A 144179-nucleotide genomic window follows, 5' to 3' on the forward strand; every position below is an offset into this window, starting at 1 on the left:
TCAGGTCTCTGTCCTTGTGAATAAGAATATTCAGGTATGTTCCTGTGGGTGTATATGGTGTGGGAGGCAAGGGCTTCCAGGCCCTTCACTCTGAAGCAGGTCTGGGGGCAAGCGGTTTACTCTGGGAGCAACTGGTCTGACTGGGCTTGTCTCTGCAGATGCAGACTCTGGGCAGGTTGAAGTGTGCCTGGTTGCCAGTTGGCACGGATGGATTCTAGATCATCCTCACATGGTTTGAAGTGGGTGAAAGATGGTATTCTCCTCTCTTCCGCATGTCAGGACTGAGTGTGATCGCTGCACTCGATTCTGGTAAGTAGGTATCTGAAGCTTTCAGTGTGGGTGTTGGTGTATCGAAAATCTTTAATGGAGTGCCCCCTGTGTTTGTAAATATCTTTAGAAAGACACCTAAGAAGAAAAAGGAAAGCGCGTCCTAGAAAAAAGAAACGTTCTGTTCATGGCCACTGTCTCAGCCCTGTTTCTTAGAGCTGCAAGCAGAGAGTTTGGTAAGATGAAAGGACAGCCGCAGATAGTGATTATGGATGATGGATAGGACTGAAAACCGGTGCTGAACCTGCTACAAAGACAGGGAAAATGGATTTGAGCCTATGTTCCAGTTTTGAAGGGCCAGTGTATATTCCCACATAATACACCAAATATTGAGGAACATTACCCAACATCATCAAAACCTGTTTGCGATGTTAGCTAACCTCTGATTGTTAAAAGGGGGAAAAAGCAGCCATTACTATAACAAAGACACCGTGCTACCCAAGATCAATAACCCAATTTTGTCTGCTATTATAATAACACAGCAGCAGCAGGTTGATCCATTTTATCCAACACTGGTGTAGCCAGCATCAATTTTGACAAAGAAATAGAGCATTTTCACAGGAGGCTCACTGGTATAGATCTACACACACAAACACGTGAACTTATCATTTCCCAATAACTCCAGCCAGCCACCTCTGATCATTTCCTGCCTGGCCTTGTAAAGCGCTTATGGTCTAGAACACATACGTTACTATAATCTCATATGTATCATAAACTATAGTAAGTACTGTATTTCATTGTTATTTAAATATTTTGTGAATCTGTCTTGGAACTTACTTTCTTGCTTATCTTTTAAGCCCCACGGGAGTTCAGAAGGAGCACATATTCTGCTATGGTTCTCATTGCTGGTTAGTTTAACCAAACTTTATGAAGAGTATTCTATATATAAGATACTAGAAATGCAAGTATAATCTGCCTTCTAGGAGCTTACCTTCTAGTGATAGCAGTAACAACTGCCATCTTTTGAGCACTTACTATGTGGCAGACACATTGCCTACATCATTAATAAGCCCCCCAAAACCCACACAAAATATATATTGGTATTTCTATTTGGCAGATAAGGAGCCAAAGTCTCAACTGGTAACTTTGCCAAGCTCGCACAGGCATTTAGAGGGTAAGAGGTCTTTCTATTTTAAGCATATGGTCTTCTGGTTATTTACATGACTTTCTTTCCCTCTATATGGCTTGGTCCAGAGGAGAAACCCATTAAGTACTTATTTAATTAAATAAAGTGGGGGATGAAGAGCCTAGTATGAGGCATTAACATTAAGGGATCCTCCAAGCATTATTGAATTCATGGAGGGGTATATTTAAATAAGAACTTCTCCAGTATAGCAACACATTGTTTTGTGGTTCACTAATTACTATTTTTTTTGTTGTTGGGAGAATATTGAACAAGTGGAACAGAGGACTGAAAGTTATAATGAGGGTTGCTTATCCATCCTTCCACCCATGTTTTCATTTAACAGATATTTATTGAGCATTGGGCGTTCCTTTGTTCCAGGTGTTATGCTGGAATATAGGAAGATTTGGATAGACTATTAAGAACATAGATGTTGGATAGACTATTAAGGACAAGATAGAGGGGCGCCTGGCTGGCTGGGTTGGTTAAGAATCTGCCTTCAGCTCAGGTGATGATCCCAGAGTCCTGGGATGGAACTATGCATCCGACTCCCTGCTTAGCTTCTCCCTCTATACCTCGCCCTGCTCTTGTGCTTTCTCTCTCTCTCTCTCAAATAAATAAATAAAATCTTTCTTTTAAAGAAAAAGATAGAGCTATTTTATAGTTTGGGGGAGAAGATAGGAGTTAAGCAAACTACCTCACAAGAAGTAGACTTTATAAGATAAAATTCTAATAAGTTCTATGAAGAACTTAGAAATACTGAGAACTATAAGAACAAATAATAAAAGAAAGCTGATCATGTCTTGGGGGTCCACAAGAGCCAAACTGTGGAAGGAGTTAAGATGTCCTTTAACAGATGAATGAATAAAAAAGATGTAGTTCACATCTACAATGGAATATTACGCAGCCATCAGAAAGGATGAATACCTACCATTTGCATCAACATGGATGGAACTGGAGGAGATCTGTCTAAGAGAAATAAGTCTAGCAGAGAAAGACGATTATCATACGGTTTCACTCATATGGAGTGGAACATAAGGAATAGCATGGAGGACCACAGGGGATGGGAAGGAAAACTGAATGGGAAGAAATCAGAGAGAGAGACAAACCACGAGAGACTCTGGATTCTGGGAAATAAATTGAGGATTACAGAAGCGGGGGCGGGCAGGAGGATGACAACCAGGTGATGGGTATAAAGAAGGCACGATTGTGCTGAGCAATGGGTGTTATACACAACTAATGAATCATTGAACACTACATCAAAAGTGATGATGTACTATATTTTGGCTAACTAAACATAATAAAATATATATATTTTTTAAAAGGTGGCCTGAAAAAGTGACATTTAAGCTGGAACTTGGATGACGAATAGAAGTTACCTAGATGTAGAGAAGGGAAATTGGTATTCCAGGGTGAGGAATCATTCATTCATTCATCATCTTTTCTCGTGCATACTGTATACCCAACACAATTCTAGATGCTAGAGATGCAGCAGTGAAGAAAAAAGACTAAAATCCATGTATTTTTTGGAGGCTACTTTCTTTTTAAGGGAAGACAGGCAATTCATTAATTAAGAAAGTAATAAGGCAGGCAGTGCTAAAGAACTAAATTTTTTGACAATATGTGCAAAAATATTGAGTGTGAAATATTAAGATTTTAAAGAAGGCCAGGGTAGATGGTGTTTGGAGAAAGAAGAGGACGGTGCTGTCAGACTGCCTTTAAGGGTAGGCAGAGTTCTGATCACATAGAGTCCACATGGGAGGCAAAGCATCATGTATTTTATCCAAAGAGCAAATAAAATCAATCAGAAATTAAAACAAAGGATTTAGTCATTAATTTACAATTCAATAAAAAATCAATTTTAACCAATTTAATGTGTAGAAATGAATGTGTTGTGTAAAGCATGATACATTTGAATTAAAAATAATTCCCTTCCATTAATACATAACCTCAATAGGGAAAAGATAACACTTATAAGCAAGTAAACCATCCAAATATATATTAGTGTTTAATCCAGCAATGGGATATAGAGAATAAATTTTTAAATCAATGATGTAGAAGCTGAAAATAACACATTTATCTTCATACAATACTCATCCTACCAATGTGGTTTCATAAAGAGTTCTCAGCATCTAGTGTATTTTTCATTTTCTAATCTCAATTGATCTCAGTTAATAAGGAGGCTGTTGTTCAAAAGACTGATCTTGTTCAGGATGATTTACCATGGTTAAGATGGCAAAGGAAATTGGAAATTTATAGATCTGTTAAAAAGACCTAGATGTCAGGCTAATTGATACATTTTGGCCACTGCTTGAAATTACATCCATTTTTAGAATGCCAAATGAATTCTCTAAAGCAACAGAAGAAGAATTACCCTTTAAACATACTGCAGAATCATCAAATAGTTATTTATTAAGCAGCTCAACAAGCATGTACACATTCTTTTCATCAGCAGTTCCTTTTGTTTCTTAGAACCAAATATTCATTGTACATAATAATCCCAATAATGAGTACAAAAGTAGCCCTGATTAAAAAATAATAATTTTGCAAAAATAACTTTTATTGCCCTCATTCATAATGAAGATATATGGTGCCTGTGACTCAGTTTTGCCTGCATAGGTCTTTATGCATGTTTTCGCATATCTCTGCCTATCCCTGATCAGAAAGAAGTTACAGAATCTAAGAGTTATCAGATTTGGCTGTAGAATGTTTTCTATACCAACCACTTAATGACTATAACATGAGATGTAGCTCTCTACCTCACTGTCACCTTTATTGCATAATCTACCCAAAGTTGATTCTTACCTTCCTTTACCTCCAGAATTTCCTTCTACCTGAGTGTAATTACATAAGATATTGTACCTCATTGAGGAACACACAAGTTTCTAATTCAGCTCCTTTCCTTCTCCAACAATGATGTCTTCCTTTCGCTCAGACCAAAAGCCCTGGAGTCATTCTACACACTTCTCTTTCTCTCACTCCCATCTAATCCATCAGCAAGCCCCATGTGCTAAACTCCTACAGAAACCTGACCACTTGCCACCACCAACACTGCTACCGTCCTGCTCTCAGCCAATCTCATCTCTCAGCTAGATATCACAGACTTCCAACTGACCTCCCTGTGGTCATCTTCACCTTGCAACTATTTCCCTATAAAGCAGCTAGAGTGAGCCTGGGTCAGACCTCCCCACCCCCAGCTGACTTCCCACCTCACTTCAGTAAAAAGTCAAGACTTTCATAAGGTCTTCAAGTCCATGTAGGCAGTGCTACTGACCCCTACTGTCACATCTCCTCGACCTCCCTGCCCACTTATTCAGCCGTTCTACCAGCCACCCCACACCTCACACAGTTTCTAGCCTTTGCACGGCTCTTCTGCCTCGAAACCTGTCCTGGATACCCATGTTGTTCAGTTCTTCACATTCTGTAGGCCTTGACTTGTGTCTCGCCCTCTTGCTCCACCCTATTTAAGGTTGCATGCCTCTCCTCCCACCCTCCTACTCCTACAGGACTCCTACTCACTTTCCCAGCTTTATTTTTCTCATAGCACTTACCGCCCTCTATCATATGCTGTTTCAGTTTTATTATTCTGCTTAGTTTCTGTGCCTCTCCCCACAAGAATGCTCCACATGAGAGCAGGGATTTTTTTTTTAATATTTTATTTATTTATTTGGCAGACAGAGATCATAGGTAGGCGGGGGGGTGGGGAGAAGACTCCCCGCTGAGCAGAGAGCCCGATGCGGGGCTCAATCCCAGGACCCTGAGATCATGACCCAAGCAGAAGGCAGAGGCTTAACCCACTGAGCCACCCAGGAGCCCCGAGAGCAGGGATCTTTATTGGCTTTTTTTTACCAGGTTCTAGAACAGATCCTGGCACCTCAAAGGCTTTATATCGATATTTGTTGAATAAATCAATGAAGAAATACAACATAAGTGATAAAATATTCAAATGATGGTATAAAATATTAAAATATTGGGAAGCACATTTTCTAGATCCAGTAATCTGTGTTATCATTCTGATGCAGAAGAGAAACCTATACTTTGAAGTTTTAAATCTCTGAGGCCAGTAGGCAGATGTACTCACAAAATTTCTGGTGATGTTATTTGGGGCAATGGAAAAAACTTTGGACAGATGTTGCACCTCGCACTTGAGAAGGAGATAATCACTTTCTCATATTTTCAAAATGTATTCTCTAGAAACTAATTTACATATTAAAATATTTGATTCCTTTTTGTTGGTGAGAATTTCAAGGAGTAAACGTATTAATAGCCGTTATTACACATGAAAAAAATCTTTTTAAAAGACTATTTGAGAGAGAAAGAGGGAGAACATGAGTGGGGGGAAGGGGCAGAGGAAGAGGGAAAGGCAGACTCCCCAGCAAACATGAAGCTGGATCCAGGGCCTCAATCCCAGGACCCTGTGATCATGACCCTAGCTGAAGTTGGACACTTAACCAACTGAACCCCTCACGTGCCCCTACACATAAAAAAAAATCTTATAGTTAGCACCCTGCAGATTAATGTAGAGGGGTTTTCCCTTCCCCGCTATCTCTGCCTGAGGGGTAGAGGTATTTATTAAGAAATGATTCCCAGGGTGCCTGGGTGGCTCAGTTGGTTAATGGTCTGACTCTTGGTCTCAGTTCACGTCTTGATCTCAGGATTGTGAGTTCAACCCCCAAGATGGGCTCTATGCTAGGTGTGGAGCCCACAGAAAGAAAACTAAAATAAAAAATAAAGGGCAAAAGAAAAAAAAAATGACTCCACATCTGGGTCTGAGGGACAAAAATGCTGATGTGCCAAGCTTGGAAGTCCAGATTTGTTTTAAGCTCCATGAATGTAAAAAAAAAAAAAAAAAAAAAAGAAAGAAAGAAAAGAAAAAGAAAAAAGAAAGAAAGAAAAAAAAGAAAGAAAACTTTACAGCTAATTAATTACATGTGAATATCCAGTTTGTGCCCAGACACAATCTACGCCATCATTTCAAAATAGTTTTATGTATGCTTATCAGGACAACTAAATTATCTCTCTAAAAAGTAATTACTTATAAAAGTGTTACAAAGTTTCCTTCTGAAACAAACTGCTGCTAAAAAACATGATGCTTTCTAGGGGCACCTGGGTGGCTCAGTGGGTTAAAGCCTCTGCTTTCAGCTCAGGTTATGGTCCTGGGGTCCTGGGATGGAGTCCCACATGGCGGGGGGGGGGGAGGGGGTTCTCTGCTCAGCGGGGAGCCTGCTTCCCCCTCTCTCTCTGTCTGTCTCTCTGCCTACTTGTGATCTCTCTCTCTCTCTCTCGAATGGATAAATAAAATCTTTAAAAAAAAATAAAAAAACATGATGTTTTCTAAGCACACCCATGCACACTGGCTGCTGTAATAATAGTGGTCATGGTAGTCTTGATGATGGGGTTTTCGTTGCTTCACATCTTTCTTCAATTCTGCTGATTAAGCCCTAAGCATTATAAATGCCCTTTTACAGAATGCTCTTTCTCATTCTTCACTATCTTGTTGCCTTCCCTACTTTTTTTTTTTTTTTAAAGATTTATCTATTTATTTGAGAGAGAGAAAGAAAGAACAGGTGAATGGGGGAAGAAGGTTTCAGGGATTAGAATGCGGACAACTTTATGGGACCATTATTTTACCTACTCCAAGATACATTCTCATACTTCCTAGAACTGAAACATGGTAAGGCCTCAAAAAATATGTCTATTGAATTATTGAATGAACAAATCAACATTGACCTACAACCCCTTCCCCCTCCAAAACCATTTTATTTATTTATTTACTTATTTATATTTAGATTCAGTTAGCTAACATCATTGCCTGAAACCTGTAACTGTTTCTTTATATGTCAAAAGGGGCTTTGCAGATGTGATTGAGTTAAGGCTCTTGAGCCTGAAATATCCAGGTGGGCCCAAAGTAACCACAAGGCTTCTTTTTTTTTTTTATTTGACAGACAGAGATCACAAGCAGGCAGAGAGGCAGAGAAAGGAGGAAGCAGGCTCCCCGCTGAGCAGAGAGCCCGATGTAGGGCTCGATGCGAGGCTCGATGAGGGGCTCTTTGCGGAGCTCGATGTGGGGCTCGTTGCCGGGCGCGATGGGGGGCTCGATCCCAGGATCCTGGGATCATGACCTGAGCCGAAGGCAGAGGCTTTAATCCACTGAGCCACCCAGGCGCCCCCACCACAAGGCTTCTTAAGAGGGGAAGGCAGAAGGGTCAGAGTAAGAGAAGGAGGTTGGTGGAAACAGGGAAGCATGGAGAAGGCCAGGAGCACAAATATTCAAGGATTTCATTTTGTCCTCCTTGAAGATGGAGGAAGTGGTTGTCATTGAGCCATGGAACACAGGTAGTTTTTAAAGCTGAAAAAGACAAGAAATTTGAACTTTCAGAAGGAATACAGCCATGCCATCACATGGGTTTTAAGACTTCTGACCTCCAGTAAGGTACTATTAAAAAACTTACGGTGGGGCACCTGGGTGGCTCAGTGGGTTAAAGCCTCTGCCTTCAGCTCAGGTCATGATCTCAGTGTTCTAGGATGGAGCCCTACATCCTCATAGGGCTCTCTGCTCAGCAGGAAGCCTGCTTCCCTTCCTCTCTCTCTGCCTACTGTGGTCTCTGTCAAATAAATAAATCTTAAAAAAAAAAAAAGTCTTAAAAAAGAAACAAGCTGACGGTGTTTAAAGTTATTTGTTGCACCAACAATGGGAAACTGAGGGGGCCAGATTTTAAAAGCCTCTTTTGAGAGCTGGAAGGTGAGGAAATAGCCAAGTAAATTTGGGGAATGGAGAAAGAATTCCTCACTAAGAGATTAGTTTATGAGATTCACCAGGAAGAGAGCTGGTCAGTATAATCAATTAAGTCAGTGAGGAGATGAAAAGGGAGAGCAGTTTCTTGATGGAGGCAAGGAGGCAGGAGTTGAATAATTTTTATAAGGCATTCTATGAAATGGGAACAAGAATACCTAAAAGTGTTAAGATTAAATGATCCATGGGTGCCTGGGTGGCTCAGTGGGTTAAGCCGCTGCCTTCGGCTCAGGTCATGATCTCAGGGTCCTGGGATCGAGTCCCTCATCGGGCTCTCTGCTCAGCAGGGAGCCTGCTTCCTCCTCTCTCTCTCTGCCTGCCTCTCTGCCTGCTTGTGATCTCTCTCTGTCAAATAAATAAATAAATCTTTAAAAAAAAAAAAAAGATTAAATGATCCATGTAAGTGCCTAGTACATATAAGATACTCAAAGAATTTTAGCTGTTATAACTGTTCAGGTTTGAACTTAGATTGTTCAAAGATTTAATGTAGAATATGGTACGCAAGATAAACTGTTATTCAGAGATATAACAAATCTACAGAAGACTGAATAAACATAGGGAGACATATTAACAAAGAGTTCTACAGTAACTATATAATCACAAAACCACGCCCTTGTCCTCATGGAGCTTACAGCTGAGATGGGGAGACAAACATTAATCAAATCATACAAATACAAGATCAAATCTGGGACTAATCTTTGAAGGAGATGCAAATAAATGTAATAACAGCAGGATTCGCCCTAGTGAGGAGAACAAAGAATTTCCCAAGGAAAAGATACTTGAGGTGACTGCTAAAGGAAAAGCAGAAACAAACCAGCTCAAATGGGAGAGCGAAAGAGCATTCCAAGTAGGAGGAATAGCACCTTTAAGGGTCTGAGGCTGTGCTGAGCACAGACTGTGGAGAGTCCTTTGAGTGACAGTGAGAAAGGTAGGTGGGGCAAAGAGTTGAAAGACTTTAAATGCCAAGCAGAGATATTCTTCCCTAGACTTTGTGAGCTCCTTGAGTTCAGAGACCATGTTTTATTCAATTTTGTATCAAATCTAGAATAGGTTTGCTGAATTAACTTGAGTGCAGATTTTATTTCCTAGCTAATAGAATCCACTGAAGTTTTTAGTCCGGTAAATCGCAGTATTGATTGGTTAGTGCTAGTAAGGACAGTATGAAGCAATTACTACCATAGCAGGGGCCTGATGTCTTGGAGGACTGAATTTTGGCTGAGCACTCAAAGCTTTCCCAGTTGAAAGAATAACAGAATTATATTCTGAAGATGGAGTAAAAGAGAAATCTGTTTTTCAACTTGATCTATACAAATGAATGTAAGGGCACTTGTTAAAGATCTAGCTTCCCAGTGCCAACCCCAGACCCTCAAAATTAGACCCAGGGACGGGTTGGGGCAGCTGTATTTACTAACAAGCACCCCTCTTGATTCTTATTCTCATAGCTTGGAAGACCCTGGTATAGAGCACATTCAAGGGAAAAGGAAAGACCTGTACATATGAAAGACCAGAAAATACATTTAGGAAATTATTGTGGAGAGAGTGTTTGAGGGGAAGTAGTTATTGCTGAAGCTGAGATCATGAAAAGCTTTTCCAATAAAGCTTTTCCTTACTAAACTAATGTTGTGAATAATGGAGAACCATCAGAAGATCGTAGGTAAGGAAGTGAATTTTCAGGGGAGGAAATAACCTGAGAAGTTGAAGAGTGTAGGTTTGAGAACTTTCTGAGGAATAATTGATAGAGTTTAATAACTACTTCCATGAGAGAAATAAGAATGGAGTGGTGAAGAGTAAATTTAGGGTTTCTAACTTGGTAGACTGTCTTTGTTAGGTAGGAGTAAGAAAGCGTCCCATTTTGACGTAAGTTTTATATGACAGATGACACCAAGTGAATATGCCTACAGACAGATATAGAGAACTTCAGTCTGGGAGAAAGTTCTCAAGATAATATGGTTATGGGAGTCATTTGGAACCAGGGGAATTTCACTTCTATGAGGATGTACATTGATAAACGGGCCAAACACAAAATTAAAGGGAAACACACGTTGAAGTAGCACCTAGAGGAGAAGCTGGCAAAGGAGACTAGAGATGAAAGAGCTAGCAACTGCATTCTTGGCTACTTTAATTATCTGGTGTTCCCTGTACTCCCAGGGTTAGTGAACTGAAAAAATAAGAGTATTTTAATCTTATGATTGGACCAATAAAATACCTGCCACCAGTTTAGGACATCCTAAACATTTAGTAAAACTCAAGAAAACCTGTTATTGATTGACTCAACCAGCTAAAAGAAACATATGAAATCTAAAACATACAAAAATGATTCTTAAATTCAAGAATACCAGAAGTCTTTGATACTTGAATTTTAGTCCTGGCTCTTCTATTAATTTGGGCAAATCATTTAAATTCTGTGACCCTGTTCTCTCATCTTAAAACAAAAACAAAACTGATGCTGGCATAACTAAATGATATCTTAGGTTGTTTCTAGCTCTAAAATCTAGAGTTTCTCCAGGGGCCCAAGCAAGTCTGAGATGGAAATCTTAAACAGATTCATGCAGGAGCAAACCTTGAAGTAATAAATGTTTCCCAATCTCACCCTTTCCCCTTCTCAATGAATATTGATTTAGATAGACCCTGTTATACACAAGGTATTGAATATTTTTATTTATTTATTTATTTATTTTGTGAGTACGTTTTTGATCGCCGCTCATCCCACTCTGAGTCGTGTCTGGTGTCACACCAATGGAATGACATCCATTCGTACTCCACCTAGAAGAGCCTCTATTTCCTTGGTGCCTTTGAAGTGGCTCATCAAGTACATGAGACTCCCCTTCTTCCTGAAAGAATCAAAAGCTTTCTTCAAGGAGCTGTTTTAAATGAGACGGGGCTCTCTAAACTGAGGGACTCAACGCGGTTCCGTACACACTCAGGACCTCAGAACTACAGACTTTCCCCTTCCGAATTAAAAAAATAAAATAAAATAAAAAACCTTTACTTTTAACAAGCCTAATGATTCCCTTGCAAGAGGTATTTACTTTACTATTAAGTAACAATGGTGCAGGACAAATGCGGAATTGAGTAAGGTCCTTCTTCACTTGATGATTGCAAATACTTGTACCAAGCACTGTGCCGGTTCGGAGATGTACATCAATTAAAAAAAAAGACAATCCTCGTGAGGTCTTCCCCGATTTGGGTGGCAGCACGGAGGGAACTTCAGCATGCGCAGTCTTCCAGGTGAATAACTGCATATTTCCTTAAGGACAGGATGCGAAGTCTTGTGCCCAAGAGGACAAACAAACCAACTCCCTTTGCTTCGCGCAGCCTCATTAGACTCCTGGACCGCATATACATTCACAGCCCCGCGCACGCCCAGCAGCTTGACTCCTTCCCGTGGATGCACCAGCCCCGCGGCAGGCTCCGCCCCCAGGCCCGCCACATTCCCAGCAGGCGCCACGCGTGCGCCGTAGCCCCGCCTCTTGCGGCGCAGTGATGGCGGAATTGGACATAGGGCAGCACTGTCAGGTGGAGCATTGCCGGCAGCGAGGTGATCTAGCAGTCCTTAGCTACGAGCATGGTAGACTGGGTCCCACTGTGTCTTCACGGAGAGTGGTGGCGGGTGAGGGAGGGGGGAGGTGCTGGGGCGGGGTGAAGTCTGAGGAGGCAGGGTGGATTCGTCTCTCTTGGGTCTGCAGTGAGATGTATTGGTATTTTTTTCTTGCTCCAGAGCCTTTGGAAGAGACTTGTGGTCTTTTTAGAAGCGAACCATGCAATTTCCGAAAACATGCCTTGCAGCGTTCCCTTTGTTTTTCGAGTGTGCCTGGCCAAGAACTTGTTGTGTCCTTCCTACTCCTTTTTGATGTCGGGAGACCTGTGTTCCCCGCTGATCCCGCCACTACAACCTTGGGCAAGCCACTTTCCAAACTTTTTAATCTGTTACTTACCTGTCAGATGGCGAGGTCGGTTTTTCACCTGTCTTCGTGGCTTCTCTTGAGAATGCCCTGAGCTTTTAGCAGATTCTCATCCTCAGACTATTCTGCTAAATGATCTTTATGCTCACTCAGTTCTTTGATTGAATATTGTTGACTCAACAAACATTTACCAAGCATCAATTTTGGTGCTGGAACTACATAGGAGGGTATAAAATACAGTCTTTTCCATAGAAAAGCTTTCAGGATAATGTGCATTTTGAAGCATTAGTAAAGCGATGTTCTCTCTGCAGTCAACTGAGAGCCCAATCTAATAGCCAGTGGTAGTGTGGCACAAGCTTTAAGATGTCCTGCACTTGGACAGGGAAGTTTCCAAAGCATTAGAGCGATACAGAATGCTCAGTCTTTGGTATCTGGGTTTTGCTTCAAATGTGTGCCGTCACAGTTGACAGTTACTACACAGGGTGGCAAATAGGTTTCATCTCTCATTGCAGCTTCAGTTATTGGTTGTAGGTACCCGGTGAAAAGACGACTCCGAGATTTAGCCCAGTTTTATTGGGAATGCCACAGTGGTTTAGTGATACTTGCTGTGGGCAGCGGGGGGAAAAGGGCACACAACCCTCTATATTCTTTTAACTTACAGTCTTTATGTGTATCTTTTACCACTGGCTGTCATGGCCAGCCATTCAGAAAACCTGTATTTCCTTTCATAGAGATCTCTCATAGAGAAGCTTAGCCAATTGGTTTTGACTGTAAGTTATGTTTATCTCTGGTATACCTGATTACTAAGTCCGTGGTATCTGCCAAATTCAGGGATCTCTTAAGATATAAATATATATGAAATGAGTCCAGGGTTTACCTCTTCAGAGTAGTGGAGAGAGGGTTAGGATTTAGAGGGTATTAAGTGAGTATCCTAAATCTCACTTAGCTTCTGTATGGATAGAAACATAGTTTCCTACCTTGATCTTAACTCTTCCCTCTAGGTCCTTTTGTTCTGCATTTAATATCTAATTCATCATCATGAGTTTCAAAATAGCAAACATGTATAATTTTTCCAGTTTGAAAGAGACATAGAAGTTAGAATATTATATGCTTCATTTTCTTCTTGTTGACAAATGAGTGCCTACTTTTTTTGGTATGCACCATGCACACAATATCATACCTCAGAACAACAGTGTCAATTCACTTACCTTACTTCTGAGGTAGAAGAACTATATTCAGACCCCCTGGTCCTACAAGCACAATTATCCAGGGATCCCTTTGGGTTATGATAGGACCTCTTTCTTTCTTTTTTTTTTTTTTTAAAGATTTTATTTATTTACTTGAGAGAAAGATAGTGAGAGAGAGCATGAACGAGGAGAAGGTCAGAGAGAGAAGCAGACTCCCCATGGAGCTGGGAGCCCGATGCGGGACTCGATCCCAGGACTCCAGGATCATGACCTGAGCCGAAGGCAGTCGTCCAACCAACTGAGCCACCCAGGCGTCCCTATAGGACCTCTTTCTGTTTTAGTTAAGGTACCCTATAGGATGAGACCTTTTCGGGGGCAACTGTAGTCTTCTCTAAAATGTACCTTTTGGGGGCGCCTGGGTGGCTCAGTGGGTTAAGCCGCTGCCTTCGGCTCAGGTCATGATCTCAGAGTCCTGGGATCGAGTCCCGCATCGGGCTCTCTGCTTAGCGGAGAGCCTGCTTCCCTCTCTCTCTCTGCCTGCCTCTCCATCTACTTGTGATTTCTCTCTGTCAAATAAATAAATAAAATCTTTAAAAAAAAAAATAAATAAATAAAATGTACCTTTTGTTTTCACTTTGTAAAAGTGCGATTGGACATACCAGCTTCACTTGACTGTATAGTTTCAGGTACACAATATATAGATTTAGCAATTCATTTACTGCTCAGCGCTTACCATGATAAACGTAGTCATCATTGTTACCATCCAATGTTATTATAATATTATTGACTACATTCCTTATGCTTTTCATTTGTGACTTGATTATTTTATAACTGGAAGTTTGCATCTCCTAATCCCTTTGTCTGTTTCACCCATTCTCCCACCCACCTCTTCTCTGGCAACCAGCAGTTTGTTTTGTGTACTTAAGAGTCAGTTTTTTGTTTGTTTCTGTTTAAAGTTCTACATGTAAATGAAATCATATGGTATGTTTGTTCTGTATTATTTCATAGTGATAACCTCTAGTCCATGCATTTTGCCACAAATGGCAAGGTCGCATTCTTTTTTATGGCTGAGTATTATTCTGTAGTATATTTACGTACCACATCTTTTTTTTTTTTTTAAGATTTTATTTATTTATTTATTTATTTGTCAGAAAGAGAGAAAGAGCGAGAGCACGTACACAAACAGGCAGAGTGGCAGGCAGAGGCAGAGAGAGAAGCAGGCTCCCTGTCAATTAAGGAGCCCGATGCAGGACTCAATCCCAGAACGCTGGGATCATGACCTGAGCTGAAGGCAGTGGCTTAACCGACTGAGCCACCCAGGCATCCCTTATGTACCACATCTTTATCCACTCATCTATCAGTAGACACTTGAGTTGTTTCCATATCTTGGCTATTGACAATAATGCTGTAGTAAACATAGGGGTGCATGTATCTTTTTGAATTAGTGTTTTCATTTTCTTTAGGTTAATTCCCAGTAGTGAAATGATTGAATCATATGGTATTTCTTTTTTTTTTTTGATGGTATTTCTATTTCTAATTTTTTTAAAGAGCCACTGTGACAGGTATAAGGTGATATCTCATTGTGGCTTTGGTTTGCATTTTCCTGAGCATTAGTGATTTAAGCATCTTTTCCTGTATCTATTGGTCATTCTTATATCTTCTTTGGAGAAAGGTCTATTCAGGGCCTCTGCCCATTTTTTAAAATCAGGTTATTTGGTTTTTTTTTTTATCTTGAGTTGTATAAGCTCTTTATATATTTTGGATATTAATCCCTTTTGCAAATATCTTGTTCCATTCAGTAGGCTGCCTTTTTGTTAATGGTTTCCTTTGATACAAAAAACTTTTTTATTTGTTATAATTCCAAGTTTATTTTGTTTTTGTTACCTTTGCCTTAGGAGACTTACCTAGAAAATGTTGCTAATGCTGATGCAAGGAAGGAAATTATTGCCAGTATTTTCTCTTAGGAGTTTCATGGTTTTAGGTTTCACATGTAGGTCTTTAATACATTTTCAGTTTATTTTTATGCCTGGTGTAAGAAATTTTTTTGGTTTCATTCTTTAACAGGTAGTTGTTTAGATTTCCCAACACCATTTATTTTATTTTATTTTATTTTATTTTTTAAAAGATTTTATTTATTTATTTGACAGAGAGATCATAAGTAGGCAGAGAGATAGGCAGATAGAGAGAGGAGGAAACAGACACCCTGCTGATGTGGGGCTCGATCCCAGGACCCTGGTATCATAACCTGAGCTGAAGGCAGAGGCTTTAACCCACTGAGCCACCCAGGCGCCCCAACCAACACTATTTATTGAAGAGACTGTCTTTTTCACATTGTTTAATCTTGCCTCCTTTGTAATAGGTTACTTGACCATAATAAGATTTTAGACCACTGTTTTCATTTTCATTTATCTCCATGTATTTTTTTTCTAATTTCCTTTTTGATTTTTTGGTTACCCACTCATTGTTTGGTAGCATGCTATTTAGCCTCCAAGTATTTATGTTCCTTCCAGATTTTTTTCTTGCAATTTCTAGTTTCATACCTTTGTGGTTAAAAAAAGATGCTTGATAATGATTTTAGTCTTCCTAAATTTATTGAGACTAGTTGTGTGGCCTAATAGCTTATCTGTCTTAGAGAGTGTATGTATTTGAATGTATTCTGCTGTTTTGGGATGGAATATTCTGTGTATGTATTAAGTCCATCTGGTCTAATGTTTCATTCGAAGTCACTGTTTCCATATTGATTTTCTGTTTGGATGATTAACCCATTGATGCAAGTGAGTCGTTAAAATGCCCCACTACTATTGTATTGCTGTCAGTTTCTCCCTTTGTTAGTAATTGCTTTATGTTTTTGAATGCTCTTATGTCGGGTATATAGATACTTGTTATATGCTCTTGTTGGGTTCCTTTTATCATTATCTATCTTTGTCTCTTGCTTCCATGCTTGTTTTGAAGTCTGTTTTGTGTGCTGTAAGTATTTTGGCTTCCATTTGCATGTATGTTTTTCCAACCCTTCACTTACAGTTGTATGTGTGTCCTTCACATTGGAGGGAGTCCCTTGTAGGCAGCCTCTAGATGGATCTTGTTTTTTAATCCATTTGGTTGCCCTGTATCTTTTGATTGGAGCATTTACTCCACTTACATTTAAAGTAATTATTGAATGGTATGTACTTATTGCCATTTTGTTACTTGTTTTTGTAGTTCTCTTGTTTTTTCTTCTCTTACCCTCTTGTGGTTTGATGGCTTTCTTTAGTGTTAGGCTTGGATTCCTTTCTCTTTATTTGTATATATCTATTACAGGTTTTTAATTTGTGGCTATTTTGAGGTTTGTAACATGCATATGGCAATTTATATTAAGTTGATGTGGTTGCTTAAGCTTAAACACTGTTCTAAAAGGATTATATGTTTATTCGCCCACTCACATTGTATGTATATGTCATATTTTACATAATTTTGTGTATCATTGGACTCGTTTTTATAGGTACAATTCATTTTACTGCTTTTTAACCTCCATGCTGGTTTTATAGGTGATTTTTGTCTACTACCTTATATGTTTACTCTTAACCGTGAAATATTTTCCTTTCATAAGTTTCTTATAGTAGGGCCTTTTCTTTCTACTCAGAATTCTCTTTAGTGTTTTGTGTAAAGCTCATGTAGTGGTGATGAACTCTAAGTTTTGCTTATCTGGATGATAACTTTGTTGGGTAGAGTGGTTTTGGTTGCAAGTTTCTTCCTTTCAGTACTGCATATATATCATGCCACTATCTTGTGGCCTGTAAAATTTCTGCTGGAAAGTTAGCTAATAGCCTTATGGGGTTTTCCTTGTATATACCTGTTTTTGTTTTTGTTTTTAAGTTTTTCTTCTTGCTTTTAAAATTACCCTTTTGGGAAGGGGTTAGGAGAGGCAAAAGGAAAAGAGAGAGAACATTAAGCAGGCTCCATGTCCAGCATGGAATCCAATGCAGATTTTGATCTCATAACACTGAGATCATGACCTGAGCTTTAATTAAGGGTCAGATGCTTAACTGACTGAGCCCCCAGGCGAACCTAAACTTATCGCTTTTTCATTACTTTTTGTCATGTTAATTATTATGTGTCTTGTATGGACCTCCTTGGGTTCATCTTGTTGGAGGTTCTCTTTGCTTCTTGGATATGGATGTCTGTTTCCTTCCTCAGATAAGTTTTCTGCCACCTTTTCTCTTTTTCTGGGATCCCCATAATGTGAATGTTAGTATACTTGATGATGCTGATTTCCTCTATCCTATTCTAATTTTTTATTATTTTTTCTTTTTTACTCTTCAGCTTGTTTGCTTTTCATTATCCTGTCTTCTGAATTTTTGTTCTGTTCCACTGCTCCCCTTATCTGTTCTCTCTAGTGTGTTTTTTATTGCAGCTATTAAATTCTTCATCTCTGCTTCTGTTTTACATTTTCTATATCTATGTTGAAGTTCTCTGAATTTCATCCACTCTTTTCTCAAGTCCAGTGAGTATCTTTGTGATGGTTACTTGTTTTCATTATTGGGTATATTGCTTATCACAGTTTCTTTTAACTCTTTTGATGTGATTTTTTGTTCTGTTCTTTAATTTGGGACATATTTTTCTCTCATATTGTATAACTCTGTTTCCATGTATTTGGGAGATCAGCTATGTATCTTGGTCTTCAAAGTTAGTGTACATGTGTTGAAGAGGTCCTGTGATGCTTGTAGTACAATGACACCTGGTCACCAGGTGCTCCGGGGTGTCTTCTCTGTGGGCTGCATGTGCGCTACTGTTGTGGCTGAGTCTCATTTGCCTTCAGCCCTGTTGGCTGCAGTGACCTACTTTGCTTCCTGTGGGCACACTGGGCAGAGTTTGGTTCCTGCATTGTTGAGAGGCCTTGGTGGGCTTGGAAGTGGCTGAGCCAGCATTCAGAGTAGGTGTGTGCAGACAGCCTCTATGGTCCAACCGAAGGTGGGGCTTTCTCCCTCTATGGCCTGTTAAAAGCTGTTAGAACTTTGGGCATGCTGTGTGTGGGGTTATCCCCACTTCCCCAGGGCAGGAGTCACTTTGGAGTGTGGTCCCTGCTGGGACTGCTTGGAGATACAGCTGGAGAGGAGCCACTTTGGAGGGAGTCTGCTGAGGTGAGCGGATTGGATGTGGTAGGAAGGCAGGTGAATGCATGGACAGAGGCACCCTGCTAGCAAGGTAGTTGGAGAGTGTTAGTGCTGGTTTCTCCAAGGGCCCTGCTATCTAACCTGGGAGAGGAAAAGAGAAATGGTGCCCTCCAGCACTTCGGTTCTTGGAGAAGTCTGAGGACCTTGTCCCTCTAGTGCACATTCTGAGATTAGTAAATAAATTGCCTTCATGAATACCCAGGTATTTTTCAAACTGCTATTTCTGTGCTAGTTGCCAGCAGTTACTTATTCTAGCTTTTTAAGTGTGAGGACTCTGTTTACTATTGCTTCTAGCTCTAAGAGATTTTTTAAATACCTGGAGGTGACCCCCGCTGATTTTAAAAGCTTGTGAAGTTTAGCCTCACTGGTTTTCAAAGCCTGATATTATGAGGACTTCTCTTCCCAGTGCAGGTTTCCAATAGCTGGGGTGCTTAGTATGGGCTCTGATCCTCTAGCTTCTCTGTGCTTGTGTCCCTATTTATGTCTAGTCTTACCACAGGTTTGGATCCGAACTGTGTCTCCACTCCTCCTACCCTTCCAGTATGTCCCCCCTCTGTAGCATTAAGCGTGGAAGATCTGTTTCACATCTTCAGGTGTTTTTCAGGTGTAGCTTTTATATTGGTGTGTCTGTGGGAGGAGATGAGCTTAGGTCCTGCTACACTGTCATTTTCTCATTGCCCCAAAACTTCATTATTAAACACTTTGCTTAGCATTGCTAGGTTAGTAAACTGTGGGATCAGAATCGAAACCTAGGATTTTCACTTCAAATGCAGGATTTTTGCAGCATACAGTACTCAGAAACGACATATAATAAATCTGGGCATCCAAAAAACCCCAGTACTTTTTTTTTTTTTTTTTCTGATTTAGCACACTACTACAAAGAACATTTAATCTCCTGATAATCCGTCATTCCCAGAGTGCTTGAGGTTGTGATAGCTTTTAGTTAACCACTATTTCCTACACTGGGATACAGGTCAAAAAGAAGAGTTCTCAAAAAAAAAAAGAAGAATTCTCATATAGAGGTAGTTCAGTACTTTAAGGATCTTTTTGTTTAAGAAAACTAAGTCAAAATCAGATAATGACCAGTGCATGTAACATTTTCCCCTCAATTTTAGATTTTCTTCCTTTTGTGTGTGATGATTGTTCAGGAGTATTTTGGTAAGTTAAATTTTTATACAGGATTTGGGAGTAATTTTAGTGTTTGTAATATGAGATTTATTTCTGAAAAGCAGAATGATTTAAAATAGTTTTTAATTTAGCCACTGATATTTTGTATTATAGTAATTACTTAGAAAATATAATCCTAGGCTCTGATTACTTGTGCATACATGTGGGTAAACTTTAAACTTTCAGAAATGAATTTGTATGTGTGAGTTTACATAAAAGTTATATTGTGGTCTTGTAATCATAAGGAGAGAACATAACGACAATATAAAGAATATGGTAGAAGGGACTCCTGGGTGGCTCATTCGGTTGAGCATCTGCCTTTGGTTCAGCTCATGGTCCCAGGGTCCCAAGATTGAGTCCTGCATCCAGCTCCTTTCTCTGGAGGGAGCCTGCTTCACCCTCTGCCTGCTGCTCCCCCTGCTGGTGCACATGTGCTCTCACTGTCTGTCTGTCTCTCTCTAACAAATAAGATCCTAAAAAAAAAAAATAAAAAGAGTAGGGTAGAAAACAATCCAGGTACTTCATTAATTAAAATGAAGAATCTAGCCTATACATTTCTTAAATTGGATATCACATGTCCATTGCACATATATCACATGCAAGATAAAACCTGGGAACTAACCAAAGATTTTGAAAAAGGTCTTTTCTTTTTAATTAAACTTTTGTATTTTAGGCCTTCTTCTTCTTCTTTAAGATTTTATTTGAGAGATAACATGAGCATGAGTGGGGATACAGGCAGAAGGAGGAGAGGGAGAAGCAGACTCCCCACTGAACAGGGAGCCCCATGCAGGACTAGATCCCAGGGCCCCTGGGATCATAACCTGGGACGAAGGCAGATGCTTAACCTACTGAAACACCCAGGTGCTTCCATGTTTTAGGCATTTAACTTATTAAATAGAACATGGAAAAAATTAATTATCTTCAGAAGGTAACTCAAAGATTTATTAGGATTAAATAAAAGTAAGGCATATTTTTCAGAAGTAGAGCATTTCTTTGACAATTTATTCTTGATGATCTTTGACAAATAAAAGGAATTAAAAGACTCTTTGTATTTGCACATACCTTGAAGCTTTGAGAGGCAGTTTAGAGTGATGAATTGCTTTATTCATATTGAAGTTGAACAGTTGGATTTTGAAACTTTTGAGACTAGAGATGCTCTTTTTTCTTTTTTTTTTTTTAAGATTTTATTTATTTCTTTGATAGAAAGATCACAAGTAGGCAGAGAGGCAGGCAGAGAGAGAGGAGGAAGCAGGCTTCCCGCTGAGCAGAGAGCCCAATGCAGGGCTCAATCCCAGGACCCTAAGATCATGACCTGAGCTGAAGGCAGAGGCTTAACCCACTGAGCCACTCAGGTGCCCCTAGATGCTCTGTCTTTAATTTGTCTGCCATTTCAGTTTATTCTTATATGCAGAGTTAATGTATTGTGGGTATTCTTAATGATACTAACCATTAACCATTTAATGTAGTGTGAGTATTCTTAAGGATACTATCTTATTACTACAGTTATCTTTAAGCACATTACTTGATTGAATTAAAAAAAATTTTTTTTTAATTATTTAAGCCTTGAACACAGAAGCAGGGAGTCACACAGCTGTCCTGAGGTATGTTACTAGTTCTAACAAAATGCTTGTATTTATGTACTTTCATTCAGAATTTGAGTTTAAAACCAGTCAAGGTACCACAGATTAAAATTTGGCATACTAAACCAGTTATGTAAAGAGGCTCTTAGTTCATTTTATGTTATTTTTCTCAGTTTGTTTTAAAGATAAATTGGTTTCCTTGGTATTTATAAATTGTTATCAATCTTAAACATTGTGATTAGGTTTAGGTAGCCCACTTACAGCTTTAGGCTCTATATTTATAAATCTACAATGGAGTTAACATTTTCATCATATATTCCTTTAAGCTTTCCTCCAGCGTTTGTTCATTGTCTTTATTTCCTAGTGTTAGGATTTGGTATTTACAAATTGTTCTGACTCAATTAGCCTTAGATCACCAGGAACAAAACTTTAGTCCAATAAAATCCTCACTCCGGTTCTGATCTAATTGAAAGATTAATAAGAGCAGTTAGATAGAAGCCAAAAAATCACTGCTACTACTCACAGAGGATAAACTGAATGATGAAGCTTAGTGTGGAGTAGTGTAGGCTGCAAAGGAAATCCAGAACTAGGCATATTTTCCTACTAGTCACAGCTATGCTTCACCAGGTTAGGCCTCCTCCTAGAGAGCAGTTCAATTCCAACAGGGAAGAAGAGAAAGCTGAGCCCACCATTACCAAAGGTAATTTCTCAAATTTATAAGTTGCTTCATCTCCTTTTGTCAGAGAAAGGAAGGAAGTTAAACTGAAGTGAGTTGATTTGGCAGAAAGCCTTGTGCATTACATTCTTCAGTTGATATTTTATTCCTGCCCAACATTTACCAAGCACTTTACTAAGGACTTTTATATCTGTTTTCTCAATTATAGAAAGTTAAATGAGCTTCAGTCCAAATCTGGTCCTTTGAGGGTTAGGTGATTTATGTTAGGAAAATAAAAATTAACATTTTGATACTGTGCAAGTTAATTGGAGGAAAGTAGTCATATAGTAAACATATTGATGTTTCTTCAGCTTGTTAATCTTCTCTGTGCTTTCCTTTTTCTTACGATATCACTTGACTTCTGTGAATGTCTCTCATAGAATGTCAATTAAGATCTCCTTAAATAATGAAATGAAAATAATTTTACCATTAGATCAAATTTGGAAAAATAATCAATTCCAGTAAGATACAACTACGATTTATATAGAGGAATGCCCTTTGGTTGTAATTTTAAGAGATTATTTCACTAAATTCATTCAACTCTAAAAACCTAGTTACTTAAAACTCAAACTAGCCTGACCTGGATTTTTTTTTTTTTTTATAAATCTTGTAAAATCTCTTCTTCCTCAATATTTGCTGGTAATATAATAAAAAATGCAGAATAGAGCATGTAGCAAAATAGAGAATGTATCATTGTAAAAACCATCTTTAACCTTCTGTATCATGGATAAACATACTTTTAAGTTTTCTCATACATATATATAATATATATTTAACTTCCTAAAATCAGCATAGAAAGTAGTTATGACTTGCCACTTGAGGGTTGATGAAATGATCACCTAAACATATTATTATGGGGGCATCTTAGTTAGGACTGATACAGAGTAGAAGACTAAAATTACGAAGAGTAACTGAACAGTCATTTTAACTTGACTTAGAAGATAAATATACCATAGTAAGAAAGTTATGAAAATGTAAAACAGTCAGCAGAGTAATCCTTTCTCATACCTTATTATAATCTGTTATGTGAGAGAACATAAGTTGTTCTGACAAGTTTAAGCGAAACCTATAAGAATGTTGCCTTCTAAAATAGATGTTGATTTGCTTTAAATGTGAAATATATAATGCCATTTTCCTCTTTGTACATTTTTCAGGTGACTGTAATCAATGAGAAATTGAAGTCAGATAAGCCTACATCTTACCCATGCTCATTCAAGGACTGTGCTGAAAGAGAGCTTGTGCCAGTTAAATGTCCTTATTGTGAGAAGAATTTTTGCCTGAGGTGATCACTGAGATCATTCAAATTCTGTATATCTGTTTAAGTTGTATGCAAATTTATGAACTAGTGTCACTCTTCTGTTGCTCATAGGCACCGTCATCAGTCGGATCATGAATGTGAAAAACTGGAAATTCCTAAGCCTCGTATGGCTGCCACTCAGAAACTTGTTAAAGATATTATTGGCAAGTATCTAGAAAGCTTGTTTTGTTGTTCCTTACTGCTGTGTATTTGTTACCGAGTATTGCTTCTTTGATCAGCAGGCACATTATGGAAGGTGTTTTTATGGCCTCAATGTTTGTAACTTGGTGGAGATTTTGATGACATTTTTGTGACATTTTCTCACAAGGGCTATGTGACCAGTGAAAAACTGGGAGTTCTATGGATGTGCCCTACCAGATGTTCTCTTTTACTGGGCCACTTAGATCAGCTGGTTAACTATCATGGCTAGACATGGTATTCATAAGGCCAATGTAATGGTTTCCGTTCTTTAAATATGAATCTTAAGTCTTACCAGCTATCCTATGAATGCTGCTGATAATCTGAAGCACCAGGAAGAATGTGTCTGTGACTTAACCAGTCTCTCTGGCAATATGTTCAGAATTTTCATTCTGTATTAGAATCGTATCTTCATTTAAGATCTTCTATAGCCAAATCTCAAAGTTATTTGCAGAGTTGTTAGGGGTTGTTTTGGATTAAATGGACTTACATTGGAAAAAAGCACGTAACAGTGAGTTTTTGATATGGGGATTGCTTAGGTCAACCTCACTATATTTTTTTTAATGGTCATGTAAATATAATACCAACAAAAAGATTGTGGTCTCTATATAGGTCCATTGTATGTAATTTGTGTACATTTCAAGGCCATAACTAATAAATAGTAATTGGTAGAACTCTGGAAAATGTAATGTAAAAATTTTATGTGCCTGTATGCTTATACTTATTTCTTAGATTCTAAGACCGGAGAGATAGCAAGTAAACGACGGAAAGGTGCAAAAAATAGTGAAACAGCTGCAAAGGTAGCATTGATGAAATTAAAAATGCATGCTGTTGGAGATAAGTCATTGCCACAGGTGGGTCTCAGAGATTTTTGAAAAACAGAAATGTTCCAAATATGGCTGAAGCTCCCTTTTTACTCTTCCCACCCATCAAGTAACAGCTAATCTGAACCTGATATGTATTGTTACTAGTATTATATGGTATATACTTTTGAGTTTTTTCCACTTTACAAAGTGTCAGTGAACCATCTGTATTCTTTTTCAACCTTTTTTTTTTTTCACTTGGCATCATGTTTTTAACACTTACCTATGTGGATACATTTAGTCTAGTTCATTTATTTTGATACCATTTTGATGGTGCACATTATTCCATAGTGTGACTTAACTTATAGTGTGAATATACCACAATTTATCCATTTTCCTAATGAACAGATTCAGATTTTTTTCTAATTTTCTTGCTATTATAAACTTTTCTAGTAGTGAACATCCTTGTGTATGTGTGGGAACATTTTTCTAGGGTGGTCCCTTTAAGACTCCATAGTATCAATTATATTTTATATAATATCCCAGTACATTGTCCATACATGCATACATATGTAAATATGTACCTTAACACAGTTTCAGTAAGTAATACCTAGTTCTGTTGTATACTAGCCTTAGGTGTTACATACTTGGCTGGTTTTTGTTCTGTTTCATTTTAAAGATTGTTGATTTTATAACCCTTAAAGGATGGAGACCATCAATCATATTGAAAAATGCTACTTTAAGGAATATATTTAGAAATAGAAAAGCTGGGTCATGGGGTTTCCTCATCTTCCATTTTACTAGATAGTATCAACTTTGTGTTGTCAGTGGTTGTACAGATTATCTCCTTCCTATAGTATCTGAGGGTTTTCAGTGTTTCTTGTTTCTATCTTACTGAAGTTTAAAGTTGAATTTCTTTGTGACTAATAAGGTTCAGTTACTTTGCATTGATTTATTGGCCATTTTATGTCGGAACAATTCATGTCCTTTGCACATTTTTTCTGTTGGATATTTTCCCCCCACACTTTAAAAAAAGGTTATAGGATTTTTTATATATTCTGAGTTCCAATGCTTTCTTGACTAAACAAGTTTCACGTATCTTTTCAGTCTACGGCTTGTTTTCACTTTGTTTTTGACTCTTTAGTGGTTCAGACTTTAGAATTTTAATGTACTCAGATTTAATTTCCTTAAGATTTGTACTTTTTGAAATAAGTTCTTTTCTTATATCATCCTTTAAAAGTTAAAAAAAAAAATTATCAACTCTTTGTTCCATTTGGAACTTAGTTGTAAGGGAAGTAGATTTTTTCCCCCCTGTAGGGTTCTATACATTTGTTCTATACATTTAGGATTAATTTATGGATCTCAGTTCAGTTCCTTTGGTCTGTTTGTCTGTCTTTGCATTAAGAGCAAACTGTCGGGGCACCTGGGTGGCTCAGTGGGTTAAAGCCTCTGCCTTCGGCTCAGGTCATGATCCCAGAGCCCTGGGATCGAGCCCCACATCGGGCTCTCTGCTCAGCAGGGATCCTGCTTCCTCCTCTCTCTCTGCCTGCCTCTGCCTACTTGTCATTTCTGTCTGTCAAATAAATAAATAAAATCTTAAAAAAAAAAAAAGCAAACTGTCTTTATTATCATAGTTTTCTAATAAGTAGGACAGGTCATTCCACCTTATTCTTTGCTTCTTTGCTTCCAACCACATCTGTTCTTGGCACTTTATTCATTTGTAAATATTTTAGGATCACTTTGTCCTGTTCTTTGAAATTGCAATTTTGAGAGGAATTCTTAAATTTTAGATTAGCAGCAGTTGCCATCTTTTAGAGTTTTGATTCTTCTCATTCACATCTAATGATTTCCAATTTTTCTTTAGGTCTTTTTTTTAATGTCTTTAACATTTTATAATGTTTACACATATTTATATATCTTAGGTTCCTCATCATTTTTGTTGCCATTTTAAGTGACAGCATCTTTTTTAAAAAATTACATTTTCCTAATGGTTATTGCTCATTGTTGTATGTTGTCTTTCTGTCTAGCAAATAACCTTTCTAATAGTTCCCATAGCTTGTAGATTTTCTGGGGTGTTTCCTGTGTAGCCATATCTTCTGTGAATGACAGTTTCTTAGGTTTCTTTTTTTCCCCCCAAATTTTCTTTTCTTCTTCTCCTTATTTTTCTTAGTGCATTAGCTGAGATCTCCAGAAGTCTTGAAATAATGTACATGAGAGTAGGCATCTTCATCATTTTTCTGACTTTAATGCAAATGACTTTAACGTTTCATCATTAAACGCTGTGTTTGTTATAAATTTTTGGTAGTAGCCTTTATCAGGTTATCAATACTTCTTTCTATTCCTAGTTTGCAAGGAATTTATATCATGAATAGGTTTGAACACTTACTGTAAGTTTTTTCTACATCCAATAGGATAAGTGGGTGTCTTTTCTTACCTTACAAATGTTTTAAGTTATATTAATCAGTATTTTTGTTGAATCATCCATATATTCCAGAATAAACTGCTTGACTCTGGTATGTAATTCTTCTAAAATGCACTAAATGATTAGCTATTATTTGGTGTTTGATATTAGTACCTATATTATACACATAAAATTGAGTAGCTTTCTTTTTTATTCTTTGAAATCTTGAGTGAGTGAGTGGGGATTATTTGTTCCTGAAGGGTTGTTTTAAAGGGTATTAACAACCTTTGAATCTGTTGCCTTTTTTGAGGGGAGAATTTTGAATACTATTTCGATGTTTTAAATGGTTTGTGGTTTATTTGAGTAGTCCTTTCTTTGAAATTTTGGTAAATTTTTTTTAAAGGATTTTTATATATTAGAATTGGAGTACCTGAGTATGGACTAGGGGGAGGGGCTGATGGAAAGGGAGAGAGAGAATCTCAAGCTGACTCCTCACTGAGTGCAGAGCCAGTGTTTGGGCTCAGTGTCAGGACCTTGAGATCATGACCTGAGCTGAAATCAAGAGTCAGGACACTTAAGCAACTGAGCCACCCCAAATTATAGTAAACATTAATTTGTCTTAAAACTTCCTGTTTGGTGTAGATTTTCCAGTTTATTGTTATAGAGTTGTTCATTATTTTCTTATGTTCCAAAATCTCTCTTGTGTCTTTAGTAATCGTTCCATTTCAATGTTAATATTTTTTACTGATACTTTGTTTGCCCCTTGAACAATCTTGCTAGAGGTTTGTATATGTGTGTCTTAATTTATGTTTTAGTTGTTTTAGAGAACCATATTTTGGTTTTAGTGCCCTCTTTACTGTTTTGTTTTGCCTTTTTTTTTTTCCTTTCTGTGTCACTGAATTCTGCTTTTATATTTCCTTTTATTTACTTTGCTTAGATTTTCTGATCTTTTTCCATCTTCTTGCAGTGAATTTATTTTCAGCATACTTGTTTGGTTGTGGGGTTTTTTGTTAACTTGATAGTTTAAACAGAGAAAAGTTACAAGAGGAGTACAGAGAATTTTTCCATACTCTTTATCCGAGGGTACCAATTATTTACATCTTGCCCTTTTTGCTCAGTCATTTGCAGTCTTTCTCCTGCCACCACCCCTCACCCATTTGTGTGTATTCATATGCATGTCTGTATGTGTATGTGCATACTAATTTTCGGTCTGCTTGATCTATCAGTCCGAGACTGAGAGTGCTAACATCTCCCACTATAACTGGTTTTGTCGGATTTCTTTCTTGTAATTCTAACGGTTTTTCTATACATATTTATTATCAGGTACATGCATTTCTTATATCTTTATGAATTTTGCCTTAAATCTTATTTTGAATGATAATACTGTTTCACGCTTTAAGTGACTACTTAACTATTACATCTTTTTAAAATCCCTTTATATTTAACTTTTCTGTTTTGTTTTAGGGTGTCTCTTGTAAGCAGTATATAGCTGGACTTTGTTTTCTTTAATCCAGTTTGATAGTATCTTTTATAGGTGAGTTGAATCCATTTATATTGTGATCACTGATACATTTGAACCCATTTCTTCCATCTTATGCTTTTTGCTAATCAACCTTTCTCTTTATTTTCTCTCTCCTCATGTCTTTTATATTGATTACATTTTCTATATTCCCTTTTATTCTGCTGGTTTAAAACCATTGATTATAGTCATTGTTGGGTGATTATTTCTTAATATTTCCCCTTTTTTTTGAAATCTTGATTTGATGGTTTTAAAATTACAAATGTAGTACATGCTTTTACAAGTGTAACCTTTAAAAGATGTATAAAGGGAAAAACCAACACACCATCCTCAGCCCATGTTCTTCCCATTAAGGCAATGGTTCTCAGTTGAGGGTGATTTTTGTCCCCTAGAGTTGCTTGTCACAACTGGACATGGGGATCCTGTGGTATCTAGTGGGTATAGGCCTGAGATGCTGTAAAACCACCTATAATGCATAGGACAGTGGCCATAGTAAAGAGTTTTCTGATCCAAAATGTCAGTAGTGACAAGGTTGACAAGGGCTGCCCTAAGGTATCCAATAATACATTGTTCAGATTACTTTGCAGTTGTTTCATTACTGAAACATAATAGTAAAAATTTGTATAGCACTTACTTTGTTCCAGGCCCTCTCCTAACACATTTAATCATTGCAAGGAGCTTCTGATATAGGCACTATTATTTCTGCCTAAAAGGTAAGAAAATTCAGGCACACAAAGGTTAAGGAATTCGCTAGTAGCATAGCTACTAAGTGGAGAACTACCAGTTGAAACCAGGTGGGCTGGCTTCAGAAACCATGTTCTTAACACAGGTGATAGCTTAACGTGGGGAATGCCACAGGTCTGTAGCTGTAACTTTTCCCCTTGCATTAATGTGTGTTTGTGTTTAGACACACGTACTTACATATAATATATATATATATACATACATATATATACACATACACACGTATACATATGTATACACACACACCCATCTGTATGTGTGTATACATATAATTTTACATAAATGGAAATGTTTACTTGTATATGTATGCAAACACAAAGTATCTTTTGGTTATTATTTCATTATTTTATAAAAATGGCATCATTTCATTTAGTCACTACTTTTTTCTTTTTTTTTTTTTTTAACATTTTATTTATTCATTTGACAGAGAGAGATCACAAGTAGGCAGAGAGGCAGGCAGAGAGAGAGGAGGAAGCAGGCTCTCCACAGAGCAGAGAGGCGGATGCGGGGCTCGATCCCAGGACCCCGGGACCATGACCTGAGCCGAAGGCAGAGGCTTTAACCCACTGAGCCACCTAGGCACCCCTACTTTTTTCTTTTTAATCACTATATATTAGGCCCTGGGGATACAAGAGTAAATAAAAGTCCTTGCCAACATGGAGTTTATATTCCAAGAGGTGAGAATGGCTATTAAATATTATATATGATACCATGTCAAATAGTGATTATGGCTATAAATAAAAATAAGGCAGGTTTAGGTGGGCTATATATCATTATCTCTATATATCCTTTTCATTCATGCCCAGCAGAAATTCTCTTAAGGGAGCTGGTGTGGCTTTAAATCATTCTTTAAAAAACTAGGTAAATACTCCAGTTTGGATATACAGGTGTTTTGTTTTGTTTTGTTTGCCATTTTTCTCTTGATGAACATTCAGTTTGTTTCTAGTTTTGGCTACTGTGCTGAATAGTCTCAATCTGGTTTCTTATTTCTGTGAGCTAAATTCCAAGGAATATTTGCTTGGTCAAAGGGTATGTGTATTTTATTTTTTTTATTATTTTTAAAATATTTTATTTATTTATTTGACAGACAGAGATCACAAGTAGGCAGAGAGGCAGGCAGAGAGAGAGAGGAGAAAGCAGGCTCCCTGCTGAGCAGAGAGCCTGATGCGGGGCTCGATCCCAGGACCCTAGGATCATGACCTGAGCCGAAGGCAAAGGCTTTAACCCACTGAGCCACCCAGGCGCCCCATGGGTATGTGTATTTTAAATCTTTGTAGGTGTTGCCAAACTGCTTTATAAAGAAATTTACATTTCTTTATTTCTAAATTCTTTAGAATTTATATTTCTACTAGCAGCAGTTATTAAGTCAGCTTTTATTGACTGATTACACCATGCCGAGCATTATTTTGTGGCTTTAAATTTTTTCTCTCTTAATACATACACATTTGCTGGTACATTCCATAACTGGAAATACTGGAATATTCTGTATTCTGTGTCCTCATTTCACAGATGAATAATCTGAAGTTGTCTAAGATCCCTCAGGATGAGGCTGCCCCCCTACCCAGTTTAATATACTGCCTCTTGGGGCCAGACATGAAAGTACCCTTTCCTCCTCCCCTGGTTTGCAAGTAGCTGTTATCCTTTTTAATGTTTTCCAGTCTAATGGCTATAAAAAGATATTTCTAATTGCTTTAGTTTGCAGGTCCTGATTACTGTTCAGTTTGAGCATCTTTTAATATGTTTGTTGGCCATGTATAACTGCTCTTTTAGTCACCTATACATATCCTTTGATCATTTTTCTCTTTGGTTGCCTATTAACCCATACTCATATCCTTTTATGTTGTTTGGTCAACTTATGGAAATTATTGGAGCATAAAAGATGGTAAACATTTTTTATCTATAACCAGTTTTCTTTGGAAATTATTTTTTTCAAAATCTAATACTTTGATTTTGCTTATGTATTGCATTGACATTATCAGTGGTTATTTTTTTCTAAGATTTGTCTTTTTTTCTGCTTTGGTTTTCTTTATTTTTTTGCATCTTGCATTTGTCTTTAATCCATACAGAATTTGTTTTTAGCATAAACTACGAGCTAAGGACCCAATTTTATTTTCTTCCAGTTTTTTAGCTAATTTTGTCATCACCAATTATTAAATCATTTCTCCTATTGAAGGTGCTATTTGGTATTTCAATTCATAAAAAGTTTAAGATTTATTTTTACTGGGTCTATTGTTGGATTTCCTATTCCACTCATTTTTTACTCATATCAGTACCGACTTGATATGATGCAATAGCTTTATAGAATGTCCTAATATAAAATGTAAGTCCCATTGTATTTTTTCTTAGCAGTTTTATTTTTTATTCACCCATATTATTCATCCTTATTATATTCAAATTAAACTTTATGGGTGGGGGGGTTGGTCAAATGGGTGAATGGGAGTGGGAGATACAGGCTCCCAGTTATATGGAATGAATAGGTCATGGGAATAAAAGGCACAGCGTTGGAATATATTCAATGATATTGTAATAGCATTGTATGGGGACAGATGGTAGCTGTGTGGTGCACATAGCATGATGTATAAACTTGTCAAATCACTATGCTATACACCTAGACTAATGTAATGTTGTATGTCAACTATAGTAAAAACAAAACAAAAAAACCTCTTGGGATTTTCATGGTTGTCTTGATGGAACAAGGTTTTGAGTGGCAGACTCCAGTAGGTAACTTTAAAGATTTTAGGCTCTTTGAAGGAGAAATGGAGAAACTGAAAGAAATCATTATAAATAGCAAGAGAGAACACAGCATAGTCTTAGATATGTGGCTTCCCTTGCCCCCCATTTCCCACAAGAATATAAGCTGTGAATAATAGCGTCAATAGGATGTAAAGGTTTGGCCATTTATAAGAAGACCCCTTTGGTATTCTCAGGAGGATTTACCCTCTTGAACTCTTCCTCTTTGTAGTGGAGATTCTGGCTTCCTTCCTACTCACTCGGTGTAAGCAACTGAGTAAAAGGTCCTAAATACATTGTCTAGTGATTTCTGTAAGTTAGGTAAAGTAAAATTCACTCTCCCAGCTAGTTTGGACTGAAATTGTTCTGAGGGATTCACTTTGGATTTGCATTGTAGGATATGTAATGTTGTCTAAGAATCCTATATGTCTTTTCATTTATTTAGCTCCTGCTTTGTCTTCTGTAACATTTTGTTTTTCTTCATTTAAATCTTATTCCTTATTTTCATCCCTAATTATCTCATGGGTTTTGTTTCTGTTGTGAACAGAATATTTCCATCTACCTCTATACCCAGGTACTTACTGCCAATATAGAGAAAAAAAGGTGCTTCCTGTTCATCTTACTCAGTCACATCACCAAACTGTGATTTTTTTCTTCTTTGCCTTCATTTCCTAGGTAAACAATCACACCCCACTAACAAATAAGGATTTTTCAATTTTAATTTTTTAGTAATTATACTGCTTAATTCATCTTCTGTACTATATTTTCTAGAATCTCCACTGTAATGTTTCATAACATGATATTAGGCATGTGCTTACATTTTTAATTTTTTAAAAATATATAATTACCAAATTTTCTCTCAGAATCTAAAGTTACTTAGTATTGTATCCTCTTGAATAAGACAAGGAGTTTGACATGCTTTCACATCCAGTTGAGTGTGTCTCATCCCTTCATCTTTGTTCACACACGATTCTTTTTAAATCAGTAGCTATTAAAATTTACCAACATATTTTTTGAATTTCTCCTTTCCTTAGGACTCACTTTTATTTTGAGTAAGTACTAGAGTTCATTCCTTAAGAGTCTTCACTGGTAAACTTCAGGTCTTCTGAAAAAGCTCTTATTTTGCCCTCACTTGAGCTGGATTGTCCATTAGATTCTCTCAACTCTCTTAATACACTATTCATTGGTCACTGTTTATTATTGAGGAAGCATCTATCAATCTTGTTGCTTTATGGGTAATCAGTCTCTTTTTGGTAGTTAGGAGTTTATGATATTTTCTAATTTTAGTGCAGTGTTTCTACATATGAATTTGTTTTGATTGCTCAAGTTGGCCCTGGAGGTACATTTTTAATTTGACTTATTTTTTTTACTTTTGGAAAATTATAGTCATTACCTCTGAATAATGCTTCCTTCTCTTAACTTTTGTTAGACATATTTTTGGATTTATAATTTCTATCTTTATGCCTATTTGTGCTACATTCTAGAGGACTTTCTCAATTACATCTTCCAATCAGTTAAACCTTTTCATTGAATATTATTGAAATTTCTCTTGTTTGAGTTTATTTCGGAAACTATATTTTAAAATTTTTATATTTCTCATTGGATCTTCATAACTTGCCTTGTTTCATTTCTGCCTATTTTTGATTCATCCTTTTTGGTCCCTTTTTTATGGATATATCCATAAAAGTATCGTTTTCAAGTTCGTTTAGTTCATCTGCCTATGGTAAGTTAACCTTTGTTTTGAATTTCTATTTATAGATTCCACATGTCTGTCTTAAGTAGGAGGTATTCCCGCTGTATTGCTCACTGTGGTCACTCACCTCTCCCTCTTTAGCAATTTTGCACTTTCTTCCACTAGCCAGTCTACTCAGATTGTGCTTTTGCTCTGCAGAGCTTTTCAGGTTATTATGGATCCATTTACTCAGTTGGAAGACCTTGGCTTTGTTCACTGTCAGGAGGTTCTCTCTGTGCTTCGTTGCCTTTCTAAATACTATGTTTTATAAGCAGTATCTTAAGTTAGCATTCAGCAGCACGTTCTTCAGCGTCCTTTCCTGGAGCACAAACTCAGTGCTAGCCTCTGCTTCCAGGCAGTGAGCCCCATCCAGGTACTTCATCCCCATGTGCCACTGTTGTTTCCCACTAACCCACAGCTGAACTTTTGACTACTGCTTTCTCTTCTGGAGCTTTGAAAGTTTATGGCTCAGCCTGCCTACCTATCACTTGTGTGTGTTTGTTTCATTTCTGATCCTCACAGATGCTTGTCTTTTTCTTTTTTCTTTTATTTCTTTCCCTTTTTTGGGTGAGGCTATAGCTTTAAAATTTTTCCTTTTGTATTTATGCTCTTTTTTTTTTTTTAAGATTTTATTTATCTGACAGTGCAAGCAAGGGGAGCAGCAGGGAGAGGGAGAAACAGACTCCCTGCTAAGCAAAGAGCCCAATATGGGACTCGATCCTGGGCCCTGGGATCATGACCTGAGCTGAATGCAGATGCTTAACCGACTGAGCCACCCAGGTGTCCCAAAAAAACTAAACTCCTTAAAAAAAAAAAAAAAAAAAAAAAAATTCCCCTCCCTTCTCCTAGTTTTTGAATATAAAATCCCAGGAAAAGACCTTGATTGACCTAATTTTATGTCACATCTTGTCTTTGCACAGACCACCCTAGCCTAGGGCCTTAGTTCCTATGCATATGCATTTTAGGTGGGTTCTTGGGTACTGTGACTGATATTCCCACTAAAAGATACATCATTAGAGGGTAATCATCTAACTATAAGAAGAGAGGAAGACAGTTCACCGAACAAAAGCAGATGCTCTCTATTTATATATGTGAGAGTGTGTGTGTATGTGTGTGTGTAATCTGTATTTTAACTTTTTATTTTTACAGAAAGAAAGAGTTTACTTTCACGTTTTCTTACCTAAGGGGAGCAAAGAGAAGAGCAAACCAATGTTCTTTTGCCACCGATGGAGCATTGGAAAGGTCATAGACTTTGCAGCTTCTTTAACCAGTCTTAAAAATGATAATAACAAATTAACAGCTAAGGTAACAACTGGTTATAATTTTTCTTTAAAAGCTTTAGGATACCTGGATACCAGCATGTTTGTTTATTACAGCATGATTTATTTCCTTTAATTTTTTTCCCTTAACAGAAATTAAGGTTATGTCACATTACTTCAGGAGAAGCCTTACCCTTGGACCATACTTTGGAAACCTGGATTGCTAAGGAAGATTGTCCTTTATATAATGGTGGAAATATTATCTTGGAATATCTTAATGATGAAGAACAGTTTTTAAAAAATGTTGATTCTTATCTGGAATAGTCATGTAAGGATTCAAGCCAGAAATGAAGAAAATTTTATGTTAAGTCAATTTCTTTTACTACAAATACTATATACATATATTTTATTTTTAAAAGTTGCTTTTTAACTTATTTCCATTGTGTCATAATTTACATTATCAGTTTTCTGTTAAATTAAATTGGAATTTTTGTGTTAAAGTTTAACTATGAGCAGACATTCAGTTATTAGTAAATTCTTATCTTTAGCTTTTATTAGGTTGTGCTTAGTAACAACAAAAAGGTGTATTTCATTTAGTTAACGTCAGCTATTGTGGCGCTGCTGCGTGTCCTCTTTACTCTCGGATCTAAGCTGACTCATGTTTGGGACATTGCTACTTTTAAGGCAGAGGAAGAAAGAGATGGTTTTTAGAAAATACATGTATCCAAAAAAGAGAAAGAGAGAGAGAGAGAAAGAAAGAAAAAATACATGTATCACTTTTGCTTTAAGCAAGTAACCTTGCCAAACCTTGTATTATGAAGCCACGGTATATAAAGCCTTAACTATATATCCAGATGTATAAATTGATGTGTATACATGAATCATAGAAACTTGGAGACCATCTTATTCATTCTTCTAAGTTATTAGATGAGGAATCTCAGGGTAGGAAGAAGAAATGATTTTCTTGGTGTTCTCTGTACTGCATTGGGGCATATCTCTCTTATAAAGGTCCTCCTCCAGTAGGATTTACCTTTTTTGTTTGTGTAAATGTATTACAAATGAGAGTAAGATGAGGTAGCACAAAAATGAGAGTAAGATGAGGTAGCACAACTTCATTTCAGTATCTTTATATATATCAAAGCAAAATACATACCAAAAGGAATTATATTTTACCAACACATTAAAATGAATGCTTCTGACTGATCTATCTCTTCCATCGGTACTCAACAAAGTACTACCATATAGAAGAAATAGAAATGATTTCTTCTTTTCCCTTTTTTGTTCTTTTTGGTAAAGGCTTTGTCCCTTTTGTGTTTTAATTGTCATGGACACAAAGTAGCTTTACATATAATTAAATAAAGGAATTAAACTCAGAATGTTCATGTCTTTGTATTTTCATGAAAGGAATGGAGATAACTTCTGATTTATGTCAGCTACTTGTTCATTTATTAAGGTGATTATTGGAGTATGTACCAAATATAAGAATTTGATTGTAATTGCCACGGTGGATATAATGATGAGTTGTATGCATACTTATAAAAAAGCTGTGTAGCAAATGCCGAATGAGTAGATAGAGAGTAAATATAGATGTTCCAGTGGTTATTTTATTAGAAACTACAAGACCAGAAGTAGAAATAATCCTTAAATACATTCCCAGAGACCAGAAAGTTTTAATACAGACCTTAGCATCTGTCATAATTACTTACATGTAATAGGTGACCAACACATGCCTCATGAATTGAATTAAAGTTAAATATACCAGAAAAAACAGCAATGGGGGTTTGAGAAGAAGTGAGGTAAGATGGGCAGAAATTGAATTATACCCAGGGAGAATGAAGAAGAGGTCTTGTCAGTGATTAGAAAACAGACAAAGCAGCATGGAGGAAAAGACTTAAGTCAGCCGGCAAAGGAGAGGTAAGTTAGATCAGGTCCCAGATAGTGTAGCAAACTAGTATAGAAGAAACACACAGGTACCACCATCCTCAGAGACTGTAGGGACCAGGGGTTTCAGCATGAGCAGTCATCTAGAAAACAAGATCGTGGGTAAAAAGGTCTCTCTACCTTCTCATTTCTAAACTACAAAAATCAGACTTTTCTCAGGATTTCTTTTGGGGTTTCAGTTGAGTATGCTTAATGAAATTTTGGGGTTTGACTTCCCACCTAACCCTGGTATCTTTCTGCCTGCTTGCGGACAATTAGAATTCTAAGAAGAAACCCCAAAATGGGAGCGGGGGGCGCATTATATTTAGATAAGTGTTTGTAAACCACTATGATATAAACCTCAGTTTAAATGTAATCAGCCAGTAAATACATGTAAATGATAAGAGTATCAGATTTTTCCCAGATTTGTCAGGTTTTTTTCCTGGCGGTTTTCAGGTAAGGAGAGGAGAAGGCTTGGAGAACATGAGCAAAGGGAAAGGCTGTTGATAGAAAGGGGAACAAAGCTTTAATATTTCACACCCTTGACCTGGGCAACAAAAATTACACATTAAGATATTAAGTCATACAAGTATAAAGATAGTTTTGGGTTCATTAAGTTTTTATGTCTGTTTTGTTTTGTAATTGTAAACTAGGCAACTTCCCTGGTAATTTAACTGAGGTACTACAGAAACATCCATTCCTTTCCCTATTTTCAGGTTGGTACAATGTGTCATGTTTTTCCTAATGTGGTACATGGAAACAAGAGGTATGACTTGCAGAATCTATTGCATTTGAAAGAGTAGCCTGTGTAAATGGAATATTTAAAAGACCTATAAAAATGTCCAATAAAAATTGGTTTGACAAATTCTTATCAAAAGTGGGGCAAATATTTTATCTGTAATACTTAATACATAACCTTCAGAGTTTCGTTTGATAAAGATTGTGTCATGATTGTATGAAGGAGCCACTGAAATGGTTATATGTTTGGGGACTACTAGATCTATAGGCTCAATAGGAGACCATTGCAGTAGTTTTCTTTTCTTCTTTAAATTTTTTTTTTTTTTTTTTTGGCTTAGCATCAGAACTCCCTCCTCTTGTTTGGAAAATACAAAAGGGTTTGTGAGCCTGTGGGTTGAACTCCAAAAAAGCCTGATATCTTCCTTATTCCTCATAAGACACAGGCATATGACCTAAGGTGGGTTAATTGAATGTCATTGTCCCTAGCTGTGAATAGGGAATAGTGTTATAGGAAGGAGTAAGAGATTAGAATTATGCCAGTGGCCTTCCTGTGCACCACTCTGTCGCCATCCAAGTGTCCAGGAGTGGTGCTCTTTAACTAGGTTGTACCTTTGGCCACGGATGCAGCCATCTTCTTTTCCTAGGTTTCCAAGCTTATCTGGTAATCATCCAGGAATTTTTTTTTTTTTTTTTTACTACTTAAGGACATCAAAACCAGTTTTGGTTTTTGCCTGATAACAATCACTCTCATCAGTCTAAGGAAACTGTTATCAGACTAAGGTTGCTACAAGGCTTGTATATGAGGACTACAGTTTTGTTTTGTTTTTTTTAAGTAAGGGGCTCAATCTCACAACCCCAAGATCAAGACCTGAGCTGAGATCAAGAGTCTGATACTTAACCAGCTGAGCCACCCAGTTACCCCTGAACACTATAGGTTTTTAAGTGATAATAAGAGGTTACCTGACTAAGCTCCAAGAGGGCAGAGACTGCGTCTGAATGGATTACTATTGTATACCCAGCTCCTAGCTCAGTGCCCCAGCAAACATGTTCAGTAAATATTTTGATTTTGACTTGAATGAATAAAATAGTGATACCCATTTATAGGCCTCTTCAATCTCTATTTTAGATTTAGATATGACTGCTTTTAGTGTGGGTTTTCCATAGGAAGAAAGAGAATTAAAAATGACGACACTAAGGTTTTGAATTCAGGTAAACAGGAGATTGTTTTTCATTAGCAGAAATGAGAAGTCCGGAGGAAAGAGGTTTCTGCTATGGCTTTTGCATTTTTGCAACTACAGGTTAAATAAGTTGCGTTACTCACTAGATATCTTCATATTTTGAAAAGCACGATAGTCCCTCCTATTAGACTTCAGTACAGCAAAAACAGCTTACCTAACAACTTCAGACTGTCACTTGAATCTGCACGAAGAATGTTTTTTTTTAGTTTTTTTTTAATGGTTTTGCATACGTGATTTATTTAAACTTTCAAAACAATTAGCAAACTTGTTATTACTCTGCTTTGGTCATTTGTGATTCCGGGAGAAGCAAGGAAGTCATTTCTCAGTGTTCTGAATATAGAAAAGACTGAAATGCTGTTTTTCATAAAAACTGAAGAAAGTGGGGTGCCTAGGTGGCTCAGTGGGTTAAAGCCTCTGCCTTCGACTCAGGTCATGATCCCAGGGTTCTGAGATCGAGACCCCCATCGGGCTCTCTGCTCAGCGGGGAGCCTGCTTCTCCCTCTCTCTCTCTGCCTGCCTCTCTGCCTACTTGTGATCTCTCTCTCTGTCAAATAAATAAATAAAATCTTTAAAAAAAAAAACTGAAGAAAGTGTCATTGAAGATCAAGTTATGAAGATGATTGGCCAAACTCCAGCTGTCTCCTGTTGCAAATAGATGATCTTAAACTGCCCCAAGTGGTGAATGTGACAAAAACCTTATCAAAAACCTAGTGACAGATGAAGATGGAGAGACAACTGTCTCATCAACTGTGGGATTCTGAAGGTAGGCAAGGTTCAAGAAATGTTAAAGTCAAAGTGCTTAAACAAAGAAAGATGGTCTTCTTAAGGCACCAATGCATATTGATTGAAATATCCTAAATGCTTATTCTACCGATTTGCATTTGGTTGCAATATTGAATTGCAGGTGTTTGAAACAGTGTGAGAGAGACCTTTGCCAATAATTCTTGGGTTAGTTACGCAATTTTTTTTCTTATGCCACTTTATGGATTGCCTTTGACACAGATCTGGTATCACAGGAGGCAAAACCTAGGCTTTTGGATTTATAATGACCTGCACATGCCCAGGAGGAATGAATGTCTTCTGCTTCTAGAAAGAGTTGTCATTTGGCCATTTAGATAACTTGCAGTTCAGTGCTATTGGCCCTGATATTGATATTTGCCAATTTTTTAAGGTTTTATTTATTTGACAGAGAGAGAAAAAGAGAGTATAAGCAGTGGGAAGTAACAGAGGAGGGGGAGAAGCAGGCTCCCTGCTGAGCAAGGAGCCCAATGTTGGGCTCAGAGCCAGACCCTGAGATCATGACCTAAGCTGAAGGCAGATGCTTAACCGACTGAGCCACCCAGGCGCCCCGATGTTTGCCAGTTCTTATACAAGTACAGTAGGGTGTTAGGGTTATCATGCACATTTCATATTCTTGTTTCTAAAATTACATATACCTTTTTATACTTAACATCAGTTGGAATAGTCAAGTGTAGAATACCTAAAAAAGCAAACTTCTTGGCAAGAATAATTAGAAGTCCATTTTAATGTCTGTAGGGATTTATTTTACTTTTAGAATGTTTCTAAAAATGGTTAACCTAGAGGTGCCTTTATTGGGTGTCTTAGTTCCTGCTCTGGGTTTGTTGTTTGGGTACTCCTTTTCTAAAATTTCTTTGCTGCCTCTTCCTGTTTGTAAACTTGCTGCTATCAACAGTGGGATGCTAGTTTCTTAGCCCTTGCCATTATTCAGCTCTTTTTCACAGTCCAAGACCGACTTAGCTTCTGTGACTCATTTTACAGTGGTTATGCGTTCTGGATGTGAAATGTTACTGTTCCTCTTTTCTACAAGGCTAAGGAAAGATGTATCCTTATCATAGAAGATAAAAGGAAAAAGAAATCCCGAACAATTAAAGCACTATGGAATTCTTACTCTGAATGAGGTACTGTGGGAGATTCAAAGTATACCTAAAATGATGCCTGTTTTCAAAACACTTATGATCTGATTGAAAATCTGACACTATGGGAATGCTAAACACCCCATGAGTAGTACAGACAGTTAAATGTACAGAAATTCACAGGAAGGAGGCCACTTTTCAACTGTGTTCGTTTGGAAATGTTTTATAGAGTTGAATTTGAATATGGCCCTTTATTAGGGTTTCATAAACAGGAAAGAGCAATAAATAATCCTTTAGTGATTGTGATATATTCCAAGTATTTATGAAAGGGCTCTCATGTAATAGGCAGTCAATAAATGCTCACACAGGGGCGCCTGGGTGGCTCAGTGGGTTGAGGCCTCTGCCTTCAGCTCAGGTCATGATCCCAGTGTCCTGGGATCCAGCCCTGCATCTGGCTCTCTGCTCAGCAGGGAGTCTGCTTCCTCCTCTCTGCCTGCCTCTCTGCCTACTTGTAATCTCTGCCTGTCAAATAAATAAATAAAATCTTTAAAAATAAATAAATAAATAAATAAATAAATGCTCACACAGTGAATGAATATATAAATTCTGACCTGGATCTCTCATTGGCTCATCAGAATCAATGTCTTTTTTTTTTCCCCCAGTATGTTTAAATGTAGCCTCTCTGCTCTCATAACTGTACTTCCTCTGTCTTGCCCATGTGGCAGTAAAGACATTACCATTTATATTGAAACACAGGGTCATCTCTTTCGCCTTTTCTCCTTTCTTCCTTTCATTCTTTCCTTTATAGTCCAGTTATTTCCTACAGAAAATTTCCTATAATATCATTTTATCAATCTCCTCTTCATTCCCAGTAATACCACTTTTTCCCTACCCCATATTATTGCTTTCCTAAATCTTTAACTGGCTTTTGTCCCCTCTGCCCACTCTCCAATCACTGTCAGATTAATCTTCCTAAAATCTAACTTTGATTGTATATCTTCCCTGCTACCAGCTTTTTTGCCTTTTGAATAGTCTGTATTCCTTAGCAATCCATTTCTTTATTACACTGTCCTATCTGACTTCATTCTCACTTCCCAGTTTTATTTCCACCCCCACTTCTTTACATACATCCTGTTCCATTCAAACCGGATGACTCGGTAGCTCATGAATATGCCTTTGTTCACACTGTTAACCTGAGGGGCAGGCCTCATCTTTATCTAAATTATGACTACTCCCACAGACCTGGCTCAAGTGTCAATCTTGCTATGAAACTTTCGCTAATCATGCTTAGCAACATGTAAGTGAAATTTTCTCTAAATGCTCAATTTTTTAATATATCATATCTAGCCAGCTTGGTTTGTTTTACAACTATATGTTCCTGTCATACCCTATTTTGCTATAAATCCTTGAACATGAGAACTACAATCATACAAACAATATAATAGTATAAACAGTATTCATTTTGATACTTCCCATGTCTAGCACATTTCTTATGTATTAACTCAAATAAAGGGCTAAAAGCACAGACTAGGCCCCAAAGGAAATGTGTGCTTGTTTTATGCCACTTTTGAATGTTCAGTGGCAGTTTCAGTATCTAGCTTGAGTTTGCTTTCTTCTCCAAAGATGGTATGGGCATCAATAATGAGAAATCTCTCTAAATAATTCTGCTTCCCACAATTCCTTAACCTGTAGTTGTAGGCAAATGAATCTTCCTATAGTCCAGTTTCCTTGTTAAAAAAAAATGGAGGTAATAATGTGAACTCTGTCAAATTGTTGTAGGAATTATCATCAAGAAAAAGAGGCAAAAGAGAATAAGAAAGGTTTTTTTATTTGGGGTCTCCGAATTGCAATTCAGAGAGCACAGATTCTGTTAGTAACCAGAAAAGTGTCCCACTCATGTGGGGAAGACAAGAGGTTATTTTGAGAAAGAAGAATTGGGGTAATCTCATGATTTTGATAAAGAGAGAAAAATAAAAACCTGTTAATTGGTGCTAACTAGTTGAGCTGCTTTGATTACTCTGACTTTAATTGGTGCTATCAAATGAAACTAATCTTGGTGTGCTTTAATTATTCTGTCTTCATAAGCTCATACCAACAGTTTTATGGTCTTGATGCCAGTTGTTCTGTTTAGCAACTCCTTATAAAAAGTTGTCACTTTTGGCCCAGTTCAAGAATTCCGTAGTTAGAAAGGAAAATGAAGCTTCAAAATGGAGTCTTTCATGTTCATAAATTGTATGCAATTCCACAGAATTAAATGAGGTCATATTTTACATATATTACTACGCTAAGTGAGTACATATAATGTACTTAGTTATAGTACCTTGCACATAGTACATGCTCAGTGTTAGCTGTTGCTGTTAGCTATTACACTTTTGACCCTGAAATAGCTAATGGTTTGAAGTATGAATTTGATAAGTCTGTATGGAGCCTAAAACTTTGAACATTTCCTATCAGTGATATTTACTGTCTTACCCGTAGTATTAGGGAATTTTTTTTTTTTTTAATTTGCCAACAAATACGACAACCAGAGTTCTTTTTTTCTAATTTCACCAAACCCAGTATATGAATATCAAGATTTATAAAAGACCTGGTTTGGCATGGTGGTAGATGGTTATTATTCGCTTTATAAAATAATCACCTACATGGAATATTTTACTGACTCCTTTATTTTTTTTTTTAAGATTTTATTTATTTATTTGACAGAGAGAGATCACAAGCAGGCAGAGAGGCAGGCAGAGAGAGAGGAGGAAGCAGGCCCCCTGCTGAGCAGAGAGCCCGATGCGGGCCTTGATCCCAGGACCCTGAGATCATGACCTGAGCCGAAGGCAGCGGCTTAACCCACTGAGCCACCCAGGCGCCCTTACTGACTCCTTTAAACAGAAATCTCCACTTAGGAGTTTATAGTTAAGCTTACACAAATTTAACTTATATACATTTTCATGAACATACTTTATTTTTTGAGATTTTATTTATTTGAGAGAGGGGGAGTCACAGATAGAGATAGCAAAAGAGATAGCAAGAGAGAGCACAAGCAGGGAGGAGAGGGAGAAGCAGGCTCCCCACTGAGCAAGGAGACCAATTTGGGGCTCAGTCCCAGGACCTGGGATCATGACCTGATCCAAAGGCAGATGCTTAACTTACTGAACCACTCATGTGCCCCTGAACATACTTTATTGAGTGGGAGACAAATTGCCTTTCTAGTTACATTTTATCATTAACCTTGTGACCTTGAATAAGACCTTTCTTTGCATTTCATTTTTCAAATCTGTAAAATGAGGGTATTCAACTCATGTTTAAGATCTTGCTCAATTCCTTAAGTCTGTGGTTCTGACAGTGTGATGGGACAAAGTGAAGAAGGTTCAGGTTGACAAGGAATAACCATTCACAGCTTCTGCTTTTTCTAGGTATGGTAACAGCAAAAAGAGCTTCTTGAGAGGAGGGACCAAATATTATTCTTGAATTCCCTACAGTGTTTACCTCAGTGCCTTAAATAGAGTTGGTTCTCACTAAACATTGAATTAATCAGCAATACCTATAAAGATCAAGATCATACACTCTAGAACCAGACAATGCCTGGGTCTATACTTCCAGCTCTGTCACCAGCTGGGTGACATTGGTCAAGTCAGTCTCTCTAGACCTAAATTTATATGGAAAGTGGGGATAATGATAGTATGATTATATTGTTGTGAAAGTTAAATGAGCTAATATTAGTAAGGTCTTCAGAGCAATGTTTAACACATAGTAAACTCTGTTGTTACTCTATACATATTTGAATGATCTGTAACCTTAAGAGCAACTGAATGTGCATGATGGAGGTAGGAATATAATTTCTCTTATTGATGTTTCATGGAAAACAGGTTTTTACATGGTAACATTCATCTAATTTGGTTGGGGATGAAGTTACTCAAGTTATTCTTTTTTTAAGAATGAGGCATAAAGCATGTCTGATTGCTTGAGTTCACACCAATCATTTTATATAGCCAGGACTGCTTAGACAAAAGATCCAGAGGTAGAGGGGTAAGATGCTTTTTAATAGTTTCTTTCCAACCCTCAAGAGGGGGTGATTCTAGGATACATTGTTCCAAGAGTGAAAAGTCTATCTGCAATTCTAATCTGTTATGTCAAAACATGAAACCTTATGAGGTATTCTTTTTTTTTTTTTTTTTTTTTAAAGATTTTATTTATTAATTTGACGGAGAGAAATCACAAGTAGACAGAGAGGCATCCAGAGAGAGAGAGAGAGAGAGGGAAGCAGGCTCTCCGCCAAGCAGAGAGCCCGATGCGGGACTCGATCCCAGGACTCTGAGATCATGACCTGAGCCGAAGGCAGGGGCTTAACCCACTGAGCCACCCAGGCGCCCCCTTATGAGGTATTCTGGAGACTCCATCCCTAAGGACCTGCACATTGTGTAAATTTTTATCATCTTAAAATCAAAGTCCACTAAATAGTAAAGTCTTGGTATGTGGCATCTGATTTTTTTTCTCTCCAGTGAAAAGAGTTGCCATCTAAAGGAAACCAGCTCCAGACACTTAAGTTAACACTTAAGTTACAGGATACCCAAGATTGCTGGGAAAGGAATCATCATGGTTGTCCCTCTTTATTCAAATAACAGGGCAGTTGGACACTTACTGCTCCTGCAAGTGTGTGACCTTAGCACTCTGTGGCTTAATAAAGGACCTTGCCCCAAATCACCCCCTCTTATTATAGTCAGGTGTCTGGGAAAGTATCAAGGCCATTAGATCTCACCTCTTTTCTACTTTGAAGCTTAGCCCAATCAGAACCTTTCTCATGGATGGAAGTCAACCAGGAGGAAAGGATATCTCAAAGACGAAGAAAAGGGAACTTGCCTTTAGGGAAGTCTGGAATGGTGACTTGGATGCCCCATCAGGAAGCAGATTTTGTCCTGGCATAGTATGTGGCTCATGCTGGAATCTGACCCCTCCCTAACTCCCAAACACCTTGGAACAATGGATGATCTTTGGTAGTGGGAACAATGGCTGTAAATATGACATAGCTTTAAAAATTGTACTTTTGGGAAGCCAAGGACAGTATACCAGGTATGGAGACCTCTGCAGCCCTCAAAACTCACAGCTGAATAAAAATCACTGAATAAAAATCGTTTGGACTGTGTGGGACCAATTTGCAACACTGCCAAAACTGGATCTGTGCAGATCTGTGCGATGTCTGCTGTGCACTACAGGATTTTCAGTTTCAGGCATTTGGAAGTTGAATGGTCTCTTTGGACTGAAAACACTCTTGAGTTACTTGAGAACAATTGTGAGGCCCCTAGAAAAAGATTGGACTTCCTGTTCATTTGAGGTAGGAAGTGTGAAGTGATTTTAATTTGAATAAGGAGTAAGATTTGATCTTCTGACTTAACATTTCTTACACTGATTTTAGTTGTAGCAGCTTTGCTAAGGCAGTGGGACCATGTTCGTTTAAAGGAGGCTTTAAGAGGGCTCTGGTGACATTTCTTCAAAAGCCTGGAAAATTTTATCTGGTTAGATCAACGCACGTCGTCGGTATGCGGTTGGCAAGATAATTTTTTTTTTTTTTAAGATTTTATTTATTTATTTGACAGAGAGAGATCACAAGTAGGCAAAGAGCCAGGTAGAGAGAGAGGAGGAAGCAGGCTCCCCGCTGAGCAGAGAGCCCGATACGGGCCTCGATCCCAGGACCCTGAGATCATGACCTGAGCCGAAGGCAGCGGCTTAACCCACTGAGCCACCCAGGTGCCCTGGCAAGATAATTTTTTGAAGATTTTCTTTTTTCATGAGAGACAGAGTGGGAGGGAGGGGGGCAGAGAGGCAGGATTCCATCCCAGCATCCTGGGATCCTAAGCTGGAGTCAGATGTTTAACTGATTGAGCCACCCCAGCGCGAGGGCAAGATTATTTTAAGATAACTGACAATGAACCAAAAAGCTAGTTTCTTAAGTTTTTCTAAATTTCTGAAGAAAGCGCAGGCTGCAGAAAGGAAGTTGGAACCAGAAGTAATGAAGCTAAAATCTACAATCCCTCGTCCAGGCCTTCGGGGAGAGGTGGGGCCGGAGCCTCACACGGGCGCGCCCGGGGCTGCGGCCCGAAGGAGTCACGCCCACATGGGCGGGGCCGCAGGGGTGGGACTTCCTGTCGCGGAGACTTCTCGCGCTCTCAGGAAGAACTCCGCCGCAGATCCCGCGGGGCAGCTTAGTGAGTCTCGCGTCCTCCAAGTTGAGGTAAGTGCTGCGTTCCTGCGACTTCGTATCAGCCGCCGGGCCGTGTGGGTCCGAGCTGTGGGCGTGGGTGCTGCAGGCAGCACTCCCCTCCCCCAGCCGAAGTGGGTGGGCGCGCAGGGACCCAGGCCGCAGGCGGCTTGGGGGAGGGGTGGGGGGGCTTTATCCCTGCAGTGTTACCTTAGCCCCTTCCTCCGGGTGACAACGGGGAAGGCCCCACGTCGTGTAGCGGTGTCGCCCACGGGTTCTCTCTGAACCCTTGTGGCCGCTGACGTAGAATAATTTTTCTCTTTTTCATTTTACTGATTTCAAAGAAGCTCAGAGACCTGGCATGGTTGCAGGGTCTTGCAGTCTCAGGGCGAGCCCCTCACTTCCTGCTGTCTGCAGTCGCGCTGCTGGGGACAGGTGATAGGAAGGTGGCATGGTTCCCACCGTCAGGAAGGCTGTGGACAGACAGAAACAGTTGGGAATGTGTCGGGCGTTTGTCTTTAGGAAAGGGAAGGTGAATAGAATATGCTCATTTCCATCAAGAGATAGGCTCCAAGTGGTTGTGAACATTAGGCACCTACACAAATGATCAAAACGTAAGGAGGACATTCCTGAGGGCCCCAAGTGTGATGCACAGAGTTTATGGGCTCTTCAGGCCAAGGCGTCCTCCCAGATTCTCACTGTGTGTTCTGTTCCTTCCTTGGGACTGTCGTTCAGGCTCAGGACTCAGTGTTGCCTTACCTAGGTGGCTTACCTGGTATTTACATGTGAAGGTCATTATCTCTTCTGTGAGCTCAGGATCCATAGAGCAGCTGCCGAACTGGCATCTCCTTTTGGCTTCACAAAGCCGCCTCGTGCTCTACCAATTAAACTTTTGATCTCTCCACCTCCTACACACATCTTCAGATTGACTCTTTTCTGTTACCCCCGGCTTCCGTGAATGTCACTATTATGCATTCAGTTGCTAGAAGTGGGAAATCTGGGCATCTCTGAACTCTTCTTCTCCTTCATACCCATATCCAAATTATTACTAAGCGCCCCCAACTTTACCTCCTAAAGCAAGCATCTCGCCATTCTCTAAACTTCTCTATAAACACCTCTCCCGCCACTCTCCCAGGTTTAAGCCAACCTTCAGGTCTGCCTGGACTACTGCATCCTAAATCTAAATCTGCAATCCAGTCTACCCAGTACCCACTCTCCACTCTCCCCTCCACCCTCCAGTCTGTTCTCTTCAATAGCCATGGTGAAATGATTCTTCATGGCTCTCAAATCAAAATGTTACCTTTAAGGCCCTGCCTGGGACGATGCCTACTATCTCCCCCAGTCTCATCCCTCCCCCCTTCCCTTGATCTCTGAACTGTTACACTTAGGTGTTTTAGTTACTCTTCACCTACCTGCACTTGAGTTAGTTAATGCCTCTTCACTTGTCCTTCAGAGCTTGGTTTAATGATGTTGTCAGGGCAACCTTATCTGATACCTAAGGCCCAGTTAAAGCTCTCCTGTTCACAAGGTTCTCTCACTGTACTTGTCCTCCTTAAACTTTATTACGTTTGCGATTTTGCATGTAGTCTGATTTTTTTATTATTAATATCCGACTCTCCACTAATGAGTAAGTGAATTGGGCCTGTTTTCCTCATTATGATGCAGTACACAGGGTATCACAGGTATTCAGCAAATAACTATCAAATGATTAAACAAATAATGAATTCCAGATGGAGAATCCCTAGAAGAAAAGGTAGCTTTTGAAATGGGCATTGAAGAATTGGTAGGAGTTATATCAGTGCTGTTGCTGTTAGAAGGCAGAGATATGAGAGGCTTGAGCGGAGTTTCTGGCAAGAAAGCATATGCATTGTTCAGTTAATCTAGTTCTGTTAAGTCTAGAACAGAGGAATGGAGTAAGAACAGAGCGGGGGGAAAGAGTTTGGAAACAATTCTTGAGATACTCTAAGCAGTGACTTCTGTAACTTGAAAAGTGGCTTCCCTTTCACATTTAAAAGAAAAAAAATCAGGAAAAAAAAAAAAACCTACCAGCAGGAACAAACAGCTTACTGTTTCTGCCCTCTGCCCTCCCCTCCTTTCCTCTCTTTCCTACACTGTGAGCACCATGGTAGGGAATTCTGAGCAGTCTTTAAGGTGAAACTGTCAGTTATTCTCAATTATAAAGGTGACAAAATTGGAGTTGCATTCTATTCTTTTTTTTTTTTTTTTAAGATTTTATTTGTTAGAGAGGGTAAGGGAGAGAGTACAAGCAGGGGGAATGGTAGGCAGAGGGAGAAGCAGGCTCTCTCCTGAGCAAGGAGGCTGATGCGGGACTGAATCACAGGACCCTGGGGTCATGATGTGAGCTGAGGGCAGATGCTTACCCAACTGAGCCACCCAGGCTTCCCTGGGGTTGCTTAATAAGTGATGCCACATTCTTCTGATCTCCTGAAGAGCTTTACTGTCCTAGGTTCCGATTTTAGAGTGTAGTCAACCAGTGGTGAGTTATTTTGATATTCTCTTCAGAAGTCAGTGGAAAGCTGGACTGTTCAGAAGAGAAAAATATGTTATTTTTTTCTGGGAAATAAATGTATTATATTTTTAGTCCTGGAATTTTCTTTTCCTCATGTTATAACAGAAAGATAGTGGACTTAAATACAAGAATTAAGTATATACCTTCTGTGCCTTTCTTTCAAAGCTTCTTTAATTTCAGCATTCCCAGTGTTCTTTTATTTTAACTTCATTCTCTACCCAAACATACAGCTATGTTTTAAAGTACTTATGTGTCATTTCTTCTCCATTCCCCAAACCAGTGTGTGTGTGTGTTGTTGTTTATTTTTATATTTTTATAACATGATGTTATGAGCACTTTGGGAAACACTTTTATAGAGTTTTTTTGTTATGTAAATGTTCTACAATAGAAGTGGTTTAGGTAAGAATATTTTTTAATGGACCTATGAGTGAATCTTGAAAAACATTGAACTCTAAAGCAATGATTACATTTGTGATTTTGTACACGTGTGATTCATTACCTGAGTGAAAGTATTGTGCTAACTGAGATGTTTTTGTGAACTAACTATTCTATAATTAAGACTTAGAGTTTTTTAATTGCTTTGTCCTGACTTGTGTTAAATCTGTTCAGAAGATGGCTGATCCTTGGCAGGAATGCATGGATTATGCAGTAACCCTAGCAAGACAAGCTGGAGAGGTATGAACAGAAATCTTGTCAGACATTATGTGATGGATGTGGGCAGCATGGGGTTGTCCTGTGAAATAAAACATGCATTTTGATTAATTTGCATTTGTTTTCATTTTACTAAACATTTTCAATGGAGTCAATACTCTGCTTTTGTTGTTAAATCTTTCTAATGACAATTGTGAATTTAAAATAGGATGTAAGATTGTATGATTTTGTATCCAGGTCATAACCACTGAAAGATTATTTTATATACATTTTGGTAAGACATTTTTAAGAACAGCATTTCAGACAGATTGAATGTTTTAAGCCATTTCTATATTTTATCTTTTAGTTTGATTTAAAATGATTTATGCTTTTCTATTTGCTTATCAAAAAATCTTTTTAGGTGGTTCGTGAAGCCATAAAAGGTGAAATGAATGTCATGATTAAAAGTTCTCCAGCTGATTTGGTAACCGCTACTGACCAAAAAATTGAAAAAATGCTTATCTCTTCCATAAAAGAAAAGTATCCATCTCACAGGTATTTTTTATTTTAGTTTCACATGATAAGTTGAAACTTAGGTCAGAGTCAATGTACTAGACAAATTTTGATTCTAGACACAGAAATTGACTTTAACTTAAGCTGAAAAGGAATTTATTTGGAGTGTTGGGCAGCTCAGGAGCCCTAAATGCAGGGCATAGGCAGAAATCAGGAAGAAAGGCAGAGCTACAGGTGCCCCAGGATCCATTGCTTCAGATGCCACTGGTGGTAGTCTCATGACTGCTGGTTTTGGATATCTTTACCCCATTATCTCAAGTTTGCAAATCCTAAGCAGGAAAGTCTTGCTGAACTCAGATTGTCTGCCCAAGATCAAGCTGCCAGGAAGGAGGAAAGAGGAGGTATTTTGATTCCTTCATAGTAAGAGGAGTGTTTGGATGCTGAGAAGCTAATATGACAAATGCCTGCCATAGGTATGATTTAGAAGTTTTATTCTCTATATTGCAAACTCTTTTATGTGATAGAGGGATGGTAACCTCAGTGAGTTTGAGAGAAACTAAGATCTGGGCTCTCTTACAGAAACATATAGCAGAAACATCATCATTTTAAAGTTTTAACATTGTCATTCTCTACTTTTTTTTGAAAGATTTATTTATTTTATAGAAAGTGTGAGAGCACGTGGTGGGGGTGGGCAGAGGGAGGGGGAAAGAGAATCTCAAGCAGACTCTCTGCTGAGCGCAGAGCCTGATGCAGGGCTGGAGCTCACAAACCTGAGATCATAACCTGAGCTGAAATCAAGAGTTAGATGCTTAACCAACTGAGCCACCCAGGCACCCCCCGTTCTCAATTTCTTGGTCATGCCATTATCTGTTCTTGGTATTTTAGCCATTGAGAAGAAAAAAATGTTTAAAGCTGTGGCTAAATATATTCCCTCTTAGTAAAAAGGTTTATAGCTAAGTGAAAAGGGGATAAAAGAGAATCATAAGGATTGTAGGACAGTTCAGTATTGAGTAAAGGAAATAAAATAATGAATAAAGGAAATACAAAGAAAACCAGTGAACTCAGACACCATTTACAAAATTCACCTGAGATTTATTGCATAGCATGTTCTGGGAAGGCATGTAGACATAGTAATTTTGATGGGTAGTTTGCTTTCTCACTGACTTATTTAATGTTCTCTATATTGTCTGTTGCTGTATAGCTAATTATTTTAAAAACTTTGCAGTTTTAGACAACAAACATTTATTATCTCAGAGTTTTCTAGGGTCAAGAATATGGGAGTTGCTTGGCTGCATGGTTCTGGTCAGGGTCTCATAAAGTTACAGTCAAACTGCTGGTCAGAACTGTAGCATTTCAAGCCTCAACTAAGGCTGAAGGATTCATGTATGTGATTGTTGGTGACTTCAGTTCCTCAAGGGTTTTCTGCTAGCAGCTCCCCTCATTTCCTTGCCGTTTGGGCCTCTCCATGGAACAGCTCTTGATGTTGTGACTACTTCCCCTGAGGCAAGAAGGGGAAAGGGACAGAGGGAGAAATAGAGTAAAGATGGAAACCACAGTACCATTTTTGTGAACAAGTCTTCACAGTTGCATATTGTAACTTCTGCTTTGACTGTTGGTTAGAAAAGAGTCACTCGGTTCAAATTCATGCTCAAGGCAAGGGGTGTCAAGTTCTACCTCTTAAAGAGAAGAGCATGAGAGAATGTGTAGAGTTATTTTTTTAAAACCACCACATTTTCTTAGTAAGTTCTCATCTGCAACAAATGTGAGTGCATGCTCACATGTGAGTGCCTTTACTTAACCCTGGTATTACATTTGAGAATCTGAATTTTATTTTTCACATGACTTTGCTCTGGGAGAAATAAAGTTTTCTCACTTTATCAGTCTGAAGGAAGAAGGAACAACAATAGAAAAGTGGTGTGTGGACTTTTGTTATGTATTAAAGTAGACTCTGAATCTAAGGAAATATTTAAGTTTGAAAATTGCTGAATGCAGTGTGAAGATTTGGAATTTATCATTCTTGCTTGTAGTTTCATTGGTGAGGAATCTGTGGCAGCTGGGGAAAAAAGTGTCTTAACTGACAGCCCTACATGGATCATTGACCCTATTGACGGGACAACAAATTTTGTACATAGGTATGTTTTTTAAAAATGTTAATATTGTAATTACTGTTTGTATATTAACTAAATGGACCCAGATACTTTAGAGAATTATATAGTTTGTAGAGTGAAAGGTATCATGCAGAATTTTCATCAGATATGGAAGAGATGATGAAATATTCATGCTGTGGGCTTAGGCAGTGAGGGGCCCTGTTCACCATTCTTTTTCTCACTGGTGGAGCCCGATAGAAATGTAAGCAAGCCGTATTGCTACTTTGAGATTAAGGAACTAATGGAGTCAATTTTGGGGGTCATAGAGAGTGTTGTCTGTATAGAGTGGGTTCAGTCCAGGAGAAGAAACTATTAAAAAGAGTGTGTGCTTTAGGCTCAACAGACTTGGGCTTGATTTCAGATGCTTTTTTATAGGCTTTGTGACCTTAGGCAAGTTATAATCTTTCTAAGCCTCAGTTGTTGTTTAATATGTGAAATGGACATTTTGATGCTACCTTCCTTATAGAACTGTTTGTTCATGGGATTCAGTGAGTAATACTTTTATATAAGACCTTGTATAGTGCCTGGCACAAAGTAAGTATGTAACTCAGTATATTAGCACTAAAAGAAAGCCTGAGGGATTTGCCAGTGACAGTTAAAATGGGTAGCCTAGTTTGTTGGGATTACACATAAATGTTATATTTGAAGTTGCTGTGTAGCTATACGTATCTTTACTACTACAGAATTGTTAAAGTCTGTAAAGCTAAGATCTAGAATCTATATGTGGAGTGTTAATGTGGAAAGATGCTCCTGATATAACAAGATTCTAATACAGAGTGGATACTATGGTCCCATTTTTGTTAAAATGAAAATTATTAAATATTAAACTTTTTATTTTCAGTAGTTGAACACATTTTGTCTTATTTTATTCATCTTGACTCTTGAGTCAAAAATTACAATGTATGTGTTCAAACTGTCATGAGGCCATAGCAATAGTTGTGGCTAACAGTTACTTTTCACGTGTGAAACTCCAAATTTGGTATTAAAGACAAGTAACAGTTTGTTCTGTACAATTTGGTATTTGTGTTTATAGGTCCTGACTATGGGAGAAATAACCAAAGGAAAGAGACTTCTTAATCATGAACAATTAAAAATTTTTTAAATTCCGTATTTTTTGAAAAAAGTATTTTACAGTTACTATATTCGTGGCATTTGACATTCCGAAGATATAAAATGTCATGCAGTGCAAAGTGTCCCTCCACTTCTGACCCCAGTTTCTCAGGAGGTGACCACCAGTCTCTGGAGGTGGCCACTGTTATCTATTTCTTGTGAATTCTTTCAAAGATGTTTCATGTCTGTAGAAGCTAGAAGCATCTTGAATGTGTGTACGTATATACATGTCCCACCTGTCCCCATAGTCTGTGCATACTATACACACTGTTCTGTGGGAGGAGGGTTGAAACTATATGAAAAATTCTGTAGTCATTTACATTATGAGAAAACATCTTTATTGAAAGTAATTTTTATCTTGGTTAACTTGTATATGTGTGTGTGTTTTTTTAAGATTTCCTTTTGTAGCTGTTTCGATTGGCTTCACTGTAAATAAAAAGGTATGCTGTTTAAATTTATAGTAAAATGCCTTGCTCTCATTTTCTAAGAAAGAGTACATAAATTTAGGTTTGTTTCTATATTCAATTTATATAGCTGCATTATTTCAAAGTAAGCTGCAGAACTGTTAGAATTGGCGTGATGCTTTTTCCAGTAAAGAAAATTTAATCTCTGAGAAGCAATAATTAAAAGAAAAAAATACAGATAAGTGACTGAAATACAATTCATATTTAATCACCATTATATATGTGATAGAGTCAGATGTGATAGGAGCTGATGTGTGATCTGAAATGCTAGATGCAAGTGGAGGGATTTGAGTTAAGAATGCCTTAAGGTGTCTGTGAAGGGAGACTTTGAAAGACCAGAAAATGGTAGGGGCCAGAACATGGTTGGGAAATGCTGAGTATGTTCAGGAATCCAAATATTTGCTTAATTTGAAACCTAGTAGAATACAAGCTGTAGCTATTGCATTTCCTTGCTGTTTGGCTATTTCATTGATCCAGCAATGAATGATGTTTACTAACATCTGTCATACCTGACTTCCAGGAGCTTGTGATGTATTTAATCAGTATGTATACAGGAGAGATAAAAAATCTGTGAAAATAAAAACACATCTTAGGCACAGGGTTGCACTAATTAGTGAGAACTTCTGAAAGAAGCTAAAGGAGCCTTTACCCTATAATCAGCCTTGGGCTATGTGCTGCCCTGCCATTGAACTAACTCACAGTTCATGCTGAAGTTAGATGGGCAGACAGATAAATACATAGTGGAACTATGAAACAAATGCTGTGAGAACATGAAGAGGGTGTATCCAGTTCTGCCCAAGAGTGGTTTGGGGAAAATCTTCATAACAGAAGGGGTCTTTAGAGTTTGGTCATGTGAGTTGGGTTTTAGAAAAGGAGGAATTTTTCAGATAAAGAAGAAACGGAGGAAAGTATTTTAATCAGAACAGCTTGGAGAAGAGCATGATGTGTGTAGGGAACGAGATATTCATTGAGAGTAAACTCTGAAAGTGGCAGGAGTAGAAATGATGAGGCGAGTTAGTTGTGGTTTATTGTGAGGCACTGTGGCTTGTCTATGCCAGAACATTTATTTTTAGGCTGTAGAAAACCAGTAGAGGTTCTTCAAGTACAGGGTGACAGATAATTCTTGCAGTGCAGAGATCATACCAGAGGGGCAGGGTGGGTGATTCTGAACTAAGATGGGGCAGTGAGGGTGGCTGAGGAAATGCCAGAACCAAAAATAAAACCAAAAAATAAAATTTGAAGAAGACATTTGGGGAAGGAATGATGTGTGATCAGGTAATGAGTGATCTTTGACCTCTTTGGTTGAGATTTCTGCAAGATTAATGGACGCATAGGTTCTGCCCTGTGATAGTATGGTTGTAGGTGGTACAGGCCACAGTTAAATGTGGTAGTTGAATTTATGAACTGGAAAGAACAAACCTCTAAGAATATAGACATCCAAGAAGGGGATTGAAGAAATGGAAGAGTGAACAAATCCTGACCTACACCACTTTTAAGGGTTGGACAGAGAACAAGGTCCTCAGAAAAAGTGACACAAAAACAGATTAGTGAAAGAGGTAGGACTATGTATACTGCCAGAAACATGGGAGTACTGGATTAAATAATATTTATTTATAATAATTATTTATTTATAAATATTTATTTATAAATATTATTTATTAAATATAATTATTAAATAATAATCCAGTACTCCCATGTTTCTGGATTAAGAAATAAGTACTGGATTAAGTAATAATCCAGTACTTCCATTTATAAATATGTAATAAAGTATGGATGATGGTCAGCAGTCGCCAATATTTGGAGATGGTATTTGGTTAGTAGGAGTTCACAGGTAATTTCTTTCAGGGAAGTTTTGGAAGTGTGTGTGATCAGGGCAGAAGCCAAATTGTAATTTTTGTTAAGAGGAGAATAAAAGAGGTGAAGTATAGACTACCCTTTAGGCAGTGAAGGGAAAAGGAGAAGATAACATCTTGAAAATTTTGTGGGGGAGGTAGAAATTTGGTGTGAAAGTATCAGAATGGAAATCTGAGAGGAGGAGGATCAGTTGGTAGAGGAGTATTTCAAAGACATTTGAGAGGGTCGGAATCAATAAAGAAGGAAGATTCACCTTAGAAAGTAGGAAATACTTACCTATCTGAGGCAGGAGGGTGAGAGGTCAAGGTGGGTTGAGTTGAGAAATGGATGGGACAAGAGTCAATGATTCAAGTCTGATGACCTCTTTCCTCTGTTTAAGCTGGAAATTAACATTTTAAGTATCCCATAATAGTTATTTGAAAACATTCTCAGTATACAGATTTTTTTGTTACTGTCTTAAAAAAAGTATTGATTTAATGATGAAAAATACTCAAGTTTGATAAAGGAAACTTTTTTCCTTCCGCAGATGGAATTTGGAGTGGTATACAGTTGCCTGGAGGATAAGATGTATACTGGCAGGAAAGGAAAGGGAGCCTTTTGTAATGGTCAAAAATTACAGGTTTCACAACAGGAAGGTAGGTTTATCCTCTCATTTTTGGTGTGGTTGATATTCTTTACGTGTTTTTCATTATTTTTGAGTTAACCAATGGAGTTCTCGCAGTTTTTAACAGATTTGTAAATTACATGTCTTTTCCCTTTACATTTTTGTTTCCACCACAGTTTTGAATGTGGTAGTGGAAGCAAGGAAGAAAGTATAGTCCAGCAAACACCACTCAGACTCACCAGCTTGCTAAATGCTGGGAATAGAAAGATGAATAAGAATGGCTTCCTACCCCTGTGAAGTTCATGGTTTATTGTTTCAGCCACTGCATCTCAAATTCTTTGTCAAATTCCTCTGATCTGATGTCACTGGGACCAGTTGATAGACTGTAAATCTTAGGGGGAAAAAGTCTGTTAATGTTGGGAATCATTAAAAATGAGGTCTGTATATTTTTTACGACCTTGATGATTGGCATTTTGTCTTCTATGTGACAGCTCATTGAACTTTTGAGTCCCTTTTTTTCCATAAACTATGTCCAACATCTCCCACAGTTTGTACTTCAGATTCTAAGTGCAGCAAGAACTTAAAGATACTTGCAAATCAGTCTAAGTTCAGAATCCCCCTATACTTCTATAATTTTTTTCCTCAGACACTTAAGTTGAGAGCAGATTTTTAGTTTCTTTTTATTGAACTCTAGGATGCTAAAGATTGGGATATATCCTAATTTTTAAGATAACATGTGAAAAAACATGCATCTTATCAAAGTGCTGAGTGAAGTAAGTCAAGCAGAGAGTCAGTTATATGGTTTCATTTACTTGTGGAGCATAGGGAATAATACGGAGGACATGGGAGATGGAGAGGAGAAGTGAGTTGGGGGAAATCGGATGGGGAGACAAACCATTAGAGACTGTGGACTCTGAGAAACAAACTGAGGGTTTTGGAGGGGAGGGGGATGAGAAGTTGGGTGAGCCTGGTGGTGAGTATTAAGGAGGGCTTTTATTACATGGAACACTGGGTGGGGTGCATAAACAATGAATCTGGGAACACTGAAAAAAAAATTAAATAAAAAAAAATTGAAGCATTTTAAATGCAAAAAAAAAAGTAATGTGGTAGCTTTTGTAGAAACTAAATCTTTCCCTTTTTGTAATTTTTTTTTGCATTTTATAATTCTTAATTAGATTATCAGATTATTAGAAGAAACAGTAATTGTGAACATGTTTAGAACAAGCTGGTAAGTGTATACTAGTGGAAGGAGATGAAGTGTAGGGTATGCTACACAGGGAGTCTCTTAGCCAAAGGTGTTGAGTGTGTTAAGAGCTTCAATCATGTTGTTTCAAAGACGGAATGGAAAATATTGGGTAATCTATCAATTTAGTAAATGGAGGTCAGCCACCATTCAGTTTAAACTTTTGTTTTATTTCAAACCGATATTTAAATTATTTATTTTGTAAATTCTTTTTAAATTAAGGTATTTGCTTATTTCCCACTAAAGGTATCATGCATGTAAGCAGATTGGTTATATTTTATATTTTGGGGGGATGTTCAAAGAAGCAGACTCCTTGATTATTAAAGATATTACATTTACCAGAATTCTAATACTTCAAGGCTTAGAATGAAAGAAATATGGTACAACTAGAACGAGGGATGAAAATTGTCCTATTTTATTTTGAATTACAAGGATCACATTTTTAAATCAGAGTTCTTATTACTAAACTTAGTGATTATTTAAAACATTTTCTTTTAGATATTACCAAATCACTGTTGGTGACAGAGTTTGGCTCTTCCAGAACACCAGAGACTGTAAGAATTGTTCTTTCTAATCTGGAAAAGCTTTTGTGCATTCCTATTCATGGGTAAGCTCTTTTTATTTCTTCCCTAAAGTTCCAGAGAATTTAACATTTTCAGAATAAATTTTCCATTAACAGGCTTAGGATCACTCCCATAATTATAATTTTGTAATATAATTTATAAAACCTTTTTATCTGAGAACAATTTCAAACTTGACAAAATTTGCAGAAATAATGGGGAAAAAAAGGATGCTCTTTACTCAGATTTATCTGTTGTTAACATTATACTCCATTTGCTTTATCATCTCATCATTTCCTTTGTGTGTGTATGTGTGTGGTTGTGTGTATGTGTGTGTATATATACATGAATGCGTGCATACACAAGTGCATATACACCTTTTTTCCTCTGGACTGTTTTAGGGTAAATTAGTTATATTATGGCTCTTTACTCCAAAATACTTCAATTTATTTCCTGAGATTAGGGATTTTTTTTCATAACCACAATATAATTGTTGACTTTATAAATTTACATTTTATCTAATCTACCATCAATATTTAGTTTCTGTAGTTGACCTAACAATGTCTTTTGTAGCATTTTCTTCCTCCAGTGCAAGTCAGTGTAGGGTCAAGCATGAATATAGTTGTCACATCTCTTCAGCCACTTTTGATCTGAATATTTCCACAGCCTAAGAAATTATCCACTTCCCCTCATCTTTCAAATTATTTGCATAGAAGAATACAAGGTAGACTCTTAAAATTTATTTCTGGTTTCTCTCAATAGTTACTTCTTCCTTGTTACTTGTTCTTTTTTATATTTGTGCTTTTTTCTTTTTGGAAATCTTAATTAAATTACTTAGTATTTTGTCATTTTTTTTCCCCTAGAGAACCAGGATTATGATTTATTAATCTGATATACAGTTTTTCTCCTCTCTGTCTTGAATTTATTTTTATTCTTTAATTTTTTTATTAATATAAGTGTTTAGGCTATGAATTTTTATCTTACTGCTGTTTTAAATGTATCCCACAGATACTAATATGTAGGGTTTTCATTAATTATTTTTCACAAAATCTGTAATTTGTATTTCCTCTTTTACCTGAGAGTTGTGTTCTTAAATTTATATAAGGAATTTTTTTCAAATTTCATTTTTAATTTTAATTTAAAAATTTTATTTTTAATTTTAATTTTTAAAAAATTTCATGATTTAATTAATGATTTAATTTAATTTTGCATTAAAAATTTTCATTTTTAATTTTAATTTTTATTACATTGTAATGAATCTGCTGTTGAGCTTACTAATATTTTGTTTGTGCCTAGTATATGATTAATTTTGGGGACAGTTCTGTACATACTAAAAAAAAAGTATATTCTCCATTATTAGGGTATAGTATTTGATATATAGCCTAAAGATGAACCTTATTATGTTGTTTATTTTTTGTCTACTTCACCTGTCTCATACATTGGTCTTAGTTTTTTGTTTGACTTTAGGAAAGGACAGCAAGCGTTTTATAGCTCATCCTCTATAGATTCCTTGAGAAGAGCACATGTGCATAAAAGACTCCATGAGTTCTAGCACATTCCGTACTGTTTTTCTTTGGCCTTGAAACTTGAACAGCTTGGTTGGTTATAATATCCTTAAGAAAAAGTATGAACTAAATGTCTTGAAAATGCTGTTTTACTGTTGCCTTGCTTTGTATGTTGCTTTTGAGAAATCTGATGCCATTCTAATTTTCTTGGCTTTTAAATTCATATTTTGGGATGCCTGGGTGGCTCAGTTGGTTAAACGTCTGACTTTGGTTTAAGTCATGATCCCAGGGTCCTGGGATCCAGTCCCACATCAGGCTCCTTCCTCAGCAGAGAGCCTGCTTCTCCCTCTGCCTGCTGCTCCCCCTGCTTGTGTGTGCTTGTTCACACGTGCTTTCTCTTTCTCTCTGACAAATAAATCTTAAAAAATTTCATGTTTTACTTGGAGACTCTGAGAAATTTTTTTTCTTTTAATCTTCCATGGCTAATAGCTTTACAAGGACAGATCTTGGAATTGTTCATTCTGGCAGAATTTCCTCCTTTAACATGTATATTCAGGTTTTTTTCATCCAGGAGAATTTTTTTGAGTTATAGTTTTAAATACTAGTTCAGTTCTCATTTTCATTTTCTGTTGTTTTCATTTTCATGAGGGCACTAGTAGGAATGCTGTTTCCTTTGGGTCTTTCTCAGCTACTCTCTCTCTAGCCCTTTTTACTACTTTCCTGTATTTCCTTTCTTCATTGCCTTTGATTAGATTTTTATTGGCATATGTTGTCCTTCAGGTACCTTGTGATTGGGATTTCATTCCTGATTTAATTTTGTCTCTCCCTTCCACCACCTTTTCTGGGTTCATTCATTTCTTGTTTTCTGTCTTTCTCCACACCCTCCCCCCACAGTTTCTGCAGTAGTTTTTGTATTTCTCATTTAACACCCTCCCCTGCCCCCATATTTACAAATATTTATTTGAGGATATTCAATTCAGGTTGGATTGATTTCATTTTCAGTTTTTTATAGCTTCATTGTTGAGTTTTGGGGGGAGACTGTATCAGGCAAAAAAAAAAAAAAATCCCAAATACTTTCATTAACAAATACCTGATATTTTATAGTAGTTTTATGTGATTATGGTCTCCTTTTTTCGGTTCTGTTTTATTTTGTGATCAGGGTTTCTGGTACCTGTTTTTGCTGTCAGTTCTGACCTTCTGTACAATTTCCTTTCTGATAATCTATTAAATTGTGGTGGGCGGTGAGGGTTGGCCTGTCTTATTTCGCTTTCATTTCTGCAGGATCCTTATTTTTTCATGCCTAATTCTTTTCCATCAATTCTTTGTCTAAAAGAGGTGCCACCCCTCTCTCTCTCTCTCTTTTTTGGCAATAAATTGACAAATTATTTTAGTTTCAAGTATACAGAATAGTGATTTCATATTTGGATATATTGTGAAACGATTACCACAGTAAGTCTAGTTAACATCACCACATACAGATTTTTTTCATCTTGTGGTGAGAACTTTTAAGATCTACTTTCTTAGCAACTTTCAAATATGCAGTACAAAATTACTAACTGTAGTCACTGTGTAGTATATCCCCATGACTTATTTTATAACTGGAAATTTGTACCTTTGGATCTCCTTTACCCATTTTGCCAATCCCCTCAACCTCCCACCCCTGGCACCCACCAATATGTTCTCTAAGAGCTCAGTTGTTTTTTTATCCTGTTTTGTTTTTAGAATCCACATATATGTAGAATAACCGATCTTATCTGACTCTCCCCAAGAAGTGTAGCTTCCTTGTGGCTGTGAGTTGAGGTTCTACTTTTTTTCCCAGCCCCTTCCCTGTAGCAGGACTATGAATTAGCAATTTTTACATGTTGTTCAGCATTTTTATGTTTGTCTTACCCTTTTTTTTTTTTAATTAACGTATAATGTATTGTTTGCCCCAGGGGTACAGGTCTGTGAATCATCAGGCTTACACATTTCACAGGACTCACCATAGCACATACCCTCCCCAGTGTCATAACCCAGCCACCCTATCCCTACCGTGCCAGCAACCCTCAGTTTGTTTCATGTGATTAAGAGTCTTTTATGGTATGTCTACCTCCTGATCCCATCTTGTTTCATTTTTGCCTTTCCAACCCCCCACAGCCCCCCACCCTTCCTCTCAATTTCCTCATATTAGTGGGATCATGTGATAATTGTCTTTCTCTGATTGACTTCTTTCTCTCAGCATAATACCCTCTAGTTCCATCCATGTAGTTGCAAATGGCAAGATTTCATTTCTTTTGATGACTACATAGTATTTCATTGTATATATATATACCACATCTTCTTTATCCGTTCATCTGTTGGTGGACATCTAGGTTCTTTCCGTAGTTTGGCTATTGTGGACATTGCTGCTCTAAACATTTGAGTGCATGTGCCCCTTTGGATCACTATATTTATATCTTTAAGGTAAATGCCCAGTAGTGCAATTGCTGGGTCATAGGGTGGCACTATTTTCAACTTTTTGAGGAACCTCCATACTGTTTCCCACCAATGGTGTAGGAGGGTTCCCCTTTCTCCACATCCTCACCAACACCTGTCATTTCCTGACTGGTTAAATTTAGCCATTCTGACTGATGTGAGGTAGTATCTCACTGTGGTTTTGATTTGTATTTCCCTGATGCCAAATGATATGGAACACTTTTTCATGTGTCTGTTGGCCATCAGTTCATGTCTTCTGCCCATTTCTTGATTGGGTTCTTTGTTCTTTAGGTATTGAGTGTGATAAGTTCTTTATAGATTTTGGATACCAGTCCTTTATCTGATATGTATTTGCAAATATCTTCTCCCATTTTGTCAGTTGTCTTTTGGTTTTGCTGACTGTTACCTTTGCTGTGCAAAAGCTTTTGATCTTGATGAAGTCCCAAAAGTTCATCTTTGCCCTTGCTTCCCTTGCCTTTTTGACATCTCTAGGAAAAAGTTACTGCAACTGAGGTTGAAGAGGTTGCTGCCTGTGTTCTTGTAAAGGATTTTGATGGATTCCTGTCTCACACTGAGGTCTTAAATCCATTTTGAGTCTATTTTTGTGCGTGATGTAAGGAAATGGTCCAGTTTCATTCTTCTGCATGTGATTGTCCAATTTTCCCAACACCATTTGTTGAAAAGACTGTCTTTTTTCCATTAGACATTCTTTCCTGCTTTGTTAAAATTAATTGACTATAGAGTTGAGGGTCCATTTCTGGGCTCTCTATTCTGTTCCATTGATCTGTGTGTCTGTTTTGTGCCAGTACCATACTGTCTTGATGATATCAGCTTTCTAATAGAGCTTGAAGTCTGGAATTGTGATGCCACCAACTTTGGCTTTCTTTTTCAACATTCCTCTGGCTATTTGGGGACTTTTCTGGTTCCATATAAATTTTAGGATTATTTGTTCCATTTCTTTGAAAAAAATTGATGGTATTTTGATAGGGATTGCATGAAATGTGTAGATTGCTTTAGGTAGCATAGACATTTTCACAGCCCCCCACCCTTCCTCTCAATTTCCTCATATTTATTCTTCCAGTCCTTGAGCATGGAACGTTTTTCCATTTCTTTGTGTCTTCTTCAATTTCTTTCATGAGTACTTTATAGTTTTCTGATTACAGATCCTTTGCCTCTTTGGTTAGGTTTGTTTCTAGGTATCTTATGGTTTTGGGTATAACTGTAAATGGGATTGACTCCTTAATTTCTCTTTCTTCTCTCTTGCTGTTGGTGAAATGCAACTGATTTCTGTGCATTGGTTTTATATCCTGACACTTTACTAAATTCCTGTATGAGTTCTAGCAGTTTTGGAGTGGCGTCTTTATTTTTTGGGTTTTCCACATAAAGTATCATATCATCTGGAAAGAGTGAGAGCTTGACTTCTTCTCTGCTTATTCAGATTTCTTTAATTTCTTTTTGTTGTCTGATTGCTGAGGCTAAGACCTCTAGTACTGTGTTGAATAGCAGTGGTGATAGTGGACATCCCTGCCGTATTTCTGACCGGAGTGGAAAAGCTGTCAGATTTTCCCCACTGAGAATATTTGCTGTGGGTTTTCATAGATGGCTTTGATCATATTGAGATATGTACCCTACACTTTGAAGAGTTTTGATTAAGAAAGAATGCTGTACTTTGTCAAATGCTTTTTCAGCATCTATTGAGAGTATCATATGGTTCTTGTTCTTTCTTTCATTAATGTATTGTATCACATTGATTGATTTGTGGATGTTGAACCAACCCTGTAGCCCAGGAATAAATCACACTTGGTCGTGGTAAATAATCCTTTTAGTGTACTGTTGGATTCTATTGGCTAACATTTTGGTGAGAACTTTCACATCTGTGTTCATCAAGGATATTGATCTGTAATTCTCCTTTTTTTTTTTTTTTTAAGATTTATTTATTTATTTGACAGACAGAGATCACAAGTAGGCAGAGAGGCAGACAGAGAGAGAGGAGGAAGCAGGCTCCCTGCTGAGCAGAGAGCCCGATGTGGGGCTCAATCCCAGGACCGTGGGATCATGACCTGAGCCGAAAGCAGAGGCTTTAACCCAATGAGCCACCCAGGTGCCCTGTAATTCTCCTTTTTGATGGGGTCTGTCGGGTTTTGGGGTCATGGTAATGCTGGAAGTTTTCCTTCTACTTCTATCTTTTAGAACAGTCCCAGGAGAATAGGTATTAATTCTTCTTTAAATGTTTGGTAGAATGCCTCTGGGAAGCCGTCTGGCCCTGGGCTCTTCTCTCTTGGGAGATTTTTGATGACTGCTTCAATCTCCTTACTGGTTATAGGTCTGTTCAGGGTTTCTATTTCTTCCTGGTTCTGTTTTGGTAGTTTATATGTCTCTGGGAATGAATCCATTTCTTCCAGATTGTCATATTTGCTGGAGTAGAGTTGCTCATAATATGATCTTATAGTTGTTTGTATTTCTTTGGTGTTGGTTGTGATCTCTCCTCTTTCATTCGTGATTTTATTTATTTGGGTCCTTTCTCTTTTCTTTTTGATAAGTCTGGCCAAGGGTTTATCAATCTTTTTAATTCTTTCAAGGAACCAGCTCCTAGTTTTGTTGATTTGTTCTACTGTTCTTTTGGTTTCTATTTCATTGATTTCTGCTCTGGTCTTTATTATTTCTCTTCTCCAGCTAGGTTTAGGCTTTCTTTGCTATTCTCCAGCTCCTTTAGATGTAGGGTTAGGTTGTGTACTTGAGACCTTTCGTTTTTCTTGAGAAAGGCTTGCATTGCTATATACTTTCCTCTCAGGTCCGCCTTTGCTGTGTCCCAAAGATTTTCAACAGTTGTGTTTTAATTTTCATTTGTTTCCATGAATTTTTTCAATTCTTCTTTAATTTTCTGGTTGACCCATTCATTCTTTAGTAGGATGCTCTTTAGCCTCCATGTATTTGAGTTCTTTCCAACTTTCCTCTTGTGATTGAGTTCTAGCTTCAGAGCTTTGTGGTCTGACAATATGCAGGGAATGATCCCAGTCCTCTGGTACTTGTTGAGACCTCATTTGTGATCCAGGATGTGATCTATTCTGGAAAATGTTCCATGTTGCTTTGGGATGGATTGTTCTGAATATATCTGTGATGTCCATCTGGTTCAGTCTGTCATTTAAAGCCTTTATTTCCTTGTTGATCTCTTGCTGAGATGATCTATCCATTTCAGTGAGGGGAGTGTTAAAGTCCCCTACTATTACTGTATAATTGTTGATGTGTTTCTTTGCTTTTGTTATTAATTGGTTTATGTAATTGGCTTCTCCCATGTTAGGGACATAGATGTTTAAAATTGTTAGATCTTGTTGGACAGACCCTTTAAGTATGATATAGTGTCCTTCTTCATCTCTTATTATAGTCCTTGGCTTAAAATCCAATTGATATGATATAAAGATTGCTACTCCTGCTTTCTTTTGATGTCCATTAGCATGGTAAATTGTTCTCTGCCCCCTCACTTTAAATCTGGAAGTGTCTTTGGGTCTAAAATGAGTTTCTTGCATACGGCATATCAATGGGTCTTGTATTTTTTTTAACCATTCTGATACCCATTGTCTTTTGATTGGGGTATTTAGCCCATTTACATCCAGGGTAACTATTGAAAGTTATGAATTTAGTGCCATTGTATTGCCTGTAAGGTGACTGTTACCCTATATTGTTTCCTTTCCCTTCTGGTCTGTTACTTTTAGGCTCTCTCTTTGCTTAGAGGACCCCTTTCAATATTTCCTGTAAGGCTGGTTTGGTGTTTGCAAATTCTTTTAATTTTTGTTTGTCCTGGAAGCTTTTTATCTCTCCTTCTATTTTCAATCATAGCCTAGCTGGATATAGTATTCTTGGCTGCATATTTTTCTCATTTAGTGCTCTAAATATATCATGCCAGTCCTTTCCGGCCTGCCAGGTCTCTGTGGATAGGTCTGCTGCCAATGCAGTATTTCTTCTGTTGTGTGTTACAGACCTCTTGTCCTGATCTGCTTTCAGAATTTTCTCTTTGCCACTGAAGTGTGTAAGTTTTACTATTAGATGATGGGGTGTGGACCTATTTTATTGATTTTGAGGGGGGGTTCTCCGTGCCTCCTGGATTTTAATGCTTGTTCCCTTCACCAAATTAGGGAAATTCTCTGCTATAATTTGCACCAATATACCTTCTGCCCCTCTCTGTCTTCTTCTGGGATCCTGATTATTCTAATATTGTTTTGTCTTACAGTATCACTTATCTCTTAAATTTTCCCCTCATGGTCCAGTAGTTGTTTATCTCTTTTTTTCTCAGCTTCTTTATTCTCCATCATTTGGTCTTCTATATCACTAATTCTCTCTTTTGCTTTGCTTATCCAAGTAGTAGGAGCCTCCATTTTTTTATTGCACCTCTTTAATAGCTTTTTTGATTTCAACTTGTTAGGTTTTAGTCCTTTTATTTCTCCAGAAAGGGATTTTGTTTCTCCAAAAAGGGATTCTCTAGTGTCTTTCATGCTTTTTTTGAGCCCAGCTAGCACCCTGATAATTGTTATTCTGAACTCTGGTTCACATCTTACTAATGTCCATATTGATTAGGTCAGTTGCTGTCAGTACTTCCTCTTGTTCTTTTTTTTGAGGTGAGTTTTCTCTCGTCGTTTTACCCAGATAAGAATAGATAAACAAGAGGACAAAATCCGAAAAGGTGAGCAACGACCCAAGAAAAATGTACACTAACCCAATTGGAAGAGACCCGAAACTGGAAGGAGAAGAAAGGAGAAAAAAAAAAAAAAAGATTAGGCTGGTGAATAGAACAGAGCCACCACTTGATTTTGGGTGTATTTTGTTCTGTTAGAAGAGATTTTAAAGAAAGAAAAACTTATATATATACAAAAATAAGGGTAGACATGATGAAGCATTGGAATATGACTGTAAAGATGAAAATTCAAAATGATTCTCAAAAAGGAATTGATAAGAGGTTGGTTGGAAAAAGGAAAAAGAAAAGAGAGAATGTGATCAGGCTGGAAACTAGAACAAAGCCATGTGCTAGATTTAGGGTATATTTTGATCTATTAGAAGAAATTGTATCCCAAAATTTTAAAGAAAAATCCTTTATGTATACAAAAAATAAGGTTAAATACAATGAAGGGATAGAATATGACTATAACAATGAAAAGTTAATAAGATTTTTTAAAAAGGTATTGATAAGATATAATTGTTAAAAGCCATATAAATAGGAAAGAGGAAAAGTTAAAAAAGTAGAATAAGAAAAAAAAGAAATTTACAAAATTTAACTTTGAAAGACTAAAGGATCTTGGGAAAAAAGCCATGCATTCTATGTGTTGTTTTCCCCTAGCTCTGGAGTTCTGCAGTTCTCATTGATCAGTGGACTTGGTCTTGGCTGGATGTTCTTGCTGCTCTTCTGATGGAGGGGCCTTTTGCAGTGATTCTCAAGTGTCTTTGCTTGAGGCAGAATTGCACTGCCCTTGCCAGGGGCCAGGCTAAGTAATCTGCTTGGGTTTTCTCTCGGGAGCTTTTGTTCCCTGAATGATTTCCGTACAGCTTTGGAGGAAGGGAATGAGGATGGCAGCCTCCCAGTCTCCAGCCTATAGGAGCCGAGAGCTCGGGGCCTCACTCCTCAGTGCACCCTGAGAGTAAAGCAGTCACTCCCTCCCATCTCCCTGGTCTCCGGCCACATTCCGTGCTCATCCTGCCTGTGACTGTGTTTCTATGTCTGGCACATAGCCCTGTTTGGACTTTCCAAACCCAGCAGTTTCCTGCAGTGTACTCCTGTGCTGCTCCTCTCAGAGGAGGAAGGAGGGGGTCTTTCTGGATCTGCCACTTGTAGGGTACCTACTGGAAGAGCAGTGGCTTGACTGTGCCTCGGATCTCAGATTAAGGTAACCCCGAGCTGAGATTGCACTCCTCAGCTCCATGTCTGGAGCCGGCTTTCCTGCTCTGATACCTGGGAGCTCTGCCATACTCAGGCACCCCTGGTCTTTCTGTCACCCTGCGGGTCCTGAAACCACACTGTCTCTGCAAGGGCTCTACCCGCCCCCCTGCTTAGCCTCTGGAGCGACATCCTTCAGTGGAGCAGACTTATAAAAGTTCCAATTTTGTGCTCTCTCACTTGCCAGGAGCTGGCCTCTCCTGCTGTGGTCTGTCTTCCCATCGCTTTGGATTCACTTCTCTGCATGTCCTACCATCTGGAAAGTAGTTGATTTTCTGTTCCTAGAATTGCTGCTCTTCTTCTATCTCCTGTTGAGTTTGTAGGTGTTCAGAATGGTTTGGTAACTATCGAGCTGAACTCCTGGGATATTATGATATTTCAGTCTCCTACTCTTCCGCCATCTTACTTCCTCTCCTCACTTTCTCTTTCTTAAGGTAGCTTTGTCTGTGTTCCCTCTGGCTCTTCTGCTCCCTTCTCCTCCTTGTGACAGAATCTTTTCTGCCTCCCTCCCCAACTCTGTATCCTCAAGCTTGCAGTGCTATATTAGGATTTTTCTGTTTTCCCACTAGTTACAGAGAATTTATGTTTTCTAGTTCCTAGAATTGCTGAAGGAATGGTTCCTATACGTTTTACTTGTCCTCATTGATTTTATTTTTATTTTGGGGGGGAAGAAAATAGTGAGTTTTAAATCAGAATGCCACTATTATGTTCCAAACATGAGGGTCGTTCTATAATGGAAGTTTTGTAGATGAAGAATTAAAAGCAGATATTAAACAGGTATATACATTTGTCCTTAAAAGGGAAGCTAGAGTTTTGAGGTTCTTAAATTTAGTGTAGTTAATGTGTATGTTAAGTAGAATTCTCCTGACCTTTATTGTGGTTGTTTTCATGAAGAAAAATAGAGAAAAATAATAACCACAGATTTTGGGGATTTTATTTCACTACCAATTATGCCTACCTTTTGCCTTCTGAAAATATTGATTTAAAAGGCTCTTAAAACTGACCAAAGACCATATGATAATCCAGACTTATTTGTAGGTGACTTGACTGAGGTTCGGAGAGGTAAAGTGACTGTCTGAGATCACACAGGTAGATGGAGATGTGACTAGAACCCTGGCTTCCAGACCATTTATCTGTCTTCAACATTAGATTTTCGTTTTAGGAGTCAGGACATTACATGTACAGTTTGGTCTGATACAAACTATAATTCTAGGCTGTAGATCTGTGACCTCTTTTGTAATAAGTAAAGTAAAAAAAGTTCCTGTCAAGAAAGTATAGGACCTAGGGGTGAGTGGCTGATTCAGTCTAGAGCATGCAACTCTTATTCTTGGGGTTATGGGTTCAAGCCCCACATTGGGCATGGGACCTACTTAAAAAGAAGAAGAAGAAGAAAAGAAGGTATATAATGTCTCAGAATGATATCCCTGAGGGAAGAGCAATATGATTAAAAAAGACTGTAGCTACAGCACTATTTTGAAGCAAGGACTTTAACTGTAGGCAATAAAATGTTTATGTTATTCATAAAAGAGCTATAAGTGCTTTATAAATTTAACCTTTTCTATTTCCATGGTCTGAAGTAAAAAGTATATAGTGCCCTTTTATTTTTGTATGTTCTTAAAGGTAGAACAAGGAAAATATTGCCAAGAAGTGCTGACTTACTGATTTCTTTCTGTGATCTTTTGCATTCTGCTGATTGAATGTGAATTTGGAAGGGTTATTTACACATGCACATGAAACTAAAGAGAGTTATAATTTGAATGAATGTTTTAAACAAGTAGAAACAGTCTAATAAGTTCCTAACTAGTAAATGATATTTATGTAGCAAAGTTAAATCATTACAGGTCTATTTCCTTTAGTTTAATGTTTAGGGACTTATTAAGGTGAAATGCACATCGATTTGCTTCTGTAATGTTTTCTGGCATCATGGTTTAAAGAATAATTTCATCTTAAATATAGTCTTTGAGGACCTTTCAGATGTTAGGCACTCTCCTAAGGGCTTTGCATATATTTATTATAACCATTAACAACAGTGTCCAGAGTAAGTTGGTATCCCCATTTTGATGACAAGAAAAGTAAAACTTGAAGAGGAAACTTTCTCAAGATTATAGTTTTAAGCAGCTAAGTAGGATTGCAAACTCAAATCTCTGATACTGAAGATAGTTCTTCTTTACTTTATGCCAAAAATTCTCCAAATGGATCAGACTAAGATAGACTTCAGAACACATTTGTAAAATCTATAGCACAGTCTTGATTATTTGATAATTAAGTACTCTCTGGCAGTATTTGTCCATAAAAGAATATGTTCTTTTCTGACTATCAGGCCCCTTGCCTGAGAGCCTATGATATTTATTAGAAATGAATAGAAGCATTGCCAGTAGGTAGCAGTTCTTCCAGCCTGCAGTTCTGTGTCTGAATAGAAATTCCAAGGGGTCATTTATGAAAGAGCTTGATATTTGCTTTCTAGGACATGAGCTATGAACGATCACATAGCCCATGAGAAACGGGGAAAATTCCATATGCCATTCTTTATATAAACTATCAAAAGCCGCTAAAGTTAACTTGGTTTTATGTATTTGAAAAGCAGTCAAATGTCTGTTTAACATTTGTTACTAGTTCTTTCTTAAATCTGATATGCAGTAAGAAATAGGCAGGAAAGCATATTTGGAATCAAAGGCATCACATCATTTTAATCTTTTTTAAAAGTTGATTTGGTGTAAACATGTCTCATTTTTAACTGTATTTTGGTAGAGTCTTTAGGGTGTTCTATGTATAGTAGCTGCGCAGCTGCCAGTAGTGACAGTTTTACTTCTTCGTTACCAATTTGGATGCCTTTTATTCCTTTATCTTGTGTGATTGTTGCAACTAGGGCTCCCAGTATGTTGAAGAAAAGTGATGGGAGTGGACATCCTTGTCTTGTTACTGCTCTTAGAGGAAAAGCTATCAGTCAGTATTTTACCATTGAGCATAATGTTAGCTGTGGGTTTTTCATATATGGCCTTTATTATGTTGAGCTATGTTCCCTGTAAACCAATTTTGCTGAGGGTTTTTAACATAAATAGGTGTTGAAATTCGTCACACTTTTTCTGCCTCTAGTGGGATGATCGTGTGATTTTTACTTTTCATTTTGTTGATGTGGTGTATGATATTGATTTGTGACTGTTAAACTATCCCTACATCTTTGGACCAAATTCCACTTGATCATGGTGAATGATCATTTTAATGTATTGTTGAACTTGGCTTGCTAATATTTTGTTGAGGATTTTGCATCTGTGTTGATCAGAGATACTAACCTGTAGTTTTCTTCTTTTGTAGTGTCTTTGGTTTTGGTGTCAGAGTAATGCTGATCTCATAGAATTAATTTGGGAGCTTTCCTTCTAATATTTTTGGGGGGAATAGTTTGAGAAGAATACATATTCTTTATTTTTTTAAATTTATTTTAGTATTAACTCTTCCTTAAATGTTTGGTACAATGCACCTGTAAATCCATCTGGTCCTAGACTGTTGTTTGCTAGGAGTTTGATTACTGATTGAGTTTCACTGCTAGCAGTTAGTTTGTTCAAATTTTCTATTTCTTCTGATTCAGGTGTGGACTTTTACATGTTTCTAGGAATTTATTCATTTCCTCTAGGTTGCCCAATATAATTTTCATAATATTCTTATAATCCTTTGCATTTCTGTGCTATCAGTTGTTATTTATCCTCCTTCACTTCTGATTCAGTCCTTTCTCTTTTTTTTTGTTGCTGAATCTGGCTAAAGGCTTATCACCTTTATCTTTTCAGAGAACCAGTTCCTAGTTTCACTGACATTTTCTTTTTTTCTTTCTTTTTTTTAAGTCTCTATTTCTGCTCTAGCCTTAATATTTCCTTCTATTAGCTTTGAGCTTTGTTCTTTCTATAGATTTCTTAGATGTAAGGTTAGGTGTTTGAGATTTTTCTTGTTTCTGATTTAGGCTTGTATTGATACAAACTTCCCTCTTAGAACTGCTTTTTGCTGCATCTCAAAGATTTTGGACAGTTGTATTTTCTTTTATCTCCATAGATTTTATTCCCTCTTTGACTTTTTTTTTTGTTATTGTTGACCCATTGATTGTCTACTAGCATGTTGTTTAGCCTCTGTGTATTTGTGTTCTTTCTAGATTTCCTCTTGTGATTGATTTCTAGTGTTACACTGTTGTGGTCAGAAAAGATGCTTGGTAGGATTTCAGTCTTACGGATTTTATTGAGATATGTTTTATGGCTTAACATGTGATCTGAAAATGTTCTGTGTGCACTTGAACATATATTCTGCTGTTTTCAGGTAGAATGTTGTATATATATCTGTTAGGTCCATTGGTCTAATGTGTTGTTCAAAGGTACTGTTTCCTGTTGATTTTTTTCTCTGGATGGTCTTACACTGATGTAAGTGTTGTGTTAAAGCCACCTACCATTATTGTCAATTTCTCCCTTTATGCCTGTTAGTAGTTGCTTTATATTTGGTTGTCCAGTGTTGGGTGCATAGACATTTACAGCTGTTACATCCTCTTTTTAGAATGTTCCCTTTATCATTATATAATGCCAGGCTTAGACTTTAAAACAGAGACTGTAACATAAGACAGATTTATGTGAACTAAATATTGCTACCTTGGCTTTCTGTTTCACTGCTGTTTGCATGGAATCTTCTTCCATCCATTAAGTGTATACATGTCTTTAGGTCTAAAGTAAGCCTCTTATAGGCAGCAAATGGATAGGTCTCTCTCTCTCTCTTTCTTTTTTTTTTTTTTTAAATCTTTTCGGTCACCCTGTATCTTTTAATTGTAGCATTTTGTCTTTTTACCTTTAAAGTAATTATTCATAGGTATGTTCTTATTGCCATTTTGTGACTTACTTTCTGGTTGTTTTTCTCCATTCCTTCTTTTATTCTCTTCCCTTTTGTTTTGATGGCTTTTTGGTGTTACACTTTTAATTCCTATCTCCTTTTTTGTGTGTGTTTATCTATTATAGGTTTTAGATTTGCAGTTACCATTAAGTTAATATATAACATCTTATGGGTATAGCAGTCTGTATTAAGTTGAGGGTCACTTAAGTTCAAACAGATTCTAAAAGTATGAAATATTTACTCCCCTACCCACATTTTATGAATGTTATATTTTATATAATTTTATTTTGTGTATCCTTGATTTAGTATTGTATGTATAATTCATTTTACTGCTTTTGTGTTTTCATCGCCATACTGGTTTTTTAAGAGATTTTGCCTACCTTTATTATTTATTTTTATTTATTCATGAAATTTCTTCCTTTCATAATTGTCTTACTGTTAGGGCCTTTTCTTTCCACTCAGAATTCCTTTCAACATTTTGTGTAAAGCTAGCTTAGTGGTAATGAACTCCTTTAACTTTTGTTTGTCTGGGAAACTCTATCTCTCCTTTTATTCTAAATGATTATCTTGTTGGAGAGAGTATTCTGGTTGCAGGTTTTTTCCTTTAAGCACTTTGAATATATCATGACACTGTCTTCTAGCCTGCAAAGTTTCTACCAAGAAATCAGCTGATAGCCTTATGGGGTTTCCTTTGTATGCAACTGTTTTTGCTCTTGTTGCTTTTACAATTCTTTTAATAATTAATGAGGCAGAAAGTAATGATAATGTAGGGAGACGTGGCTTTCCTTAGATGCTCTGCCTCCTGAATATGGAGGTCTGTTTCTTCCCTCAGGTTAGGGAATTTTTCAGCTATTATTTTTTCTTTTTCTTCTTTTTTTTTTTTTTAAACAGCTATTATTTTTTCAAATAAGTTTTCTTTCTCTCTTTTCCTTCTGAGATCCCTATAATGCTTATGTTATTATGCTTGATGAAATCATGGAGTTTCCTTATCTTCCTTCCTTCCTTCCTTCCTTCCTTTATTTATTTATTTATTTATTTATAGTGCAGCTTAGTTGCTTTCCATTACCGTTTTACAGATCACCACTCTGTTCTTTTCAATCCTTTGTTCTGTTGATTCCCTCTAGTGTGTTTTTTTCCCCCCATTATTGAGTTCATCTCTGTTAGGTTATTTTTTTAATTTTCTATCTTTTTGTTGAAGATCTGCGATCTTTTTTTTTTTTTTTTTTCCTCAAGTCCCTTGAGTGGGGAATATCTTTATGACCGTTACTTTGAATTCTTTATCAGGCATAGTGCTTATCTCCATGTCATTTAGCTTTTTTGCTGCGATTTTTTTTCTTGTTCATTCATTTGGGATATAGTCTTCTCTCTCCTCATTTGTTCAAACTCTGGTTCTGTGTATTAAGAAGGTCAACTCTGTCTCCTGGTCTTGAAAGTAGTGGCCTTATGAAGAAAAGCTTCTGTGCCCTGGAGCCCCGTGCCCCCGAGCATCAGAACAGGCACTACAGGGGTGTCTTTGTGGGCTCTGTGCACCTGCTGTTGTGGCCCAGTCACATTTGCCTTTAGTCCAGTTGGCTATAGTGACCTGTCTTATTTTGCTTGCTATGGGCACATCATACCAGGTTTGGTCCTGCACCACTGAGAGGCTTGAGACTACTGTATGGTTGTATGTGGGAGGTGTCTACATCTAGTTTGCCTTAGCTATGGGCATTTCAAAAGGCAGGGCACTTTCCCTGTGGGGATTCCTGAGAAGCTTTTTTTGGTGGGAGGGGTGGGCAGTCAGAGTAGATATCTATACCCAGTCCGTTTGCTGTAGCTGCAGGCACACCAAGTGCAGAGCACTCTCCTGGGGTGGCCAGCTCACAGGTTTGGTTGCTGGAACTGTGGGTGTGCTGGTGTGTGGGGTTATCCCTGCCTCTACCCAAGAAAGAGTCACTTTGCAGTGGTGCTAGTCCTTGCTGGGGCTGTTTGCTGGATGTGGTGGGCACGAGCTGCTTTTCGGGGATACCCACCAAGTTGTGGGTGTGGGCTGTATGGGGAGGGTGAGGTATATAGTGCTAGTGAGATAGGTGGATAGGGTTTACACAGATTCCCACATGTGTCAGGCTATTTAGGCTAGGGGAGAGGAAGTGAAGTGGTGCCTGCGTATACTTTTGTTCTTGGAGAAGTTTCCTGAAGATTCCTGCCCCTCCAGCACTTGTTCTGTGATTAGTAAATAAGTCTCTTTCTGTGTATACCACAGGCACTTTTCAAATTGCTGCTTCTATGCTGTATCTAGGCTGGGATATTTATTATAGGTTTTTTGTTTGGGGTTATTTTAGGGCAAGGACAGTTTCCCATTGTGCTTTAGCTCTTCCAGAGCTAAGCCTGCTGATTTTTAAAGTACCTGGAGTTAAACCCTGCTGACTTTAACAGCTTTCAAAGTTAAGCCTTACTGGTTATCAGAGCCAAATGTTATGGGAGCTCATCTTTGCAGTGTGGTTCCCTAGTGCCTGGGGTACCTGGCATGGAGTCTGATCATCTCACTTCTCCACACTTGGGATGTCGCTCCTCTCTGTTTTAGTCTCATCCAGTGGGGTTTGGTTCCAGGGCAGCTCTGTCCCATTCTGCCCTAAAGAGGGCAGAAGATTTGGTCTTTCCACAGTTAACTTTGGGTGCCAGACTTTGGGTCGTTTTTCAGAGTGACTTGCACAGATAGAGCTGTTATCTTGGTGTATCTGTGGAAGGAGTTGAGCTCAGGATGCTCCTACCACTCCATCTTCCTGCTCCCCCCAACTCCTGTTATTTCCTTTTCAATGAACAGATCTCACGGCCTTATATGAAGGGGTTTAAATAATTACAAAAGGAGTTTGAGTAAAAATCACTTGAAAATTACTTGCAGACATGATGAACACTTTTTCTTAAATATTTCAGTGTTCTTTAATAAAGGGGATACTCCCTAACTATAATGCAGTTGTAAAAATCAGGAAGTTAAAAGTGATGTGTTATCTAATATAGTGACACTTTATTCAAACTTTGAAAAAAATCAGATCCAAGATTCAACCCAGGATCAAACATTGCATTTAGTTGTCCTTTATCATCAGTTTTTAAAAATCTGGAACAGATGCTTGGTCTTGGTCTTTTATGCTCTTGCTATTTTTGAAAAATGTATATCAGTTATTTTGTAGTAAGTCCTTGATTTGAATCTGTCTGGTTTCCTCAAGACTGGAGTTATACATTTTTGTCAGGAATGTTAGAGAAGCAATGTTATGTCTTTCTCAGTGCATAATAGGAGGAGGCACTTGATAGCTTTTTGTCCCATGATTGGTGATAATAAGTTAGTTCACTTGATATTGGTAGACCATTATAAAGATGCTTTTCCATTATAGGTACAGGCATACCTCAGTCATATTGCAGGTTTGGTTCTAGACTACAGCAATAAAGCAACTACTTCAATAAAGCAAGTCAAATGAATTTTTTGGTTTTCTAGTGCATCTAAGTTATGTTTTTATTATACCATGGTATATGAAGCATATAATAGCATTATGTCTAAAAAAGCAATGTGCATAATACCTTAACATTTTATTACTAAAAATGCTAATCATCTTAGCTTTCAGTGAGTCATAATCATTGATCAACATAATAATGAAAAATTTTGAAATATTGTAAGAATTACCAAAATGTGATAAAGAGACATGAAGTACCAATAGATTCAGTTTGTAAAAAAAAAAATCAATATATATGATATGTGATAAAAACAAAACACAATAAAATGATATATGCATGCATTACATATGTTGGGGGAGGTAATTTGACATTATGTAAATACCAGTCTTGTGCTTGCTCATTTTGGCATTTATTAGTGATTCTTTCTTGAATCGGTTATTACTGTAATGGCTATCAAAGCAGTATCCATATTTACATTAATATTTCCAGGGAAGAGGTACAAACCTGTAATACTCTTTTCAGGTCGGCTTCCGTCTCACCAGAGCCCAGGTGTGCCGTTAACCCTTTAGTCACACATTCTGATGTGCACACATGTGGCAGTGACCAATAACATATTCTACTCCTCCTAGAGACTGCTTGTATTATGGGGCTGTAGTCCCTACGTTGAGACAAATATGAATATACATGCATGCCATTATAGAAGAATGATGGCATTTTTTCCATTTTTCCCCCCCCTGAATATATCTTTTAGAGTTTAGCTTACTAAACGATTGCTCTGTGGGGATTAATTTTGTCATCTGTATAGTATATCATGATAATTAGATAAGTTTTTTTTTTTAACTTGTAAATTCTCTCAACAATTAAACTAGAGGAGGAGTCTTTTTGAAAGATATTTTTCAATCTGATTTTTATTTTTTTTTTTTTTATTTTTTTTTTTTTTTAACAATTTTTTTTTTTTTTTTTTTTAAAGATTTTATTTATTTATTTGACAGAGATCACGAGTAGGCAGAGAGGCAGGCAGAGAGAGAGAGAGGAGGAAGCAGGCTCCTGCTGAGCAGACAGCCTGATGCGGGACTCGATCCCAGGACCCCGAGATCATGACCTGAGCCGAAGGCAGCGGCTTAACCCACTGAGCCACCCAGGCGCCCTCAATCTGATTTTTAAATGTTATTTGTTAGGATCCGAGGTGTTGGAACAGCAGCTGTTAATATGTGCCTTGTGGCAGCTGGAGTTGCAGATGCCTATTATGAAATGGGAATTCACTGCTGGGATATGGCAGGAGCTGGCATTATTGTTACCGAAGCTGGTGGAGTACTATTGGATGTGACAGGTAAAATTATGGAACAGTAAAAGCATTTTTCTCTCTGTTGGACTTTCCTTTATATGTAGTTTTTTTCCTTTAATGTTTAATATATATTAGTATTTATTACATAAATTCTTAAAGACAAAACAAAAACAAGGCATGTAGTTTTCTGCAAAATAAGAATAACAAATTGAGGGGCGCCTGGGTGGCTCAGGGGGTTGATCCTCTGCTTTCGGCTCGGGTCATGATCCCAGGGTCCTGGGATCGGAGCCTGCATTGGGCTCTTTGCTGAGCAGGGAGCCTGCTTCCCTCTCTGACTCTGCCTGCCTCTTTGCCTACTTATGATCTCTGCCAAATAAAATCTAAAAAAAAAAAAAAAGCAAAAAATAAAAAACAAATTTAGAGATAGAGGCAAGGATAAGAAGCTAATTATAATGTAGGATTAATAATGATAAATGATTAAGCCTCTTCAGACATGAGTATCAGGAACTCTTTTTTTTTTTCCATCTTGAATTACTTTATTTTAAAATCACTTATACATGTGTAAACATAAAACCAAATTTAAGATACAACTATGAAACCAAAACATTTTTTTTTTTTAAAGATTTTATTTATTTATTTGTCATAGAGAGAGAAGCGAGAGCAAGCACAGGCAGACAGAGTGGCAGGCAGAGGCAGAGGGAGAAGGAGAAGCAGGCTCCCTGCCAAGCAAGGAGCCCAATGTGGGACTCGATCCCAGGACGCTGGGATCATGACCTGAGCCGAAGGCAGCCGCTCAACCAACTGAGCCACCCAGGCGTCCCGAAACCAAAACATTTTCAAATTAAAAATAAACCAAGCTATACAACAAAGAAAATTCAAAAGTATAATATTAATTCAATATGACCGTTAATATTGTCCAGAATCTGTAACAGTGCTTGCTGTGGCCGTAGTTCTTTTACTTTCAGATGTGTGTTCCATATAGTGAGCTGGAGCGTGACTCAGTTTGTCAAAATCTTCGTTTTGTCCCTGGCGTGAACACATTACTTAAATATGAACGCTATCTCCATTCTTTCCCCATTAGTCCAGGTTAAATAAATGTTGTACACCGGAACTCTTTTTTTTTTTAAAGATTTTATTTATTTGACAGACAGGCATCACAGGTAGACAGAAGGCAGGTGAAGAGAGGAGGAAGCAGGCTCCCCACGGAGCAGAGAGCCCGATGTGGGGCTTGATCCCAGGACCCTGAGATCATGACCTGAGCCGAAGGCAGAGGCTTTAACCCACTGAGTCACTCAGGTGCCCCAAGATGGTGAAAATTTTTTAAGTGAAGAGTGAACCTGGGCTAAAAGTATTCACCAGTGATCAGGGAGAAAAGCAATGAAGAAGTAAAGAAATGGGAAGGAGAGTGATATGAAAATGCTGTGCTGTGGAGTCAGATTTCCTGTCCATAGATTCCCAAACATGAAAGAGGTAATAAGAGTAATAAAAAGATTAGAAAAAGAACACAGGAAAGAAGTAGATGAAGCTAATATTACATTGCATGTTAACTCATGAATTTAAATTTAGAAAAAAAAAATGACATTTTTCAGACTGGTATGATTGAGAGTCCCCCCCCCCCCAAAAAAACTCTGGTATTTACTAAAAGATTCTTAAAACTCATTTATGTATTGCCAAAGCTTAAACATTATGATAATGACAGTTTTTTTTTTTTTAAAAGAAAACAAAGTATTAAAATGCTATGATTGACCAATACACATACTATACTAGTTTTACAGGAATCATGTTTGGTTTGATTTTAGGTGCATCATTTGACTTGATGTCACGAAGAATAATTGCTGCGAATAATAAAACCTTAGCAGAAAGGATAGCCAAAGAAATTCAGGTGATACCACTTCAAAGAGACGATGAAGAGTAATTGCAGCAGCACCACGTAGTCACAACTGTTTCGCCCCATATTTGCTGACACACTGACGGTGTTATAAAACTTAGGGTGTTTGTTTCGCGTGTGGAATATGTTTGGTTTAAATTCTTTGAAATCCAGATGAAAAATAGGATTTTGTTTTATATTTTACTAAGACTGGGGATGAAAGAACAGAGGAAATATTTCATTGCTTTAAAAAATTTTGTGTGTAAGAATGTGCTTTGGGGAAAAACACACAGGCAGTTGATGAGAGAAGGTATCAATCACATCAACTGCAATAGTTAGCAATTTAGAGTTTCTGAGTATGTATGAGCCTCTGAAATTGACTATGTGCATAGCATTCTTAATTAGAGAGGTAACTTTTTAGAAAAGATTTTCTCCTTAGTTCCCAAAGCCATATTTAATTAAATTTGTAAGTCTATAATGGGTACTTCCTAGACCAAGGTATTTTTCTTTGCAGAGAACCTAGTTTTACTCGTCAGTGTTCACATAGCACCTAGCAGAGTATCTGTCAAATATGGGCAATTAAAAAATAAGCATTGAAAGAATAAATATTTTGGAGGTAACAATTCCTACTTATAACATACATAAAGTAATGAGCTCACCACTCTTTATTTTTATTTTAGGTTTTAAAGTAAAAATTATCCCATCATCGTTTTCATGTTTAACATCATTCCTTTTAACATTTCACATTGCCATACCATTTCAATTACCATATTGCCAGATATCATTTCTAATTGTGGGCATTTCTATAGTTAATATATTTTCTAAGACCCTGCATTACAGTATTTATTTGGATTCAAGAAGCTGTTTCAAAAAAGCATTCTCATCAGCTATGTACTTTTCTACTATAATTAGATACACTGTAAAATTGTACCGAATTCAATATTCATGTTTTAAAGATGTTCACGCTTCATGGTTGTGCCAAGGAAAACCTAGAACCTGGCAGATATACTTTATTGTTAATATTGAACTATGTTTTTTTCCCCAAATTTCTTAATTTCTTTGCTACCAGATTCGATTCAGTCTTAAAATATTCCTTAATAGTCTTTGGCTTATGAAACTCGAAGAAAATTGTTCTGGTTTATAGATGTTTTAAAAGGTTGATTGACTGCTTAGCCTTGTCCCTAGGCTCTTGAACAGAAGATTATTTAAGGTCTCATGTGAGCCTTGTATTTGATAGAATGAAAAGTGCATCTGTAAAGTAGGAGGTTATTTTATTGTTGTGCACATCTAATATATTTAAAAATATACTAAGATTTGAGTATTATACTGTATTTGTGCTGTTGTCATGTGCAGTAAAAATATCTTGTACTATATTACTCTACGGTTAATTTTTCAATTAAATTTATTTTAATTAAGACTGATGAAAAATTTTAAGTAACTATGATTGAATGTTGTTAAAATTTTTGGTTTAAAGTACTTCTAGGTGTTTTGTGTTGAGTTGTAAATATTTGACATTTGCAGTTGTGATTGATTATATGTTCTTGGGGGTTTTTTGCCTGCTGTTTTCCCAGCTTTTCTAAAAGACTTGACTTAATTTTTTATTCTAAATGCAATTAGATAATCAGTGGCTGAAATTTCTTTGGATGTTGAAAAAGGATTGGCAAGTGAGTTATCCAACAATAGTTTGAAAATTTGAGTAATAGTTCATCTGTCCAACTCTTTTACAGTTTCTTCTAGTATTTACCTCCATCTTTTTAAGGAGGGATATATTGTTACATATTTATGGGTTTTATTCATTATCTGTTAACTTGCTGTTATAGAAGATAAGGATTTTGTACTTTTAACTCACCCGTGAGTTACCTTTACCTCTTCCTTTTCATCCTCCTATTACAAGAATATCTTTCTTGTTACTGTTAAATTTATATCCAGTGTTTAACTTAGGACTTTTATTCACTGGTTAGCTAACTAGTAGTGTGTTATGATTATATTTTCTCTCCTGTGCAACTTGTTCTTCCTGAAATCAATACATTTTCCCCAGGATTGTAAAACCTCTTTGTTTCCTACTTGTCCAACCTTAATCAGGTATTCTGTTCTATTAGCACTGTTTTCTTTTCCTCTTATAGATACACTTTTGGGGGCCCTTTTCCTTTTCTTCCAGTGTAAACTGGTTACTGGCTAAGTAAGTATGCTGCACCACAGCTCTGGCCCTTCTTTTTATTTCTCTTGTGTTCAGTCATCTTTGTCCTTGATCTTCCTGCTCATTCTCTCATTTTGGTGCACCCATCTTCCAGATGCTTAGAGGTAAGGTTTTGAAATCTCCCAAGAAAATGTCTGTCCCTTCATTGATAGTTTGGGTAGTTTTGTTTTGTTTTGTTTTAAGATTTTATTTATTTGTTTGACAGAGAGAGATCACAAGTAGGTAGAGAAGCAGGCAGAGAGAGAGGGGGGGAAGCAGGCTCCCTGCTGAGCAGAGAACCCAATGCAAGGCTCTATTTCAGGACCCTGAGATCATGACCTGAGCCGAAGAAGACAGAGGCTTAACCCACTGAGCCACCCAGGCACCCAGTTTGGGTAGTTCTAAAATGCTAGCTTGAAAACAGTTTTCCCTCAGAATTTGCCTCACTTCAGAATTGAGGATGAGAAGTCTTTCAATTTTCAATCCATTAACCAAGTCTCTTTTTATTGAAAATATTAGAAAACTCCTGAAATCAAAAGAAAATCCTAAATTTCCTAGTGATAGGAATTTTTTTTTCATCCATTGTACTAATTAGTTATTCATATCCTTTCATTCTGGGAATTTAAGTCCTTTAGTGTTTTGCTTCTTTCATCATTTCCTCCCTGCCTCATTCTCTGTCCTCTTTCTGGAATTTCTATTATTCAGGTATTGGACCTCCTAGATTTATCCTCTTATTTTCTATTTAACATCTCTTTGCTTTTGTTTCTAAGGGACTTCCTTATCTTCCTACCCCTTTATTTACTTTTTTAATGTTATGCCATTCCTTAATTCTTTCTCTGTCATTATCCCTTGAAAGTTCTTCAGTTTTTCAGGGTTTATTTTAATGAAAATATAACATTAAAATTTGCATGTACAGGTCAAGCACTGCTTATAGGGAAATCTATAGCCTTCAATGCAAGGTAAAACAAAAACAAAAAACAGTATAAGGATTGATTGCTTGTGGAACATCAGTAATAGCAATGGAAGACATTAGGAGAAGGAAGGGAAAAGTGAAGGGTGGTGAAATTGGAGGGGGAGATGAACCATGAGAGACTGTGGACTCTGAGAAATGAACCAAGGGTTTTAGAGGGGAAAGGGGTGGGGGGTTGGGAGAGCCCAGTGATGGATATTAAGGAGGGCACATATTGCATGGTGCACTGGGTATTACATGTAAACAATGAATCTTGGAGCACTACATCAAAAACTAATGACATACTATATGGTAACTAACGTAAGAAATTAAATGAGAAAAAAAATGGATTGATTGGAGAAATAAAACTAATTCACTGTCTGATTTCCCACTTAGGTTATTTGCAGATCCTTTTGGATTTTCTAATTAGTGTCTTTAGTAGTGTTACTAGAGATAAGGTCAAAGTACAAAATATTTGTGTAAGCTAGAAACACATAAGATAGCTTTTTAAGTACTATGGATCTTCATTAAATACTATCCAATATTTGTCTAATGAAAGATGTACAAGAGCTCAGCACAGAAAAAGTATAAAACATAACAAATTTTTAAAAGATCTGAATAGTAATAATATACATATTTATTGTTTAGAACACGATTTTTCCATTGTTAATTCCTGTCAAATTGATGTAAATTGAATGCAGTCCACCAAATACTAATGGTTTGGGTGAGGTCTTGAGGGCTAACAACTTACCTGGAAATATAGAGAGCCAAAAATAGCAAAGACCATCTTAAAGCACAATAGTGAAGTTAAAAGACTATATAAATAGAAGTGGAAATGGTGTGGGGGTGGAGGGGAGCCAGGATAGCAATGCTTATATCACACAAAGTAGACTTTAAAACAAAGACTAGGGGCGCCTGGGTGGCTCAGTGGGTTAAAGCCTCTGCCTTCGGTGTTAGAATCCCATACTATTATTATATCAATGTCAAATTCTCCCTTTATGCCTGTTAATAACTACTTGATGTACTTAGGTGATCCAATATTGAGTGCATAGATACTTAAAACTGTTATACTCTCTTGTAGAATTGACTCCTTTATCATTATGTAATGCTCTTCCTTTGTCTCTTGCTATTCATTGTTTTATTATTACTATTTTTAAAAGATTTTATTTATTTATTTGACAGAGATTACAAGTAGGCAGAGAGGCAGGCAGAAAGGGAGATAGGAGACAGCAGGCTCCCTGCTGAGCAGGACCCTGGGATCATGACCTGAACGGAGAGCCTGCTTCCTCCTTTCTCTCCCTGCCTGCCTCTCTGCCTACTTGTAATCTCTGTCTGTCAAATAAATAAATAAAACCTTTAAAAAAGGGGCGCTGGGGTGGCTCAGTCATTAAGTGGTTGTCTTCGGCTCAGGTCATGATCCCAGGGTCCTGGGATCAAGCCCCACATCAGGCTCCCTGCACAGCAGGAAGCCTGCTTTCCCCTCTCCCATTCTCTCTGCTAGTGTTCCCTCTCTTGTTGTCTCTCTGTCAAATAAATAAATAAAATCCTTGAGAAAAAAAAATTTTTTAAATGAAAAAAGAAAAATACACTACAGGGAATCAAGAGTCTTAGTGGATGCAGAAGAATGTATCAGCCATTTGGGGGATAATGGAAAGCACCCAAGCTGAACAGCAAAAAGAAAAAAAGAATTTTTAAAAATGAAAGGTTAGGGGAGCTTTTGGACAACATCAAGTGAACATTTACATTATAGGTGTTCCAGAAGGAGTTAGAAAAAACTTATTTGAAGAAAACTTATTTGGCAGAAAACTTATTTGAAAGAAAGAATGGCTGAAAACTTCCCTAACCTAGGGAAGGATACTGACCTCCAGCTCAGGAAACAGAGTTCCAAATAAGATGAGCCCAAGGAGGTCCACCCAAAAACACACAATAGTTTAAACAGCAAGGGCTAAAGATAAAATTAGAGTTCTGAAAGCATCAAGAGAAGCAAAAAAGTTAAGCACAGGAAACTCCATAAGGCTATCAGTGAATTTTTCAGCAGAAACTGCTGACCAGAGAGGAGTGGCACAGTATATTCAAAGAGCTTAAATGTACATCCAAGAATAATCACCCAGCAAGTTTATCATTCAGAAGTGAAAGAGAGGTAAGACTTGCACAGAAAAAAAGGTTAAGGAGTTCATCACCACTAAACAAGACTTAAAAGACGTTAAAGGGAATTTGGGGACCCTGGGTGGCTCAGTTGGTTAAGCATCTGACTCCTGATTTCAGCTCAGGTCATGATCTCAGGGTCATGAGATCGAACCTTACTCTGGGCTCTACACTTAGTGGGAAGTCTGCTTCTCTCTCTTTCTCTCTCTATACCTCCCTGCCCTCCCCCTGCTCATGCTGTATGTAAAATAAATATTTTTAAAATGCTAAAGGGAATTCTTTAAAGTTGGAAAAGGCCATAATTAGAAGTAAATTGTGAATTAAAAGATAAAAGTATAACATATTAAAAAAGTATGGAGGGGGATGAAAGAAGATATTTTATAATATGGTCAATGTGATCAAACTTAAATGACCATCAACAATATAGACTGCTATATACTTAGGAACCTATATATGAACCTTACGGTAACCACAAACCCAAAACCTATAGCAGGTACCCAAAAGATAAGGTGAAAGAGAGCCAAACAAAATACTATAGAAAGTTATCAATTACAAGGAAAGAGAGTAAAAGAAGTAACGAAAACAACCACAAAAACAAAAGCCAGGAAACGATTAACAAAAGTCAGCAAATACATTCCTATAATTTTTTTGAAAAATATTTTGAATACTTTCTTTAAATGTAAGTGGTCCAAATAATTCAATCAAATGATATAGAGTGACACAATGGATTAAAACACAAGACCCGTCTATATGGTGCCTGCAAGAGACCTCAGACCTAAAGACACATGCCATCTGAAAGTGAAAGGATGGAAAAAGATATACAATGTAAATAGAAGTGGAAATGGTGTGTGTGAGGGGAGGGGAGCCAGGATAGCAATGATTATATCACACAAAGTAGACTAAAACAAAGACTAGGGTCGCCTGGGTGGCTCAGTGGGTTAAAGCCTCTGCCTTCAGCTCAGGTCATGATCCCAGGGTCCTGGGATCGAGCCCCATATCGGGCTCTCTGCTCAGCAGGGAGCCTGCTTTCTCCTCTCTCTCTCTGCCTGCCTCTCTGCCTACTTGTAATCTCTGTCAAATAAATAAAATCTTTAAAAAAAATAATAAAGAATAGCAAAGGACAAAGGAAGAGCATTACATAATGATAAAGGAGTCAATCCTACAAGAAAGTATAACAGTTTTAAGTATCTATGCACTCAATATTGGAGCACCTAAGTACATCAAGTAGTTATTAACAGGCATAAAGGGAGAATTTGACATTAATATAATAATAGTATGGGATCCTAACACCCCACTTACATCAGTGGATACATGATACAGGCAGAAAAATAAAAGGAAACAGTGTCTTTGAATGACACATTAGAACTAATGGAATTAACATATATACAGAACATTACATCAAAAACAACAGAACACAAGTTCTTCTCAAGTGCACATAGAACATTCCCCAGAATAGATCATGTTAGGTCACAAAACCTCAATAAATTCAAGAATATGGAAATCATATGAAATCATGCATCTTTTCTGACCACAAAGGTATGAAACTAGATATCAAGAAAAAAAAAAAAAAAAGAAAGCACACACACACACACACACACACAGAGGCTAAATAATATACTATCAAACTGAAAATGGGTTGAAATCTAATGAGAGGTGGAGGAGTCAAGATGGCGGAGAAGTAGCAGGCTGAGACTACTTCAGCTAGCAGGAGATCAGCTAGATAGCTTATCTAAAGATTTGCAAACACCTGCAAATCCATCGGCAGATGGAGGAGAAGATCAGCAATTCTAGAAACAGAAAAACAACCACTTTCTGAAAGGTAGGATTGGCGGAGAAGTGAATCCAAAGCGACGGGAAGATAGACCCCGGGGGGAGGGGCCGGCTCCCGGCAAATGGCGGAGGAACGGAGCACAAAATCGGGACTTTTAAAAGTCTGTTCTGCTGAGGGACATCGCTCCAGAGGCTAAACCAGGGTGAAGCCCACGCGCGGTCAGCGTGGCCTCAGGTCCCGCAAGGCAGAAGGATTGGAGGTGTCTGAGTGTCGCAGAGCTTGCGGGTATTGGAATGGGGAAGCCGGCTACAGAGACAGAGCTGACAGTAAGCCCACAGCTCCGGGTTACCTTGAACCGGTCGCAGGCTTGGTGAGCTCAGAGCGTGGCCGGAGGTCAGGCAGACGGGAGTTACTGGGCGCTGTTCTCTGAGGGCGCACTGAGGACTGGGGCCCCGGGCTCTCGGCTCCTCCGGGCCGGAGACCAGGAGGCTGCCATTTGTATTCTTGTCCTCTGGAACTCTACGGAAAAAGCTCAGGGAACAAAAGCTCCTGAAAGCAAACCCGAGCAGATTACTCAGCCAAGCCCCTGGTAAGGGTGGTGCAATTCCGCCTGGGGCAAAGACACTTGAGAATCACTACAACAGGCCCCTCCGCCAGAAGATCAACAAGAAATCCAGCCTAGACCAAGTTCACCTACCAAGGAGTGCAATTTCAATACCAAGGAGAGCAGCAGAACTCCAGAGGAGGAGAAAGCGAAGCAAGGAACTCATGGCTTTCTCCCTGTGATTTTCTAGTCTGGCAGTTAATTTAATTTTTTTTCATTTTTCTTCTCTTCTTATGCTAAAAGTTTTTTTTAACTTTTACCCTTTTCTTTTTTAACATTTTTTAACTAGTTTATCTAATATATATATATATTTTTCTTTTTTATACTTTTCTTTATTCATTTTCTTTTTTTAATTCTTTTTTTTTTCCCTTCTTCTTTCTTTCTTTCTGAACCTCTTTTTATCCCCTTTCTTCCCCCTCACGATTTGGGATCTCTTCTGATATGGTTAAAGCATATTTTCCTGGGGTTGTTGCCACCCTTTTAGTATTTTAATTGCTCCTTCATATACTCTTATCTGGACAAAATGACAAGGCGGAAAAATTCACCAAAAAAAAAGAACAAAAGGCAGTACTGAAGGCTAGGGACCTAATCAATACAGACGTTGGTAATACGTCAGATCTAGAGTTCAGAATGACAATTCTCAAGGTCCTAGCCGGGCTCAAGAAAGGGATGGAAGATACTAGAGAAATCCTCTCGGGAGATTTAAAAGCCCTTTCTGGAGAAATGAAAGAACTAAAATCTAACCAAGTTGAAATCAAAAAAGCTATTATTGACGTGCAATAAAAAATGGAGGCTCTCACTGCTAGGATAAATGAGGCAGAAGAAAGAATTAGCGATATAGAAGACCAAATGACAGAGAATAAAGAAGCTGAGCAAAAGAGGGACAAACAGCAACTGGACCACGAGGGGAGAATTCGAGAAATAAGTGACACCATAAGACAAAACAACATTAGAATAATTGGGATTCCAGAAGAAGAAGAAAGAGAGAGGGGAGCAGAAGGTATACTGGAGAGAATTATTGGGGAGAATTTCCCCAATATGGCAAAGGGAGCAAGCATCAAATTTCAGGAGGTTCAGAGAATGCCCCTCAAAATCAATAAGAATAGGCCCACACCCTGTCACCTAATAGTAAAATTTACAAGTCTTAGCGACAAAGAGAAAATCCTGAAAGCAGCCCAGGAAAAGAAGTCTGTAACATACAATGGTAAAAATATTAGATTGGCCGCAGACTTATCCACAGAGACCTGGCAGGCCAGAAAGAGCTGGCATGATATATTCAGAGCACTAAACGAGAAAAACATGCAGCCAAGAATACTATATCCAGCTAGGCTATCATTGAAAATAGAAGGAGAGATTAAAAGCTTCCAGGACAAACAAAAACTGAAAGAATTTGCAAATACCAAACCAGCTCTACAGGAAATAATGAAAGGGGTCCTCTAAGCAAAGAGAGAGCCTACAAGAGGTAGATCAGTAAGGAACAGAGACAATATATAATAACAGTCACCTTACAGGCAATACAATGGCACTAAATTAATATCTCTCCATAGTTATCCTGAATGTGAGTGGGCTACATGCTCCAATCAAAAGACACAGGGTATCAGAATGGATAAGAAAACAAAGCCCATCTATATGTTGCCTACAAGAAACTCATTTTAGACCAGAAGACACCTCCAGATTTAAAGTGAGGGGGTACAAAAGAATTTACCATGCTAATGGACATCAGAAGAAAGCAGGAGTGGCAATCCTTATATCAGATCAATTAGATTTTAAGCCAAAGACTATAATAAGAGATGAGGAAGGACACTATATCATACTCAAAGGGTCTGTCCAACAAGAAGATATAACAATTTTAAATGTCTATGCCCCCAACGTGGGAGCAGCCATCTATATAAACCAATTAATAATAAAATCAAAGAAACACATCAACAATAATACAATAATAGTAGGGGACTTTAACACTCCCCTCACTGAAATGGACAGATCGTCCAAGCAAAAGATCAACAAGGAAATAAAGGCCTTAAACGACACACTGGACCAGATGGACATCACAGATATATTCAGAACATTTCATTCCAAAGCAACAGAATACACATTCTTCTCTAGTGCACACGGAACATTCTCCAGAATAGATCACATCCTTGGTCCTAAATCAGGACTCAACCGGTATCAAAAGATTGGGATCATCCCTTGCATATTTCCAGACCACAATGCTCTGAAGCTAGAACTCAACCACAAGAGGAAGTTTGGAAAGAACCCAAATACATGAAGACTAAACAGCATCCTTCTAAAGAATGAACGGCTCAACCGAGAAATTAAAGAAGAATTGAAAAAAAATCATGGAAACAAATGATAATGAAAATACAATGGTTCAAAATCTGTGGGACACAACAAAGGCAGTCCTGAGAGGCAAATATATAGCGGTACAAGCCTTTCTCAAGAAACAAGAAAGGTCTCGGGTACACAACCTAACCCTACATCTAAAGGAGCTGGAGAAAGAACAAGAAAGAAACCCTAAGCCCAGCAGGAGAAGAGAAATCATAAAGATCAGAGCAGAAATCAATGAAATAGAAACCAAAAAAACAATAGAACAAGTCAACAAAACTAGGAGCTGGTTCTTTGAAAGAATTAATAAAATTGATAAACCCCTGGCCCGACTTATCAAAAAGAAAAAGAAATGACCCAAATAAATGAAATCATGAATGAAAGAGGAGAGATCACAACTAACACCAACGAAATACAAACTATTATAAGAACATACTATGAGCAACTCGACGCCGACAAATTTGACAATCTGGAAGAAATGGATGCATTCCTAGAAACATATAAACTACCACAACAGAACCAGGAAGAAATAGAAAGCCTGAACAGACCCATTACCAGTAAGGAGATTGAAACAGTCATTAAAAATCCCCAAACAAACAAAAGCCCAGGGCCAGACGGCTTCCTGGGGGAATTCTATCAAACATTTAAAGAAGAACTAATTCCTATTCTCCTGAAACTGTTCCAAAAAATAGAAATGGAAGGAAAACTTCCAAACTCATTTTATGAGGCCAGCATCACCTTGATCCCAAAACCAGACAAGGATCCCATCAAAAAAGAGAGCTATAGACCAATATCCTTGATGAACACAGATGTGAAAATACTCAACAGAATACTAGCCAATAGGATTCAACAGTACATTAAAAGGATTATTCACCACGACCAAGTGGGATTTATTCCAGGGCTGCAAGGTTGGTTCAACATCCGCAAATCAGTCAATGTGATACAACACATCAATAAAAGAAAGAACAAGAACCACATGATACTCTCAATAGATGCTGAAAAGGCATTTGACAAAGTACAGCATCCCTTCCTGATCAAAACTCTTCAAAGTGTAGGGATAGAGGGCACATACCTCAATATTATCAAAGCCATTTATCAAAAACCCACCACAAATATCATTCTCAATGGAGAAAAACTGAAAGCTTTTCTGCTAAGGTCAGGAACACGGCAGGGATGTCCATTATCACCACTGCTATTCAACATAGTGCTAGAAGTCCTAGCCTCAGCAATCAGAAAACAAAAGGAAATTTAAGGCATCCAAATCAGCAAAGAAGAAGTCAAACTATCACTCTTCGCAGACGATGATACTATTTGTGGAAAACCCAAAAGACTCCACTCCAAAACTGCTAGAACTTGTACAGGAATTCAGTAAAGTGTCAGGATATAAAATCAATTCACAGAAATCAGTTGCATTTCTCTACACCGCCAACAAGACAGAAGAAAGAGAAGTCAAGGAGTCAATCCCATTTACAATTGCACCCCAAACCGTAAGATACCTAGGAATAAGCCTAACCAAAGAGGCTAAGAATCTATACTCAGAAAACTAAAAAGTACTCATGAAAGAAATTAAGGAAGACACAAAGAAATGGAAAAATGTTCCATGCTTCTGGATTGGAAGAATAAATATTGTGAAAATGTCTATGCTACCTAAAGCAATCTACACATTTAATGCAATTCCTATCAAAGTACCATCCATCTTTTTCAAAGAAATGGAACAAATAATTCTAAAATTTATATGGAACCAAAAAAGACCTCGAATAGCCAAAGGGCTATTGAAAAAGAAAGCCAACGTTGGTGGCATCACAATTCCAGACTTCATGCTCTATTACAAAGCGGTCATCATCAAGACAGTATGGTACTGGCACAAAAACAGACCCATAGATCAATGGAACAGAATAGAGAGCCCAGAAATAGACCCTCAACTCTATGGTCAACTAATCTTCGACAAAGCAGGAAAGAATGTCCAATGGAAAAAAGACAGCCTCTTCAATAAATGGTGTTGGGAAAATTCGACAGCCACATGCAGAAAAATGGAATTCGACCACTTCCTTACACCACACACAAAAACAGACTCAAAATGGATGAAGGACCTCAATGTGAGAAAGGAATCCATCAAAATCCTTGAGAAGAACACAGGCAGCAACCTCTTCGACCTCAGCCGCAGCAACATCTTTTCCTAGGAACATCGCCAAAGGCAAGGGAAGCAAGGGCAAAAATGAACTATTGGGATTTTATCAAGATCAAAAGCTTTTGCACAGCAAAGGAAACAGTTAACAAAACCAAAAGACAACTGACAGAATGGGAGAAGATATTTGCAAATGACATATCAGATAAAGGACTAGTGTCCAAAATCTATAAAGAACTTAGCAAACTCAACACCCAAAGAACAAATAATCCAATCAAGAAATGGGCAGAGGACATGAACAGACATTTCTGCAAAGAAGACATCCAGATGGCCAACAGACACATGAAAAAGTGCTCCATATCACTCGGCATCAGGGAAATACAAATCAAAACCACAATGAGATATCACCTCACACCAGTCAGAATGGCTAAAATCAACAAGTCAGGAAATGACAGATGCTGGCGAGGATGCGGAGAATGGGGAACCCTTCTACACTGTTGGTGGGAATGCAAGCTGGTGTAACCACTCTGGAAAACAGCATGGAGGTTCCTCAAAATGTTGAAAATAGAACTGCCCTATGACCCAGTAATTGCACTACTGGGTATTTACCGTAAAGATACAAACGTAGTGATCTGAAGATGCACGTGCACCCAAATGTTTATAGCAGCAATGTCCACAATAGCCAAACTATGGAAAGAACCTAGATGTCCATCAACAGATGAATGGATCAAGAAGATGTGGTATATATACACAATGAAATACTATGCAGCCATCAAAAGAAATGAAATCTTGCCATTTGTGACAACGTGGATGGAACTAGAGCATTTCATGCTTAGTGGAATAAGTCAAGCGGAGAAAGACAACTATCACATGATCTCCCTGATATGAGGAAGTGGTGATGCAACATGGGGGCTTAAGTGGGTAGGAGAAGAATCAATGAAACAAGATGGGATTGGGAGGGAGACAAACCATAAGTGACTCTTAATCTCACAAAACAAACTGAGGGTTGCTGGGGGGGAGGAGGATTGTGAGAAGGGGAGTGGGGTTATGGACATTGGGGAGGGTATGTGCTTTGGTGAGTGCTGTGAAGTGTTTAAACTTGGCGATTCACAGATCTGTACCCCTGTGGATAAAAATATATGTTTATAAAAAATAAAAAATTATTAAAAACAAAAAAAAAAACAAAAAACAAAACAAAACAAAAAAGAAATCTAATGAGAAATAAAACACTTGGAGACAAATGAAAATACAAATTGTCTAAATCTTTGGGATGCAGAGAAATATTGGTAAGGGGGAAACTTATAGTGTTACAGGCCTACCTCAAGGAATAAAAATCTCAAACAATCTAATCTTAAACCTAAAGGAATGAGAAAAAGAAAAAAGAAAACCCAAGGTTAATAGAAGGAAGGAAATAATAAGAATCAGAACAGAAATAAATGAAATAGAGACTTTAAAAAAAATCCAAAACAATAGAAGAGATCAATGAAACCAAGAGTTGGTCTTTGAAAAGATAAACAAATTGATAAATGTTTAGCCAGACTCATCAAGAAAAAAAGGGATGGGACATAAGTAAAATCAAAATGAAAAAAGGAGAAGTAACAATCACATCACAGAAATACAAAGGATTATGAGACTGATATATAATTATGTCCCAACAGTTGGACAACGTAGAAGAAATGGACAAATTCCTAAAAACATACAATCTTCCAAAATAGGAAAGAAACAGAAAATCTGAACAGGCCAATTATTAATAATGAAATTGGATCAATAATAAAAAAACTCTCAACAAACAAGAGTCCAGGACCAGAATGGAGCAATGATGTCAGAGTAGGAGGTCCCTAAGCTCACCTTGTCCCACACTTACAACTAGATATTGCTGACATCTGAGTCAAACTAGTAAGTAATCTGAAGACTGGAAGAACATACTCCACAACTAAATGTAGAGAAGAGGCTACATTGGAAAGGTTAGGAAGGGAAGAAATGGTAGTTGGGGGCTTCCTGCAAGAGAGAAAAAGCTGTGGGCATGGAGGGGGAAAGCACCCGGGAGCCCATGTGGGGAAAATGAATCCCCATGTCCTCTGGCCTTGAAAAAACAGAGAAGATGAATTTAGGGAGTCTGTATAACCAGCAGGACATATAGCCTGGAGCTTTCAAAGTCAGCTGACTCAGCACTAGGACAGCTAGGAGGGCAAGTGATAGCTGGGTTACTACTCTTAGAGAGACTCTGTCCCACAGAGTGGCAACATAGAATCAAAATTTTGTAAAACACTTGAAGCAAATGAGAAGGAGATCTGTTTATAAGGATTTCAGAGCATGTTGGGGGACTGCTGCAAAAAAAAGGAACTGGCAGGTGCCATTCCCTCTGCCCCCCCATCTATACAGAACCAGCTGTGGGAGGTGACGATGCACAAATACTTGCTATCTAACCTGCTAGTAGTGTACCCCACCCATGAGTTCTCTTGAGGACTCACCTACTTCAAGCCTGCTGGCCTCGGCCCTGAACTCAGAGCAAAAAAAGTTTTTTTTAAAGATTTTATTTATTTATTTATTTGTCAGAGAGAGAGAGAGAGAGAGAGAGAGAGAGAGAACACAAGCAGGCAGAGCGGCAGGCAGAGGCAGAGAGAGAAGCAGGCTCCCCACTGAGCAAGGAGCCCTATGTGGGACTCGATCCCAGGACCCTGGGATCATGACCTGAGCTGAAGGCAGTGGCTTAACCAACAGCCACCCAGGCATCCCAGAGCAAAATTTTTTAACACCATGTGCAACCCACCCAGCCACTCCCTCCATGCTCTACACTCCCAGAGGCCATTGTGATCTGGGCTGTCTGGCCTAGGACTTGTGGATTAGAACAAATTTTTCTAAGATGCCCTGCCCACTCCTGAGCCCTTCTGCGGTCCACCCAACCAGCCTGTTTGGCATTTACTAACATCAGAGTGCAAACAACCCACAACAGGCAGAGTTAGTGCAGAGGTCTCAATTGAGTGGCAAAGTGACTCAGACACAATAGTAAAATGCAGACAACACACACAGGAGACTCCCTTGAAGTGCTAGGTTCAGGTGAACAGGGAACAATGCATTGAAGGGCCCTATAGAACCTCTTCTTCATAAAGCCACTACTCTCAAGAGCAGAAGACATAGTTAACTTTCCTAACACAAAGAAACAGACATGGAGGGGATTACAAAATGAGACAGAAAAATAATCCTAAATGAAAGAACATGACAAAATTACAGCAGGAGATTTGAGCAAAACAGAGAAGTAGTATGCATGATAGAGAATTTAAAGTGATAAAGATATTCACTGGACCTCAGAAAAAGGTGGAGGACATCAGTGAGACCCTTGACAAGGGGATTAAAAAAATGAGATGAAGAACTCAATAAATGAAATAAAAAACACAACAGATGCAATTACCAATACGCTACAGGAAGCAGAGTGATCTGGAGGATAGAATAATGGAAAACAATCAAGCTGAACAGATGAGAGACAAACAAATACAGCACCATTAGAATAGACTTAGAGAACCCAGTGACTCTATTAAGTGTAAAAACATTCACATTATAGAAATCACCAAAGAAGAGAAAGGGGGGCAGAAAATGTATTTGAAGAAATAATAGCTGAAAACTTCCCAAATCTGCAGAGGGAAACAGAGATCCAGATTCAGAAGGCACAGAGATTTCCCAACAAATTCAACCCAAGGAGGTCCACACCAAAACACATAGTAATTAAAATGGCAAAAAATAGTGATAAAGAATTTTAAAGATTGCAAGAGAAGACAGTTACATGCAAAGGAAACCCCGTAAGATTACCAGCTGATTTTTTAGCAGAAACTTTGCATACCTGAAGAAAGTGACACAATATGTTTAAAGTGCTGAAAGGGAAAAATTTGCAGTCAAGGATACTCTATTCAGCAAGGCTATCATTCCGGATAGAGGGAGAGTTAAAGAATTTCTCAAACAAAAATTAACAGAATTTATGACCACTAAATCAGTCCTATAATAAATATTAAAGGGAGCTCTTTATGTGGAAAGAAAACAGGTGAGTATAAAAAGTAAAAAATGCAAAAATAAGTCCAGCGGTTCATAAAACAATGTAAAATAGGTAACCAAATATCTGAAATGTGGAGGAAAGGAATAAAGAATGAGTTCAAAATTAAGTGATCATTAGCGCAATATAGACTGTTATACACAAAAGATGTTATATATAAAACCAGTGGTGACTACAAATCCAGGAAGAGTAATAGATATGCAAAAAATTAAGAGTAAGGAATCCAAGTACATGACTAAAGAAAGACAACAAACTCCAAAAGAGAGAAAAGGAAAAAAGGATCAGAAAAATACAAATGGGGTGCCTGGGTGGCTCAGTCAGTTAAGCAGCCAACTCTTATTCAGCTCAGGTCTTGATCTCAGGGTTGTGAGTGCAAGCCCCACATTGGCATGGAGCCTACTTAAAAGAAAAAAAAAGATAAAAAGAACTACAAAACCCATCACAAAACAAGTAAAAAAAAAAGGCAAATAGATATCTACCAATAATTACTTTGAACATCAATGGACTAAGTTCTGCAATCAAAAGATATAGTGTGACATATAGTGTGGATTAAAAACAAACAAACAAGCCATCCATATGCTGTCTACAAGAGATGAATTTCATACCTAAAGATACCTGCAGATTGAAAGTGAGGGGATGGAGAAATGTTTATCATACAAATGAATGTCAAAAGAGAACAGGAGTAGAAATATTGGACAAAATAAACTCTAAAACAGTCTGTAAAAAGAGACAAAGAAGGAGGACATTATGTAATAAAGGGGACAGTCTAACAAGAAGACATAACAATTGTAATTATTTATGAACCCAACATTGGAGCACCCAAATACATAAAATAGTTAATAACAAACATAAAGGAACTAATCAATAGTAATACAATAATAGTAGGGGACTTTAACCCCTACATTGATGGACAGATCATCCAAACAGAAAATCAACAAGGAACTAGTGGCTTTGAATGACACGTTGGACCAGATGGATTTAACAGATATGTTCAGAACATTCCATCTGAAAACAGCAGAATATGCATGCATTTAAGTGTACATGGAATGTATTTTGCCACAAAACAAGCTTCAACAGATTCAAGAAGATTGAAGTCATACCACACATCTTTTCCAACCACAATGCTATGACATTAGGAACCAACCACAAGAAAAAATCTGGAAAGAGCACAAACATATGGAGGTTAAATAACATGCTACCAAACAATAAATGGATCAATGAATAAATCACAGAAGAAATTTAAAAAGTACATGGAAACAAACAAAAATGAAAACACAGTGGGGTGCAACAAAAGCTGTTTAAAGATGGAATTTTATAGCAATACAGGCCTACCTCAAGAAGGAAGAAAAATCTCAACCAACCTAAGCTTTTACCTTAAAAAGCCAGGAAAAGAACAAACAAACCCAAAACCAACAGAAGGAATGAAATAATAAAGATTAGAACAGAAATAAATGATATAGAAACAAACAAACAAAAAAAGACCCAAGAGAGTAGATAAATGAACCAGGAGCTGGTTTTTTGAAAAACCAATAAAATTAATAAACCTTTAGCCAGACTCATTAGAGAAAAGGAAAAATAGACACAATGAGAAAGGACTCACATAAAATAACAACCAGCACCATAAAAATATTAACAATTGTGAGAGAACACTATGAAAAACTGTATGCCAACAAATTGGACAACCTACAAGAAATGGATAATTTCCTAGAAACATTATCACCTACAAAAATTGAAGCAGAAGAAGGAAGAAATAGAAAATTTGAGCAGACTGATTACCAACAAGGAGACCGAATCAGTATTGAAAAAACTCCCAATAAACAAAAGCCCAGGACCAGAAATCTTCACAAGCAAAGGTTAATAAACATTTAAAGAAGAGTTCATTTAATATCTATTCTTCTCAAAATATTCCAAAAAAAAAAAAGGGAAGAGGAACAAAAACTTCTAAATTCATTCTTGAGACCAGTATTACACTGATACCAAAATCAGATACAGACATTAAAAAAAAAAAAAAAAAGAACACGAGAACTACAGGCAAATATCTCTGATGAACATAGATGCAAAAATCCTTAACAACCTACTAGCAAACTGAATCCAATAATACATTAAAAAAAATTAATTCACCACAATCAAATGGGATTTATTCCATGGATGCAAAGTGGTTAACATTACAAATCAATCAATGTATTACATAACATTACTAAGAGAAAGGATAAAAATTATGTGATCAAGCCCCCAAGAAAGTAGGTTTAGTGGGAACCTACCTCAACATAATAAGGCCATATATAAAATATTCACAGTGAATATGAATACTCAATGGGGAAAAACTGAGAGCTTTTCCCTTAAGGTCAGGAACAAGACAAAGATGTCTACTCTCACCACTTTTTTTTTTTTTTTTAAGATTTATTTATTTTAGAGGGAGAGAGCACACACAAGTGTGGTGAGGGCAATGGAGAGGGAAAGAATCTCGAGCAGACTTCCCACTCAGTGTAGAGCAGGATGCAGGGGTTGACCTCTCGACCCTGAGATCATGACCTGAAACCAAGAGCCGGATGCTTAACTAGGCTACCCAGGCTCTCTGCTCACCACTTTTATTCAACATAATACTAGAAGTCCTAGCCAGAGCAATCAGACAACAAAAAGAAATAAGAAGGATCTAAATTGCCAAGGAAGCAGTAAGATATTCACAATTTGCAGATAACATACTATATATAAAATACTAAATACTCCATTAAAAATAAAATACTAGAACTGATAAATGAATTCAGTAAAGTCACACAATACAAAATCAATGCGCAAAAGTCTGTTGCATTTCTGCACACTAATAATGAAGCAGCAGAAAGAAATTAAGAAAACATTGCCTTTATAACTATACCAAAGATAATAAGATACCTAGGAAAAAACTCAAGAGGTGAAAGACCTGTACTCTGAAAACTATAAAACATTGCCTAAAGAAATTGAAGATGGCATAAAGAATGGAAAAGCATTCCATTCTTATGGATTGGAAGCATATCGTTAAAATGTCTAGACTACCCAAAGCAACCTACAGATTTAATGCAATCCCTATCAAACTACCAACAGAATTTTTTATAGACTAGAACAATCCTAAAATTTTTATGGAACCATAAAAGAACTGCACAAGCCAAAATAATTTTGAAGAAAAGCAAAGCTGAAGGTATCACAATTCCTCCACAATCAAAACAGTGTGGTATTGGTACAAAAATAAACACAAAGATCAATGGAACAGAACAGAAAACCAGAAATAAACCCATAATTACATGATCAACTAATCTTCGATGAAGCAGGAAAGAATATCCAATAAGAAAAAGACAAATGGTGCTGGCAAAACTGGTTAACTACATGCAAAAGAATGAAACTGGACCACTTTCTTAAACCATACATAAAAAACAAACTCAAAATGGATTAAAGATCTAAGTGTGAGACCTGAAACCATAAAAGCCCTAGAAAAGAACATAGGCAGCAGTGTATATGACACTGATAGTAGCACCATTTTTCTAGATAGGTCGCCCGAGGCAGGGGACATAAAAGCAAAAATTAACTTTTGGGACTACATCAAAATAAAAAGCTTCTGCATAGCAAAGAAAATAATCAGCAAAAATAAAAGACAACCTGCTGAATTGGAGAAGATATTTGCAGATGATATACCCAATAAAGTGTTAGTATCCAAAATATATAAAGAACTAATACAACACCACCCCCCCCCAAAATAAGCCAATTAAAATAATGGGCAGAAGATATTAACAGACATGTCTCCAAAGAAGACATCCAGATAGCCAACAGAGACATGAAAAGATGCTTAACATTACTCATCATCAGGGAAATGCAAATCAAAACTATAATGAGATATCATCTCACACCTCTCAGAATGGCTAAAAAACAACAACAAAACACAAGCAACAAGTGTTGATGTGGATGTGGAGAAAAAGGAACCCTTGGACACTGTGGGTGTGAATGCAAACTGGGGCAGCCCTGGTGCAGCCCCTGTGAAAAACAGTATGGGGGGAGGGGTTCCTTAAAAAGTTAAAAATAAAACTGCCTTATGATCCAGTAATCACTCTACTTGATATCTACCCCAAATATGCAAAATCACTAATTCAAACAGATACATGCACCCTGATGTCCTGATGTTTTTAGCAGAATTATTTACGATAGCCAAATTATGGAAATAGCCCAAATGTTCATTGATAGATAAAGGATAAAGAAGACATAGTATACATATATATAGATGTAGTTAGTGTGTACACACACACACACACACACACACACACACAGAGGAATATTACTCAGCCATAAAAAGGAAATGTTGCTATTTGCAACAACATGGATGAAGACAGAAAGTATAATGTTAAGTGAAATAGGTCAGTCAGACAAAGACAAATGTATGATTTCACGCATATGTAGAATTTAAGAAACAAAACAAATAAAGGGGAAAAAAGGAGGGGGGGTGGAGAAAGAAATGAAGAAATAGAATCTTAACTATAGAGAACATACTGATGGTTATCAGAGGGGAGTTAGGTGGGGAGCTGGATGAAACAAGTGATGGGGATTAAGGAGGATACTTGTGATGAGCACTGGGTATTGTATGGAATTTTGGAATTACTGTATTGTACACCTGAAGCTAATTTAACACTGATGTTATCTATACTGGAATTAAAAGCAACAATAAAAAGAATTATAATAAAAAATGTATAAGGCCAGATGGATTCACAGGTGCATTATACCAAACAATTAAAGAAGAGTTAATACCAGTTAATACTTATTCTTCTCAATTACTCCACAAAAAATAGAGAAAGGAGAGCTTCCAAATTCATTTTATGAGGTCAGAATTACCATGATACCAGAATCATACAGAAGACTACAAAAAAAAAAATAGGCCAATATCTCTGATGAACACAAATGCATAAATCCTCAACAAATATTAGCAAACTGCATTCAAACAGTACATTAAATAATTGAAAGAATCATTCACCGTGATCAAGTGGGATTTATTCTGGGGATGCAAGGATGGCTTAATATTTGCAAATCAATCACTGTGACATATCACATCAACGAAATGAAGGATAAAAATTACATGATCTGGGCGCCTGGGTGGCTCAGTGGGTTGAGCCGCTGCCTTCGGCTTAGGTCATGATCACAGGGTCCTGGGATCGAGCCCCACATTGGGCTCTCTGCTCAGCAGGGAGCCTCCTTCCCTCTCTCTCTGCCTGCCTCTCTGTCTACTTGTGATCTCTGTCAAATAAATAAAATCTTAAAAAAAAAAAAATTACATGATCATCCCAAGAGATGCCAAAAAAAAAAAAAATGTGACAGATTTCAATTTCCATTTATGTTAAAAACTCTCAGTAAAGGGGGTTTATAAAGAATATACCTCAACATAATAAAGGCCATATATGAAAAACCCACAGCTAACATTATATTCAATGGTAAAATACTGACTGATGGATTCTCCTCTAAGAGCAGTAACAAGACAAGAATGTCCACTCCCACCACTTTTCTTCAACATACTACTAGGAGTTCTAGTTGCTTCAGTCACACAAGATATAGGAATGAAAGGCATCCAAATTAGTAAGGAAGAAGTAAAACTGTCACTACTTGCACATGTCATAATACTATACATAGAACACCCTAAAGACTACACCCCCCCAAAAAAAACTATTAGAACTGATAAATGTACTCAGTAAACTTACAGCGTTCAAAATTAACATAGAAATTTGTTTCATTTTGATACACTGAAAAAGAACTCACAGAAAGAGAAATTAAGAAAATAATTCCACTTAAAACTGCACCAAAAAGAATACAATACCTAGGAACAAGCTTAACCAAAGAGGTAAAAAGTCTCTGAAAACTATAAACACTGATGAAAGAAATTCACAACTCGGGGTGCCTGGGTAGCTCAGTGGGTTAAAGCTTCTGCCTTCGGCTCAGGTCATGGTCCCAGGGTCTTGGGATCGAGGCCCCGCATCCGGCTCCTTGCCTGCTTCCCCCTCTCTCTCTGCCTGCCTCTCTGCCTACTTGTGATCTCTGTCAAATAAATAAATAAATAAGATATTTTTTAAAAAAGAAAGAAATTCACAACAACAAAAACAAATGGAAAGATATTCCATGCTCATGGATTAGAAGAATTAATATTATTAAAATGTACATACTACCCAAAGCAATCTACAGATTTAATGCAATCCCTATAAAAATACCAATAGCATTTTCCACAGAACTGGAACAACTAATCATAAAATTTGTATGATACCACAAAAGAGCCCACAGAGCCAAGTCACTCAAGAGAACAAAGCTAGAGGTATCACAATCCCAGATCTCACCATTTACCACAAAGTTGTAATCAAAACAGTATGGTCCTGACATAAAACAAAACCTTCATTTGCAAGGACATGGAGGGAACTAGAAGGTGTTATGCTAAGTGAAATAAGTCAATCAGAGAAAGACAATTGTCATATGAGCTCTCTGATATGAAGAATTTGAGAGGCAGAGTGGGAGGTCGTGGTGGGTAGGGAGGGAAAAAATGAAACAAAATGGGATCAGGAGGGAGACAAACCATAAAAGACCCTTAACAAACAGGGTTGCTGGGGGGAGGGGGTTTGGGAGAAGGGGGTGCGATTATGGACATTGGGGAGGGTATGTGCTATGGTGAGTGCTGTGAATTGTGTAAGACTGATGATTCACAGACCTGTACCCCCGCAGCAAATAATACATTGTAAATGAATAAAATAATAAAAAATGCATAGATCAATGGAAAAGGATAGTGAGCTTATAAATAAACACACACTTATATGGTCAATTAATCTAAAATAACACAGGCAAGAATATATAATGGGTAAAAAAGACAGTCTCTTCAATAAATGGTGCTGGGAACACTGGACAGCTACATACAAAACAATGAAACCGGTCCATTTTCTTATACCATATACTACAATAAATTCAAGATGAATTAAAGACCTAATGTAACACTTGAAGCCATAAAACTCCTGGAAGAACACATAGATAATTAATTTCTTTGACATCTTCCTTAGGAACCTTTTCTTTTTTCTTTTTCTTTTTCTTTTTTTTTTAATTTTTTAAAGATTTTATTTATTTATCAGAGTGGGGGGGGGAGAGAGTGAGCACAGGCAGACAGAATGGCAGGCAGAGGCAGAGGGAGAAGCAGGCTCCCTGCTGAGCAAGGAGCCCGATGTGGGACTCGATCCCAGGATGCTGGGATCATGACCTGAGCCGAAGGCAGCTGTTTAACCAACTGAGCCACCCAGGTGTCCCAGGAACCTTTTTCTAAAGAGGTCTCCTAAGGCAAGGTAAACAAAAGCAAAAATAAACTATTGGGACTATATAAAAATAAAGCCTTTTGCACATTGGAGGAAACGTCAACAAAATGAAAAGGCGACCTGTTAATGGGAGAAGATATTCACAAATGATACAACTGATAAGGGTTTAATATCTGAAATATGCAAAGGACATAGAATATTCCACACCAAAAAAAATCTGATTAAATATAGGTAGAGGACTTGAATAGGTTATTTCCCCCGAGAAGATATATAGATGTTCAAGCAATACATGAAAAGATACTCAACATCACTAATAATCAGGAAAATGCAAATCAAAACCACAATGAAATATCAGCTTATACCCATCAGCATGTCTAGAATCAAAAAGATAAATAGTGAAGTTGCTGAGGATGTGAAGAAAAAGGGACCTTTGTGCATTGTTAGTAGAAATGTGAACTGATGCATCCTCTGAGGAAAACAGTATGAAATTTCCTCAAAAAATTAAAAATAGAATAACCATATGATCCAGTAATTCCACTACTTAGTATTTATCCAAAGAAAATAAAAACACTAACTTGAAAAGATACATGCACCCTTACGTGTAATTCAACATTATTTACAATAGCCAAGATATGAAAGCAACCCAAGTGTCCACTGACAGATGGATGAATCAAAATGTGGTACATATGTAAATGGAATATCACGGAGACAAAGAAAAGAGTGAGATCTTGCCATTTGTAACAACATGGGTGGACCTAGACAGTATTACACTAAGTGAAATAAATCAGATATCACTTATATGTAGAATGGAAAAACCAAAACAAATGAATAAACAGAAAGCTGAAACATACTCATAAATATGGAGAACTAATTGTTGCAGAGGGAGGCGAGCAGGATGGGCAAAATGGGTGAAAGGAGTGGGAAGTACAGGTCTGCAGTTATGGAATGAGTAAGTCGTGGGGCTGCAGCATTGGGAATATAGTCCCTGGTATTGTAATAGGGCTCTACGGGGACAGATGGCAGCTACACTTGTGAGCTGAGTATCACGTACAGACTGATCCAATCACCATGTTGTATACCTGAAACTAATGTAACACGGTGTTTCCAACTATACGTCAAAAGATAGAGATAATTACAAAATAGGCAAATCACTTGAACACATACTCCCTAAGAATATATATGCAAACAAGCAAATATAAAAGTGCTCAATATCATGGTATCCAGAAATCCAAGTTAAAATAATAATACACCACTACACACCACAGAATGATTAGAGTGAAGCAAACCCAGCAACATCAAGAACAAACCAAATAAACCCTCAGTGATACCAAGAACCGGTAAGGATGGGAGGTGATTGGCTGCATATATCCCTCCAGTGGTCCCGCCCTTTTTGAAGTTGGCAGTGATGTCCTATTTTACAGAAGCCAAATCTTTCCTGCCTTTAACTTGACCTCTCTGCAGTTCTTTCCGTTGGCTTGCTCTGTGTTTTTAAATACCATACTTAAAGTCCATCTCATCGTCCACTATTTCTCAGCCCCTTTGCTGCCTTCTCGTTCTGTGGTCATGACACTGCTCTATAGCACATCTGCTCTTCTCTCAAGTCACCGAGGAAACACATGCATGTCCATGACTTCAACTACCACACCTATTTCACTGATTCCCAAATCTTGAGGCAAGGCCCACATTTCCCTTCCGAGTCCTCACCCTGATTCTCCTTGCTGGACATTCCCTTCGGAACATCTGCTCCTTTTATCAGTTCGACAGGTCTCTAACCAAACTCCTCTTTCCTCAGAATTTTCTGCTACTTTCCTGTAATGTAGGCATTTCCTCCCCACCACTACCTCCTGCCACTCTTCAATTAGAACCGGTTACATTTGTCATTCATTCATTTTTAGAATCAGTTACATTTGATGTTTCCTTGACCCTAGTCTCTGACATCAAATTTATCATAACCAAAGTTTTTAATAATATGGTCCCACCTAATATTCCCATCAAATACCCAGCCAAATAAACTCTCCTTCTTCACTGGGCTCTTCTAAATCTTTTCAGAGGATATTCTTTCTGCCTCAAATCATAATAATAGTCGTAGTAGATCTTTTAGTAATGGTAGGAACAATAGATATTTTTTGATTGTAAAGAGACCTAAGTCACAATGATTTCCCATTCCTTAGGAACCACCACCAATGCCTAGGACTGTGATTAATTTAGGAAAGGACGTGTGACCCACGCAGGACAAATGAAATATACTAGGGAACTGGGCATCTTGAACCCAGTGATAAAGACTGGGAATGACTGAGTATAATTTACTATGCCATAAAGCACTTGAGGTTGGCACTAAAGAAGTCACACACTTCTCAGGGGTGGCTGAGCTGGGCATCAGCATTCAATCCCTCAAGGCTTCCAGTTTAAGAAGAATAGAAATAGGCCATATGTAATATGTTCTAATTTCTTTCTTTCTTTTTTAAAGATTTTATTTATTTATTTGACAGACAGAGATCACAAGTATGCAGAGAGGCAGAGAGAGAGAGGGAGGAAGCAGGCTCCCTGCTGAGCAGAGAGCCCCATGCGGGGCTCGATCCTATGACCCTGGGATCATGACCTGAGCCAAAGGCAGAGGCTCAACCCACTGAGCCACCCAGGAGCCCCAATATGTTTAAATTTCTAATATGCTCTACGTTATGTGTTCATATCCCTTAGGTTGTTTATCCCTTTAAATAACTCATAAAATATTTTCCTTGATAATGAAATTTCTATTAATATCTAACATTTGTTGAACAGAGTACCAGACATTATGCTAAATACTTGACATTTATGATATTTAATCCTCACAATAACCCAAGGAGAGGTTATTAGCCTCATTTTACTGAGGCGCATAGATGTTAAGTAGCCAAATCTCCCTGCTCAAAGTCACATAACTAAGCAATGAAACTCACAGAGGTAGAGCTAAATTCCACAGTCTTACCCCATTCCCTGGTGCTGCTTACCCTGGTTGCACACTAAAATAACCTGGGAGTTGTTTGTTTGTTTGTTTTTTCTAAGATTTTATTTATGAGAGAGAGAGAGAGAGGGTGCACATGCATGAGAGCACAGGTTGGGGGAGGGGAAAAGGGAGAGGGAGAAGCAGGATCCTCACTGAGAGGGGAAACTGATGTGGGGCTTTATCCCAGGACCTGAGATCCTGACCTGAGCCAAAGTCAGACACATAACTTACTGAGGCACCTAGGAGCCCCTAAAATAACCTGGGAGTTTTTAAATATACCATTGCTGGGTCCCACTTGAGTGAATATGATTTTCTTGGTCCTGCAGTATAGCCTAGCCATCCATATTTTTTAAGTTTCCCATTCTATTTGACAGACAGAATTGAGAACCATTAGCTGTACACTACTATTTCCCAGAAGTAATTGATGTCTTATAAGTAGCCAGCTTTCCCGTCCACTCTCTCACTTCCACAAACCTCAGAAAGTCTCACAATATAATGTGATGTCTTTTTTTTTTTTTTTAAAGATTTTATTTATTTGACAGAGAGATCACAAGTAGGCAGAGAGGCAGGCAGAGAGGAGGAAGCAGACTCCCTGCTGAGCAGAGAGCCAGATGCAGGGCTCAATCCCAGGACACTGGGATCATGACCTGAGCCGAAGGCAGAGGCTTTAACCCACTGAGCCACCCAGGCGCCCCTATAATGTGATGTCTTAACACTGAAATGTTTTGAGTCATCCCTTTGTTACCTGGTGAGCTGGACTTGAAAATTATCCTACCACCCTTTTTTATTTCCACAGATCAACACTAGATGGCAGACGATACATAGGGAATCATTTTAAGCATTTTCATTTCAGAAGTTTTAAATAACTTCATTAGCCAATATTCGAGTTTAACAATAGAGTATTAAAATCAGGGTAACTTTCTTTTCATAAATTGGATTACTCTGTATTGCGGGTTAATTTGTATTCCTTCAAGCAGAGCCATGAATGCCCTGTATGTAGCATGGCCTAGATTTTAGCCCTCTTCCAACTTGAGCTTTAAAAAGGGTTTTGTTCATCATAAACGTATATAAAATGAATATTTCTTTTTATTATACTTGAGAATACTTTCCCACCAATAGATTTCAATGTTCCTGTCAAATAATTGGCCCATTATAAAAAACATTTACAAATATGCTGCTTAACTTTCTTAGGGATCTTGTCACATCTCCAGCCTACAAGGCCGAGGGTGCTTAGTTCCATATACCCATTTTCTCTTCTTAGAGGCAGTGTTTGCTTGGAAAATGGAGCTACAAAAGTGGGGTATGTGAGACTCAATAGGAATATATTAACACGATCATTTATTAGGATCTCACAACTAGCAAAGTATATTCACATTCCTGAGTTCAAAGGGGCCCAGCCACCTGCAAGACAGTATACCCAGGGCAGCCAAGACAAGGTACCCCTATCTTGGACTTTTTCAAGGTGCAGTGGGGTTCTCCATTCTGAATTTCCTTCACTACCTTAGGTTGTTGAAGTGTTAAACAATTAATATCCTTCATCTAAAATTACACAGGATGAAAGACAGGACTGGAGAGATTTAGTTCAAGCAATCTTCCTAAATACAAATAAATGATCACCAGTGCAGTGGCTCCCCAATTATCACGGATATGTTCTGGATTCCTTAATATGGATTATAAGGTTATTCAAGATCTAGCCCAGCTTTCTTATCTCCCAAACTTTTCACTCCCAATCCCACATATGCCATGTAGAGGTCAGACTAGATATTTATTTCAGCTTTAGCAACATACCTTCTTCTGTCTCATGAACATTCACAGTGAGCTGGGAGGGCTTTTTAGGTTTTCTCTCCCATCTTCCATTTTGAACTTCATTCCAACCCATACTTACCCCACCTTCACATGTTTAATTTCTATCTATACATTAGGTCTTAGCTTACAAGTAACTTCCTCCAGAAAGCCTTTCCTGACCACTGAAGTACACTTTTGTTTCCTGAGTATTTTGCATTTTCCCCTTCAGACTATTTCTCACACTATGCTATAATTACCTCTTTCCTGTCCGTAAAGACCCCCAAACAGCATGGAGGCATTCTTAGTTATTCTTATATTCTTATCTAGCTCAGTGCTTGGCAAATACCAAGTTCTCTATAGATATTTACTGAACAAGTGTGTGTGTGGGGGGAGGTCTCAACACCTAATAACACCGTTCTTATGTCTCAGGTTTGAGAGCAGTGACTTGACGCACACCTGCAAATAATAAACTGTCTAAAACAAGCCCAAACAGTCCCTTTCTTAGAAAAACAGAAGAGCATCCCAACTAATTGATTTGAAAGACAGAACATGTATGAAACACCCCAAAACCGTGAATCATTTCAGATTCCAGGTGACAAGGTGGGAGACAGGAAAAATACAATAAAATCTTTTTTGTTACAAAATAGAAATTGAGGAAACTTTACAAGATCACACAAAGCTTATGAGTATCAAGAACTTCGCCACATCGAGAACTTTCAGTGATTCGGGTTCACTAAAAACAGACTCCGGTCTTACAAAGAACAATTTCCATAATACAGATGAGCTCACTTCCTTTCACAGGCCCCCCCCACCCTGCACCCCACGCTGCACTTGCCTCCCCCTCTGCTACACAGTTCAAACCAGGAAACAATACAATGCCTCAAGAATAAATATAAAAGACAAGATTAACTATATTATGTTTCTTCAAACTCATATTCTGGTTTGTAGAGAAGCCCCAGCGCTGACCTAGCCCTGTAGCTGGCATACTTTGCTGACATATTTACTAAGGAGTTCTTAATTTTTGGCTCCATATAAAGATAATGGGATTGAATAGATTTAAAATCCTTTTAGTTTCTATTCTGGGCCAAGGCAAACTAGCAAAAATCAAGTTCCTGGGGAACATTATTAGGTTTCTTGTCCCCTCTTAACCAACTCTCAATGTAATTACTTTCATATAACTATATAAGAGCCATTTTGAAGGTTATTATAAGCAGCAGCCCGTGGACCCCTGAAACTTATCTTGGAGCTAAGAATATTCATTGTGAAATCCAAGGTCTTCTTTGTCACGCCCTAGAAGGAAGTTCTGTAGTTTTGTTTGTTTGTTTGTTGTTTTTTAAGATTTTTATTTATTTGAAAGAGAAACAGAGAAAGCACTAGGGTTGGAGGTAGAGAGGGAGAGGAAAGAGATAAGCAAGACTCCTGAGTCTGGAGACTCCTGAGTGCGGAGCCCAATGCGGGGCATGATCCCAGGAGCCTGAGATCATGACCCCAGTGGAAGTCAGACACTTAGCCAACTGAGCCACCCAGGCATCCTGAAAGTCCTGCAGTTCTTAATATCAAAAGTAATTGTTCTTGTCCTGAGAAGCTGGTTTCCTTTTATCTGACAGTTTAATAAGAATGCATTAAAATTATAAACCTCAGGATCTCACCCCAGATGGATAAAATTTTAAATTCTATTGATGGGCCCTGAGTGATGATTGTTTTATAAGCTTATCGGGTGATTCAGGTGTACACAGAAGTTTGGGAATCCCTCTAAGAGATGAGAATTATGTAATCAAATAATTTTCTCTTCAAATTCAGCAACTGGAAAGCTTAGAAAGCAAATTTATCATTCACTGGTAGCAGGGTTGTAGACCATTTTATTATACTACTTAATTATTTTCCTGTCTCCCCGTGTTTGTGTCTTTCGTTTGTGTTTATTTCTTCTTTCAGCTCAGTTCTGATTTAAATTCTTGTCATAGTACATAACCACATAAGCCATCTTAAATTCTTTTTGGGCCATGACAAAGAGCATGATAGGCAGGGAGCCAGACAAATATGTAAATAATGATCACACTCAGCTTCTGTAGGGAAAAATATATTCTTGGCAGTTGGTGAGAGTTACCATCCTTGGCTGACGTGGAGAAAACCCCATGCGTGTGTGCGCATACACACACGTGTACACACATACACACTCGGTCATGTTGGGGGAAAGGGAGGCCACGCGTGTGAATTAAAGAACTATTGTACTTCAGCTTTTCAGGGAATCACTTTTGAATTTTTCTATCAAAAAGCAACTGTACTTCTTTGCTGCCCCTCATTAAACTTGTGGTACATGTACCAGCTAGAAAACTCATGTCTGAAACAGTAACATGGATGGATGTTTCGATTAGTCTACGCTTCTCTCCGCCGGACCCTTTCTGGGTTGGTCCCAACCCTTTGCATCTTAATCCCTGCCTTGTCTTCTTTTACTGAATGCCCAAAGAAGGCAAAGAAGGCACAACATTTACAGGAATTTTAGAGAGCGATTCTCAGAATTACCAGAAGGAGGGGGACTGTAGGTTGTTTTGATATGTTTCAATGAGGGAAATGCACCCTCTGCCCTTCTGTCTTTACTACAACCTTCTGTCTTTACTACAACCATCAGCCTTTGAGAATCACTGTAATTGGGGCTGAGCCTGGGAACTGTAACATATGGGTAACTGTTTGCTTTATTTAGCTGAGTGACTGATCATGTGTCTGTGGCTGGGTGAAACCAGATTTTTGTCTCTTCTTTTATTCTCCTCAGTCATTCCCAGGAGGAGGCTCTGGTGAGACCACAGTTTGAGACATCTCAACTAAAGGACCTCATGGAACCTTTGGGTTGATGTAGCCGGACACCAGCTCTCTGTTCTAGAAATCAGGCTTGAGGCTATAAGGATCCAGTGCATTTTCTAGTTTTTCACTTTTTGGATATATATTTGTCATACAGCTCCATCTGTTCTGAAACATTAAATGATGGCTAGTCTTCACCACACCAAGATCAGCTTTATAAGAATTGGCTAAGAACTGGGTCAGTGCGATCCAGCTAAAAACCCTAGAGTCTGATAAATCTAATTGGGAAATGTTCTTCAGTGCTCTGTAGGCCAACACAATGTTTGTCAAACTGCTACTAAATTTTGAGATAAGTATTAAGCAAAAGGGCCACCCGAAGGCAAGATCCTTCAATACAACCAACATTCTGAGAACCTATTTTGTATGAGGTATGGGCTACGTAAGGTGATCTGCAGACAAGAAGGGCATGAAGTTAATAATGAGAGCCAGCATTAGCTAGCATTTAGAGAGCATCTGGCAATTAATACACATACTTTAATTTGAAGAGGTTGAGCATTACTCACTTTTTAACCATAAGATAATCAAGTCCAGGATGGATAAGAAGCTTGCCCAAAGCCATGTAGATAGGTGTTAGAGCTAGGATCCAGACCTGCTATTTCTCCCCTAACCAATGGAAGGCACCCCTTCCAGCATGATGTGTGTGGGGGGGTGCATGTGCGTCGGGGTGGGGGGGCTTATGTGTGCATGTGTAATAAGATATGTAAATCAACAACTACAATACCAAGAGGAAGAAAATAAGGATTTATGATGGGAGACACACCGACACGGTGCTATGGAGAGATGGAAGGAGACACTCTCAGGAGGAATTGGAAACTGGCTTTTGAATGGAGTCGAAGGCTGTAAGAAATGCATGGGATGGGAAAGATGGAATGGAAACTGACACCAGGAGACAGGAGAGGACTGGTTGGTTGAAGAGAGGGGGAGTTCTCCAGTTTAGTGGGCATTCAGGGTAAGTCCACGGGCCCACTGGGGAGAGCTCTGGAGGCCCAGCCGGGCCAGGGAGCATCTCTAATTTGCTAATGAACTACTCACAGGTGTTGGGCAGCAGAGAGATTGACAGCAGTTGTGCTTAAAATGGCGAATGCGCAGATTGCATCCCGGAATGGTATTTGAAAAGCATGGAGGCCAATTAAAGGGATTTCAAAGACGCCGAAGAGAGGGAGGGCAACTTGACTGTGGGCAGCAGAACTCATGAGTGGGGGACAGATCCCCAACTCCGACTGAGGACTTTGGTAATGATTAGAAAGAGTAGGAGCAGATTTTGGGAGGAATTCAGTTTGGGACACATTGAGCTTCAAGCAAGAGTGGGAAATTTACTCAGAGGTGCCCAGAGGGCAGTTGGAATAGCCTCCTACAGTTAGGAAAAGGACATTTAGTAAAATGTGAGAAATAGTTGCATAGAGGTCCATAGGAGAATTTTTGCACTGTAGGAGAAGATGGAATCGCAGAAGGAAGAGATTGAGAGACTAGATGGTGGTTATCAACTGTAAACACAGTCTGACTGGGAAGAAAAAACAAGCGTGTGATGAAGGAACTGTCGTACAGAATTAACTGGCAAACTTACCTTTACAGAACTACTCCCCATACACAAATTCTTAAATAGGGAAGAGCCCCGTGATCTTAAGAAAGGTTGGACGACAGGCGAGGCCTCCCGATTTGTGATATTCAGGATTCCCTTGGGTTGTTTCTTGTGGTTGTGTAATAACGGTCAGCCTGAAATAACTTCTGTTTCTCCTTTTGGTTTGGTTTAATTATTAGGTCTTGCCTACTAGGAGCTGACAGCAGCAATTCCTCTTTAAAATACAAGACTAAAGGGCAGGCTGAGTGAGATCCACCCTACAAGCAGTTCCTGCGTCTAGTACTTTTTCCTGCTCTCCCTCGGGCCTGAAGGTGATCCCTGCTTCATCACCAGGGAATGACCTGGGCATTGCTGCAACCTGAGCAAACATTTATTCTAGCCAGAAGCACTTCAAATGGCAAGATGACTCTTTCAGTATTTACCATTCTGCCCTGGCAACTGCGACCAGAACGCCGTTGATTACTTTCAAACACAGAAAGAAAGGTTAATAGATTTGAATGATGGCTATCATGCTCTTAAGTCACTTGGCAAGGGGCAAACAATGGTGTAGGGCGTATAGCCGTTGCAGGAATAGCTACTATAAAATTAATAACCAGTACCATGGAAATTGACCTGTTTATTGCAGGCCTAGGTGGTACTCAAGGCAGGGGCAAGATCGGTAGCTCCTGAAGGGGCAGCGCCACCATCTCTCTCCGCCCTCCTCCTCCACTCTCTGCTGCAAAGCATCAGTGGTTTTTAAAGGGGGATCCACTCGGCTCGGCGTCAGTGTTGCTTTGGCTTCTTCCTGTCCCCTCTAGCTATAAAATTCAGGAGAGGGGGCAAATGAAATTCTGTTTAAGGATTTTAAATCTTCAGGGCACCTGGATGGCTCAGTTGGTTAAGTGTCTTCAGCTCAGGTCATGATCCCGGGGTCCTGGGATGGAGCCTTGTGAAGGGCTCCCTGCTCAGTGCGGAGTCTACTTCTCCCTCTGACCTTAACCCCTCTCGTGCACTCTCTCTCCTTCTCTCAAATAAATAAATAAAATCTTAAAAAAAAAAAAAAAGATTTTAAATCTTCTAAAGAGCCAAATCTTGTTCTTTTTAGACTCCAGTATCTTCACCTACTCTTTAAGGAAATGGAGAGGACATCTAATTCCAAACTAAGTGAAATGAGCAAGCCAGTATGGGATTGCTGTCTGTATTTTGGATTTTCGTGAAAGTAGTGCAGTCCCTTGGTGAGAAGGGCTTTGGAGTCATTTAGTCCCAAGATCAGTTTTGAACTCATTGATTCCATTACCGTGAAGCCATTTAACTACATTGTTCTGGAGAAGAGCTGTGGCAGGCTTTGGGCTCTGTGTTGTGGGGAACAAGCAGCCAAAGCCCTTGCTCTCTGGAGCTGAGTTGTTAGGCAATTAAAAAAAAAAAAAAAGCTGTCATGAAAATTGAGGCAGGGCCATGATTCCTATGGGGTCACAGGTGTCTCGTACCTCTCCCTAGCTATGCGAGGGCTTAGGCAAATTTCTTAGCTTCTCAGTTTCCTTAAGGGTTGTTGGGAGGACTCAGTTAAATAATACTTACAAGTCACTAAGTACATGATCTGGTGTGTAGGAAACACACAATGAACACTATCTGATATTATCTTAAGCTCCCAGTGGCAGGGTTTTTTTGGTAAAGATTTTATTTATTTATTTGACAGATACAGGGAGAGAGGGAACATAAGCAGTGGGAGCAGTAGAGGGAGAAGGAGGCGTCCAGTGGAGCAGGCAGCTCAATCTGGGGCACCTGGGATCATGACCCCAGTGGAAGGAAGGGCTGAGCCACCCAGGCACTCCCCAGTGGCAGGATTTTGAATCATCTTGTTCACTGAGGGCTGTATCCCCACTGCCTAGAGCTGTGCCTGATGCTTGGAAGGCCTTTAATAGTATCTGTTGGCTGAATAAGTTTAATGAGAAAGAGAATCATAATAAAAAAAAAAGACAACAGTGGAGATAAAATTAAACAATAAAAAATGCATAGACTGCTCGATGGAGCCTTGGTAACTTGAATGTCACAAAGTGGAGGTTTTTTAGGGAAAAACTATTGCCCCGACCCCCCTCCCCGGCCAGGGCTCATCAGATACTTTTTTCTCTCTTTCCACCAGGGGGAGTATACGACCCACCACAAGTCAGCCTTTCCCAACGCCTCTGAATGGGAAACTCTAAACCCTTTAGGTGTTAACTGAACCCGTAGAGCCTGAGGCCACAGCCTGTTTTAATTTAAGTAAATAGTTAAGGAAAAAAAAGTCTCAGATCGAATCAAGCGGTAGCCAAAACAATTGACCAAAATGTGATTCAGATAGTCTTTCAGACTTTGAAAGAGGAATAAAAATGAAAGAAAATCATTGTTTCTTTAACTGCAGGAAAACAAGATCTATTATGAAGGGTGTGTATCTACTCATTTCTTAAGCCTTGGGTACTTGAATTATGATGCTCTAAAAATCATTATGGAGCTATCATTCCTTGATTATATTTGAATTCAAAGTTTGCCAGCATTCATTTTTTTGCATATATTTTTTACAATTGTATATTTGAATAATCTCTATGCCCAATGTAGGGCTTGAACGTATAACCCCAAGATGAAGAGTTATACTCTCTCCTGACTGAGCCAGACAGGTGCCCCTTTGCACATTTTCTTACATGCCTGATCCAGAAAATTTGTGAATTACACTGTTTTGCTTTTCATTAAATCTCCTTCTGTCTTATATTCATGGGTGGAGTTTGTAAAGTATAAATGGTCACTGTTAAACCAGTGATGAACATATGTTGAAATGATGAGATGAGAAGCATAAATAGAGCCATAATCTCCCACAGAGCCTGGTAATCCTCTAAACTCGAGGGATTGTTGGTAACCGTGGTCTCTGCACGCTGCATGGAGGAATCCCAGGTTCCTTCCTCAGGCGACAATTATGTGACTTCCTGGAACTCTCAGGTAGGATACAGTACTACTTATATGAAAATTAGTTTATCACAATAAGAACAGTTTTAGAAATGCCTTTATTTTATTATATACGTATAAACAACAATGTTGTGTGGAGTTTTTTTCTGGTGGCTAAAATCTCAGTGACTCAAATCTATGAACAGAAATCATTCTGTGATTCAAATGCCAAACTCAAGGAGGCATCTGTGTGAGAGCCAGCTACCTGTAGGATTTGGTTCTTTCATAAATGGGTATGACGCTGCTGAGAAGGGAGAAGGCAGCCATCTTAGGAAGCGCAGTTTGCAGAGAGTCAGAAGCTTTGCTCCTCCAAACCCATGGAAGTGGGGGTGCCAAGAGAATCCTCTTAAGATTTGGCTATGCCTGAAAGAACATGGTCACTTACCCCCTTAATTAGATGTCTGCTTAGTCAGGGACTTGTTGACCTGTCCCATTCTCTTTATGCAGGGGGAAAGTTAGCTGGAGTGACCTGGCATCACAGAGATTACCTAAGGACAGGAGTCAGAGCTTTTGGGGGTTTCTGGGAGGTAAGGACAATGGGTCCTACCAGTCCTGCCTGGAAATGGCTGCAGAGAGAAGATGAGACTTGAGGCCATAGAACAGCCAGAAAACCAAGCAAAAGAAGCAAAGAGGAGTAGGCAGAGGAAGGGCACATGAATGTGCGGGTAGGGGTCAGCAGCGGAGGTGGCCACACTTCAGAATGAACCAGCAATGCCCAGGAAAGCTTCAAAGCCTCAAGCCTGGCTTGAGCAGGGCAGGTTGGAACCACTGTCCACTCCTAATGAACACAATCCAGGTTAGCAGCTGTGGCGAACCAGGGACACAACTGCAACCTCCCAGTTAGGTAAGGAGATGGCTAGTCTTCTCAGGACACTGGGGCAGCTTGTAGCTGGAAGAGGGAAAAGGGAAAGCTTCCTAAAGAGCAAACCATGCTCCCTTGCCCAGAGTAAAACACAGGAGCTGGACATTTGAATCTAGCCAGGGCTGGGGTCGTGGCGGAAAAATTTTTTTAAATTTGTAATTTATTTTTAAAAAATGAACAGAAATGAGCTTTTAAAAGATGAAACAAGACTTCTGTGATAACCAAAATTTATTGGAAGTTATACAGTATGGCCCATAATCATGAAGGGACTCAATAACCAGTAAGAAAGGGAAGTTCTAACACCATGTGTACAGAGGCAGCTACTAGAAAAAAAATCAAAATCACTTTATGTTCAAACCCCAACATTTTTCCCTTAAAACTATCTACTTTAAACACATTTCATGAAAAAACAAAAACAAACAAACAAACAAACAAGCAAAAAACACCCAAACAAATCAGGAAGATGGCATTCACTCTTGGTTCAGCCAGGAATCAGGTATGCTAAGACACAGACCTGGTTTCTTGTGACTCAACCCCAGTGCTTGCCATTATTACTTTGCCAACTGCATTTTGTTGGGTTCCCATGAGACACGGCAGCTTAGAGCTCTGAGTGAGCCTCTCTTCCCATTATAATCCATCCACCGATAGGATAAATGGGCTCTCTCAAATTCTTCTCTTTGAACCCAAGTCAGATGACCTATCTAAACCCAGATCTTTGCCTCTGGTGTTTAGCCACTTGCTGTAACACTTAGGCCAATGATGTAACCTTGTTTTCTCATTGACAAAATTCAGGGATGACTCTAGAGCCTTTGACCCTCCTACTTAGTAAGGAAAAGACGTATAGGATGCATTATCATGAGATAGAACAAAGCAGAATTTTTAAAAAGTTCAAAATGTGTTTAAGTACACGCACGGCTCACAGATGAGAGTATAAAGAATAATGTGGATAGAAAGATGAGAAACACCTGAAAAAATCTGGTTTTGGAAGTGAGCAAGTTTCAGGACCATTTGAGGAGAGACAAATGAAGTTAAGGGGAGGAAGGCAATTAGGTGATGGGGCCCAGGGCTTTACAATGTGAGATTTTATAACTATTTTTGAAGAGAATTCCTTTGAGTTCTGAGAAAACAAAGCACGCAGGGAGGCTTAGGAGAGAGGGAAATCGTTTCTGAGCTTGGGAACTAGTAGCAAAATGGGGTTGATAGTTTAGGAGTGAGACAGGAAGATCATTCACATGGCTTGATAAAATTAGCATTCAAGCTGCCTATTCAAATAGAGAGGGTTTCCTGAAAATAGCTGAAATGCAAGAAAATGATCAACTGCTACAGCTATTTAGGGATTATAAAGCATTCTCATAGGGTCCTCACACTGCCCTCCACAGACCCAAAGAGGGGGCCCAAAGAGGAGATGAGAGGCTAGGGTCGGGGGCTGGTCTCAAAACTTGGTTCCTTTGTCCAATGAAGAGAATGTTAAAACTGATATTGCCGAGCTTGCAACATTCAATTTTCTCTCCCTTTCCTAAAATTCTTGATAATCTGAAATATACATAGGACAACTCACGCACACACTGAAGTGTGGGGACAGGATTTTGCTGCTTGTGTTCCTCTGGTAAATTCTTATCTTAGACACTGGGATGCCTGCTTATCGGGGGGGACGTTCCCTGACTCCACTCAGGGAACAACTGCTCATCTGCCAGGCCCTCGGAAAATAACTCAACTGCGTTAAGGCTGTAAATTCAGTGGCCAAGAGTTCTGTTGCTTGCCTTCGGAATTATGATTGCAACTAAAGACTCAGCCCCCATTGGAAACAATTTTGGATTGAGCTCAATCCAAACCAATCTAGGCCTGGCATCAGATGAGTCAAGCCTCACACTAACATGTCTTTCTCTGGTGAGCCTGGACAGGCCCAGCTTCTGAAGTTCCACAATGAGTTGATCTGACTAAAACGGACACTTTGAGACTGAATTCCCAGACTTCCGTTACTAAAGGTCTTTGTTTCTTTTGCTCTCTTCCTTGCTTGCTCACTTTCTAGCAAAGTCCCTCTATCATGGTACAAAGACACAATGGTATAGTGTAACGAGCCACGGGGACGAAAATGAAGAAGTGTACGTTTTATAATAAGAAAACCTACAAAGTGGCTACTGTGGGTGTGAACGATCTCCACATGACAAATTTCTTAGGGGGGACTTCAGAAACAGCACACTGATTTTGGGGGGGACTGTTTGCATCGCTCTGCATTTGGCTCTGCCAAACCTCATTTACTTTGCCACTGGGCGTGGCAGGTTGCTTGAGCCCAAGACCGGGAGTGAAGTTACATGTTCTAATCCAGTCCTTCAGAGAGCGATCTACACCTCTAGAAAAGTCACAGACTCTTTTTTGTTTAGTCCTTCCCTCCGTTAGATACATGTTATGGTAAATCATTGACGTGGGTCTCCTGAAAATGGAAAGGTCCCGGCTTCATGAAGGGTTTAGGTGGTTTGAGAGAAAAGAGTAATGTAAATGCAAGATATTACTTCTATTCATAGACCTCATATTAGTTGTAGACATGAAGGTTGGCTAATGAAATTATATTATTCTAAATAAAACATAGTCAGGGGGCTGGGGTATTAGGTGATGGCGATTAAGGAGGGCACTGGTTGCGATGAGCACTGTGTGTTGTATGGAAATGTTGAATCACCAAATTCTACGTCTGAAATGAATTTTGCCCTGTCTGTTAACTAACTGTAATGCAAACTAACTGTAGTTAACTAACTGTAATGTAAATAAAAACAAGCAAAAAGAAGCATATTGGAAAAAATAAAACATAGTGAAAAGAACATTGTAATTTCGTTGCAGGGATAAGGACAAGTGTATATCTATGGGGAAAAATATGTGAAAAATATGGTGGTTTCCAAAATAATTAAGTGACATTTTTTTTCTCTTTGAAGTACTCTTATATCTAATAACCTTTTGGCTTATATAAGGAGCATAAATAAGCAAAAGGAATGTATTTGTTTTTGAAAATGAAAATAATACAGAGCTTGCCCGTTTTGCCTCTTCTCCTAAGAAGTAGAAGGATTGAGAAGTCTTTATTGGTTACTGATTTCCCTCCTATGAATGGCTTAGCCTTTTCCTACCCCATTCTACCATTACATATGACTTGTATTTCACAGGAACGTGTAACAGCTTGATTTCTGGGGTTAGTATCTCTGGGTGCAAATTCCAGTTTTACTCTTCTTTGTTACAGGACCATGGGAAAGTTTCTTAACTTTCTGGACTTCGGGCCCCTCATCTGGGGATAATAATAGTATATTCCTTACAATGTTGTAGTGCATATTAGTGCTTGGTTCTTAGAAAGCTCTCAACAAACCTTACTTTCTTTTAATATATGACCTACTGTTTCTCGTGTTAGACTGATTTATGTTTGTTTCCATCTCTCCCACTAAGTTGTGAGAGGGAATTGTATCTTCTTCACCTTTTTTCTCTTGCAGGTGTTTACTATAATGCATGGTACCTCATAGACACCTAGTAAATATTTGTAGAATTGAATTATTTCAAGCATTTTGAAAATCTATGTGCAAAATCCTATAAAGTTTCAAAGGAAGGATGAGCAATCCAGTATACTGCAAAACCCTATTTTAAAGGGAAAAATATCACCTTAAAGACCACACTTGAATCATTCCTCCCTCTTGCTGTCCTCAGGCTCAACCTTAAATCAGGCTACAGTCATCTGCTGTTTGTACTGTGGTCTCTAGACTTTGCCTGTCAGCCATCCTGTACCACTCAGAGCACCAGAGCAAACTGTCCCCATGAGGCTTGCACTGAACCGTGTCTTCCTGAAGGACCTGTAGACTGTTCCAAACCAGTCTTCCACTTTGGTCCTTAGAACTCAACAATTACAACCTCCTAGTTTCTGTCTCATGTGAAGTGGGATTTGTAAGGTTTAACTCTCATGAATCACATTCTATTGATCACATAAATAAGAAATTGTGTGATTCTGTTAAACAAATTTGAAAGCCTTTCCAGCTACCCACATTAAGCAGTAATCTTTACTAACACTTTTTTTTTTTTTTTAATGTTTTCTGGAGGCATCTGGCTGAAACCCGTAAGCAACTGGAGTGAGTGAGGCATTGTAGTAACAACGGATTTGCTGCATAATACTTGGGTCTAAGAAATGTCACATTCCCTCATTTGTTCAGAATCTAATTATATCTGGTCTGGTTGTGAGCTTTATTTTTCTGATCCCAGTCAGGTTTGGGGAATTCTTTCCCCTTCCTGAGGGTCAGGCAGGAGGGTATTTTCACAGTAAAGGCTTAGGGAATGGGTGTTTTTGATCACAGTTAATGCTGGTCAAAGTTCTGGAGGTTGGCAGCTCCAGCCCCCTTAGGCTGAGTGGACGCATAAGAGCTGGCTCCTCCCTCATTCCTGGTATCCTGTCAGCCTTCATCTATTTTCGTTGGCTTCCCGCATTAGAGTTAAGCATTTCTACTCAATATGAAACCCTGGGCCTCTACCACTCTTGAAAACCAACCCTTTCTCAGTCTGTCCCCTCCCATCAACCTCCTCTAGCCCGGGTCCTAGAGGTTTGCTCTAGGGCATCTTCCAGGCCAAGCTGTCAAAAAGAGGTCTTACTGTTTCTCCCCTGTGAACACCAGACGGCTCCAGGATGAAACGGCTTAGATAAAAAGCATAAAGAAGAGGAAAAAAAAATTGTACTCTGTCCTGAGTCTTATAGGAAAAATAAGATCGAATTTAATATCTCTATAAATTATTCTGCTATGTATTTTGCTCAAGTCCCTTGCCTTACTACATATTCTCTTTCACACCAAACTCAGAAATCTCGGCACAAAGGCCCATTGCAAGGAGACAAAGGAGTAGGGTCAGCGTAAGCAGGATTTCTACCCAGAGTGCATCTGGGAGTAGCGGACAGAACGTTGCTCTTCTCCAAGGGGAAGGAACCTCCAAGGGGCTAGACTGTGACCAATATCTGGATTTTCAATGAGGAAATAGAACTTCTTCCATGGGGTGAGTCCTAAAACAAGCAAGGGAGATTAGATTCTGGTCTTTCATATCTTTTTTTGTGATAAGCCTATATCTTAGCTAATGTTAAATGTTTGGCTACTCATATAGGGCAAACAAAGCAATTCTTGAATAGACCGGTGCCCTTGGAATCCAAGGAACAGTTTTATTTAATGGGCACATTTTGTTGATAATATATTCAGAGCAAAGATGTTAAGTCTTAAAGTCACTTGTCACTATTTTGGCTAATGTTTAGGAGTTGCTATAAATTTAAAAAAGTAAAAATTATCTAAAAATATGTAATTGTATTAGTTTTTTAGGCATTTTACATTTTGAGCATTTTACAATTTTAAGCATTAATACATTGAACTATTACAGTAGCTCCAAATTCAGGTTCTTAAAATTTTCTTTTCAAAAATAAGCATACTATGAGCATTGGGTATTATATGCAACTGAATTGTTGACATTATATCTGAAATTAATGATATACTATGTGTTGGCTAATTGACTTTAAATTAAAAAAATTAAGAATACTTATAATTAGAATCAGAGAATTTACAAATATATTAATTCTAAGAACTAGGACCTAACTTGAGTGTAACTAGGGATTTGGGTCAATCAATCTATGCTCAAATATGTTTCTTTTTTTTTTTCAGGGTATGGAAAATGCTTTTTATGTTTTATTTTATTTTTAAAAATTGAGGTTTAACTAATATATAATATTGTATGAGTTTAAGATGTACAGTGTGTTGATTTGATACGTTTATATATTGCAGTATGATTACCATCATAACACTATCTAACACCTCCACCATGCACATAATTAGCGTTTCTTTTTTTGTGGTGAGAACATTTACAGTCTAGTCTCTTAGCAACTTTGAAGCAATACAGTATTGTTGACTATGAACACAATGCTGTGTGTTAGATCTCCAAAGCTTTATTTATCTCCTAACTGTAAGTTTGTACCCTGTGAGCAACATCTCCTCAATTCCTCCATCCCCTAGCCCTTGACAGCCACCATTTTACCTTCTGCTTCTGTGAGTTTAGCTTTTTTAGACTCCACATAAGTGATATCATATATTTGTCTATGTCTGATCTAGCTGACTTAGCATAATACCCTCAAGTGCCATCCCTGTTGTCACAAATGGTAGGATTTTCTTCTTTCCCGAGACTGTACAAGACAGCCCCCACAACAGAGAATTATCCTATCCAAATGTTGGTAGCTCTACTGCTGAGAACCGCTGGGGTTTACCAGTTTTAGGGTTTAACCCAAGCCAGACAAAGTTATTTCCTTGACTTTAAAACAGCAGTTGCCAGAACAGAGCATTTGTGTGGCTATGACAACCCCAGGGAGACTGTGGTCAGTAGTGCCAATAGAACCCACAATGGCCTGAAAACAGACCTCTGCGCCATGATGTTGAGGACATAAGAGGGACTGATGGTGGACGAATGGAAATGTGAGATGGTCATAGCCTTTGGGGACACCTGTGGAGAAAGCTGGGAAATTTCTGAATGAAATTGTAATCTGAGCCCTGCATTCTTTTTTTTTTTTAAATAAATTTTAAATCACTATGTTTATATCTCAGCCTTGTCTCAGAAGAACACTCAATTTCCTTTTGTGAAATAGCTTCTAGGAAACAACTGTTACTCCAGGTTTTTCAGCACATTAAAGAGAATAAATAGAAATAAAATAGGCATTTCTATTTTTTCTTTAGGGTTAGAAGCCCATCTTCAGATTATTGTTGAAATATATTCAAAGCCTTGACTTCATATTATCAAAGAAATTTTTCAAGAAATTCCACTTCTGTTTATTTGTCAAAGTCATCTTGTTTTTATCCTAATTCAAAATAATTCAATCAAAATGTATTTACGAACATGGTCACTGATAATATTAAAGTGTTTAAAGATAATTAGTAACATGCCAGTCAGAGTATAATATTTCACCTAAAAAATGTTTAAGAGGTGCCAGACAAATGACAAATGACATTGGCTTTCAAAGAGATTTTTATTTGATGATTTTTTCAGGGCATATTTATCAATCTAAATATTTTGTGTGTGGGCTGAGAAAATTAGAAAACAAATAAAAACACATTTTTAATTTGAAAATCCTTCCTAGAGATTATTTTTTCCCCCATTTTAGAAAAGAATCTTCAGTTATTTATTTATTTATTTATGCATTCATTCGTTCATTTATTTATTTAAAGATTTTATTTATTGATTGATAGAGACAGAGAAAGAGAGGGAACACAAGCAGGAGGAGTAGAAGGAGAAGGAGGCTTCCTGCTGAGCAGGGAGCCCAATGTGGGGCTTGATCCCAGGATCCTGGACCATGACCTGAGCTGAAAGCAGACATTCAAGGACTGAGCCACCTAGGTGCCCCGAATCTTCAGTTATTTAAACAACAGGATGTATATTCAGAATATAGAGAGAACTCTTTAAACAATAGAAAAAAGGTAATCAATCCAAGCACAGATTAGATCAAAGATATTGCTAAAGAGGATAGACGTATGGTGAATATGCCCATGAAAAGCTGCTCTATATCATTAGGCATTAGGGAAATGTAAATCAAATACCATGTACCTGTTAGAATGATTAAAATAAAAATTGCTGATAATACTAAGTACTGACAAGATGCAGCGCAACTGAATCTCTCATACACTGCTTGTGAGAATGTGAATGGTAGAGCCCCTTGGAAAATTTGGCAGTTTCATTAGAACTTAAACATGTAGTTACCATCTGACTATATACTCACATTCCTGGGTATGTATCCTAGAGAAATGAAAACTTAAGAGTTCATATGAAAACCAGTAGATAAATGTTCATAGCATCTTTATTTACAATAGCCCCCAAAAGGAAATGACCTAAATGTCTTTCATTGGGTGGCTGGATAAACATACTGGGGTGATCCCTACGATGGAACTCTATTAAGCAATAAAAAAGAACAAAGTATAAATAAGCAAATACCTGGATTAATCTCAAGGGCATTGTAATGAGTTAAAAAGCCAATCACAGAAAATCACTTTCTGTATGATTCCATTCATGTAACATTCTGGAAGTAACAAAGTGATAATGGTGAAGAACAAAGCAGTAGTTGCCAGGGATTAGGACTGGGAGTGGGATGGGAAGGCGACTATGGAAGTACAAAGCGTACTTCTTGGTGGTGACAGAACAGTTCCATATCCTGTTAGTGTGTTTACACTCCTCTATACATGTGGTAAAATTTCATGGAACTCTGTTACATAAAAAAGAATAGTGTACGATTTTCACAATCTGACTAAGCCTGTATTATCAATATAGTATTGTACCAATATCAGCTTCTTGGCTTTTATAATGTTGTATAAGATGTTATCTTTGGGGGAATCTGGGTGAAGTGTACATGGGGGTTATCTGTATTATTTTTGAAATTTCTTATAAATCTAAAATTGTTTCAAAATAGAATTTGAAGAAAACGTAGGGGTTAATTGAAAACCTAGTTACAAAATGACTTGGTCAGTTAGTTCCCACACTCCTCTCCACACCTTCCTCTCACCTTAGAATTCTTCTCTAGGAAAGAATTAAAGAACTCTCTGCAGTGAATCAAGGCTCCTATGATAGATATTATTAAGCTCTATCCATTTGGGAGAGCTTTTGCCTATTAAGTCTAACATGAAGTTTTCTTAGTGGGGATACTAGGGAATACTGCATGCTATAAATGCAGTAGAAAAGAAAATGTATGCCAGTTACCTTGAAATAGCAAACATAGAATATAAATATAAAAGAACAACCAAACATCACTATATAAAGGAAATCCACAGTTTAAAAGACCAAGAAAAAGAAAAGGAGAGTAATTGGTCATTTAGAGAACAAAAGAAAATTTTGAATCTGTGCACACCATTTCTTGTCCTTAAAGAGAAGTGGGAAGATATGGTCTTCATAAAATAAGTGTTGGGCAATCAGAAACAAAAAAGGGGAGCACCTGGGTGGCACAGTTGATTAAACATCTGGCTTTGGCTTAAGTCATGGTCTTGGGTCCTGGGATCAAGCTCTGTGTTGGGTCCCTTGCTCAGCAGGGAGTCTACTTCTCCCTCTCCCTCTGTCTGCCACTCCCCCTGCTTGTGCTTGTGTCTCTCTCTTGATACCTCTCTGTCAAATAAATATATAAAATCTTAAAAAGCAAACAAACAAGCAAAAAAAAAAAAAGAGCTCTTAGACATTAATCCATGATTGTTACTTCTTCCTACATTTTTTAGAAGGGCTTGAATTACATGAAGTTTTCAAGCAAAGAGTAAAATGGAAAATCTAGAAAGGAAAAATAAAACAGAAGGTCAAGCCTAAATATCAACAATTTGTATAGTAAGAATTCCAGAAAGAAAAGAATTAAAACAAAACTAAAAGGGTAGGGAGGGGGAGAAAATCAAGGAAGAATAAATAATAAAAGAACTAAGAGAATTTCCCAGAGCTAAAAAACCTTCTTATGGAAGCAATCTACTAAGTGATGACCAGATCGAATAGAAAAGATCCTTATCAAGATAAGACTTCATGAAAATTTAGTACTTTTGAAGATACTTTTTTTTTTTTTACTGAGGAAATATTAAAAGTTTTATTTTATTTAAGTTTTTTAAGTATTTTTTAAAGTTTTTTTTTAAGTATTTTTTAAGTGTAAAATAGAAACTTCTTCAAAGATTAAAAAAAAGATACAGATCACCTGCATAAAAGAAGAAATCAGATTGTTGCATTGGGTTCTTCAAAGTAAAATGTTCATAGAAAAATCATTTAAACCTAGCATTCTCTACTCCAGTTCAATTTAATCAAATCTAGGAAGAACATAAAGACCATAAAGAGCATAAAGACCATTTTCAATATGGAAGGACTCAGAAACTTTAGGTGCCAGGCATCATTTTCATAAGTTACTTGAGGACATAATCCAGCAAGATAATAGTGGAAACCAAGAAAAAGAATGGGGTACAAAGAATTGGGAACTATCCCAGTAGTTAGTGAGGCAAAGAAGATAAATCTTTGCATGATAATTGAATAGCAAGCCAGAAAATCAAGTAAGTAGACTCTAGGAAGACTATCTTAAGAAGAATATAGAAGTGTTTCCCAAGCATTAGATACTGTAACTATACATTGCGAGATGGTAGTAATGCCTTGCTGAAGAAAAACAAAAAACTGTGTTGAAAAATGCATTTGACTATGAAGCAAAATAAAATATGTCAAGATTTTGAGAAATTGAGGTAATAAAAGGTAGTTGAGAAAAGGGAGAAGTGGTATGACCCCTAGAGAATCTTAAATTGGAAAATTGAGAATAGTAATAATTTAAGTCTGTTATTTAAAGTTAGAAAAATAATACTAAAGAATTAAAATCAGCAGTAGTTAAAAACAGTTTATGTTATTTATTTATTTTTGCTGAGGAAATATTTAAAAAAGTTTTATTTTATTTTTCTAAGTTTTTATTTAAGTCCCAGTTACTTAACATACTGCATAATACTAGTTTCAGGTGTACAATATTGTGGTTCAACACTTCCATACAACACCTGGTAGTCACCACCACAAGTGCCCTCCTTAATCCCCATCACCTATTTCACCCATCCCCCCACCCACCTCCTCTCTGGTGACCATTAGTTTGTTTTCTATAGTTAAGACTCTGAAATTCCATGCTCATGGATAAGAAGAACAAACATTTTAAAAAATGTCTATACCACCCAAAGCAATCTACACATTTAATGCAATCCTATATGAATACCAGCAACATTTTTTCACAGAACTAGAGCAAGCAATCCTAAAATGTGTATGGAACCATAAAAGACCCTGAATAACCAAAACAATCCTGAAAAGGAAAAGCAAGGCTGGAGGCATCACAGTTCTGGACTTCCAAGTTACATTACAGAGCTGTGGTTGTTAAGACATTTGGTGCTGGCACAAAGACAGATACATAGATCAACTGAAGAGAATAGAAAACCTAGAAATGGACCCACAACTATATGGTCAACTAATCTTTGACAAAACAGAAAAGAATATCCAATGGAAAAAGGGCAGTCGCTTCAATGAATGGTATTGGGAAAAGTGAACAGCAACACGCAGAAGAATAAAACTGGACCACTTTCTTACACCATACACAAAATTTTAAAAATGGATGAAAATCCTGGAAGAGGACAAAGGCAGCAACTTGTCTGACCTTGGCCAGAGCAACTTTTTACTAGATGTGTTGCTGGAGACAAAGGAAACAAAAGCAAAAATGAACTATTGGGACTTCATCAAGATAAAAAGCTTCTGCACAGTGAAGGAAACAATAAAACTTAAGGGTGGCCTAGAGAATGGGAGAAGATATTTGCAGATGACATATCTGATGAAGGGTTAGTATACAAAATCTATAAAGAACTTATCAAACTCAACACCCCAAAAGCAAGTAATCCAGTTAAGAAATGGTCAGAAGACATGAATAGACATTTTTTCCAAAGAAGACATCAGATGGCTAATAGACACATGAAAAGATACTCAACATCACTCATTACAAATACAAATAAAGTACAATTACGGGGGCACTTGGGTGGCTCAGTGGGTTAAGCTTCTGCCTTTGGTTCAGGTCATGATCTCAGGGTCCTGGGATCGAGCTCCGCATTGGGCTCTCTGCTCGGCGGGGAGCCTGCTTCCCCATCCCCCGCCTCCCCCCGCCTTCTTGTGATCTCTTTCAAATAAATGAATAAAATCTTTAAAAAATATTTTAAAAAAATGCAATTACAAATAACCATGATGAGATACCTGCTGACACCTATCATAAGGGCTAAAATGAACAACATAGGAAACAAAAGATGTTGGGGAGGATGTGGAGAAAGAGGAAACCTCTCACACTGTTGGTGGGAATGCAAACTGGTGTAGCCACTCTGGAAAACAGTATAGAGGTTCCTCAAAAAGTTAAAAATAGAACTACTCTATGATCTAATAATTGTACTACTAGGTATGTATCCAAGAGTTACAAAAATATAGGTTCAAAGGGGCACATGTACTCTGATGTTTACAGCATTATCAACAATAGCCAAACTATGGAAAGAATCCATGTGTCCATCGACTGAAGAATGGAAAAAGAAGATATGATACACACACACACACATACACACACACACCCATACATATGTAGTGAAATATTACTTAGCCATCAAAAGAATATCTTGCCATTTGCAACGATATGGATGGAGCTAGTGTGTATTATGCTAAGCAAAATAAATCAGTCAAACACAAATACCATATGGTTTCACTCATGTGAAATTTAGGAAACAAAACAGATGAACGTAAGGGAAAGAAGAGAAAAAAAGAGAGACAGAGGGAAATAAGCCATAAGAGATTCTTAATAATAGAGAACAAACTGAGGGTTGATAGAGGGAGGTGGGCTGAATGGGTGATGGAGATTAAGGAAGAAACTTGTGATGAGCACTGGTTGTTGTATGTAAGTGACGAATCACTAAACTCTATTCCTGAAATCAATATTGCACTATATGTTAACTAATGAGAATTTAAATACAAATTTAGAAAAAAGAAAAAGACGGAAAAAGTTTAAAAAGTAGGATTGAAGAGACATTTGTACAGAAGTATTACTATTGTTCACTATGAGGCCTTTAGTATTAGTTTTTCTACACATACAGACTACTTTGTTGCCCAAAGTAAATAAGAAAAGGAAACATTTCAGTGTTTGTGGTATTTTTAAAACAGCTTTATTGAGGTATCATTGATATTTAAAAACAGTGCAAATATTTAAAGTATATAATTTGAAAAGTTGACTTATCTATGCCCTCATGGAACAATCACCATAATAAAGATAATGAACATATCTGTTCTCTCCAAAAGTTTCCTCCTGCTCCTTTGGTGTCCCTCCTTTCAGCTCCCATTCCCACCAGCTATACCCAGGCAGCCACCAATCTACTTCCTGTCATGTTACATTAGTTTTCGTTTCCTAGAATGTTATATAAATGGAGTCATGTGGTTATATACACTTTCTTTGTCTGGCTTATTTCACTAAGGTTAATTATGTTGTGATTTATCCATGTTGTAGTGTATATTAATATTCATTTTTTAAAATTTACTTATTTATTAGAGAGAGAGCATGAGTTAGGGGAAGGGTAGAGGGAGAGGGAGAAGCATATTCCCCGAAAAGCAGGGAGCTGGATGTGGGACCCCGGGCTTATGACCTGAGCTGAAGGCAGACACAACCGAATGAGCCACCCAGGTGCCCCATTCTTTTTTTATTGCTGAATTGTAGTCCATCATCTGGATATACCATAGTTTGTTCATTCACCTAACTGATGGCCATCAGGATTGTTTTCAGTTTTTGATGATTATGAATAGTAGATATTAATGTACAAGTTTTTATAGGGACATGTACTTTCATTTTTCTTAGAAATACTTAGGTAATGGAATGGAATGGCTAGATTAAATAATGAGGTGTTTTTGTTGTTGTTGTTTTGTTTTTTTGGTATGTTTTTCCTTCTTAAGGAAATTCCCCAAGTGTTTTCCAAAGTGGCTGTACTGTTTTATGTCCCCATCAGCATGCTAAAGAAGTACAATTGTTCTGTATTTTACCTATACGCTGAATGGTAAGTTGTTTTAATTTTAGCCACCCTAACAGGTGTGTGGTGGCATCTCACTGTGGATTTATTTATTTATTTATATTTTAAAGTTTTATTTATTTATTTTGTGTGAGAGAGCCCACCTGCAAGCAGAGGGAGGGGCAGAGGGAAAGAATCTCAATCCGACTCTATGCTGAGCAGGAAGCCTGACACAGGGCTTGATCTCATAACCCTGAGATCATGACCTGAGCTGAAATCAAGAGTCGGATGCCTAACTGACTATGCCACTCAGGCAGCCCCTCCCAATTCTTGGTGAAATGTCTTTTTTTTTTTTGCATACTTTTTTTTTTTTTTTGCTTTAGCTTTTTTCTTATTATGATGTTATGTCAGTCACTATACAGTACATCATTAGTTTTTGATGTAGTGTTCCACGATTCATTATTTGTATATAACACCCAGTGCTCATTGCAATATGCACTTTTTAATTGGCTTGTTTGTTTTCTTATTTTGGATACATGATTTGTTTTACTCTATATTCTTTTTTTATTGGTATTGCCTGTTCTTTCTCCTTCTGTTCACTCCAGTAGAGTGTAGAAATAAAAATTAGAATATTTAAAAATAAAGTTAAATTGAATCCACTTAAGGTTGATTGATGTGAGCACCTAATTCTTAGCCACTCATGTGCACACCTATTGACTGAGGGAAAAGTATTCATTTAGAAAATAGATTGTGGCCCTCCTGGTTTTTACTTAACTCTTGGTCTAAGGCAGAGTGTCTGAGACTGAGAACTCTTCAGGTGTCTCAATGAGGAAATCCATAGCAGAGATGAAAGTTCTTCTCTAGTAGATCTGGGGTTTAGATGGCATCAGATAACCACGTCTGTGGTTGCCTGTCCTGGGGAGACCTTCCCTGGAAGAGCAGGTCTGAACCTGTGAGCCGGCTGATTAGGAGATAATATTGTAATGGCCCCACCTGCCTGACTTGGCAGGAAATTCATGTTCTTGATTCTCTGCTCATAAATATCAGATGGTTCCCAGAGTCAGCTCCTAATGGGCTACGTGCGGTTTTGTGGGTCAAGGCACAGTTGGCCAGTTTGTCTATAATTCCTCATCAAAACCTCCCATTCTTGTTTGTTTGACATGGGAACTTGGGAATATTTCTCAACTCTCAGAGGTTAAGTACCTGGTATGGATAATGTAAGATATAATTAGAGTCAACTAATGTTTTACAAATATCCTAGGCATATTCAAGTTTAAAACATGGTACAGTTTTAATTATTATCAAAAACATTCCACACATCTGAGATTAAAGTTTTCCTATGGACCTTCCAGGACCCTTTTCTGGACACCTGAGTTAAGCTGACCAGATCTCAACCCCCAATCCTGTGTCTCCCATCCCTTCTACTCTCCAACCCTGGCACCAACCCAAAATAGCCCTCTTCTTCAAAAGCCTTATGTTCTCAGGCAAGAGATAGCACATACACAGGGAAGTTAATTTCAGCATTTAAAAGACGATGTTAGAGTCCTATGGGATTTTTAGCAAAACAGTAACAGCAAAGTTTAGGGTGTGTGCTGTGACAAGTTCAATAACTGTTGGGGGAACAACAGGAAATAAACTTTAAAACTGGTTTTATCCTGTAAAATCCTCAAGAAGTGGTTTATGAAAATTGAGCATTTGCCTTGGGTTTGTTAGTTGTTTCACTGATTTCAAAGCCATGGCTTTAAATGACCGCGGAATTTCACTGATGAAATTTAAAGGACTAGAACATAGAAAAACACTGATGATATTTTGAAAAAGAAGATTTGGGTTCACATTTGACCTCTACCAGTTACTATCTACGTGGCTTAGTCTCTCTAAAATTTAGTATTTTCATCTATAAAAAGAGATTAATTCTTCCTCATGTAAGCTATGATATTTGAAAGCACTTGATAATAGTAAAGAAAATTCTGGTTATTGCCCAGATGGCAGATTTCTGTAACTAGTGAAGGGCTGCATTTTTTTTTAAGAGTTAAAGGAACATATTTCATTCTAAAAACTCCTTGGGATAAATTGGACTCCGAATGAGCTACGATAGCTTACAACTGCTTATTCTGTCTTGAAGTTAGCACTTCCCTGTGTCTGCAGTCTCCAGTTTAATCTCCTTACTCCAGTGTAGACACAGATTAAAGGAGGCAGAGATCCAGCCTTTGCTCTCTTGTAGTGCTAGGTCCACATCAATGAGGAAAGGAAGACAGAATTGCCAAGTCACTGGCTCCCTTCAGAACACTATGGAATCAAACTGCTTCTTATTCTAGGTGTCAGCTCTCATAGGCCCAGGGTTTAATGCTGTGCATCTCCACTTGCCCTCGCCACAATTTAATCTGGCTATGCTTCAAAACCACATAATAAAACACAATGGTCAAAACCCATTTGACAACTATCTTGGTTTCTACCAAAACTTGTTTCTTTTGTTAAACCAGTATTTTAAATACCAATGCGTTTTAGAACATTAGATACAATATTAGCAAAAGAACAAAGTTAGTTTATGCAATTTACTTTTTTTTTTTTTTTTTGGCAGTGAGTGTGTGCTAATACACTGATCCAACTTTTGGAATTTAAACTTGAACCAGAATACACATAGAATATTTTTCCATTTATGAAGTACTTTGCTACACACTATTATCATATGATTCTTTCAGGAAGAATGGGAGATGATTGCTCTATCTTAGAAATTTGGAACTGAGAATAGGTAGGACTTCCTTAAGACCTCATAGCCACTAGTGGTAGACTGGACTAGAAAGAAAAAAATCTGCCAATCTTCCATCAAACTTCACTGCTTCTGGAGGGTGGGGAAGAATAATGAAAGGTTCTGAAAAAAGGCACATGACCCACTCGTGGATGGGAGGCAGATACTTATGCTGGCAACAGTGACCAGGACTCCCCAGGTCCCCTTGGCTCTTCCAGGTCACAGTGAAGACATAACCGCTGAGTGTCAGTTCAGGAAGGATTATCATTGCTTTCCCCACTTACTGTGGAGAAGCAGCACAACATAAGATTCAAAGCCTGAGCTTGAATGTCACAGTGTCCTTGTTCTAGCTCTACTGCCTTAGTAGCGTGTGTGCTCTGGGCAAAGTCACCTAATCTTTCAAAGTGTGTGTTTCTGTAAAATGCCGAGAAGATTAAATGAGATAATGATGTTTGTAAAACCTGGCACAGAGTCTGCCACAGAGATTTTTGACGAACATGGAGGATGGGATGCAAGGAATCGGCAACATCCTGCATGCGTAGCTGATGGCTTGGGTTTGCAAAGTTCTATCCCCTTGTCTGAATACAATCCACTGATGAGCTTTTGGCTGATGGAGAGATGGACCACCTAGTACCTCGGATGTTAAACAACTTTTCTGAGGCAAACAAACTAAGGCCATGAATGCCCTATGATTGAAGGGTGATGTGCATTTGAATTTTTTCTTTCTATTTTGTTAGTTTGGGGCTTCATTCCAGCATCTTCTCTTAAGTTTGGAATAGGGTGGACAGCTCCTAATCCTGTCACCTTAGCATAGTAAAGTATGAGGGAAGCAGAGAATAAATGATTGTCTGCCAGAGGGAAGAGAGTGGGACATTTGTGCCAAATTAGTTATGTCTTCGTTTCTTTCAGCGGGCGTTCTTTCTTGTAAGTCTTTATCTCATGGTCCTGGAAGGTCTTCCTTCCAGTGCTTCCAGTACTTCTTCCATTGCTGCAGCTGTATATAAATGCAGCTGTATATAATATATTATAAAAATATTTATAAAAGATTTTGTTATAAATATTTTTCATGATTTTTTTTTCCAAAATGAATTCAAGAGAAAAGACTGTGGCTTGGCTGGGGATGAGAATGGTGGGGGAGAAAGAACACATACATAAACAGAGCATATCCTTTTTCCATGTAGTGATGGCTGACGCTTATGTTCCTACAAAGAATTGTTTGTACCACTCAGAAGTCCTTTCCGCTTGTGAATTATGGTTCAGTAGTTCAGAAATTAAATTGTTTCATCTTGGACTAGCATAAAGATGTTGATCATCTCATGCTGCAGACACATTATAACCTCTTAGAGCATCTCTCCCTAGTATAGGAAGCGGTGGTATTGCAATGCTCACCCAGGCCTTTCTTGAACTCTCAGGAACGGAACATCAGATGCTGAATTTCCTATAAAGAGTATAGTCTATATTACCATACAAGATATAGATAGCTCTTTGGAGCATCAGAAAAGGATAGGTCAACAGTCCTACCATCCTACCCTAATACTTGCAGAAAGAAGGCACACGACGAAAGAGAGATGGTACCTGGTGAGGCAGATGTGGAAAGAACTCCTTTTTACTACAGTACACTTGACTCCATTGGAACCAGACCTCTTATCGTCATGACTGAGAAAAAAGTGGTGGAGTCTAGACCCATGAATGAAGAGAAGATAAGGTCTGCTGGTTGCTGATCCCATAAAAGAATTGGTAGACTGGTAAGATTACTTCCCAGGATACCACTCTGTAGGGGGCATAAAACAGTGGCAGGGGTGTGGGGTGTGGGTTGAGATAAGATTCCAAAGGGAGGGACGCCTGGGTGGCTCAGTGGGTTGGGCCTCTGCCTTTGGCTCAGGTCACGATCTCAGGGTCCTGGGATGGAGCCCCACATCAGGTTCTCTGCTCAGCGGGGAGCCTTCTTTCCCCCCACCCCTCCCTGCCTCTCTGCCTACTTGTGATCTCTGTCAAATAAATAAATAAAATCTTAAAAAAAAAAAAAAAGATTCCAAAGGGAAATAAATGCCCAAGGAGCAAGATAGGGTTGCTAAACTGCCTTCTAGGAGAAGGTTCTGCTTTAGTCAAGCCTGTGTTTTACTGAGTGAAGTATGCAAGTTTGGAGCCAGAACAGAATTGTGAGGGCATTAGAGAAGCTCCCTGTGCCACCAGGCATCCTTCTTCTCAGCCCTTTCCTTTGGAATTACTCAACCAGACTCTGTCCACTTAAATGCCAGGAATACCTTGGCCACATGACCTCCTGCGGGCAGATGAATCTTGGCTGGCTTTGGTTGCCCTTATCTGGAGCAGCACCTGGCCGGAGGTGGCCTGGAAGGGAAGAAGGGCAGGTAGGCCCTGGCTCTGTGCTGTAGAAAAAAATGAAGGAAGTGGGGGTTAGGGAAACCTGAACTGGGTCTGTCCAACTTCTGTTACCCTTCATGGAGTTGCAAACAGTTCAAAATTCAAGTTACTGAAGGATGAATTGCCAGAATTCTTACTCTAATCCCTCTATGCCCTCTGTATAGGTATATACAGGAGAGACTCCCCTCTGACACAGCTTATCCATTCACAGTGTGTGAGAAGGGCTGAGAGGACTGTGTCCTTTATGGCCATTTCTTCTCTTCCTCCCTTCTGGGGATGAATTCTAGCATTCGCCCTCCTTTCAAAGCACAGGGTAGAGTAGCCCAGAGCATGTCATAGGAATTGTTTCTCTATTTACCAATGGTACTCTTCATGCAATCCTCATGTCCATTTGGCCTAGAGGGGAGCTTGGGCAATGGTTGTGCTGTGCTCTAGTGACTTCTTACCTAACTGGCTTCTCAGATTCCCCTCACTCTGTGCCCTGTGCTTCCCACCCATGCAGAGTCTAAGCCATGAGCACTTCTTTCAGGTCTCAAGACTGCAGAGAACAATGAGTATTTATCAGGTTAGACCTATATGAGATTTTTGGAGCCAAATTTAAATTGTAGAATAGTAGAATATACCCTCTTTCTTATAACCAATGTCTTTTTTTATCCTTTGGCTAATCAAAAGACTTGCTGTAGAAAACAAAAGGGAAAATACAATCTTATTCTTGAAAAGAAAAATTAACATGTGTAACTCAGATGTCAGCTCAGACTTACCCGTAGTTTGAGAAAACACTTAATTGATTTCAGATTGAACTAAAATAATTGCTACTTATATAGCTTTCTTTCACACAACTAATCCAATCTTACAATAAGGTGGTAAAGTGCTCAGATCAACCTCCTGCTGGAGATACATATAATTCAGGGTACCACATTATAAGAAACTCTGAAGATCTGAGGTATATGCAGAGGAGAATGATGAGAATGATTTAAGGGATAGGAAGTCATGTTATATACAGAAGGTTCAGGAATTAGTTACCTTTTTCTTGGAAAAGTTAACAAGTACTTAAAAGGGAAATGCTAGTTATCTTAAAATATTTGGAAGGTAAGTAGGTTCATTTTGCCCTTATCAGGAAAGCATAATTATACCTAATAAATGGGGAGTTATAGAAAAATGAGTTTGACTCAGTATAAGAAAGACCATTCCACCAACTGGTATCCCCTAGAAATGCAGTGTCCAAGAAAGGAGTGAGTTTCCCTACCCTAAAGTCATTCAATAAACAAATATTTTTTTTGTGGCTAAGTTCTAGGCATCATTTTAACACCATGATATAGCCATGAATAAACTCCAGAAAAGGCCATATATAGTTAGCCATATATCTGGTATATGATAGGAGATCTTATCTGAAGAGGAAAGCTAAATTATGTTATTTTAGGGGATTTTTTTTCTACTCATTCATTTGAAGAAAACGACAATAACAACAAGCCTATTTATCAGTTACCATTAAAATCAGTCCTTTCGGGATAATAATTATTGTTTCCTATTTTCCCTCAGTGCTAATGAATTTCTGTTCATTGAATAAAAATACGTACTAGGGGCGCCTGGGTGGTTCAGTTCGTTAAGTGCCTGACTCCTGGTTTTGGCTCAGGTCATGATCTGAGAATCCTGGGATTGAGCCCTGAGCCAGACTCTGTGCTAAGTAGCGAGTCAACTTGAAGGCTCTCTCCCTCTGCCCTTCCCCTCACTTGTGCACGCTCTCTCTCTCAAACAGATAAATAAATCTTAAAAAAAAGTAGACGCTCAATTAGATCTGGATTATGGCTTTACTAAACCCAGGAGGAAGACAGCAACGATAATGAGTTTTCTATCATGGTAGCCCAACAGTTGGCCTTTCTCCCTGTTCTAGTCAATCAGTGCTTTTAATCCAACCTTTCTTTTCAAACACATTAGCTTTTACCCTAACCTTGTACATTGTTACATCTGATGACATGTTTTCCATATCTTCATTCAAATCCCTGGTAAAATCATTAGAGAGAATGAGAGTAGAGAGTTCCCATCAGCTTTCCATTAAACTGGAGTCAATATTACTGTGTCACTGGGAATCCAACTTACTAACTGTAGTACTACATATACAATTAAAAAACTCTTATTAACACAGATACTGTGAAAGATCTTGGGAAATACCATAAATACCAAGGTACTGTGTTTTAGCACATTTCGTTCTGTCATTTAAAAAGTATGCTTTGGGGTGCCGGGGTTGCTCAGTGGTTTAAAGCCTCTGCTTTCAGCTCAGGTCATGATCTCAAGGTCCTGGGATCGAGCCCTGCATCGGGCTCTCTGCTTAGCCTGCTTCCTCCTCTCTCTCTGCCTGCCTCTCTGACTACTTGTGACCTCTGTCTGTCAAATAAATAAATAAAGCCTTAAAAAAAATGTATGCTTTGTTATCAAAATGCCTTGATCTTCTGGAGGTCACCATTTCATTTTCTGTATGCTCACAGGCTATATTCAAGAATTTAGCAATTTTCCACAATCTGAATATATCTTTTTAAATTTTTAAAGTTAGAACATCTAGAGTCTTTGGTCACTCAGTCTTTCTTGTTTAGTGTCTCTAGGTGTGAAATTATTTCCTGAATACTTTTTTCCTTGAATATTTTTTAATCTGTTCATGTCCTTTTATTAAAAATTTCTATTAAGAATATTCTTTAGGGTATCTTCCAAGCTGAATTTAACAGAAGAGCTATATATTTTAACTATGGTATAAGATGTTGCTTGAATTTAATTGATACAAGAAATAAAAAATACTTACAGAAATAGCAAATAAAATGGTGATAAATTCCCCAAGCATATGAAAAACTTTACAAAATTATTAAAAGATGGAGAACTACCTTATGCTACTGTCTTCTTTCCATGATTCCCAAGGAAGTTTTGTCAAGTCACAGAATACATTTTCACTTTAAAACTAGGCTTCCAATTCCAAATATTATATTGTTAATTAAAAGAAGAGATGAGAAAAATTGGGACCATTTATCTGGTATTAGCAGTTTGGATGTTAAAAACTTCCAGGAGGTATTAAAATTCAGTTTTCTAAATCTTACAAGAATTGTCCAGCTTTTATGTTTATTGTCTTTTGTCTCCCATAAATTAAAATATCAACTTTCTAAGGGGATGACACTTTGTCTGTCTTGTCCTGTGCACCCAGGGTCAGATACAGAATAGGGGACAAATAAATACATTTTTAAAAAGATTTTATTTATGTAGTTGACAGCGATACACAAGGAACACAAGCAACATAGGTTGGGGGCGTGGGAGAGGGAGAAGCAGGCTTCCCACTGAGCAGGGAGCTGAATGCGGGGCTCGATTCCAGGACCCTGGATCATGACCTGAGCCAAAGACAGACACTTAATGACTGAACCACCCAGGTGCCCCAGTACATTTCAACTAACCAATTCACAGTTATATTCTCTGGGTATTTAAAAAATTAAGACCACATGGTCATCGCAACCTGTGGAACATGTGACTCCCTCTTTAGCTCACAATTTTCTCTCCTTAGTCAGAATTAAGCTTCAAGTACCAGTTTTTCTCATTCCTTCTAAAATATTTTGAGAGAGTAATCTGTTATCCAAGAAATTCATAGAAAGAAAATATGAAAGTGTTTGCCCTGACCTCATTCTGCCTCAAACTGTGGGAGAAACAGGCTGTGGGCCTCTTTATGTGAGATCTTTGCTCAAGACCGGTTCGTCCCCTTAGCCTTGGGGGCCTGGCAAGCCTCCGTGCTCGAAGATGGCAGATCAGGAGGGAGGAAAGGCAAGAGGATTACTTTGTCAGCCTTTGAACAAGTAGGAAACACCCCCCCCCCTTAGAAAAAGTGATGTTCCATCCTATTACAGAGAGGTTGGGGTTTAGTGGATCATAGGGGAAGGAGATGGGCTTTGGGGTCAGACAGGCCTGAGTTCAAATCTTCATTCTACCTTTTATGGACTGTGCCCCAAATCTCTGATTCTTGGCTTCTCTTCTTTACATTTTTCACAAGGACTGAATAGGACAAGGCCTCCAGGACAGTACTTTGCCCACAGTAAGCTTCCACAATGTCTTCTGTTGTTACTGTGCCATCCAGTCAAAGAATACAGTCAGTGCTCTCTGGACAACCCAACATTCTCTGGTCATGATCTCTGCAGTTCTCCAGAAGCAGAAAGGATGCATTCGGGATCTATCCGAGAACAAAACAAACAAACAAAAAAATCACTGTTCTTTATGGAACTTAAATGAAGCATTAGAAAGCCTAAGAAAACATTCTTAATTTTTTCACAAATCACAATTTTTTGGTATCTTTTTTCACCATATTATCCATTTTCCTAGTTCTAAGCATTCACTGCACTTTCAGTTCCTTCAACAGCCTTCCAACCTGTCTCCTTTTATCCTGCTTCCATCTCTGGCCCACATAGAAGCCTGAGTGAATTCATGAAAATACTAATCTGATCAAATCACTCCTCCCCTTTAAATCCCTTCAACAACTTCCAATTGCCCCAGGATACCACCTAATCCCCTTAAAACCATAACTTGTTTTTTTTTTTTTTAAGATTTACTTGTTTCTCAGAGAGAGAGAGAGAGAGAGAGAGTGTGTGTGCTGTGGGTTTCAGAGCACTTGCAGTGGGGAGGGGCAGAGGAGGGAAAAGGAGCTAGAAAGAGAACCTCAAGTGGACTCCTGACTGAGCATGGAACCCACTTGGGTCTCAGTCTCACTCAGCGAGCCTGACATCACAATCTGAACTGAAATCAAGAGTCAGATGCTTAACTGACTGAGCCGCCCAGTTGCCCCCACGCCTCTTTGCTGATCTGGAAGAGCTGCACTACCTGTTCCCGACATCCCAAACCTCTTCTAGCTCCCCTCAGAGGGCTTGCTCTCTTCCTCACACAGAGGACTTGTCCTTGTCATTCTCTTTACCTCAAGTCGGCCGCCTTGCTTTCTTTTGTTCTTGCTCTTCTTGCTATTCACCCTTCAGATACTGCTCAAAAGGTATTTTCTCAGGGAAACCTTTTCTGAATAACCCCATGGGTTGGTTAAGTGCCTCCGCGTTGAGCTGGCCTAGCACCCACTTCAGATCTCTCCTTGTATTTGCCACAGATGGCTGCTAATGTTTGTTTGCTGTCTGTTCCATGCGGCCTTAGAAGAGCTGTAGCCCCCTTGATTGCCTTGTTCTCTAGATTGTATCCTAGGATCTAGCACCTGAAGAGGCCAGAGTGGACATGCAAATATTTATCTGTTACACAAATGTATGAATAAAAATATAAATCAGTGAATGGAATGGATTTTTGAAGGGGGGCAGAAACCCAGATGCTGAGACCTTACAAAGGATTTCAGGTGGAAAACTTTATGGACATAGACGAGATTTTGTGAAATGGGAAAAGCTTTGTTCCCCTCTTCTTTTATCCAAAATATTTAGAACAATGATAGGGAGACAAAAAAGAATGATTTAGTTGCATAATGCATTTTCTATTTTTATTTTATAACATTCCTAAAATTTAAGCGATAGATTAATTTCCTTTGTTTTTTAGAAGAGGTGAGATGTTCTCTTGACTTTGAACATACTCTCAGAAATACCTAACTTTCTGATTCTTGAATTTTGGGTATCTCCAAAAGAATGCTGCCTCTGATGGACTAAATTCGGTTCCCTCCACCCCAGCATTTATATGCTGAAATCCTTACCCCCAGGAAACCTCAGAATGTGACTCCATTTAGAGATAGGGCCTTTGAGGATGTGGTTAAAGTTAAATGAAGTCATATGGATGCGGCCTGATGGAATAGACTGATATCCTAATAGAGGAAGTGACACCAAAGTTGCTTACATACAGAGAGATGGTCATAGGAAGACACAGTGGGAAGACCACGTCTGCAAGCCCAGGGCAGAATTCTTAGGAAAAACCAAACTGCGAGCATCTTTATCTTGGACTTCTAGCTTCCAGAACCATAACAAAATAAATTTCTGTTGTTTAAGCCTCTCATTCTGATATTTTGTTAAGGGAGCCCATAGCGCACTAATTCATTACCCTCTTAACTTATAGGTTTTACAGAAAACCTGCTCCATAAATTGGAATTCTCCACTTTGACTATGGGAATTGGAGCATCACACCATTCTTGTCATGAGAGATCTGGCCTGATAAAAAATATTTGCAGCGTTAGTTCTAAGGAGGTGTAGAAAAACTCACTCTGAGATGGATGAAATATACTGAGGGTATGGTTATCCTTCTACAGACAACTGCCAGAATTGATTATACTGTTCCTGTTATAAAATGGGGTCAAAGATCCCAGCATCTGCCAAGTTTCCTAAGGGCTTTCAAAATCCTTTAGGCTTAAAATCTCAGAATAATTTTGACTCATTTTTTTTTTTTTTAAACCACCTACATATAGTCAAGACTAATTCTGGTTGATTCTTATTCCAAAATGCCTCTTTCATACATTCCATTGTTTTTCTTTGCATAGTCATCAGGAAAACCCAAACTCTCTTGACCTTACAGATAAGGCATTGCCAAACCCTCTTATCTGGTCTTTCTTCCTCTAATCTTTCCCTCCCTCTCTGCAACCGCCAACGAGTTGATATTCATAAAATGCTATCTTATCACTGCCTGCTGAGGAACTTCACTGTCTCCTCGGTGTTAGAAATTACAGTATAAACTCGCGTACCTGGAATGAAAAGAAGTTCCTGTTCGGTCCTATCGTAGGACCGATTCTTTTCCAGGACTCTATAACGGCACATTACAGTTCCACTAGCCAGTTTCCTCACTGTAGCTGGAGGCTGATGCTTATTTCCAACTCCACACGCTTCCTCCATGCTCTTCATGCTCATGTAAAATCCCCCATACTTCCTGTGCCCCCCCCCCCCAAAACCCTGCTTACCAGTTAAGGCCTCTCTGGCCTCGGTCTCCTGGGAGCTTTCCTGATCATCGCATTCATGCCTCTCTCAAATCAATTCCCATAGATTATAGCATTTGAATTGCTCATTTAAGTTCTTGGCATTTTAAATTTTATTTTTTAAAGTTTTAAAATTTCAATTCTGTTTCGTTAACAAACAGCGGAACATTAGTTTCAGGTGAACAATATAGTGATTTGACACTTCCGTACAACACCTGGTGCTCATCACAAGTGCACTGCTTAATCCCCATCACCTATTTCACACCCCCCTCACACACACACAACCTACTGGTTTGCAGTATTTTAGTCCAAAATTTATAGTCACCATAACTGCAAATTTTTATTTTGCTCTAAGTGCCTGAGCAAAATAAGCTTCAAAATACATCCCCAATAGACTTTGTATCAGAAGGTCAGTCTTTAAAAATTTCAAGCCCAAACACAGTATTTTACAGTAAATTCCAAATATTCTCTGCCTCAAGATGTTTTCTAAAATAAGTTTTTAGTCTCTGAGTGTTTTAAGCACCTATGATCACTCACACCTGATTGCCATGGAAGGCTTCTTGAATTCTGAGAATGCTGGCAGTTCTCTTCTTTGAGTCAAATACTTAGAGAACGCAAAACTTTGAGAATACAGGCAAGACCTTTTCAAACATCTGAGAATATAGGCCATTTTTGTAATAATAGTCATTTGTGCGTAGAGATCATTGTTACCTGGTGGTTCTTAATTATAGTTTCACAACAGAATCAATTGGAGAGCTTTTCAAAGCCCAGTTATACCAGACCAATATGAGTCTCTGGGGATGGCACTCAGGCAGCGGTATTAGAGGCACCCAGATGAGTCTAATGAGAACCACTGCTGTAGCTTATGTGTGGACTGGTAGACAACACTAGCTTGGACTTCTGTACCCAGAAAGGGATATTTAATGTTATGCTATCTGAGAATGTCTTGGTTGTCTTTATTTTTGCCCAGAGGGGGATCCATTTTCAAATCCCACACTGTATACCTACTCAAAGGGAAGATACCCTTCCTTACAGTCAGATAATAGAGTTGTGTGGACACCTAAATTAAAAAGTACCTCTTTGGGGGGTTTTAATATAGATTTTTTTTAAAGATTTTATTTATTTATTTGACAGAGAGAAATCACAAGTAGATGGAGAGGCAGGCAGAGAGAGAGGAAGGGAAGCAGGCCCCCTGCTGAGCAGAGAGCCTGATGTGGGACTCGATCCCAGGACACCGAGATCATGACCCGAGTCAAAGGCAGCGGCTTAACCCACTGAGCCACCCAGGTGCCCTTAATATAGATTTTTATATAGCATTTTAGAGGAAGGAATCATTCCCAACTCTGGTTCAAACTAAGTGAACTGAGCAACTACATGCATAGTACTTGCTAGTTTCCTGTAAGTAAGAATAAAGGTACTTATGTTTGGTGCCTTCTCTGAGTCTCCAGATGAAGTGAGGTCCCCTGTCATTTCGGTGTGTCTTTCATTGCATTTATTGCTAGAATTTGCATCGATCTGTATGACTTCTTATTCCTGCCTTACTCCCTACTGTATTGTAAGCTGTAAGGGTACAAAGACTGTTTTCACTCATTATATCCTCACCTTGTCCATAGTATAGATTCAAACATACTTGTTAAAAGAGAGAGGAGAGGTAGGGAGGGAGGAAGGAGGAAAGCTCTCAATTGTTTCACATGGCATGTCTCCTGGCAAAGTAGTCTACCTCTATTGGAATCCTCACTCATGTATGTTCTGCTCCATGAAGTTTCTAGAAATCAAACATGCACGACAAAAACCCCCAACACATTGGCTAAGCCAATGCAGTCCCAGCAGAGGTCTGGGTCAGTATCTTTTGGAAGATTTCTTCTTATTTTTTGCCTTTTAAGATATAATTTTATAGGCTATCAAAAGATTATAATGAGAATAAGACTGTGTCTTTTATCTTGTGGAAGACTGAATTTGAAATACCTATCACAGTGTGGAGCTTAGGCTAGGTACTCAATACGTATTTATTTAATCTATAGTGGATGGAAGGAAAGAATAGATGAAAGAATGAAGTGGCATTTCAACACAAACTGGTGTAAAAACTAGAGAGGGAGTTGACAGATTTTAGACAAATTAAGAAGAAGAATATCTAGACTGGTCTAGAACGGAGAAAACCACATAGCTGCAACAGAGGTATGATAGGCATAGATGATTTCAACAACACATTAAAAACAAGTACATGCAGCATCTATTCCCATCCTTCCAACAGCAATAAGGACAGAAGACGTATGCCAGCAGAAGTCTTTGAAAACCAAGTTAGAACTGTAGGGTGTGAAATTCCTGGGGGTTCTTCATTTGAATCCTTTGAAATCTAACCTGATTTGTTTTATTCTGAGATATTTTTCATGATTACAACATCAAAAGAGAACAGTTTCAACAAATCTCAGCAAATGACAGCAGGGCATGGCCTTGGCACCTACATCAAGGATTTGAAGTCCACAGCTGCATTTTTCGTCACCCTGTTGCACATCTTTTCACTTTATCCCTGTGATACATTGGTGATTCCTTGTCACAGCAATGAAGAAAATTCAGTTTGGCAACCTTTATAATCCTGTTCTAGCAAGTTGCATGTTTCTAGATAGCTGCTATCTTTCTTTGGTGTCAAAGAGAAAAGGATGATATGGATTGATT

General features: G+C 38.1%; 3 protein-coding genes across 9 annotated transcripts; all 3 read left to right on the forward strand.

Moving 5' to 3' along the window:
- The first annotated feature begins 11672 nt into the window (after positions 1-11672).
- On the forward strand, positions 11673-36003 carry ZFAND1 (zinc finger AN1-type containing 1). Of its 6 annotated transcripts, none has more exons than XM_004774213.2 (9): positions 11691-11781; positions 19598-19640; positions 21211-21250; positions 21857-21929; positions 23099-23226; positions 23314-23405; positions 24172-24293; positions 34518-34673; positions 34781-36003. In XM_004774213.2, the coding sequence occupies exons 2-9, from the start codon at positions 19619-19621 to the stop codon at positions 34949-34951; spliced, it is 804 nt and encodes a 267-aa protein (XP_004774270.1). In that variant the 5' UTR covers positions 11691-11781; positions 19598-19618; the 3' UTR covers positions 34952-36003. The 6 variants fall into 6 exon arrangements, with proteins under 6 accessions (XP_004774269.1, XP_004774270.1, XP_004774267.1 ...); XM_004774211.2 differs by having other exon boundaries at positions 11722-11811; XM_004774212.3 differs by lacking the exon at positions 21857-21929 and having other exon boundaries at positions 11673-11781.
- A 2775-nt stretch (positions 36004-38778) lies between these two features.
- Positions 38779-40484, forward strand: SLC10A5 (solute carrier family 10 member 5; the record flags this gene model as incomplete). The annotated part of the gene is given in 9 exon segments (XM_045063134.1): positions 38779-38915; positions 39126-39223; positions 39226-39256; positions 39258-39328; positions 39331-39378; positions 39381-39609; positions 39611-39685; positions 39888-40039; positions 40042-40484. Coding segments are annotated over 9 exon segments (1179 nt in total), but the record flags the coding sequence as incomplete, so codon positions are not given.
- A 6022-nt stretch (positions 40485-46506) lies between these two features.
- On the forward strand, positions 46507-81592 carry IMPA1 (inositol monophosphatase 1). 2 transcript variants are annotated; one of them, XM_045063160.1, is made up of 9 exons: positions 46507-46614; positions 49721-49786; positions 50163-50296; positions 52282-52386; positions 53906-53951; positions 56356-56464; positions 58175-58283; positions 77571-77722; positions 79477-81592. In XM_045063160.1, exons 2-9 carry the CDS (start codon positions 49724-49726, stop codon positions 79590-79592), a joined length of 834 nt encoding a protein of 277 aa, XP_044919095.1. In that variant the 5' UTR covers positions 46507-46614; positions 49721-49723; the 3' UTR covers positions 79593-81592. The 2 variants fall into 2 exon arrangements, with proteins under 2 accessions (XP_044919095.1, XP_044919096.1); XM_045063161.1 differs by having other exon boundaries at positions 46514-46614; positions 49724-49786.
- Positions 81593-144179: the final 62587 nt, after the last annotated feature.

The sequence above is a fragment of the Mustela putorius genome, unplaced genomic scaffold, assembly GCF_011764305.1.
Source record: "Mustela putorius furo isolate JIRA1106 unplaced genomic scaffold, ASM1176430v1.1 tig00003846_pilon_pilon_pilon, whole genome shotgun sequence".
Lineage (NCBI taxonomy): Eukaryota > Metazoa > Chordata > Mammalia > Carnivora > Mustelidae > Mustela > Mustela putorius.

Coding starts and splice junctions, on each gene's coding strand:
- IMPA1 (XM_045063160.1), top strand. CDS start 49,724: ATGGCTGATCCTTGGCAGGAATGCATGGATTATGCAGTAACCCTAGCA. Junction 50,297..52,281: donor GAAAAGTATCCATCTCACAG/GTATTTTTTATT, acceptor TCTTGCTTGTAG/TTTCATTGGTGAGGAATCTG. Junction 53,952..56,355: donor GCTTCACTGTAAATAAAAAG/GTATGCTGTTTA, acceptor TTCCTTCCGCAG/ATGGAATTTGGAGTGGTATA.
- ZFAND1 (XM_004774210.3), top strand. CDS start 11,727: ATGGCGGAATTGGACATAGGGCAGCACTGTCAGGTGGAGCATTGCCGG. Junction 11,782..21,210: donor GGAGCATTGCCGGCAGCGAG/GTGATCTAGCAG, acceptor TAATTATTTAAG/CCTTGAACACAGAAGCAGGG. Junction 34,674..34,780: donor ATAACAAATTAACAGCTAAG/GTAACAACTGGT, acceptor TTCCCTTAACAG/AAATTAAGGTTATGTCACAT.